This window comes from Lygodium microphyllum, chromosome 25 (genome assembly GCF_053477565.2).
Source record: "Lygodium microphyllum isolate KBCC chromosome 25, Lygodium_microphyllum_v1.1.10, whole genome shotgun sequence".
Classification (NCBI taxonomy): Eukaryota; Viridiplantae; Streptophyta; class Polypodiopsida; order Schizaeales; family Lygodiaceae; genus Lygodium; species Lygodium microphyllum.
In genome coordinates this window covers 128,733,164-128,877,342 of record NC_141159.1, presented here as the reverse complement: position 1 = coordinate 128,877,342, position 144,179 = coordinate 128,733,164, and the positions used below count along the sequence as shown (strand labels likewise).

General features: G+C 42.7%; 1 protein-coding gene across 4 annotated transcripts; it reads left to right on the top strand.

Moving 5' to 3' along the window:
* The first annotated feature begins 31,730 nt into the window (after positions 1–31,730).
* On the top strand, positions 31,731–114,852 carry LOC148014732 (protein ARABIDILLO 1-like). Of its 4 annotated transcripts, none has more exons than XM_087666332.1 (13): positions 31,731–33,700; positions 34,919–35,077; positions 35,168–35,248; positions 35,340–35,471; positions 35,914–36,041; positions 77,122–77,209; positions 77,301–77,395; positions 112,137–112,200; positions 112,858–113,033; positions 113,264–113,485; positions 113,575–113,659; positions 113,819–113,994; positions 114,208–114,852. In XM_087666332.1, the coding sequence occupies exons 1-13, from the start codon at positions 32,339–32,341 to the stop codon at positions 114,209–114,211; spliced, it is 2,772 nt and encodes a 923-aa protein (XP_087522458.1). In that variant the 5' UTR covers positions 31,731–32,338; the 3' UTR covers positions 114,212–114,852. The 4 variants fall into 4 exon arrangements, with proteins under 4 accessions (XP_087522458.1, XP_087522457.1, XP_087522456.1 ...); XM_087666331.1 differs by having other exon boundaries at positions 113,819–113,999; XM_087666330.1 differs by having other exon boundaries at positions 113,819–113,999; positions 114,147–114,852.
* The last annotated feature ends 29,327 nt before the right edge of the window (positions 114,853–144,179 follow it).

Below are 144,179 nucleotides of genomic sequence, written 5' to 3'. Positions count from 1 at the left end.
AAGTGACACTCCAATACATTATGTCGAGGAGCCAAATGAGAAAGAGGCATACGTAAACCCTTATGTCTCCTATGGCAAAGAGGGTAATCCCATTCTAATGGATTTTAGACCAATACCAATGATGGCATTAGGTCCGGGAAGGGTAGAGGCCTAGGAGGTCAAAACTAAGAGCTAATCATTGCGGCCACCCATGACACATTTCATCTCATTTCCCTAAATAAGAGCAAGCTAATCGAGAAAAGGCTAACTTGATATGCCCTAAGTGTGAAATCACTCATTTGTATGCCGAGTTCCTAGGTTGAAATCATCCATTAGTTCAAATATTGTGCCATCTGTGCCTTTGGGGCTATTTGGAGTCGAGACACTCGATGGTGAGGCCACTCCCATCTTGTTGAATGTCATGACCAGGGCACAAACAAGTCAGGCTGGTATCTCGTTACTTGAACCTAGCAACCTTGACGTGGTCTCCATAGGGAAGATGAGTCGTAGGAGGAGAAGGAAGAGAGCTAAGACAAAAGTTGCACTCAAAACTGATAGTGCCACTACACTATCAAAGGATAAGCAAGTCATGGATGTAGAAGCAGAAACATCTACTCCTCCTAAGACAGTGGAGAAGGAGAGTGCCAAGGTTGGGGAATATCCCAATCTGAGGCACCAATTGGAAGTGGTTGACAAGGTCAAGGAGTGGGTGAGAGAGGCCCAAGAGCACCTAAATGATGATGATCCCATCTTAGAAGATGAGATCGATGAGTTCTCTAGTGTGATCATGCCAATCTCACCTACTCCCTTAGAATCTAGAGAACCATCCACACCCCATGTAGCACCACAAAGAAGAAGCCTAGGCACCACACATGCAAGCAGACTACCCAAGAGTAGTGGCAAAAGATTGTAGAGCATAATGAAAGGAAAGCAACTAGTAGCCTAATATTACAACATTGATATCAACCCCAGTGACTTTTCCAATGGGGGATCTGCTTAGGCAAAGTTCCTCATTATGGTGAGAGTTAAAGCAATGGGTAGAGGGATCTAACAAGATAGGAGTAACCGATTTTCATGACCACGACACAGCCACACAAATAACAAACCTCCTAACACTAAATTCAGTGTCTAAGTCCTTGCATTGTAAATGCTTTCTAAGAGGGCACAGAGATGCATGCAGTCCTACAAGAAAGGGGATCATAAACATAGAAGCAAGAGTCATTGTGCTTAGCCATGCAGTCCTACAAGCATGGGGTAACCCATCGGCAATGACCACAAGGTTTAATGTCACACTGGCTAATGGCATGAAAGTTAGGCCATTCAAAGTTTCGAAGGACTAGCCCTTGAAAATAACAGGTGTCCAGTTCTTGGTGAACTCCATAGTTATGAACAAAGTAGACTATGACATTCTGTTAGGTCGACCCTAGATGTGGAATGCACGAGTAATCAAAGACTGGGGTAATAGTCTTATATTCCTAGGTAACATGTCCAACACAATAAGAGTCGAGATGGACACCTAGAAGACCATGCCCGATTGACTTGGATGTTATCTCCTCTATCTTGAAGGGAGACTCATAGGCTAGGGATTCATATGGGCCATTAACAAAGTATATTCCATGTCCTAAAGATGAGTGGCATTGGATAAAGGTGCTAGCCACCATCAACCTACCATCTACGAACAAAGAAGAGGATTATAAGCAAGCTACAATAACAACATATGAGTCTCGTAAAGCCACCACATCCCAGCTATACCAAAGGGTAAGAACCCACCTTCAATGCCACTTTGCATGATGGCCACAAGCCCTAGTAGATGATAAACTCCTACCCCTTTCCATATTCCTTCTAACAGACTTGAGCTCCAAGGTATTCTTGAGTACTTGATGAGGGTGCTAGCCGGTAACCTAGCCACCAATCTCAAGCATTTCCAAGTCCTCATGGATGAGCCAAAATGGTAATGGACCAAGGTGCACAACCTAAACCTTATGTACAATTGGGCACTGATTATGGATAAAAAGAGGGTTGAGAATGGAGACCTAGACAACAATGAGCAGCAGAATGTAGCACTCAAACAAGGAGTACGAGAACTGCTACTCCTCGAATGAGGAAAGTGAAAAAGAGGCAGAGATGATAGAGTACGACATAGACCGTTGAGTGATTGAAAAAATAAGAGTAGACTCCAAGCTACAAAGAGCCGATGCTTTTAGAATTGAAAGAGAAGTCTTTAGAACTGAATTTGATGGCACTTCATTGGATCACTTAGGCATGATAGACTATGAGCAAGTAGGGCTAGTCCAACAGCCTAGTGTTGCACCTCTCTTTAGAACAGAATCAACCTCAAATCTGCAACTACCAAGGGAGACTCCCTTCTCTAGGAAGGGTCTCGATTTCAACTCTGAATTAGAAGTAAGCTCTAAGAGCGATCTAAAGATACCCCAACCACTTAAAACCAGATGTACCAAGGGGGACTTGCGGGTCCATCTAGGGCATAGATGATTGAAGGAGGAAAAGAGAGGACAACCAAAGGGCTTAGAGGCCGAATAATAAAGGAAGCCTCATGACCTACCAAAGTGCTTCACTAAATTCAAGAATGGAGATAGGGTAGTGATCTTGTTGGGAACGAAGAGGCAGGGACAAGCAAGAGAACTAATAGAGGGACTTGCCAAAATCAAGGAATTCAACTTAGCAAGGGAAGGGAAGAATACTTGACCCATGTTTATTGTTGATGATCTGACCAAGCAAGAGGAGGTTGATCTCATCGCTCCCTTGCAAGAGTACATAGACATGTTTGTTGGTCCTTGGAACTCAAAAGTGTTGATCCAAGAGTCATAGCACATAACATTCCAATGACTCCTAATGCAACACCAGTAAAGAAGTGACCTTACCTGATGAACTTGAAACATGCTCACACAGTCAAGGAAGAGATCAATAAACTATTGAAGGACGGATTCATCTATGGGATTGAGCACACGGACTAGGTATCACCCACCGTGATTGTCCTTAATAAAAACAGAAAAATTTGAGAGTGTGTGTAAACTATAAAAATGTCAATGCCCAACTAAGAGAGACAATTATCCATTGCCCTACCCAGAGTACATGCTTGAGAGAGTAGCACAAAAAGAAGCCTTTAGTTTCCTGGATGGCTTGTCAGGCTATAACCAAGTTCAAGTGCACCTTGACAATAGACACAAGATGGCATTCACCACGGAATGGGGCATGTTTGCTTACATAATCATGCCATTTGGGTTGACTAATGTGCATGCCACATTTCAGTGTCTAATATCTGCCATCTTCAAGGACATGCTTAGGCGAGAACTAGAGGTATTCATTGATGATCTATTTGTACACTCTAGATCTATTTGTACACTCTAGTTGGGCAAAACACCTAGATAAGCTTTGCATAGTTTTTGAAGGGTGTAGATTGTATAGTCTCTCTTTAAACACAGATGTATCCTAGGGCATGTATATCCAAGAATGGCATTGCCACTAACTTCTTCAAAATCAGGGTTATTGTCAATTTGCCACTACCAATAAACTATAAGGGAGTTCAGTCCTTCATGGGACACACAAGATACTATTGGCACTTCGTCTTAAACTATGCATTGATTGCTAGACCACTTTACGAGTTGCTGATCATATTCGAGTGGACCGAGGAGTGCCAACGTGCTTGTGAGGAATTGAAAAGACTCTCACTACCACACCAATACGAGCCCCATATTGGAGCTCCATGTGCACATTGATGCGCCAAAGTTTGCCATGGTGGTGGAAGATGTTTTATGCCAGCCTGGTGAACACAATCTTAACTATTCGGTGAGCTTTGCTAGCAGACAACTCATGCATACGGAGATAAACTATTCCACGATTTAGAGGGAAGGCCTAGCCATGGTATTTGCTGTAAATAAGTTTCGGCATTATCTTTTGGCTATGCCTTTCACCTTCTTTGTGGACCATCAAGCTTTGCTTTATCTTGTAAATAAACCTTGCTCTATGGGATGCATAGCTAGATGGTTGCTTCTGCTTTTAGAGTGAGACTTCTTTGTGGTTGTACACAAGGGCAAGCAACATTACATGGCCGATCACATGTCTCGCATACCCATAGGAGAAGCCGAACAGGGGATTGTGGATGACCTACCCAATGTGTATCTATTTACCATGACTAGCAAAAAAGACTTATTCAGGATAAACTTAACATCATATTGGTGAAATGACATAATCTAGATTTTGGAGTATACATTACCTAAGAAACATATCAAAAATACAAAGCTAAAGCACCTTATCCTTAAGATTCACTCCACCCTATTCCACAATGCTACCAAATTTGTAAAGCATTGTGATGAGTGCCAAAGGACCAAGGTCCCTGTTGTAAAGATAAGATAGAGTTAATCCCAATCATAGCACGACAACTCTTTGAAAAATAGGAAATTAACTTCATGGGGCCGATCAATCCATGGCATAGTATCCCCAAGCGTAGTAGCCACTAATTATCCCTTGAGCCATGGAATTGCTACAAGACACTTTAATGGAGGTACCACAACCTGCAAGGTGCTAGAATCTCAATTGTGGTGGCCCACTCTATTCCGTAATGCTGCCAAGTTTGTAAAGCATTGTGATGAGTGCCAAAGGACCAAGATCCATGTTCATAAAGATAAGATGGAGTTGATCCCAATCATAGCACGACAATCCTTTGAACAATAGGAAATTGACTTCATGGGGCCAATCAATCCCGCAACATAGTATCCCCGGCCAAGTACATCATAGTAACCACTAACTATCTCAAAAAATGGGTCAAAGCTCAAGTCACTAGGAATAATGGCACTAGGACTACGGCTAACTTTCTTTGGGAGTAAGTGATCTCATGATTCAGCTACCCCATTAAGCTAATTGGTGACCAAGGCACGCACTTCATTAATGAAGTGATTGCTCATTTGCTATCCACATTCCTAATCATCCATAGAAAATCATCACCTTACTCAATCCAGCGATTCCACGAACAAAATCCTAGTGAATGTCTTGACTAAAGTGGTCTCTGCCTCATGCCGTGGCGATTGGAATAATAAGATCATGGCAGTGCTATGGGCCTATAGGACAGCCTACAATAGTATGCCAATGGGGCAAACATCCTTCAAGCTATCCTACCAGTAGAGTTTTTCATTCCAAGCTTGTGAGTAGCAATACAAGAGATATGGGATGGAAAGGAGGCATGGATTGAATGCCTAATAGAGCTAGAATGTCTTTCTAAGACCCTTAGCTATCCATGTGCTAATCTGTGAAAAAGCATGATGCAAGAGTTAGTTTGACAAGCATGTCAAACAGTGTGATTTCAAGAAGGGAACCTTGGGTTGCTATACTTTGTGAAGGGCCATAAGCAAGAAATGAAGTTCAAAGGATTAGGGCCCTCCAAAGTCTACAACATTAGTCAAACCGGCAATGTCGAGCTCAAGACCTTAGAGGGTCAGGACATATGCTTCTTCAACGGTGGTCGCCTTAAGAACTACCCTCCAACCCATCTGCTGCATGAGCCGCCAATGTTGCAACTCCCTATAAATGTTAGAGTGGCCACCATCACAGAGATAGAGAACAAGGGTGAGGAAGCAGTGGCACCGACATACCTCTGCATATTAGTGATTGTCCAAAAGACAAACATCTTTGATGCACTCATTGACAAGGAAGCTAACTATAATATCCTTATGCATGATCATTGGATTCTCATTGGTCAGCTTCAATTGCAGCCCACGAATACTAAGCTCAACCCATTTGGGGGGCAGTCCTACCCACTACTAGAAAAGTGCAAAGTAGTGATCTCTATCAAGACTAAGAGCCTCCCTATGATCTTCTATCTGTTACCTAACACTAAGGCCACTAGTAGGGAACCGTTGTTAGGTCGCGTATCCAAGAAGCAATCCCATTGTAATATTGACTACGACTCACAATGCATTCACCTTACTATTGGTAGTGTTCGCATAGTGATGGCTTTCAGCAAGGGTAGCATGGCTCCATCTAAGCCTGCAGAGCCATCGGTAGGGGAACCTAGTGCAAAGTCTAAGGAGGGGGGTCGTGACTTGTGTTGAGATATCGAGCTCCACTCATGGTATGCCAGGGTGACCGTTGTGCATTTATCTCACTGACTTGTTAGTTGCAGATGCAGTTGGTACACCGCCCATGAATAATAGCTAGATGATAGCTATCCTTATCTACTCTAGTTCGTGGCTCAGTTAGTATGCCACCTTAGTTAGTTGAGTTTGGTTTGAGACCCATATATAGGGTTCTTCTATTTCTATGTACTTGAGTTCTTTTTGGCTTACACAACTAAGAAGAGGAAAAATCGTCACTAGGAAGTGACTGTGTGGTCAAATACCACTTTCGTCAGTTTTGCAGATTTGCTCTTGTGAGGCTGAAGCTGTGTTCTTTGCAGTGACAGAATTTTTTGCAGTATTCTGTAATGGCGTCTGATTCTCTTTCACAGATTGTCACTGAAAAGCTTGACAAGAACAACTTCCAAGCATGGAAGTTTAGAATGACGAATTTCCTTATGGGAAAAGGATATTGGGAATTCGTTGTAGGAAATGAAGAAGAACCAGTTTTTCCTGATGTTCCCAATCAACAGCAAATGCAGGCATTTAAAGCATGGCATGAGAGAGCCAAGAAAGTTATGTACTGGCTGTCTATCTCAGACTCTATGATTCTGCATATTCAAGATGCAAGTACGCCAAAGGAGGCATGGGATACTTTGTCAAAAATGTATAGTACAAATACGCAAGCCAGGAAAATGCAACTCAAGCAAGAGTTGCACAAGGTGCAAAGAGAAAATATGAGCATCAATGACTACCACATGAAGGTGAAGAAGATTGCAGATGCACTTGCTTCCATTGGGTCGCCAGTGGAAGATGATGATTTAGTTTCTATGACCTTGAATGGTCTAGGAAAGGATTATGCACAGTTCCAAACATCCATTTCTGTCCATGAAAGATTTCCTGATTTTGAGAGTTGATTGCTCTTCTAATTTCTGAGGAGCAAAGAAATGGTGGTGCATCTTCTTTAGGAGGAACTTCAAAAGAAGCTGTCTTCTACTCAAATGCTGGAAGAGGTAGAGGCAGAGGTAGAGGAGGCCGATCTGGAGGCCGTCGTAGAAATCAGAATATGCAGCAAACTCAAGAAAACCAGTCCTATGGAGGAGGACGTGGTAACTCTAGAGGCAGGGGGAGCCAAAGAGGTCGTGGTGGATGGCAAAGAGGCCAAAATGCAAACAGTAATGTTGAATGCTACTACTGTGGTAAAATGGGTCATACGGCTAAAGATTGCTATAAAAAGCAGAATGACATCATCAATGGAAAATTGAAACAAGGGAATTATGCATCTTCTAGTAGACAGGGTGATGATAGAAATGAGCATTTATTTATGGTGTAGCACATGAACAATTCTGTGATAAGTGCAAAAGAAAGCAACGATGTATGGTATGTTGACTCAGGTGCATGAAATCACATGACAGGTCATGCAGAATGGATGGAGAATGCAAGGAAAATGGAAAAACCAAGATTTGTGGAGACTAGTGATGATACTACACATCCTATTGTGCAGATTGGAAAAATTCATTTGTCTATGCAGGATGGGAAAAAGAAATACCTATCCGATGTATTTCATGTCCCGAATATCACCAAGAATCTGGTTTCTGTTGGTCAAATGGTTGAGCAGGGCTTGCAGGTTAGATTTAATCCTCATGGATGCTTTGTTGAGGATATGAAAAATAAAGGTCGCTTGATAGCAAAAGGAAAGAAGAAGGGCAGAATGTTTACGTTGGATGCAGACATGCCTGAATTGAGTACAGCAATGTTTGCACATGGGACCGGTGTAGTTGCAGATATTGATATCTGGCATAAACGCATTGGTCATGTTAATGTAAAGCGACTTAAATCAATGCAAACCCAAAATATTGTTACAGGATTGCCTAAATTCAAGGTTGCAGAAATGCATAAGGTATGTGAAGCCTGTCAATTTGAAAAACAGGCAAGGAAACCATTTTCTAGACATGTTCAAGAGAGTAAGAAGCCATTGGAATTAATTCACTCTGATGTGTGGACTATTAAAGTTGCATCTCTTGGAGGCTGTCATTATTTTGTCACTTTTATTGATGACTATAGCAGAAAAGTTTGGGTGTATTTTATGAAAAAGAAAAGTGAAGTTTTTGGGCATTTCAAAACTCTTAAATCTATGGTTGAAAAAGAAACAGGCCTGCAAATAAAATGCCTAAGGTCAAATGGAGGGGGAGAGTACCTCTCAAATGAGTCTGCAAAGTTCCTACAAGAGCATGGCATAAAGCAGCAATATTCATACAGTCATACCCCACAACAAAATGGAATTGCAAAAAGGAAAAACAGGCATATTGGAGAGGTATCTCGTGCCATGCTCAACGAAAAAGACTTGCCAGATTTTTACTGGGCTGAAGCAGTTGCTACAGCAATCTACATAATGAACAGGACTCCCACTGCAGCAATACATGGGATGACTCCAGAGGAGAGGTATACTGGTAGGAAAATAGATATTTCTCATTTGAAATTTTTTGGTTGCATTGCCTATGTTTATGTGCCATATGAGTTGAGATCCAAGTTGGATCCAAAAGCTGAGAAGTGCATCTTTATTGGTTACTCTCTGCAGCAGAAAGGGTATAGATGCTATAACCCTTCTACTCGTAAGTTTACAGTGAGCAAAGATGTTTTTGATGAGATGAGTAGCTAGTATAAACCAGTAAATGTGATTGACGATGTAGATGCACAAAATGGTAATGCTGCACAGAATTCACAGCAGCAGTCACAAAATATTAGTGGACCTGGAGGGTCCTCTAGCAGTGGTTCACATTCTTCACCATGGATAGGCAGATTGAGATCAGGAGAATCTCCTCAAAACAATGCAGATAGTGGTATGCAGGTTTCACGAAAAGGAAAAGAGAAGGTAGATCAGCCCATGTTTGATGTGAATGCAGGTCACTCTTATGTGGATGGTGAATCCAGTGGCTCAGAACAGAGCATTGATGATGAGTTGGGTATTCCTTCTATTGTTACACCTGGAGTAAGGAAGACCAGGGATGTTTAGAGAGCACCTAGGAGTGAACCCACTTTGCGCAGGTCTACCAGAGCTAGGTATCTTGTGAATAGGCTGAAATATGATGGATTTACAGCCATTCACTATGTATATATGGTCAAAGTGATACAGGAACCAGAACCCACTTCTTTTGAGCAAGCCATGGGAAAAGAAAAATGGGAGAAAGTCATGGATGAAGAAATGGATGCCTTGGAAGCAAATGCTACATGGAAATTGGTACCGTTGCCTAAAGGTAAGAATGCAATTGGCTGTAAGTGGGTTTATAAGGTGAAGCACAATGCAGATGGTTCTATGAACAAATACAAGGCAAGATTAGTAGTCAAGGGGTATGCACAAACATATGGTATTGATTATGAAGAAACATTCAGTCCGGTTGCAAGGATGGCAACCGTAAGAGCACTCATTGCTATGGCTACATCAAAGGAATGGTCTTTACATCAGATGGATGTAAAGAATGCCTTCTTGCATGGTGATTTGCAAGAAGAGGTATATATGGAGGAGCCACCAGGTTATGTGCATGCTGTTCATCCTGAGTTTGTTTGCAGGTTGAAGAAAGCATTGTATGGCTTGAAGCAAGCACCTAGAGCATGGTCTGACAAGATAGGACAGTATCTTGTCACTATTGGCTTTCAGATTTCCAAGGCAGATTTCTCACTTTATGTGAGAAAAACAGAGAAATGTATTATGCTGCTTGTCATTTATGTTGATGATTTGATTATCACAGGTGATAGTGATGAAGATATCCTTCACGTGAAAATGCTATTAAAGCAGAAGTTTGAGATGAAGGATTTGGGAGAGCTGCGTTATTTCTTGGGCATTGAGGTGATTAGATCACCAAGTGGGAGATGGCTCTTACAGAGGCAGTATGGATTGGACATGCTGTCCAAATATGGGATGACAGGCTGTAAGCCTATTTCAATTCCTTTGGAGCAGAATGTGAAGCTGAGCGTAGATGCAGGTGAGCTTCTAGAAGACCCTACTATGTACAGACGCATAGTAGGAAGTTTGATTTATATGACTATTACCAGGCCAGATTTGAGCTATGCTGTTGGATTGGTAAGTCAGTTTATGCAGGCTCCAAGGAAACCGCATTTAGATGCGGCTAGACGCATACTCAGGTATGTGAAGTCCACATTGCAGTATGGACTACTTTATGAGACTGGGGTTTAGATATAGTTGTATGGATACACTGATGCTGATTGGGCTGGTAGTATTCCTGATAGACGATCTACCAGTTGATATGTGTTCTCTTTTGGGAGTGTTGCAGTCACTTGGAGCAGCAAGAAACAACCTACAGTTGCCTTATCGAGCACAGAGGCTGAGTACAGGGGCGCAGCAATGGCTGCATGTGAGGTAGCTTGGTTGCATAAGCTACTTTATGATATGCATCAGCCTACAGATGGACCAGTTGTCATTTATTGTGACAACATGAGTAGTATACACTTCGCAAATAGCCCAGTCTATCATGCTAGAACAAAGCACATTGAGGTGCATTATCACTATGTGCGGGAGAGGGTTTTACTACGTCTTATTGATCTAGTTTATGTCAGCACAGAGGATCAGGTAGCTGACATATTTACGAAGGCATTGGGCATAAAGAAGTTGCGCAAGTTCAGAGACCTCCTTGGTGTACAGGAATTGGGATTGAGCTCGAGGGGGAGTGATGAGATATCGAGCTCCACTCGTGGTATGCCAGGGTGACCGTTGTGCATTTATGTCACCGACTTGTTAGTTGCAGATGCAGTTGGTACACTGCCCATGAATAATAGCTAGATGATAGCTATCCTTATCTACTCTAGTTCATGGCTCAGTTAGTATGCCACCTTAGTTAGTTGAGTTTGGTTTGAGACCCATATATAGGGTTCTTCTATTTCTATGTACTTGAGTTCTTTTTGGCTTACACAACTAAGAAGAGGAAAATTGTTTTCAACCTCCACCTGTGTGTATATTCCCCCATTGTGCAAGCAAGAAAGCTACAAGTGAGACTCCTTTATTCTCTCCCACAATCTCGACAACTTGTCCCACCCCACTAGGACAAACCGAATGCAACCCAAAAAGGGCATGGCCCAAACCACTAAGCCACAGCTCAAATGGGTACCTAAATTACAATCATAGCCATCTAAAATCCAACTTTCATGGACCCATCATTCTCGAACATCATGCCCTAAGCCTAGAAGACAAAGTCGGCAGTATATAACCAAACGAATGGCCAAGCCACAATGGATGCCTAAAGCCATGTTGCATGCTCAAGGCTATTATGCAGGCAACAAGTGGATTTGGTTGCCTAAGATCATGAGTGGTATGCGGGCCCCTTAGCTACCAACTCCTAGCCCATCTCCAAAACCTTCTAAGCTATCTAGAATTAAGAAGCTGCTTGAACTAAAAGCCACCACACCCATAGAGCCTCAAAGGGTCTAACGACCAAAACTACAACTTGCCCCTAAACTGATGCAACTCAACACTCCCAGTGTTCATATATTCCACAAGCAGGAAGCATTGCAAGGCAAGCCCCTCACACAAGTCGCTAATGAGTGCTCTATTGAACAATCTACGCACTAGGCATCAATTGCTGAGTTATATAGCTGAGTTGAACCCCAACCTCCCATAGGCCTTAGACCCTCTTATGAGCATCGATCTATTCTCACTTTGGCCTCAAATTTATCCAAAAACATGACGGATGACTTGGTCAATTGCATTAGACGTTTGGATACCATCTTCACTATGCTTGCTAAAAGCTACGAGAGGTGGGACTTAGGCCTTCTAGAAGAGCCTTTAGCACAACTAATGTATGCACACTACCATGCATGTGGGAAGAGACTGAATTCATGTTCATTAAAGCTCCCATGGTAGTCAAAGAACTAATTGCCAATGAAATTTCTCAAGAGCAAGATCGTAAACGGAGGCCAATCACCTCCCTATAGTAAGAGTAAAGTCTAGTCACAAGCCAAGAGATTGAAAAGCTGGCCGACACTGACTCTTCCTTTCTATGTAAATATGGTATGCTCTCTGTCTTCAATGGGAACAAGAGGGTTGCCTAATTATGACCAATACCAAGCAGAGATGCACCATCAAGACCTCTTAGTAAGACCCCACTTATGTAACTCCTAACTCCTTGAGAATATTGGCCATCACTCGCAATCAACCCTTAGTAAGACCCCACTTATGTAACTCCTAACTCCTTGAGAATATTGGCCATCACTCGCAATCAACCCTTAGTAAGACCCCACTTATGTAACTCCTAACTCCTTGAGAATATTGGCCATCACTCACAATCAACCCTTAGCAAATCATGTCACTCCTATTTTGATTGAATCCTTACCAAGAAAGAGCTACACATCGCCAATAGCAGGTTCAACTCCATTGACTTTCTAATCGATGTCCTCACCTACATTAAACACGTAGGTATTCAACCTCATGACATGGATCGACATGCTCATTTGGAGTATAACCCATGCTTCTATGCTTATCTCATGTAAAATTAAAGCACTAAAACATATGCTTAATGTCCTTAACCCTTCATGCTTCAATCCTACGAAGGATTCACATCATTCTCGGGGGGGAGGGGGTAAGGTGGAAAATACGACATGTCTTAAAATCTCAACCAAATTTCAAAAGCTAAAAAGACGAATGAAGCTCAACTTATGATCAAGGAAAAATTTGAAAATTTCTAATGAAATGTGTAGACTGCTTGAAGTAAAAGTTTTCATTCTAGACTTAAGAATTTCACCTTTCCATAGCTTGCATTCATTATCTACTTATCTTGTCGCAAAGAGTTATCACAAGAATGTTGAGTTGTGATGTCATGATAGGAATCCAACATCACAGGTCAAGATAAAGGCAGCAAGATTCTGTTCATGAAAGAAGAGCAAGTGAAGTATCGCCTAATGGTAGAAATAAGGGCCTTCAACCAGTTTAAGTTGAGGAACATCCTGAACTTGGAAGATGTGGTCATGGAAGAACAGGCTGTGGAGTAGATTGTTGACCAATGCAACTTAAGCAAGTATGTAGAGAAGGTCGAACAAGATGTGAATTATAGCAAGTGTATGGAATTCCTAGGAGACTATTGGAGACTTGGAAAAACCTAAAGTAGTGAAAGAGACTCCAGAGCGCTCCCTTGCCCATGAATCACTAGCTCAATCACTGTTACAGATGCAAACTCCAATCTCCTTCTCCACAAGAAACCTTGGAGACAAAGAAGCTGCAAAGGAGGAGTTGAAGAAGCTGGAGGATGAGCAAAGGAAGAAGCACGAGGAAGAGAATGAGCGGCTGAAGAAGATTGAAGAAGAATCTTAAAAGGCACAGGAGGAAAGAAAGAGGAAGCAACTAGAGAAGGAGAAGAGGCTGAAAAGAGAAGATGATGAGCAGTTGGCCCTGGTTGGCCCTAGCCATGAGGCTGTCAATTGAGGAGGCCTCCCGCCCTCGAGAGCTAACAGAGAGAAGCCCAAGGGAAGAACCAAGATCAAGCATCACTGCAAAAGAGAGGGCTCAAGAACCCATTGTGATGGGCAAGGGAAAGGCCCCACTACACCCACCATCTCCAACCTTGACTGTCACACCTACCACCACTCAAGAGACCTCAGAAGTCCAATGGACCAAAGCAGAGTAGTGGCATGGGTGCAGTACTTGCTAAGCTCAAAGAGTAGCTAGGTCCAGTGCATAGTGGTGGAGTTCCTATGATAAGGACAAAGAGGCATGAATCTAGAAAAAGAGCCCAAAGAAGCCCAAATAAGAAATACCAGCAACATCCATGTTGCTAGCCTTGCCACCAATGGCTAATTATGATGAATATGTACACGAGATCCAAGGGCAATTGGAAAAGATGAAAGAGGAAAGAAAGGCCACTATGGCAGAGCTGAAGATAGAAAAAGAGGCATTTGCTACCTATCAACTTGAGAAGACAAAGCAGATGACTATTTATTAGAGGTAGCTAAATGACTTGAAGAAGGAGTTAGAAGTGAAGAAGAAGGTGGAGGTGAGAAAGGTAGAAGAAGGCACACAATTCCAATTGCAAGGATAGAAGAGACTCAAAAGAGCAAGCTGAGGAGATCCAGTTGGAGAAGATGGAGGATGAAACAGCTTGAAAATGGCTTTTTCAAGTCTTGTGCAAGGACAGAAGGACATGGAAGAGGTCCTTGAGCAACTAAAGAAGACCGCGGATGAGCTCACAAAGGAGATAAAAAAGTGAAGACTCAAGCTCATGCACAATACCATAAAGAGAGAAGGCAAAAGGAAGAGTTGGTCAAGGAGTTGCAAGAGGATAAGGCACAAAAGGACAAGGAGTCAACCAAAAAGCTACTAGAGGCAGAGAAGCGACTCCTCGAGACTCTCCAAGAGCAGGAAAGACTACAAGAAGAGCTAAACCACCATAAACAAGACAAGGAAAAAATGCTTGGCATTTGGAAAGAATAAGAAATGATGGCAACATTATCAAGAGAGCTTAGTGACAGTCAAGGAAGGATGGAGAAGAAGGCCAAGGCTTGGGAAGAGAGAAACCTCAAAAGGGTCAGAGACCTAGCTAAATGCCTCGCTCTAGCAGAAAGTGGAAGGATCATGGTAGAGGCAAGGGCCGAAGTAGTGGAGGCGAGGCTAGAGGTCCAGAACAACACGCCTTTCTAAATATTCAGCTTCATGTAACTCAGGCAGGAGATGAGGACAACGTAGAAGGCCTAAAGAAGAAGCTGGAAATCATAAGAAGAGCCATAAATTATAGTCTCCAAGAACACACCCCCATAACCAGCTCTAGCCCAAGTCTATTATAACAAAGGTAGATTATGTTGCAAGCAAGGCTCTCTAGAGAAGACTTAGAGTAGCTAGGAATCGAAGGCTAAGGATAGTAGGAACAGTCGACCACAACCACCCAAATAAAACCACCAACAGAGGATGGCCCTAAGTTGGAGCCGCTTGACGACCCCAAAGGGTAGTTTACTTAACAGAGCCCACCGTTGCCTCCATCAACAGAAGCAAAAGCCCAAGAAGAAAACCTGGCCACCATGGAAAGAATAACCCAACTATCCAACTGCTATCAAAGAAGCAATTGTAGTTAGCAACTAGCACCATCATAGCCGTCATCATCTAAAAAATCAAGGAGCAACACAGCTCAATCTTTACTTCCACCAATAGCATATCTGATGGCTTGATGTAAGAGATACTTGATCATCACTAGCTAGCATCAACACAAATCATGGCATCAACTGTGTCATCCTCTGTGGCATCACGGGTAGATTTGATGTCCTTCATCACCCACAATCAATGAAACTTGTCTAATCCAATAAGCTTTTACGCTTATTAAGGTATTAAAACCTTAGTACTTTATAAGCCCACATCCCCATTGAAGCAACCAAGTGCTTGTTCACACATATTTTGCCTTTGTATCCTTAGTAACTTATGCACACACACAATAATGGGAATCTTTGAACTCACCAACACATAGCAATGGCAAGATTGACTATTAGTATCACTACTTATCTATGTGTCTACTGTCATTGATTCATTGAAGTATTCTCTCCACTTCCTGATCCTTATCCACATCATAGCCTTCTATCTTCTCTTATCCTTGTCAAATAACATTGTCAAGTGTTTTTTTGAAAACTGAAAAGCCCTAGTCAAATTGTAGTTAGGTTTGATTTCTGCTAGCTTAGTTACTTGCGTGACAGTTTTTTTTGTTGTTTTGTAATTTGATTTTTTGTGTTTGTCTAGCTTAGGATTTGTTTCTGTCATTTTGTCTGATTTGTTAAGTGTGAAACTTGATAGCCTTGGTCGAGCTTGGTATTTTTTTGAACAGGATAAAGTTGGAATTTGCTATTAGCTACCGAACATTGAGGAGCTAGGTATGTATTCTTGTTGAGACTAATGCACATCACAGGGATTATGGGTTCACGAGCACTTCGCGTTGCACTTGTTGATGCACTGCACTCGGGGGTCATCTCATGTTCTTATCAAATACTTCCATGCCATGGTTTGGGATTATGCACATTTTACACCATCATTGAGCACAAGCACGGCATGAGGTCCGTTGCAACTATATGCAGTAAATTTTAGATGCACGTGCACATGAGAGAGCACGTGTCATTGAGCACGCACATTTTCTACACGCACGATATTCGGGATGCTCATCACAAAGTTAGGAACCTCTGGTTGAGTGTGTAAGGTAGTTGGGTGAGTTAGAGGGTCGTGAAGGACACCATCAATTGTGAGAAGGGTTGTTCATATTTGGTCAACATCTTGAGGACCACCATTTTCTTGAGAGATTGTGAGAATTGGATGGGTGGAGAGGAGTATATCATATCTTTTTTATGAGATTCGAGAGGTGAGGATAAGGAATTTTTAATTAAAAAGGAATTTTGTTTGCATTTTGCATGACGCACTGGCACATGTAGATAGACTAGGCACAATTCTTCCAGTGCATCCATTATTTTTGTGTGTAGCATCAATTGATTGGTTGCATATCATAGTTTCAACATTGCATATTTTTCGAAATCATGAATGATTGGGCACGAAGTTAATTTTAAAAACCATATTCTTGCTAGGGCACACTGCATAAAAAACAGATTCATATCCAAAGAATATTCATTTTGAAGACTCAAGGATTAAAGGAAAAGATCATACGTTTTACATCGTCAGCGAGTATTTCTTGAAGAAAAAGACATATGTGGTGAAAGTGTGTGCAATTACAAGAACAATAGGCCAAGGAAGGGAATAAGTCGTCCAATATAAAAGATGGAGAAAAATGATGCAATTTACGAATATCGGTATTTTTGCCCATTTTTATGGATTTTTGTAATTCTGCCTACGCAAGCTTGTCAACCAAATGCGTTCCGATTGTTTGGAGTAGTCGAACGACTATATTCAGAGTTTAAATGACAAAGTTATGATCCAAACAAGTTGCAAACATGCATAAAGCAGAAAAAAACGAAAATAGTGAAAAGTAATAGAAAAGCAAAAGCCAAAAGCTGAAAGCAAAAAGCCTAGCGTGTGTGAGTGTGGATAGAAAACAATATAAGGAGATGAGAATGGAGAGTTCTTTATTGTTTTGTTTTTCGTGGTGTATTGTCAAATATTTGAAATTTTCAAGTTGTGTTGTGCATCCAACAAAGTCAATTATCCCAACCGGCACTCCTTAACCTCTCGTTATCAGGTTGTGAAAGAGGCTTGCTCTCGATCACCGCTCCCGTAACAACATCAACACCTATATTCCATGCTTGCATCCTTATTAAGTCCATTGTTACTCTCTCCTGTCAACTAGTGGAATATATACAAAAAATTCTCTGATGGACAACCCCAATTCTCTACCAAATGAAGGCCCCTCACATCCATCTCTTTGTGACTCTTCCATTTTGTTATCTCATGCTCTCAACTCATCCATCCTAGCATGTTCTAGGTCTCCCAATTAGTCTTAATACTACAATGTTTGTCATCCATGTCAGTCTCTCCTCTTGCATCCTAAAATAGAGGACTCTATTTTAGTTGGAACAACAATTGAAGAAGGGGATGCCCTTCGTACCCAACATCTCAAGGCCCAAGAAGGCATTGTTAGTGGCCTCTCTATTGAATTGTATTCTTCAACACATTTGGATGGTACTTTAGTGGCAAGAAGATGGAAAAACCTTGTCTCTCTCTCAATTGACAATGTGGATACTCCTATCGTTCCTCATCAACTCTTATTGGATATTTCTACCAACCTTCAAGGTCACTCCCTCATCAGGTACATTGCTTCTACTTCTCTTACATCTCTATGTTCTATCCTATTTTCTTACATTTGTCACTTAGCATCTAGTCTTTGTCTAAACTCTGCTTCAATCTCAAGATCACATCTTGGTCCTTATCTCACACTCTCTCTATGTGCTTAATATCCTCGTACTCTAATGGTCATGTACACACTCCACTTCAATTGTGTGCCACAATCTCTTAATCAAATGTAATTACACACACTCTTGGCTTCCTCATACACATTCAACCTTCTCATGATGTTTCCAGGTTCACATAAAAGTCACATCTCCTTGAGTTTCTCATTATCACATCACTACTTCTCAATGTGCAATCCTGAATCCCTACACATGATGTTATCCTACCATCGCATTCCATCCACACTATATTTATTTATGTCCCATCAATCCCAATCTATCAAAGCATCATTTATTTCTATCATATCTTCCTCTTGCAATCATCTTGCTCTGATTGTATACCCAAATCTCAATCATTATTCTATGCTACATGGCAACAACCTCATCAACAATCACAAGTACTCTCTCTTCCAATTTTTTCTCAATATCATTATGAAATGGTCTACCTCCTACCTTACCCTAATCATCATCTACAAATCGGCCAACTATCTTGGCCTTCGAAAGGAAGGAAAAAGAATGGACAAAGTACAAAGAGATTCATGAGCACATTGATATGAACTACTTTGTATGAATAAAGGGACAGAATGACATAGAGGATGCTATTACAAAAGATGTTATGCTCAACTCTTGGATTCCTCTCAAAGAAAATTTGCTTAAAATTCCTCCTTATTCACTAGCTATTCATTCCAAAAGATCAAGTTACAAGAACCTTATCAATCTCTATGTTATTATGATATCTTGTCACATTGGGTTCATATTTCCATGTACAAACATGCTATCACCATTAGTTTACTCCACAACTATCAAGCTCCATTTGGAGTATATCATCTATTTATATGATGAGCCCATCTCTTATCGAGTCTATCATGAAGCAGACTATGGTGATCAACTCTTTATCAAGGTATTCATAAACCAAAGCCCAAAGATCTTCATCACCAACTATCCACACCTTCTTTATATATATGTGTGTACTCACACCTATTCCAATGTAGAAGTGTGTAAGCAAGTGTGCAATACAAGTGTGTGGTTCATTCTCCATCTCATTGTCTCATTCTCTCTCTCTCTCTCTCTCTCTCTCTCTCTCTCTCTCTCTCTCTCTCTCTCTCTCTCTCTCTCTCTCTCCATCACTTTCACTACACATATCTGATGTGCCTTTAAGATATCTCATGATACCCTTCAAGGTGTCCCAATGTTGCTAGCCAAGTGTCACCATAGCACAACTTTCCATTGCAATGACATTGAAGTATACATGCTTTGACAATGACAAAATAATGGTGGACTTGCATAACTCATCAAGCTCATCCCATTCTTCTACATCAAAATCTTGAGGCCTTACTCCTTTCAATTTCAATGGCTTAACTTGCTTCAATTGCACAAATACCTACCATATTTGCATCTTCCTATAAAAAAATGTTCAAAGGAATCATCCCACAATCATAACTTAGCATAGTGATAGTACATGCATAAATCAAGATGAAATGTTTGAGAGCAAAGAAAAGATCAATACATGTGTGTCATAACATCATAGTGCCCATAAACATGAATCAATACATTCGAGAGCAAATAAATCCAATGTCTTCAAGTGTTAATTGGGAAACCACTGAAGCAACCTCTGAAGCAATAAGCCACTACAAGATGTATGCAGTCGTGCTTAAGAATAAAGATCAAAGCTCAATGTAAGCATATCCCATGCATGTAATTAGTGGCAACCATCCATAGAAGCATGTAACATTCCCAATTGTCATGTATGCATGCTAATATGCTAAAAAAGATAAACTTAAATGTGTCACTAACCATCTAGCAAACGGAGCATCATTATGGTGGAGTATTGTCCGCAAGAGTGTTGATTATCCCTCTACTTGGGAAGCCTTTCAAAAGAATTTTTTGGAGAATTTCCTTCCGCCTCAATTCCATGAGAAAGCCATCAAACAGTGGGATCTCCTGCAAAAACGAGATCATGAATCCATCCTGCAATACATTGAGCGTTTCTAGAGTGCCTTACTTCAACTTTGAATGCTTAAAGATGTTCCTAAGGTGACTCACAAGTGCAAGTATATGTCTAGTTTGTTTGGTCACTTCTATGCAGAAGTGAATACGTTCAAGCTAAAGACTTTGGAGGATGCAATTTCTTTAGCACATGATGTGGAGGATAAAATTCGTGGATGAGAAAAGTGACCACAACAATTTTTTGTTAATGGTAACTTTGGTACAAAGAAATTCAATTCTAACTTTCAAAAATTCAATCAAATTCACTTTGCTCCTTCTTCTTTCCATAAACTGTGGACTCGACCTCCTGCTTTACCATCAACTGCTAATTCAAACCCTAAGCCTTCCCTCCAGCCAAATCTCAATATACCCAAACTTCCAGCCCTTACCAACAATGTCTCCAAAGCAAAGCTTATGGTTTGCTACAAGTGTCATCAGCCTGGACACTTAGCAGCGAACTATTAGTCCAAGAAGCAAGCTGTTCAAATTAATCACTTGGGAGCAACTGATGATGAGGACCATGAAGATATACCAAACTTCACTGAAGATGATGATGATATCGGTGATGCTTCAAATACTTTACTAGGTATGCCAAATCCTCATTCATTATTAACAATGAAATGTTTTGTGTATGGTCACGAAAAGATTGTTTTGCATGATGATATAAGTACACATGATTTTATTTCTGCAAAGTTGGTAAAATAATTAAATTTATCTACTGTTCCAACTCATTATCGCATAAAGGCTGCATTCTTAGGCACTAGATACAATGGTACACAAGAAGTGCATGATTTAGAGATTAAAATCGGTGATTATGTTGAGCGTAGAAATTTATTGGTTGTGCCTTTGCAAACTAGTGATATTATTTTAGGAATGCCTTGGCATCACAAATATAACCCTGACATAAATTATTCCACACATTCTATAAAAAATCATTTTTATGGAAACCAAATCACATTACATGGAATGAATACATTTGACACACACATGCTAAACGTGCATTGAGAAAAGGTAGTAAATCATATTTAGTATGGGTGAATGAAATCGAGGCTAAGGAAAATAAGATGCATCCTAAGCATACACAATTTCTTTCACAATTTAAAGATTATTTTGCTGTTGATTTACCACCTGGTTTATCACCTAGACGTCCTGAAGACCATAAAATAGATTTAATCCCAAGTTCTCAACCACCATGTAAAGCACCTTATAGACACAATCAGATTGAACAAAAAGAAATCCAAACACAAGTTCAAAAACTGTTGAACCAAGGACTCGTTAGGTCCAATAGTTCTCCTTTTGGTGCACCTATCCTATTAGTTCAGAAGAAAAATGATACCTATAGGATGTGCATTGACTATCGTTCCCTAAACAAAATCACAGTTAAGAATAGATATTCGATCCATGGGGTGGACGACCTCATGGATAAAGTGCAAGGGGCCACTGTTTTTAGCAAGATAGATCTCAAATCAGGATATCATCAAGTACGCTTAGATACACCTGGCATTTTTAAGACTACATTTAGAACTCAGTTTAGTCATTATGAATTTCTTGTTATGCCTTTCGGTTTGACCAATGCACCAGCTACATTCAGTCGTATAATGAATCGTATATTTTTGAAGTATCAGAATTGTGTGATTGTTTTCTTTGATGATATTTTGGTTTTCATTAAGGATGAGAATGATCATTGTGAACATCTATCTTTCGTTTTCAAATTGTTGAAAGATAATCAATTATATGCTAACCCTGATAAAAGTGAATTTTTCCAAACCAGATCGAATACTTAGGTCACATTGTTTCTTCTAATGGTATTTGCATTGACCTAAAAAGATAGAGGCAATTTTGAATTGGCCAATCCCTAAAAATGTGCATGAGTTATGTTCTTTCTTAGACCTTGCCAGCTTTTATAGAAAATTTATAAGAAAATTTTCATTGCTTGCATTGCCTTTGACGAAATTGTTAAAGAAAGGTGTTGTGTATCATTGTTCTGGCAACCAACAAAAGTCTTTTGATTTGTTGAAACATGCTTTAACACATGTACATGTTTTGCAATTACCTGATTTTAGTCGACCATTCTTCCTAGTAGTCACTGATGCTAGTGAATCAGGAATATTAGCTGTCCTCATGCAAGATTCACATCTCATAGCCTATTCTAGTTGCAAACCTAAACCTTCTGAGTTGAAGTATTCCACCTATAATAAAGAATTGTTAGTTGTAATTCAAGCCTTACGAATGGGATCCGAATTTATGATTAAAACTGATCAGCAAAGTATCAAACATCTTCTTAGTCAGCCACAAATTTCTAATGACCATATTAAATGGGTTACTTTCATTCAATGTTTTCATCCACTTATCCAATATTAGCCAAGAGGAGAAAATGTTGTTGCCGATGCATTACGTAGGAGACCAAGTATCCAGAATATTTCTGTCCTATCCTTTGATTCCTTTAAAACTATGAAGGATACCTATGACCATGACCCCAGTTTTCAAGCTGATTGGAACAAATTAGTCGCTAATAACTGGATTCCAATTGATTCTTTGTCTTATTCTGATGGATCTATGTTTTATGAGAAAAGATTGTGTGTCAATGTTCAATTTAGATCATTTGTGTTGCACGAAATTCACAATCCTCCATATCAAGGTCATAGAGGTATTATTTCCACTTTAAGAACATTGGTTGAAGATTTTTATTAGTTGCAAATGGAATTTGATGTTTCTAACTTTGTTTCTGAGTGTTTAATTTGCCAAAGAGTCAAGTGACACCATGGTAAGCAATATGGTTTGTTAATGCCTTTACCAATTCCTGACCGTCCATGGGAACATATTTCAATGGATTTTATAACTAGTTTACCTAACACACAAGCTAATCATGATATGATTTGGACTATAGTAGATTGATTTAGTAAATAAGCATATTTTCTACCATGCAAGAAAACATTAACTGCATCTCAAGCTGCACAATTGTTTTTGAAGATTGTTTTCACTAATCATGTTTTGCCAAAAGTTATTATTTCTGATCGTGATTCTAGATTTTGTAATAATTTTTGGACTACTTTGTTTGCTAATTTGGGTACTAAGATTGATTTCTCATCTGCATTCCATCCTGAAACCAATGGGCAAACAGAAGCTACTAATAGTACAATTCTAGATCTTTTGCGTGCATAAATTTCAAAACCACAAACATGGGACACACATTTGTATCTACTTCAATTTACATACAATAATACAACACACACAGCTACTCATAAAGCACATTTTGAAATCATTTGTAGACATAGATTGCCTACACCTATCACATCATTGTCGAATAAAGTTAAAGCTGCTGATGATATTGCCAATATGCATGCTACTATTTTTGCTCAAGTTAAAGATATGATTGTGAAAGCCCAGCAATCATATACTAAATAAGTTAATAAGAAAAGACAAGCCATGAGTTTCAATATTAGTGATTATGTTTGGTTATGCTGTCGGAGGGGTTTACGAATTGATTCAATATGTATTGATAAAACCTGAAAGCCTTTGTCTGGTACTACTCAGAAGCAATCTCCAAGCATTAGATCTCTTGGAGCTCCTTCGTAGACCAAAAACGTGTATCAAAATAACATCTCCTTCTCTCCTGCTCGAAACCCAAATCTGATGGCTCCATTGGCTTTGGAAGGGGGGTAAAACTCCAAAACACCTGATCCATGATCTCCTAGCTCACTCCTTCTTCTTCTTCCAGTTCAAAGTGCAGTTTTCAACCTATTAACAACGATCACGACCCGCACGATTTTGATCTTTCTTTTTTTATGAATAATCCCATAACTGACTGAAAAAGTAACTTGCTTTTTGCATGCCATCCTAATCTAGAAGCTTTTCTATCTTTTTTGGATTTTTACAACAAATAATATCAAAAATAGGCTAAAATTATCCAAAAATCTAGTATTTTTGGACCGTTCATGCCACTCACACTAGTACTAATGACTATGATCATATTGACTCTCTACATCAATAAAGAAGTTGAATGATAATGCATTCCATTCTTTTTCACAATGTGTCCACATAGCATCATGACATTCACCCCCTTTGAACATGCACATCCTCTAGTATGTGCCACCAATGCACCACCCGAATCAAACACCCATAGCATCAACTTGTTGCTCATCATGCATATAAGAAGGTGTTCCCTTCGATCATAGATCAAAATGCTTGGTATTTGTACAACTCTTGAGCCATACCTAGTACCCCCTCTAGGGTCATAAGGCCTTGGGTGCATATCATACACTAGAGGTTGTTGAATCTCCATATACATTCTATCAATGCACCCATCAACAAATACATTGCAACATGCCTACTCTTTCAAAGTCCACCGCATAGAAATCTGCTTATACAGACAATTGTGTACCTCATCAAACATAAACTAAGCCTCACTTGCATCCAACACATTCCCACCATCACCAAAAATAGTGAAGCAATCCATAACTTGAAGCATCTTAGAGTTGCCTTTCACGGCCTTTGACAAAGCATTCGAAACATTTTCTAGCTGTAAAGCATTACATCTAACATATTGTAAATGCATATCCTCGACTCATGAACTGTCTCATAAACAATAACTTTATCATCCTGTATATCATGTGCATCCAACAAGTCACCAATCTCCATTTGAGTCCATGCATCATGTAAAACATAATCTGCATAAACCTCTTTAGATGCATTGAGAAAATCTACAGATGCAATGGTTGAATCTTCTAGTATAGGATCTTCTAAAGCATCTATGCCTATCTCAATATGAGACTGCAACTTATATCCCATCTACTTGCCCTCTTGCTTGTTAACCTATTTTTGCTCCTGCAAAACTTCTTCCATAACATGCTCGAGAGATGGCTGATTTGTAGCTTTAGTCAAATCTACACTTCTTCTTGTCACTTCCTTAGATATCCCTGCATTATCTTCATCTCTCTTTCTTTTCTCTTCCACAAGTACATCTGTGTTTTGTACCTTTGCTAAATATGCATACACTGAATATGCATCTACCGGTGATTCACAACTAGTTATGTCATGAATGTCTTGCCTTGCATGAGACATTTCACTATTAGTAACCTATCTCTTTCTAGCTGTATGTAAAGCATGTGTCCATATTTTAGCCTTTGGACCAACCATCACTTGGCCGTGCATTCTATCCAACTGTAGACCAAAAATAGAAGCATGTACCGCCGCATAAGCATTTCGAACGGCCAAGTCTTTTAACAACTTATGCATACCTCCCTTTCCAAAATTCAAAGCAAGAGGAAATCCTATTTCTTGTGCATGGATCTTGCCATCTTTCCAAAAGATGAGCTGTCATACTAAGGCCTCCTAATAGGTAGCACAATCCTTTCTCTCATGCTACAAAATATCACACCACATACATATTTTTCCTAGCTTAGGGGCTGTTGCCCGTCCCCTTTCCTCTTATCCTTTTTCATCCAATTTTTCAACCTTCAACTGAAGATTCTGCATGCCTTTGACCAATTCATCTAAGACATCTTCCCTAACAAAGGGAACAATAGCAAGTACAGCCATAGGATTAGCCAAAAAGTGGGTGGCTTACTAAATACTTCAACTATTTTGCCCGTAATAGTGGGCAAGCTAGAGATATGCAATCTTTCTCTTCTTCTATGCTTTTTCACAAGTGCAGTAACAGCTTCCTTGACATGTCTCCACTCTGTTTTCATACGTGTCTATGTAGTCTAATCCTCCAACAAATCATCAAGCTTCTCTTGAAGCTCAGGATCAGCTACAAGTAGAATAATTTTTTGACTTGCAAGAGTTGTTGTTTTGCAAGATCCAACTACTCAAATTGACTTTCAAATTCTCTTAACAATTCTGTAGCCACAAAACCCTTATTGGGTTGTAAAACCCACTCTTGAAAAGTCTTGCGAGTAATCAAACTGGTATCTTCAATGTAAAATTCTTCCCTGAGTGTCTTCTTGAAAGCTACCCAGTCAGCAACCTGTATTTATAATTTAGTAATTTATGCTTTCAGTTCATGTACAGTAACACGTACAAAATACCAGCTCCATGCAAGTTGAGCCACTCCAAAGAATTCCATCTTTTAAGCATATGTATGTATATATGCAGATACATTCTTGCCATTGAACAACTTCATCTCACGCTCAATTACTTGCAAAGCATTCATCACAATAGTTTCTATTTGAGTAGAAGCATGCATCACCTATTGTTGTTGTTGCACCTGCATAAGCATATTCATATTCTGCACCAACTGCTGCAAAACATCACTGGAGATTGTGTTAAAAGGTTCTCCCATCTTGTCTTTCCTTCTTTTGATGACCTTTCACGTCAAGTTCACCAATGTCAGAGGGGTTTTTGTCGAAAGGTCATATCCACCAAGGATCAGATATAGAAGGAAGTACAGATAGGAGATGGAAGAGAAAAAAAGGAATAGACAAGAGGTAAACACGACAAAGACAAAGCACATTGAATTGATTCAATATGTATTAACAAAACCTGAAATCCTTTGTCTGGCACTACTCAGAAGCAATCTCCAGGCATTAGATCTCCTAGAGCTCCTTCGTAGACCAAAAACGTGCTTCAAAATAACAGCTCCTTCTCTATTGCTCGGAACCCAAATTTGATGGCTCCTTAAGTTCAGTTTTCAGTCTATCAACAACGATCATGATCCACACGATTTCACCCATCTTTCTTTTTTAATGAAAAATCCCATAGTTGGCTAAAAAAGTAACTTGCTTTTTGCATGGCATCCTAATTTAGAAGCTTTTCTATATTTTTTAGATTTTTACAATAAATAATATAAAAAATGCTAAAATTATCCAAAACTCTAGTATTTTTGGACCATTCATGCCACTCAGACTAGTACTAATGACTCAAATCACATTGACTCTCTACATCAATAAAGAGGTCGAATGATGATGCATTCCATGCTTTTTCACACCGTGTTCTCATAGCATCACGACAATGCATTGAAAAGAGAAGATTGAAAAGTGTTGAGAAAAACCCTGTTGTTAAATTAGCACCTAGGTTCTATGGACCTTTCAAAATAATTCACAAGATCAATGGCAATGCATTTAAATTAGAACTACCAAAACATTGGAAGATCCATAATACTTTTTATATCAGTTTGTTACGACCTTTTAGAGGCCAATTACCTGTCCACCCTGTCTATGAAAACCCTCCTTTGTTAGAAGAAGAAACCAAAATCCTTGAGCCTAAAACTATTCTAGACACTGACTTTATGACCACTAGAATTGGCTGTAGATATTCTAGGTATTTAGTTAAGTTTAAAATTATCTTATTGAATAAGCCAAATGGATGTACACCCGCAACCTAAGTGCTTACCCCTCACTGCTGGCTCCACATTGAGCTAATAGCAATTGAGGAGAATTGTTATCCCACCTCGAGGGTATAATGCCAGGAGGCATATTGCATGGTGGATTCCCTAAAACTATTTATTAGTCGGGGCTCGTACACAAGGTGGATTCCTTGTGCAAGAAGTTGACATGGATACCTGTCCTTTTCTGGCATCAGATTAATTTAATGTGCACATGGGTGATTCCATAGCGAGTGATTTTGTAAAATAGATATTAAATTAATGGATGTTTACGAGTTTAGAGTGCGCACTCGAATTAAACTAAGGCTAGGACAGAGTTTCAACCTATTTAATTATTTTGTAGCTGAAGACTGCTAGGTATTCACTTTTGTTAGGTTTTATTTAATTATTTTCTAACAATTGTGAATGCTTTAGTTGATGTGTAGAGCAGGCGGCATTGGCGTTGGGTAGCACCAGGTGATAGCGTGAATCCAAATGCCTAGAAGAATTACTATTTTTGATAGGTGCGTGCCTTATCACTAAAGGAGCGGTGCCAATATTTATTTAAGCATGCTTATTTATTAAAGCAATGTCATGAGATTATCTGCCCATGGTCTAAACATAAAACTTTAAACCTTTACATATATCACTTAGTCACTTTGTAATCTAGAAATGCTACATAGAGACTTTTCTAGTGCAATAAATCTTAAAGACCCAAGTCCACCAGCATATGGCATGGTATAATAAAGATGGGGGCTCTCTGCCTTAAAATACAATAAAATCATCATGGGTCCTTGACAAGATTATTGATTTTGGATACTTACTCTTAACCTTCCTTACATTGCCTTACATGAAGTTGCTACAAGTTTTGTAAGTCATGCTATATAGAACATAGTATATGAGATCATGGACAAACATATGGCTTGGATGAGGCCCATACTACATATGACAGTAATGAAGTTACTCTAGAAACATGACTCACAAAGTGCATTAGGAAGAAGAATCACTTAAGTCCATGAAGTTTACTATGTTTATAAGCATGTGACATTGTATATGCCTTATGTGACTTGTATAAAATAAGACTTTGGTAAGAGAGAGTGAAGACATGAACAGGGAGAGCCAACACAATTTTCTGTGCTCAATAAGGGCATTGGCTAGGAGAAGACAATCTGCAATATTCAAATCATGTATGTGCTATACAAAGTGGAGATTTGCTATGCAACTCATGCTTGGAAGTAAAGGAGTGGTGGAACCTTCATCTCTTGCCAAGTAAGTGGCACTTTTATTCATGCAATGGCAGAGAGAGATTAGTATTTTTGGCTGTCCAAACTATGTATTTAAAGGGCAACAGCCCATACAAACGAGAGCACTATGAGGAGTCTGGAGGAAGGTCAAGGCCTGTGGCTTGTGTATTCTCTATATGCTGAGTTTGAACTCCCTTGTCAAGATAGACATTAAATTCACTCTCTTGAGCCCTTTGAGAGCTAAATAGGGATTGCTATTGGTCTACCAAACTTGTAATCTGAAGGGCTGAAATTCATCTACTTGCTTTATTGCTTACTCTTGACACAAAGGGCTCATTCTAGCTCTTGGAAGCTTACTGCAATTTTCCTTTATGGAAGCTTGAAGAGAAGAGTGTCAAGAATCCTTCTTGACTTGATTATGTGGAGAAAGTGGGCTGAATATTTCAGCCCAAACAAAGAATTGTGGGCAACAATACTTATTATTTTTCTCTTCTTGAAGATTCATGATTATATATTGATCTTACTTGACATTGATATGCTTGATGCAAGTTGACATTGCAAAAGCACTGTGGAAGGGGACTTGATTGCTCTATGTATATGCTTGGGGCTGATAGAAGTAGCCAATAACATGGCTAACAAGGACAATATGAATTTCTTCTTCTCTTCTACTTCTATATGCTTAGTGTAAGCTACTTCTTGCTTGATACTTACTCTTGAATATAGGGGATGTTTTAGTACCTCATCAAAGTGTGTTCTTAGGAGATAGAAACCATGTATGTGGGCTGAAATAGGCAACCCTCATAGTGATTTGTGGACAACAGATCCTTTTACTTCTCTATTGCTTCATATGGTATGATTTACACTTGTATTTGGTTGATCTACACACTCTATGCTAGCGGAAGTTTATGCTATCATCAAAGGTGAATTCCGAAAGTTTTATGGGGTGATTTGGGGCTGAAATCTTCAGCCATATTCAAAGAATTAGCTACAACAGTGATCTTTTAATTCATTTCTTGCTCTACAGTTGACATCTTGTCAAAATATGCAAGTATTATGTGCCTATGGCAGGGGAATGTTTGAAGATCATTCATAGATACTATAAATTGAATTAAGAGGAGCTCTTTCTCTTATTTCTTGGTTGTGGTAACTTAACTTTATCAGGATCTTTATTTGAAGCTCTCTTGAAGCAAAGTTCTTTGTCCTACAAGCCTTGTAATTGACTCATAAGTTTTGTCCCTTACAATTTACATTGAATCTAAACATACAAAGTTGATCCATGCTTGAATGATGGGATGTAGAGTTGCTTTTGATACACGTACCTAACTTCATAATTCGTGATTACTCCTACAATCAAGAAATTAAGCTTGGTTTGAATTAGAGCTTCTGAGGTAATATACTTGTGATCTTTGCTAAGAACTTGGAAGCCTTGGATTTGGCTTGAAACCTTCAACTCTTCTCTTCTCTCTAACATCTATGGAGTCTAAACTCTTAAACTCCAAACATTCTTCTTTCTCAAACTCGTGTGAATGACCGTGAAGTGCCTCTTGAACCTTTAAGCATTCACTGTAATCTATTTATCTCTTGAAGCCACATCTCCAACTATCTTGTCTAGTTTCCTTGCCAGACCCCTGCAGTGAGCTTCAACCCTATGCGCTGCAACAATGCTTGACAAAACATTTATTATCTTCTATGCACATAGACGCTCGGTTAAATATTTCATTATTTGATATTTGTATTTGGTCACAACCCATTTGGATGCCCAAACACCTTACTTTATATTTGGGCAAAAGCAAAAGCATACTTTTTGTAAGGTGGGCTCTTTTTGGAATTGAAGATAGATAAATCTATGAATACATGCCTTGTGAAACGCTCACACAAGGCATGGGGGGAGATTGCACCCAATTTGTCCCTTTTGTCCCATGTCGTGTAAATTTGCTTTTGCTTTGTACTTGAAATTATGAAGATTTGTAGAGTTCTTTGTTCTTAGGGACCTTCCAGCTATGCACACGTATAGCATCCAATCTGTGCACTAGGAAGCAAGAGAGATGTAGGAGTTACGAAGGTTCAAGCAAGAGAGAGTAATACGATGTGTGGGAGTTCAAACGATCACAATGTGTGACATGCCTTCCCTTATTATATTGTCATGTACAGAATAAATAATAAAGTAATAGTGATGGGCACCCGCTACTTGCAGTGTATAATGTAGTGTATAAGTGTGTGCTATAGTGTACAGAGTAAATGTGGGCAGCTAGGCACATGCACCTTTAACCCCCAACAATATAACCTTTGTCTAACTTGGTAGCCACTATATCTCACAATGGAAATGTAGCTTTAATGAATGTGACCCCCAATATGCATAAAATCTTATTAGTGGTCATGGTCATCTCCTCATTGTGAGCTGTACACTAAGTCAACCAAGGACATTAGAAGCTATGTCTCGGTCCACTCTTTTTGGTCACTTTTGGTGTTATTGCCCTTTGTCCCTATTTTTGGCTTTATCCATCTTTTTGCTAGAGATGCCACTCAAAAGCATTTACAATTTCTTTAGTTACATCACCCAATAGTAGTTTAGGCTTCCTTTTGAGTTTCTTGCCTATTTATAGGCACACTTGTCAATAGCATGTGGAGGGGCTAATCATTGCTGGCTTTCATCTAGTATATAATAGAGTTCTCTCTTCATTGCCTTCATGGTTTCATCTTGCTTGACTATTCTTCTTCTATTGCCATCTCTCGCGATTTAGCATACTCAACACACCCCCTCCAAGGATAAACTAATGCACCATGTGAGCCATCCTGAGCTTGTGCAATGCTTAAACATTATCACCTTAGTCTTTCGAAGGTTCATGTTAATCATCTATTTGTGCAAAAAGCCTACAATGCACGCATGCATTTCTCCAAGGAGAATCTACAACAACCAATACCACATCATCTATATATAGCAAATGGGTATCAATATGCCAATCAAGCTTGCACTTATCCCCCCTAAACAATGTCTCAAATGCTTTGTAGAAATCTACAATGTAACAATGAATCCTCCTCTCATGTGCATACCCTCTTCAATAATTGTCAAAATTGTCAATATATGATGATTGAGCATAGTGAACCCTCTCTTTGAGCTTGCCCGTTCCACTAAGCATAGAATTATAAGAAAATAAAGGTTACCATATTATGTGTGTCCCATTAGTACTAGGATAATGATAAAGGTATCTACAACAACAACAATGAACATTTGATCTATTAATTTAATTATATGAAAGCACAATAACAAAAGGCATAATTCGTTCATTTTGCGTTGTATCTCGCCATCTTGATCGCTTCTTTTCTGCCCTGTTTGCTTGTCTTCCCATTGCCAAAATCCCTCGTCATCGAGTTCGGGCTCTTGGGCTGTCTGTCTCCCTCAAGAGGCCAATACTGCGCGAGAGAGAGAGCAACCAATCGGGTGGTAGTCTCTCCTAGCTTGGCCTCACCACATCGACATGGGCAATTCTCTGTGGTTTGGCTTCTTCTAACTGTCAGGTGCTTTCTTTGGCTCCTCTCATTGGGCCCTTCGGGGCAGTCTTACAATGGTAAACGAAATGTGAAAGCGGCACAATGCGTTGTCCTGTCTCACAGGGCAATTGCTCCCAAAATGTGGAGACAAAAGAGGTTTTGTTGATCAAGGATTTCTGCATAGCTTGTTGTCATCAGGGTCAACATTGAATCAGAGTGAAACAGGCACTGCAGCTCGATTTTGTGCATAGCAGGACATTGCTTCGAGCACCTTTCTGCAGTGATTGCGATGGGGCTACGGTTTGTGCTTCCTAGAAATATGTTAGTCCGAAGCAGGACACTGGAGACAATCCAAAAGTTTGCTTATGTGCACGGTTTGGCCTGAAGGACCCTTCTGAGAGTTTGCCATGAACCGCAGGGTACGTCGAAAGGTCAGTAGACCTAGAGACAAGTCAGGGGGAAGCAGGGTGAAGGAGACAATTGAAGATGTAATTTCGGTTGAAGGAGAGCGGGTGGTAGATTGGACCAGCCTTCCAGATGACACTGTTGTAGCATTGTTCTCTCTTTTGAATTACAGGGACAGAGCAAGCTTAGCCTCCGTCTGTCAGACATGGCGTCGCCTCGGTGCTTCACCATGTTTGTGGATGTCTCTGGATCTGCGAGCACATTCACTAGATTCAGCTATGGCTTCTTCTCTTGCCCCAAAGTGTGCAAATTTGCAAAGACTTAGGTTTCGTGGTGCCAATGCTGCAGCAGTTATCATCAATCTGCATGCAAAGGAACTCAAGGAACTTAGTGGGGATGGCTGCAGAGACCTCACAGATGCATCCCTGTCAATGCTTGCTGCACTGCATGGCACAATTGAAAGCCTACAGTTGGGGCCAGAATGTGATCGAATTACCAGTGATGCTATCAAAGTGGTTGCTCTTTGCTGCTCCAAACTGAAGCGCCTCCAGCTTTCAGGCATTCGTGAAATTGATGGCGAAGCTATTGGAGCACTTGTAAAGCACTGTCCCTCTCTCACTGAATTGGGTTTTCTGGACTGTGGTTTGGTAGACGAGGTGGCCTTGTCATCAGCAATGAACTTGCGTTTTTTGTCTCTAGCTGGGTGCAAGAATATGCAATGGAATGCAGCATCACAGTTGCTAAGTGAGCTTCCTGCTTTGGTTGCATTGGACGTTTCATGCACTGACATTACTCCTGCAGCTGCCAGCAGAGTGCTTGCAATGGATAGTTTGAAAGTTCTTTGTGCTCTCAATTGTCCTAGTCTGGAGGATGGAGTTGTTTCCTTAGTTCTTGCAGCCAAAAACAAGATCCTCCTGGCCCGCTTCACTGACCTTGTGAAGGAACTCTCGTCAGTAGCCTCGGGGATAAATACAAATCTATCTAGGGGGGAAAATGAAAAAGGTACAGTTTTGTGGAATCAACTTGGCCAAAAGCATAGTGACAAGGCTTGTCTAGAGCTGATCGAGTGGACCGAGTGGGTTCTTTCACATTCTTTACTCCGAATTGCTGATAGCAACACCCCTGGCCTTGATGATTTCTGGCTACAGCAAGGCACCACTGTGTTGCTCAGTCTCGTCAAAAGTGCACAAGAGGACGTGCAGGAACGAGCAGCCACTGCTTTGGCCACTTTTGTTGTTATTGATGAGGTCAATGCTACTGTGGATCCTGCTAGAGCAGAAGCGGTGATGAATGGTGGTGGCATTGGTTTTCTGCTGGACCTGGCTCGATCCTGCCGAGAGGGGGTGCAATCTGAGGCGGCCAAGGTAAGAATCTTTGTTAAGCCTTGCATGGTACAGCAGGGTTATCAAATTAGGAATTTATCTAGGTACTGGCGAATGTCAAGGTAAGCTTCCTTCTTCACCTGTGCAGGTACATCTTTGTGATCAAACCAGTAACTTTCCTGGGTTATGGTGAAACATAATACTGGGGTGGGTTGTACCTGGCCTAGCATCTCACATCCTGTACCTCTTACTTGTCATAGGTTTTAGAAAGACTTGTCATTGATTTAGCAGGATTTATATTTTCTTCCAAATTCTGAGGATACATCCACCTGATTTTTGTACATTCAGCCTGTAACACCTTGCTATATGGCATGGCTGATTAGATTTATGCACTATTGAAACTAGCTACCTGGGATTTTATGTTAGACTTCTTCATCTTGACATTAGTCTGACAGTCTGCACAAAGTTTGTGGAACTCATGAATCATATCACTGTGTATCCATCATTTGGTACTGTATGTGCTGTATTTGGACCATACCATGTCTCAAGGTTGCATCTCTTCACATGATCCTGCTTAACAAAAATCCAACAGATTTGTGAAGCCCTTTATCACTCACCACTTGTACAGCCTTGGCATACAAGGTCTATATCCTTGATACCTTCACACATGGGTAGAAAATTGTTGAGAGTGGTCCTCATTGCTGCAAGATAATTGGAAGTAACAACTAGGCCGTTGCCCATTCTGTACCTGTTACTTGTTGTAGGCCTTACAAGGACTTGTCATTGGTTTAGCAGGATTTATCTTTCTTTCCACATTCTGAGGATAGGTTCATATGATTTTTGTACATGCAGCCTCGATTACCTTGCTATATGTCTTATGGCTGATACCCAGCATTTTATGTTGAGTTCTTGATCTTGACATTAGTCTGGCAATTGGATCTTATGCACATAGATTGTGGAACTGATGATTCATATCACTGTGCATCCGTCATTTGGTACTGCATGTGCTGTATTTGGACCGTCACATGTCTCAAGGTTGTATCTCTTCACATGATCCTTGTTAATAAATACCCAACAGATATGCGAAGCCTTTATCACCACTTGTACAGCCATGGCATAAAAGGTCTATGTCCTTGATACCTAAACCACACAAACAGAAAACTGTAAAGAGAGGACAAGAAAATTGGAAATAACTAAGTGGTAAGGAATCTAATACTGTTTTGTATGTTTGCCAAATAAACTCTGTGATGCTGCTGGCAGGCTATAGCAAATCTTTCTGTAAACGCTGAGGTTGCAAAATCTGTAGCTACAGAGGGAGGAATTGGCATTCTGGCATCATTGGCAAGGTCTCCCAATCGCTGGGTCGCTGAGGAAGCGGCTGGAGGCCTGTGGAATTTGTCTGTTGGGGAGGAGCACAAGGTGGTTATGTTTGAATTGATTCATTACTATCCACTGATAAATGACAAGGTTGGCTTGTCCAGTGTTTCATGAATATTTTCTTCTTTTTAGGGTGCCATTGCGGAAGCTGGAGGCATCAGGGCACTGGTGGATCTGATTTTTAAGTGGCCGAGTGGTGGTGAAGGAGTTTTGGTATTTGTGAACCTGCATGTTCTCCACTTATAATTGACTCTAAGCTCTTCTTAAATTGGACTTAATTCACGGAATTAATTCTGCACTCCAGGAACGAGCAGCCGGGGCACTTGCCAATTTAGCAGCAGACGACAAATGTAGCATGGAGGTAGCGATGGCTGGTGGTGTGCATGCCTTAGTAAAACTTGCACGTTTTTGCAAGCATGAAGGTGTGCAAGAGCAGGTTTGCCCTTCCATTCTTTTTGCAAATTGTGGAGACTTTTTGTATGAAAACATACAATGGGTTTCACTTGTTAGAAGTCGAGGAATTATGGATTAATAGGCCAAATGATATACTCTTAGATTGTGTAACACTTCTGTGATAGGTAGCTTCATTTTATGCTGAGATCAGGTCACATTTGTGTGTTTACTCATGCTCTGTTATTATCTTTCTCCTTATCTGTTTACAGCCTGCCTTTGCAAATGTCTGGAAAAAGATGACTACTTGTGCGTGCACATACTTCTCTGCAATGCATGTTGCCACTTCCTTCAGAAACCACAATATATCTTAGAATCATGTAGATGTGGAATGTATTCTGCCTGGGGTCTTTTGGCACAGTAATGATGATTACTGCTTTTGCTAGCTCATTAATCATATTGAAGGGGGTCTAGCAACTTTGTAACAGGCTGCACGTGCACTGGCCAACTTGGCAGCTCATGGGGATAGTAATGGCAACAATGCTGCAGTTGGGCAAGAGGTTGGTGCTCTTGAGGCGTTAGTACAGCTAACTTGCTCACACAACGAAGGTGTCAGGTATTTGGATTTCTTTTTCAGATCACTTGGTGAAAATATGCTAATACACAAAATACTAAGAAAACCTTTTAGGATTTTTTGTGGTAGCTTGATTGAATTTAAGGGCACTTCTTGTCGAATGCAAATTATTCAGAAAACTCCAGTTCTTTCTTCCTTTTTGTCAATAAAACAATAAGGATGAGGATTGAAGAATGTAAAACATAGAAACTGGCTTACAACCTTCAAACAGAAAGAAAAAAAGGGAAGTGGCTGCTCAGTATAGTTGGGAGTCTGGCTTACAGTCCCCAAACAGAAAACAAGTGAAGTAGCTCCTCAATATGCTTGGGACTATGACATCACAATGTTAAATGCCTCCCCTCAATAGTTACAAACTAGCTGCCAAGATAGTACTGGATTTAAAGGCGACAGTAATTGTGGCACAATGGAAGGGAAACAAACATAGAGAAAGGAGAGAAGAGAGAGATTGCAAGAGAGAAGAGAATGAAGTGATAACTCTGCACTGAATCTGAATGACAAGCTGAATACAATGATGGACTGATCCTGCACGCAGCCCAAGGTATTAGTGAGGGCACTGGATCAGGCTGTTGACAACAGCAGCAGTGAGACGGGAGAGAGGCTGATGTTGAAGTGTGCTGTCCATCTGCGAAAGAGATAATGACCAGCCAAAGTGGGGGGGCTGCTCTATATAGCCAAAAACTTCCAAATCTGGCTGACCAGCTGCAATTGGCCACATAAATGCTGACTGACCAGCTGTTATAAATGCTTAATCAGCCGGCGAGAATCAGGAACAGGCTGCCCATCGTAAATGCAGGCTGCCCCCCACATTGGCCATTGAAAAAGAAATGTAGAGGCTGTAAGCTGTCCTTTGCCAGTGTTGATAGATACAAAGCCCTTGGCAACCAAGTGGGCTTTGTATCTATCAATAGAACCATTTGACTTCTTTTAAGTTCAAAAGCCCATTTGGTACCAATTGCACGCTTGCCAGGAGGCAAATCACATAGCTCCCAAGTGTCATTTTGATGGATGGAGTCAAGTTTTGCTTTCATTGCATCCACCCATCGATTATATGAAAAAGTGTCTCTATAGCATAAGGGTTCTTTGTTGTATGTTGTAGCCACCAATGCACATATAAGAAGATTGCTCTATTCCTTGTGAGTGGAGAATTGTGTGTGGAAAGCTAATGGAAGAGGTTGTTTGCTGTCTCGAAGAGTTTTGAGTAGCCACTGGGGAACACAGTGGATACAAGCTGATTACACTTTGTACCGATTGAGGGGGGGAATACATGTTAGGAGAGTTTAACTCCTTTTTGGCTGAAAGGGGCATTACTCATCAATTTATTATGCCTTACATATCTCAAGAAAATGGTGTGGCTGAAAGGAAAAATTGCACTTTGATGGAAATGACATGTTTTGTGCTTTCACACAATAAGTTGCCCCCAAAGTTTTGGCTTGATGCTATTATGTATGCAGTGGGTTGCTCTCCTGCGTTTGATAGCTTTGACACTCTGGGATTTGCGTTTTGCTGCCTAGGTCACTTCTCAGCATCAGAGGACTGCGGTTCGCTCCCTCGACAAGTGATGATCATTTTCCACTTCTTCGATGGCTTTAGAGGACTACAATTAGCTCCCTCGACACTTGCCCTTCACCTTCTAGGGATTACTACGATAGCCCACTGCCCAGAGGATTGCATTTTGCTCCCTTCGTTGTGCAGATTTCCTACAGGTGTTGCCTCCTGATTTAGACAAGGTAGTGCAGTTATTTTTAGCATGATTCATGCATCATCACCGTGTTCTTGTGTTTCTGAGTTTCTTCTCTCTCAGTGTTTGCCGTACATACTTTGTGTTACTTCCTTTAAAACCTACCGTCTCCCTACATGGTTGCTTATTTTGACGTGGTATCAGAGCATACTTGTTATTTTTAACAAATGTGACTTTTCAACACTCCTCTCTTGCTGTTGACTTATTCAGTGTGAGTGCGTGTGTGCTATTGAAACCGAACCTAATGTAGAGTTGATTTCGACTCATAAACTCTAAATCTTGAGCAGTCATTGATGAATGTGACAAAATAGAGAAATCCACCAAGAGCTTTCGTTCTCATAGAACCATAAACATCACCGTGAAGTAGATGCAATTTGAATGGAACACCAACATGTGAATCCTTGGGAAATGAAAATCTATGCATCTTGCCAAGTAGATAGTCTTCACAAATGTGATCAATGGTAGGTGGAATTTAGGAAGATCTTGGACCATATCCTTTGATTGGAGCTTCATCATTGCATGATCATTAATGTGGCCAAGCCTTTGGTGCCATAATGTGTATCTTGCAAATAATCTTTTGCGCACAAGGCACGATAATTAGGAGTTTCAACAAGTTGTTGATCATATTTACCAAGACAATAGAGGCCTTTAGTGATGGTGCTTGTCAAGACAATACAAGAAGAAACTTGACCATTGTATACCGCACATGGGCCACTAAAAATGACTTGAAAGCCAAAAGTTGTAATAGTTGAAATAGAAACAAGATTCTTCTCGATACTGAATTTCATAGGATACATGAAACAGAGATAGTGTGCATATGACCAATGCCTTTAAGTGTATACTTGGCATTGTTTGCACACATAACTATGTCCCCTTAGGTACACTAGAAATTGATGAGAATAATGTTCAACAAGAAGTAATGTGCTTAGAAGCATCAACATGGAAATACCAAGTAGAATTGTCAGTAGTTATAGAAAAATGATCATCATGAATAGAAAGATTATATTGACATTGAATAAAATAGTATAATCCTTGAATTGAGTATAGTTCATGGTATTATCTCACATGTGTAACAAGATGACCGGGCTCCTCCTTCTCCAATGCAACATGCTTACGACATTTAGTGATATCATGCCTTGGGTTTCGGCAATAATAACCCTTGATAAGATTTGTGTAGACCATTAAGAGTGATAGAAACAAGTTGATTATCCTCAAACCACTTGATCAATATTTAATAGTTGCTTTTAAAGATCTTTGTTGCCAGCAAGTACCTCCTTCATCCATGCAAACATCTTTTAGTTGCTTGTAATGCAACTTGTACTTCATTGCACACCTAATACAAGGAAGCAGGTGGTTCCCATTCTTGCTTGGATATCTTGCATGATCGAATGTGGGGAATGATGTCTCACTTCATTGATAAGCCAATTAAGACATGAACTTGGGCATCATAGTTGTCTCATCGGTAAAAGCTGGTGTATGATGGCAGATGTGCAAGGATCAAGATAGAGTGCAAATAAGGTTTAGTGTAGCGTTCAGAGTAGATAGAGTGAGCTGAAAGAGTGAGAGCATGACACTCAAAGTTTTTGGTACAATGACAAGATGTACCACTTTAGGTTTTGATAATATATATAAAGTACAAGTGTAAGGGTGTGTGTACACTCGAACACCGTAAAAGGTACGGTGAGTCTTTATTCCCAATAACCTCCTACCTAAAGGCAATGTGCCTAAAGGTAGAGAAAAGAATCAGCTAAGTCTCTATGTATGTACAAAGCTGAAATACACACATACTATCCAATCCCCATCATCTGGCGACAATGGGCAAACTGCTTTGTTGGAAGACCCCTTGTGAGAAGGTCTGCAAGGTTATTATCTGTATATACCTTGACAAGCTCAATGCTCTTGTTATTGAGTACATCCTTGATAAAATGATACTTCACTTGTATGTGCTTTGTCTTTGCATGAAAGGCAAGATTCCGTGCTAGCATGATAGCACTTTGACTGTCACAATGGAGGGTAGGAACCTCTGTAGTACCAGGCTCTCTCACCGCACGTGAAAGCCATAATGTCTCTTTGCATACCTCAGTGGCAACCACATACTTTGCCTATGTAGTAGACAATGCAACACACTTTTGTAGCCTGGACATCTAAGAGATTGCTCCCCTTGTGAATGTGAACACATATTCTGAAGTAGACTTCCCGCAAGCAGGATGACTAGCATAGTTTGCATCGGTGAAGCCAACAATAGATGACTTTTACTTACCAAAACAGATACACAAATCCTTTGTGCCCTTAAGGTATCTCATGATACCCTTCATTGCTTCCCAATGCTTTTTGTCAGGATACGCCATATACGTGTTAACCACTCTCATTGCAAATGCAGTGTCATGACATTTAGCAACCATAGCGTACATCAAACTACTAATAGCTAAAGCATAAGGAATCTTGGCCATCTTAGCCTTTCTATCATCAGATGTAGGGCTATCATCTGCATTAAGTTTCACATATGGAGGCAATGGTACACCAATGGCTTTTCCCCCCCTCCATATTGAAATGTTGCAAAACCTTAGTAATATACTCCTGCTGTGATAGATAGAGAAGACCCTTCAATTTGTTCTTGAGTATATGCATGCCAAGAATGTGTTTGGCCTCACCAAGATCCTTCATATCAAAGCTACTGTATAAGCTTTGCTTCAAGGAGTCCAAGGCATGAATATCCCTATTTGCAATCAGCATGTCATCCACATACAAAATCAAGAAAATAAGGCTTCCATCTGTTGCTTTCTTGGTGTATAAGTAGTGATTAACTTAAGAGTGATGGAATCCCTGAGATTGCATAAATGTGCCAAATTTATGATACCATTCTTGTGGTGCGTGTTTCAGCCCACACAAACTCTTGTTGAGTTTACATACCATGTGCTCTTTTCCCTTTGCAACAAAACCCTGACGTTGCTGCATATAGATCTCCTTATGCAGATCACCATGTAAGAAGGCTGTCTTGTCATCCATCTAATCTATATGGGTTCCATATCTTCAGATTGAAAGGTGAGAAAAATCGAAGCTTGCATCCGAGAGCTATGGTGGGAGAGCAAGAGCAAAAAAGAGAGAGACAAGAAATGGAAACTTCAACAGTCACAATGTGTGACCGGGCCTTCCTTTATTCAAACTGTCACTAAAAGAATAAAGAATAAAGTGACGGTGATGGGTGCCCGCCACCTGCAGTGTGCAGTGGCGGTGACTGTCAGTGTAGTAATACACGGGCGGCTAGGCGGAGGCGCCTTTACCCCCAACAACCTCCCACTTAAAGGCGAATCTGCCCTAGTGAGGAGTGAAAAGAAAAAGAAAAAGACAGTACAACATGTACACATGTACAACAGGATGAGGAAAAACGTCATCTCATCCCATGCCCATCAATCTCCTGAGGAAGGCAAAGCGCTCTGTAGAGAGGCTTTTCCTGAGCAGATCTGCAGGATTCTGGTCAGTCGAGATCTTGACAAGATCAACAGTCTTATCCTCAACGACCCCACATATGAAGTGATACCTCACCTCAATGTGTTTCGTCTTCGGATGGAAGATCGGATTCTTGGCTAACTGAATAGCACTCATAGAATCTGAATGCAGTGTAGGGATAGCATCAATACCAAGGTCAGCAACCAAACGACCCAACCAAATGACCTCCTTGCAAGCCTCAGTGGCTGCAACATACTCGGCTTCTATAGTAGAAAGGGCTGTGCATTTCTGCACCTTGGACATCCAAGAAACAACACCTCCAGCATAGGTGAATACATAGCGAGAAGTGGACTTTCTACTATCTGCATGTCCTGCATAATCAAAGTCAGTGTATCCCACGACTCCCTTATCGTGGCTGCCATAGCATATGCACATATCTGTAGTGCCCTTCAGGTACCTTATGATACCCTTTATGGCATCCCAATGCTTCTTGCCAGGTGTAGCCATATAGCGTGCCACAACACCAACTGCAAAGGCAATATCTGAACGAGTGGCTATCATGGCATACAGAAGACTGCCCACTACGGATGCATAGGGAATCTTGGCCATCTCGGCCCTCTGCTCATCTGTCTGCGGACAATCACCCTGTGATACCTTCACATAAGAAGGCAATGGACAGCCAATAGGCTTTACGTCCTGCATGCGGAAGTGCTCAAGGACTTTACGAATGTACTCCCTCTGTGACAAGTAGAGAAGTCCCTGATGCCTGTCGCGTCTAATGCGCATACCAAGTATGTGAGCGGCCTGTCCCAGATATTTCATCTCAAAGCTCTTCTTGAGCTGAGCCTTAAGAGCAGAAAGCTCATCATGGGCTTTCCCTGCTATCAACATATCATCCACATAGAGTACCAAAATCAATAAAGAACCATCACGGGCTTTCTTCGTGTAAAGACACGGATCCATAGCACTCATGCTGTAGCCCTGTGACTGCATAAAGGCATCAAACTTATGATACCACTCCCTAGGTGCCTGCTTCAAGTCATAAAGACTTTTCTTCAATTTGCACACTAGGTGCTCCCTACCAGGTTCTGCAAAGCCCTTAGGCTGCTCCATATAAATCTCATCATGCAAGTCCCCATGTAAGAAAGCCGTCTTGACATCCATCTGGTATAAATCCAAGTCAAGCTGAGCAACCAAAGCCAAGACTAAGCACAGGGTGGTCATCTTAACCACAGGAGAAAAGACCTCATCAAAGTCCACACCATGCTCCAGCTTAAAACCCTTTGCTACCAGTCTAGCCTTGTATGCCGACTTGGGATGTCTAGGGGTACTTTTCAGCTTGTACACCCACTTGCATGGCAAAGCCTTCTTGCCCGTAGGTAAGGAAACCAAATCCCAAGCGCATAGCCTCATTATAAGTGAAAAGCTCTCATGCATCTGTAACCAAGACATAATGTATTGAGGGTTGAAATCTGTCAGGTGGACGTCTGTCTCTAGTAGACCGTCTCACGGCAGGCTCGGCTGCCTGGCCAGCTGTCTGTCCAACACCCAGACCATGAGCATCTGTCGCAGCTGTAGGCTGTCCAACTGGCTGTGCGGGAGCTCTCGGCTCCTCTTGAAATATGACCCTGTGGATCTCAACAACTCTCTCAGGCTGTCGATGCATATTGTCTTCATGGAAGACTACATCATGACTGCGGATGACTTTCCGTGCCTGCGGATCCTAGAGACGGTAACCCATCTCGCCTGCATCTCCATAACCAAGGAAAATGCATTTGACACTCTTAGGATTCAGCTTACTTCTCTTGTCCCTGGGCACATGGCAAAATGCCTCATATCCAAAGACACGAAGATGTGTATAAGAGGGAGGTTTTCTAGTCCATATCTCGTCTGCAACCTGGAAATCCAAACCACTAGAAGGTGATCTATTTATGATATGCACAGCTGTACTAACTGCCTCAGTCCAAAAGCTCTGTGTTAGGCCTGCGTAGCTAAGCATACTACGTACACGCTCTTGGATGGTTCTATTCATCCGCTCAGCCAAACCATTCTGGGGGGGGGGGGGGGGGGGTATAGGGGGCGGTCAACTGATGCTTAATACCCCTCTCATCACATAACTGCTCAAAAGCACGTGAGACATACTTACCCCCATTATCTGTTCTTAGGCACTAGAAGGTGATCTATTTATGATATGCACAGCTGTACTAACTGCCTCAGTCCAAAAGCTCGGTGTTAGGCCTGCGTAGCTAAGCATACTACGTACACGCTCTTGGATGGTTCTATTCATCCGCTCAGCCAAACCATTCTGGGGGGGGGGGGGGGGGGGGGTATATAGGGGGCGGTCAACTGATGCTTAATACCCCTCTCATCACATAACTGCTCAAAAGCACGTGAGACATACTTACCCCCATTATCTGTTCTTAGGCAATTTAGCCTATATCCAGACTGGTTCTCAACCAATGCAAGCCATCTCTGAAACCCATCCAAGATATCGGATTTCAGCTTAATGGGATAAGCCCAAACTTTTCGTGAAAAATCATCTAGAAACGTAACAAATTTGCACTACCCATAGACTGACAAGGCATGGGACCACAAACATCCGAATGTACCAATGCCAAGGGCTCACTCATGCGTGGCCTACCAGACTTGTTATGCGTAGACCTAGTCTGCCTGCCATAAAGACAATGCTCACATGAATCAAAACATGCATAATCAAGGGGCAGTAAGTACTGCAAACCAGAAAGCATTTTCATTTCCTTTAAAGATATATGGCCCAAACGGGCATGCTAAAGAGATACATGTGGGATAGAATCCACAGACAAAACATGATCAAGGGAAGAAGCAGATACAATCAAGGGATAGAGGCTGCTAGCCTTGGCATCTCTCGCAATCACAAGTCTGCCATGAGTGATCTTCCATGCAAAGTCTCCAAAAGATACATGATAACCTGCGTCATCAAGCTGTCCAGCTGACAGGAGATTGTGTGTCAAAGCAGGTACATGACGTACATTTTGCATAACAAAATTGCTGCCAGAAGGAAACTGCAGCCTAAAAGCACCAATGCCCACAATATTAAGAGAGCTGTCATCACCCAAGCACACAGAGCCCGAAACAATACGATATGAATGAAACCACTCTCGGCAAGGTGTCACATGAAAGGACGCACCTAAGTCCAAGAGTCAACACTGTGCATACATAGAGTGTATCTCTGTCATCTGTAAAACACTAGAAGAAGCTGCAAGGATATAATCATCATCATCAACATCCTCAGGCTGCATAACATTGATTTCTTTAATTTTAACATTGGACTTTGCAAGCACTATGCTGCGATTAGAAGACTTATCTTGCACTTTGTCTTTTCCCTTATCTTTGCGTCTTTCATTGCGCAGTTCATGGCATTGTGGTTTAATATGGCTCTTTTTTCCACAATGGTGACAAGTAACATCTGCATTCCTACCACGGGATTTGCTACGTGACTTCCCACGAGACTTGGACCGAGATTTCTGAGAATCTTGTCCACTGCCACTGCCACTGCCATGCATTCCATATCCATCATTCCCGCCTCTAACTGTCATAGCATGCGACACACGAGAGGCATCCAAATTCTTACGGTTAATCCCTTCCTGCAGAAGAGCACTCTCAACATCAGATAATTTCAAGGTAGCAGTAGAGGCACATAATGCAGTGCGAAATACATTCCATGACTCGTTAAGAGTACCGAGCAAGAAAAGAGGAGTGACATCCTTTGTAAAAGTGATGTCCTACGAAGTCAAGTTCTTGAGTATAGCATGGAACTGGCTCAAGTGAGCAGACATGGTCACATTCTCCTTCATGTGCAGATCCATAAGCTGCTTCAGCCAATACATTTGACTCGCTGGACTTTTCTTGTCATAGAGATTCTTGATTTTATCCCATAACTGCCTTGCACTCTGTTCTTTCTTAAATACATTGTAATGAACCTGTTCTGTGAGAGAGAATACAATAGTGGACTTGCATAACTCATCAAGCTCAAACCATTCCTCATCTGGCATAGTTGCAGGCGGCTGCCTGCTGAACCTCAATGGTTTGATTTGCAATTTCTGCACCAATACCTGCCAAATCTGGCTCTTCCAATTAGAGTAATTTGTATCATCAAGCTTAGTGATGTTGAAAATAGCATGATTAGTGGACGAACTCGCCATAATGCAAGTTGGAAGATTGCAAACAGTTCAAAATTGCTTGCTGTTTATTGCAGAAAATGACCAAAAAATCACCAAGATCGAGAGAAAATGGCGAGTAAAGTATAACCAAAGCTGCTGCTCACCAAGTACTAGTGAAAGTATATCATTTCAGAATATTTCAGCATGAAAATCCCATGTCAGGAGTTGTACGCTTGCTGTAATAAATGACAGCAGGGTACTGTGAGAGTCAATTGTTGACCAAATCACTGCACTAAGTCAATAAATGACAGTCAAGACATGACCAGCCATAAACGGGCATAAAACAGCACCAAACAGTCATCAAGACCTTGAGCAAACACCCAAACATGTCACCAAAGCATCCGTCAGTGAGTAGGCATACTCCCTAGACAATAGGGCAAAGTATACATAACACTGGCAAGACCTGACACCAGTAGGTGTATACTCACAAGAGTACAAAGCCCAAGCTCAGGTCAAAAGCAACTCCAAGGTATCAGTGCATGAACCATGCAACATTTAAGTGTAAGAGATCCCAAAGTCTCAAGTATCTGCATAATGCTCAAAATAGCATAAACCTCCTGCTCAATGTCGGTCAAGCATACAAGATGCTCCAACTGGCTCAAAAGGCGGATAAACGAGCTCAACAGCTCAAGCAAACCAAGTCAAAGTACCGAAGACAAGTAACTAAGACAATGCCTCAATAGCATTCAAGGTCGTAATGGAAAAAGCCAAGTTGTAATGGAAAAATCCAAGTCAATGTCCAATTGCTCAAGGGAATACTCAAATGAATGTTGAGACGAGCTCAAACAACTGCCATCCACAGCCAAAGCATAAAGCATTCACCAAGACATCATAATCCGTACTGGGTAGCCTAGGCATAAACCATGTCATAGATGAAATGCCAGCTGCAAAGAAGTGACAGTCAAACCCAAATCGAGCTCTAATCTCAACTCAAAAGCATTCCAGAGCATAAACAAGACATGTGGCATAGTCCAAATACATCATGACATCATACCGAGTAGCTGGGAGCATCCCGCGACTAATAGACATAACCCAACTATAGCATAAATAGCTTCAGCCCTGAAGTTTCCAGCAGCATGTAACCTCTGTAAATTGAGCAAATCAGTGCTCAATCCAAGTTCAAATCCATAGGCAAACCATAGACATACATTCCCGTGTGTATAGGCACCAACCGGGCATAATCGGGCATCAAATGCCAAGACCTGTAAGCATAAAATTGAAGTAATAGGTGGCTGCCATGTTTTGGACACAGTCAATGATTGAGCTAAATCAGCTCCAAATGCGTCTCACGTAAGAGGCATAACATCCACAAGTGATCCAGTATCAATAGACATCAGTAGAAGCATCACATAAGCCATAGGCATACAAATACATGCTGTCTCAGACTTGAAATCTGTTGTAGAATATTCTGTCATTAGGATTTGGCAAATCCGACATCACCATCGCATTCGAAGCGTGCCAAAACCCCAACTTAGACTCTTACCTTGCCTGAATCGGGTTCCGAATGCTCGAGATATGACAAAAAGAGTGATTTTTGGGCCAGATTTTGAAACATGCGCAAGAAAAAAGGTGAGCTGGCTGGGGGGGTCTGCTGGCCCATGTGTCAACAATGGGGCCCAAAGGGGGCACAAATGGGGACCAAAGAAGGCCTACACCAAGCCTTAGCAAGCCTTGATAAGCTGGAAGCAAGATCCAGGTGAAGGAAGCTCCAAGAGGTGTGAGCTATGGCTGCCCACAACCTGTGAAAACCCTGTTTACCTAGACCTGTGGACTGAAGTAAAACTCTGAAATAATGAAACAATACCTCAATGTCAATGCCCTGATGGTGTTTCAATAGGCCGGGAAGAAACTCGGGAAGCCCAGAGTGACGGGAGCTCAAGAGAATGAGCTATGGCTGTCGGGAAGGAGACCCAATGCGAGTGGGGAGTCGATGGAAAGTTGAGAATGCCACGAGCCAAGCTCAAGAGTCGGGAAGCCGTGCTTTGATACCAGTTGAAAGGTGAGAAGGATCGAAGCTTGCACCCGAGAGCTATGGCGGGAGAGCAAGAGCAAGAAAGAGAGAGACAAGAAATGGGAACTCCAACAGTCACAATGTGTGACCGGATCTTCCTTTATTCAAACTGTCACTAAAAGAATAAAGAATAAAGTGACGGTGACGGTCGCTCGCCACCTATAGTGTGCAGTGGCGGTGAGTGTCAGTGTAGTAATACACGGGCGGCTAGGCGGAGGCGCCTTTACCCCTAACACAGATGCAACCAAACCCAAAATGGTTCACAAAGTAGTCATCTTGACTACAGGAGAAAAGATTTTATCAAAATTAATTCCGTGTTCTTGCTTCTATCCTTTAGCAACAAGTCGTGCCTTGTACTTTGGCAAAGAACCAGAAGTGACTTTCATTTTGTAAACCCATTTGCATGGTAGCACTTTTTGCCCTTTAGGCAAATGGACCAAATCCCAAGTGCCATTTTTCATGAGAGATTTTGTCTCTGACAATATAGCCTTATGCCATTTCTTGTTGTCTTTTCTGTCCATTGCTTCCTAGAAGCATGACAGCTCACCACAATCAATTAACATGACATAATGAGCTACATAATTAACACCAGGAACAAACCTATCTGGTTGTCTTTGCACTTTGATCGACCTTTGGATCCAATGGTCAAGATTTGCTAGCAGTTCAGCCCAAATTTGCATTAACAGCTTGCTGTTCTGCAAGTTCAGCATGTTGTACAACTGATTTTGGTCATTCCAAAGGCATCTCTTCTAACTGAATTTGTGGTACATCACGGGCGATATCTTGTTGATCATTTCAAGCATTATTCCCTACATTTTCATGGACATTTACAGCAGGTATTTGCTGTTGTCTACCGGGCATTCTTTGTTGCTCTATTGATACATCCTCTCGGAATTCAACCCTTCTGATCTTCTTTGTCTTTTTGGGCTGTTTGTGCATGCGATCTTCCCGAAAGATAACATCGTTGGTGCGTACTACTTTTCTTTTCTCGGGATTCCATAATTGATACCCCATTTCACCTTCATTACCATAATTGAGCATATGAAGGTGACTTGCTCGACCACCCTTTTTAAGGAACTCCCTTCCCCCCCCACCCAAAAAAAAAAAAAGGAGACATGTTTGGTAATTGATTAATAAAGTGTACGGTTGTCATAACAGCCTCTACCCAAAATCCATGAGGTAAAGTAGCATGTGACAGCATTGCACGGACCTTGTCTTGAATGGTCCTGTTCATACGCTGTGCAACACCATTTTGGGGTGGATTGTGAGGGATGGTGAGCTCCCTTTTAATCCTTTTGCTGTCACAAAAGTTGTGAAAGGCTTTGGACACATATTCCCCACCAAGGTCTTGCTTGTCTGATTTTCAGCAAGTGTCAGGAAATTTTTTAAATTTATCCAAGGCCTTGTCTTTACGATAGATTGGATAAACCCATACTTTGCGTATGGCATCATCAACAAAAGTAATGAAATACTTCTTTCCCCCTAGAGATAACCCTGGCATTTGACATACATCTGAATGTACCAACTCTAAGGGTGAAGAATTTAGAGAAAGAGAAAGAGAAAGAGATTTCTTATGTGACTTTTGAGTATGCTTACCATAAATACAATGATCACACTGTTCAAAATCAATATACATCAAAGAGGTAAATAACCCAAGCGAGAAAGCACTTTCATTCTAGTTTGGCTCGTGTCCTAATTGGCTATGCCACAAAGAAACACTTGGCTGCTTAGTTATGGTGACTTGCCTATTGAGTTCTTCCATCAACAAAGAACTCTCCACATTAGAATATAACAACTGAGCATTTGAGTTACTCAAAGTTGTCTTGAAAGTATCCCAACTTTCAGGCAAAGTGCATAGCAAGAAAATAGCCTTGAACTCATCATCAATATGGAAATCCAAAGCAATCAGCTGACTGAAAATTGAGTTGAACTCGTTCAAATGTACAGACATGGGTGTACCTTCCTTCATGCGAAAGTCCATCAACTTTTTCAGCCAATAAACCTTGCCGACTGCACTTTTTTAAGCGTACAATTCTTCAAGTCTTTGCCACATTGCATATGCTGAATTCAGCTTCTCAATGTTAAAGAGGAAGTTGTCTGACACTGAGAGCTCAATGGTAGAGCATGCAAGCTCATCCAAATCGTCCTACTCTTCTTGTTCCATATTTGCTGGTTTTATTCCCTTTGCTTTGATGGGCTTGACTTGTTTCTTTTGCATCAAGACATTTTAGCATTGTTTTTGCCATATTGCAAAATTATGTGCACCCTCAAGCTTCTTGATGTGCAAAAGATTGATGCTATCACTGTTTCCAGCTATAATTTGCAACACTAAATTGACTCAAAAGTCACCAAATGCAAGCCCAAATGTCACACAAGTGACCACGGTACACTGAAAGTATCAACTAATGGTGAAAATAAAAAAAATTGCAGAAATTTCAGATCTGCAAATAGATTTTCAGAATTAGAGAGTGCTTGCTACTGCACTCCACAAGCAATTATAGCCACATTCAGAGCCCAAGGCACCAATTACATGTGAAATCCCCAAAATTTGATTGCAATCTGTGCTCCAAAAGCATTCACAGGCACAAATTTGGCAATTTCGGTCAAAAGCCCCAAATTTTCAAAAGAAAATCCATCCAAATTGTATCAATACATGTACCCAAGTGCAAATACTAGGCAATTGTTTCACAATTTGAAGAAATTTTGTAAAAGCCCCAATTTTCTTGGGTTTGGTGTGCATAAATTTTAGTGAAATTGAAGAAATTTCACTAAAATGTGAAAAGCCCCAAAATTTTATAGGCAAATGTGCACCGATTTTGCAATTTTTGAGTCAGATTGTCATGTTTTGCATCAAAGTTCCTAAATTTGGGAAAAGGCTGAAATTTTTGAGTCAAAATTGCACACTGTGCTTGGGCATATGAATACCCGCCAGTGTGAGAAGGAAAAATTGCAGGAAATAATTAAAAAATTGGCAATAAATTATCTGGGCCCGATTGCCTGCGACTTGTTGCCTATCGCGTCCACTTGACTACACCCCCATCTGTTGTGTGCGCTTGATTGCGCTGCTTGGTCATTTGTTGCCAGCCTAGTCTTGCGTTAACCTATTGGGGCTTGTCGCAACCTTCGTCACCTATGCTGGCTTGTCGTCCGTTTGACATTGCCAGTTCGCTTGACCACTGGCTCGCTTGAGCACCACAGCCCGTCATCTACTCTCAGTTTTCATGACCATTCTGTCAATTGTTCACTAGCCTGTCCACTTAACAGTTTCATGTGACAATTGACCAATTGCCAAGTTGCCTCTTGCTTGCTCTGATACCAGTTTGATGGTAGATGTGCAAGCATTGAGATAGAGTGTAGATTAGGTTTAGTGCAGCGTTCAGAGTAGAGAGAGTGAGAGCATGACACTCAAAGTTTCTGGTACAATGACAAGATGTACCACTTTAGGTTTTGATAATATACATAAAGTACTAGTGTAAGGGTGTGTGCAGAGTTGAACATCGTAAAAGGCATGGTGAGTCTTTATTCCCAACAATATAGAAGTTGAAGAAAGAACATGTCGCATCATGTAAGCCCATATAGGATGATTGGTGCCTTTAAGCTTGCCATTGGTGCCAAATATGCCTGATAAATCATTATTATTACTAGCATTTTTGACATCAGCAATAATTAGTTGTGTTGAAATGAAGAGAGAAAAAATAAATCCCAAATGAAGAATTGTCGAAGCTCTGATAGAAATAATGTTGGCCACTTTGTGGAAGTTGAATAATATTAAAAGTAATTTTGTCTTGTTAATTGACTATTGATGTCATAAGGATGTGAAGTTTTTTAGATGCTTTAATCTTGCTAGTAATATTTGATTAATTAAATAATCAAATATGCAAGGTTGCTAGACACATGGTAGTTATTTCATGGTTGATGGCCAAGGACCTCGAGGAGTCGGTGGATGTTAAAGATGAAAGTTGTGACAAGTTATGCTAGCTAGGCTTTGGTTGTTAGTTGGTGTGAGTTTTGACCCTAGGAGAGTTAGTTGACTATTAAGTGTCTGTGGTGACACTAGAGACTAGCATTAATTAATTAATTAATTCCAATCTAAGGGTCAATGGAAGATGGGAACCACTCTAGGTTGCAAATGACCTAGCCAAATTAATTATGGATGGGCACATTTAATTTTGGGAAGGGTCAAAAGGAATTATATTGATTTTTAGAATTAATTAATTTTGAAAATTATTTTAATGGCTGAAAGTTGCTAGAAAATGGGATTAAAAGGCTACCACTTGGCAAAGATACCCATGTAAGTGAGAAAAACGTTTTTGGGGCTGGTGGAGAGCCATTCAATGGACTCAAGCTATGGGAGAGAGGAAGGAGCAACTATTAGTTTGATTGCGGCCATTGGAGGACTTCTAAGTTTTGGGGCAGCCAATAGCAGGAGGAAACCAATTAGGAGTAGGAGATAGCAATTCTGGCCCTTCCAGGTGCAGGTAGTGGCAACTAAGGGCTGGCAACAACATTCAACAGCCTCCTTAGCAGTAGGTGATAAGATCTAGGGCTGTTCCAAGTAGATAGTAGCCAATTTTGGGGATTTCCCACATGGAAAGTTAGGGAATTCTCTCTCTCTCTCTCTCTCTCTCGCATTCTCTCACCTTTGAGAAGATCTTAGTATTTGTCAGCCATTTGGAGCATATCTCAGTCAGATTTGGTGGATAGCAAGGAGAATATTGCTATAAACCCTAAATATATGTGGAAATTAGGGTTTAGCAGCCACCTTGGGACTTAGGCCATCAGTGAAGGGCATCCTACATTGAAATTGGCACTTGAAATTCAAGGAATTATTAGGGACTTCACATCCATTGTGAATTTGGGGCAACATTTGGCCTGTTGGGATCCCATTTGTGCAAGGCTTGGGTGAAAATCGAGGGGCAATTGTGAGAGTGCGCAACGGAAGAAGGAACATGAACACAGAGACAAAGGAATAGAGAGAGATTGCAAGAAAAGAAGAAAGAAATCTGCACTGAACAAGGAAAGAATGCTAAATACAGGAGGATTGATCAATCCCTACACGCAGCCCTTAGGTTTATGAGGGCACCAAATTAGGCTGATGATGATGGGAACACCAGAGATGGAGGAAGATGACGGAGTCGGAGTGTGTAGTTGCCAAGGAATGAGGAAGATGTGGGAGAATGTGTACATTACTTATGTAGTAGATAGGGCCATGCATTTTTACATCCTGCACATCCAAGAAACAATACCTCCAGCAGAGGTGAAGACATAGCCAGAGGTGGATGTTCTACTGTTATCTATATGTCCTACATAATTAGAGTTTGTGTATCTCACCATTCTTGTATCTTGTTCACTATAACAAATGCACATACCTATTGTGCTCTTTAGGTACCTCATGATACCCTTGATGACATCTTAATGCTGTCTACCAAGTGAGAGGTGAGCCAAATATATAGGCACACCCATAAAAAACTGATCGACTACAATCTGGATCCTAAAATATGGTGAAACAATGTTTAATGCTGGTAAAAATGTCGGAAATGTTCATGAAAATCCCAAAAATGGTTGACAATGTCGGACAATTGAAGCAAAGTGCCATATGAAAAAACTGCTTGGGAAATGCACAAAAAACCTTGACTGGAGGAGAAAATGCACTGAAAGGCAATAAACTGAGTGCTCTGAGGTATCTCCTTAGTTTAAACAATTGACGGAAAGGTCAGAGCTTTAAAGTCCTTGTCTGACTCAAACCGAGGTTTATAGGCAGGAGATGACAACGCATGACAAACATGACTGCTAATACCCCCTCTTAGATCCTGGATGCGGCAAAAGGCCAAGGAAGAAATGGATCCTGTGGTGGCAAGAGGAATACCAATGAAGTTCGTTGATGTAGACTACCAATGAAGAAGATCCTTATGATCTTGGGATATCCCCTTTGAAATGCTAGGGGCGAGGAAATCCATGGCCGTATCACTGCGAAATTGTTCCTGTCCTGAAAGGGATGGAGGTGTTGAGAAACCCTTCACCCTTCACCCGCAGTTTGCGGTTTTGCGTTTTGCGTTTAGGATTTGCAGCCCCAAAAAGAGGCTCCATCCTAGATTGACTGTGTCTATTTATAGGCCACTCTCATTCATTCCTTACGGCTGATTCATTCAGTCCGTCACCTCTTCTCTCTAGTCTCTCTACCACCCTCACACCCCTTCAGGAGGACATTGTGGTTCGTGGTTTGTGGCTATCTTCATCATCTTCCTTGTGCTACGGCACCCTTATTCCCTTGCATCACATTCACTCCATGATTTAGAACTTCATCATTCCATTCATCAGAGTTTCTTCTCTCTTCTCTTCTTTTCTCCATGTTTGTTGAGTTTACTCCGTGTTCCTCCCCGCAAACCCTACTGTCTCGCTAGTACGTCATCTTTTGACATGGTATCAGAGTTGGATTTGCTAAAATAGTGGTAAAGATCCTCCACTCTAGTAAAGGCAAAGACCGGTGGCGGGTTTGGCATCCCCTTCTCTTCTTCTTCTGTTGCATCAACATCTCGTTTTTGCAGGTTTTAGGTGTTTTCAGCTTGTTGCCCACACCCCTTTCGTGGAGGACATCACAGTCTCAGTTGTCCCTTGCTGTCATCTACAGTTTGGCACTTGTTTCCAGCCTTCCACCTGCAGTTTGCAGCTGCTAACATCAAAGTGACTGTTGCTGATCACTCTCCATTCAGAAAACAATCTTGTTTTTGCAGATTTCAGGTATTTCAGCTTGCTGCCTACACCTCGGTCGCAGAGGACATTGCAGTCCAAGCTGGCCATTGCTGTCTACAACAGTTTGGCGCCTGTTTCCAGCCTATCACACACTGTTCAGAGCTGATTTCAGCATGCTGACTGCTGCTGCTGGTTTTTCCTGCGTTTTCAGTCTTTCTCTCTCCTGCAACTTGTGTTTTAAGTCTTTCTCTCTCCTCCCCATCAGAGAAGACAAAAATTGGTGGCGGGTTCGGCATCAATATTTAATTTCTCTATCATTTCCGCTACACATTGGGAGAAATCCTTTTTCTCCCTCCCACCCTTCCTTATCCAGTTTACCACACTGATACTAGGTGTTCCTACTGGGGCATGAACGGTCATCCTACCGAAGACTATTGATATCAACCTTTGCTCCCCACTCCTCCGGAGTATATGCGTCTTCCACCAGGCACTCCTTGTGCCACCTCTCCTTTCTGGGCCATAGAGATTGTTTTGCATCGGCTATCGGAGTATTATGCTCAAGGCAATAAGCCGCACCCGACGCGCACTAAGTTCTTTCGAGCATACGGAAGCTCTAAGACCTTACGAGGCGATAAGCCCTCCTAGAGACCACCCCACTGTGCGCAGGTTTTCCTCATCTACTTCTGGGTATAGTGGCTTCCACGGCCCACATCTCCTCCACAGTCCACTCTCCTGAGAGCTCGCGACTGTTCCCCACCCTTGGCTCATCCTGAGCCTCCTTCTTCCCCACCCTCTTCCACTCAGGTTCAAGAGGCCACTTCTGGGTGCTTTTTGGCTTTTTCTTCCGAGCTTGAGATACCTTCTTCGACATCATCGGCGGCACTTCCTTCATCATCAAATGCTTCGTAGTTCATGAGCCATGAGTGGTTGGATTCCCTTTCTCTCTCAAATTGGGATTCAAAGGGGGATTTTCTTACTTGGCCCTTAGAGGGGGCTTCCAGTTCTTCTTCGGCTTCACAGGGGGACTCCTACTTCTACTCCTTCCGATTCAGAGAAGGACCCTATGTGCCATGAAGTTCTTCACATACCACCACCTTTCACTTTCGAGGAGTGGCTCTTCTTTGAGCAATCATTTCCTCTACTCATACCCAGGATCTAGAGGATCTACCTGTTAGCTGAGTATTTGTCAGCTCATGTGTGAGTCTGAGCTTGATCTGGGTTGGGCATTTTTATTAGGTATTTTAGGTATTTTTCTAAGGTGGCATTTTATTCTAGTGGAGCATTTTATGCACCAGTTGGCCAGGATTAATGTTGGCCGACCAGCATTTATTGCTCCCCACTTTTCAGCCTATTTATACTCAGTGGCTCCTCCTCAGTCATTACCTTCACCATCTGCAGACTCTGTGGAGAGAGGAGCTAGTGCCAGTGTGAGTGCCCACGTAGCCAGTGACTCACTGTTGTATGCGACTGTCTCGTGTTCAGATATATGGATTCCATTTCCCGTGCATACATCTGAGTTCTCATCTGTATCGTGTTCTTTCTTTTCTCTTTTTGTCTTGTGTTTCAGTAGTTTATTTCAGCACATGTTTATGCTTCCACCGCTGCTCCACTTCTGACATGGTATCAGTTTTCAGGATGTGTGTTTCTGCTGCGTTTTATTGCTGATTTCAGGACTGTTTTGTACCCCTGCTGATCAGGCGACTGCTGTAGCAGCCAGGCGACCTGTTTTGGGGCTGTTTTCAACCTGCGTTTTTTGCAGTTTTGCCATCGTCTGCTGCCTACGCACCCTCTACTGCCCGCGTTTTTCATCTGCAGCTGCTGGCGACAGTTTTCTACCTGTTTTTCTCCAGTTTACAGCCTGCGTTTTTCTGATTCAGCATCTCTCATGGTTGGGTGACTATTATTTCAGGCCGTTCTTGCTGTTTTTGGCAGTTTTTGACTGATTTTTTGACTTTTTGCAGCAGATTTTGTCTTCTATTAATCAAATTTTGGGTTATATTGCATGTGAACTCTCATTTTTTGTAGTTTGTGCTTGTGTTTTGGCTGTGTTTCCTCTCTAAATTCCATCTCTTCTCTACTTCTCTTCTTATCCTCTCCTTATGGCTCCTCCGTGCACTTCCACTGATGATAAGTTACATGGACCTGATTATCTCACATGGAGTGCTGTCATGAAAGCTTGGTTTGTGCAGAAGCGGTTATGGTACATTGTCTGTGGAGCTACTCCTTATCCTCTGTGTCCTTTTCCTCTTCCTGAAGACTTTGATGAGGACAACCATGAGGAAGCGGTGCTCACATGGGACTCCGACGATGCCCGTGCTTACTCGGCGTTGCTTTGGTGTATTTCTAAAGTGGTCTTACCGACGGTTACCTCCTGTAGGACATCTCCTGAAGTATGGCAGCAGTCGCAGCAGATATACGAGGCACCTTTCACCATGCGGGCAGTCACACTTTATGGCCAGCTCCAGCAGATGAAGTTTGAGCCGAAAGATACTATTCAGTCTTTTCTTCTTCGTGTTACGCAGGTCCAGGACCAGCTTCAGCACATGCAATCTGCTCTTCCTGAGGTGCATCTCGTCAGGACAGTCCTCTACAAGCTCCCCTCGGAGTTTGATGGAGTGGCCAATGCTAAGCGGGTACAGACATCATCGACTCCTGTCAGTTTTACACATATGACCTCGATGCTTCTTGAGCATGAGACATCCTTGAGATTACAGGGGCGGCTTCTGGCACATTATGGAGGTGAGGCTTATGTAGCTTTAGAGAGGGGTGACGGGAAGAAGAAGTCGAAGGCCCAATGTTACCACTGTGGCAAGAAGGGACATTTGCGGAAGGACTGCAAGACGTTAGCGGCTTCCAGGAAGAAGGAGCAGAAGAAGAAGCGGGATGTTGACTCTACCGATGAGTTCTCTCCTTCATCAGACTCTGACTCAGATCCTCCGACCAAGGTGAAGTCCAAGGCGCGGAAGGGATCCTCTTCTTCGGATTGCGGGAAGGGCTTGGTGGCCCCTTTCTCGGCTGCTTTCTAGTGGTGGTGATGAGGTCATCCCTCACGACTCTCTTGTGCCAGAGAGGGAGTGTGAGCGGGTGTTCAGATGGGGCAGCCGCGTCTCATCTATACTTTTATACAGGTGCACAGGTTCCAGAGAGGGACGTCCCTGACACATCGATTTCAGTCTGGCAGAATCCAATCCTGGAGCTGGGATTGACATCCAGGTTCACGTTGAGCTGGTTATCTGACAGAGAGCGGGAGGCTTTCGTCTGGAGCTCACATGAGGGGACACTTTGGCGGTCTGGCCAAAGGCAGGGAATCCATGGTCACCTATGTTCAGGGGCATTTTTGACAGGATGGTCTTGTATGCTACTGCGAGACATTGGTGATGGACACAGAGACATGCTATGATCTTCTCTATTTTCAGGTGTTTGGTACGATCGACATCGACATCAGGTTCTCTCTGAGGCACCTTGGTGGTGGCTTGATCACCCACTGCTTGGGTATCCATGGTTCTACTTGGTGGTTCTATGTTGTATAGTTTCTAATCCCTTTTCATTGTACTATTGTATTGTATCAGATCACCCATGATCTGAGAGAGGGTGTTAGTAGAGTATTTGTTAGCTCATGTGTGAGTCTGAGCTTGATTTGGGCTGGGCATTTTTATTAGGTATTTTAGGTATTTTTTTGGTGTGGCATTTTATGCCAGTGGAGCATTTTATGCACCAGTCGGCCAGCATTAATGCTGGCCGACTAGCATTTATTGCTCCCCACTTTTCAGTCTATTTATACTCAGTGGCTCCTCCTCAGTCATTACCTTCACCATCTGCAGACTCTGTGGAGAGAGGAGCCAGTGCCAGTGCCAGTGCCCACGCAGCCAGTGACTCACTGTTGTATGCGATTGTCTCGTGTTAAGATATATGGATTCCATTTCCCGTGCATACATCTGAGTTCTCATCTGTATCGTGTTCTTTCTTTTCTCTTTTTGTCTTGTGTTTCAGTAGTTTATTTCAGCACATGTTTATGCTTCCACCGCTGCTCCACTTCTGACACTACCTAGATCGGTGTCCTTGGATCTTCAGCAACAACTTGGTGGCTAGGCCTTCGTATTCCTTCAAGCATGGAGTCATGGAGCTAGTGGCTTCCCTCTCGAGATTGAGTTTCGGGTTCTATTGCTCATTCAGTCTCCTGACTATCTTCAAAGGTCCCCTTTCAGGTGGTATTCTCAGGTTACAAGAAGGATTTTCTTTGTCCCTTGGTCTGCATGGAGCCACCTTCCGAGATCGAGTACGGGCTTATCCTTATGGTTGTTGGCACCACACAAAGTCCGACATTCCTCTTATGTATTGTATGATTTCATCATCTTTGTACTAGGGTGTTTGGGCAAGTGAACAATTTTTCCATGAGGGACACTGTCCAAGTGGCACCTGCTACATGAGCGTTCTTCAGCATGCAGCATTGCATCTCCACCTCACTCTTATGGTTCCCCTTTTTGGACCTAAGAGGGGGTGTTGAAAAACCCTTCACCCTTCACCTGCAGTTTGTGTTTCTACATTTCTGCGTTTTGCGCTTAGGGTTTGCAGCCCCAAAAAGGGCTCCATCCTAGACTGATTGTGCCTATTTATAGGCCACTCTCTCATTCATTTCTCATGGCTGATTCATTCATTCCATCACCTCTTCTCTCCAACCTCTCCACTACCCTCACACCTCTTCAGGAGGACATTGTGCTTTGTGGTTCGTGGCTGTCTTCATCATCTTCCTTGTGCTACGGCATCCTTGTTCCCTTGTATCACATTCACTCCATGATTTAGAACTTCATCATTCCATTCATGAGAGTTTCTTCTCTCTTCGCTTCTCTTCTCCATGTTTGCTGAGTTCACTCCGTGTTTCTCCCCGCAAACCCTACTGTCTCGCTAGTACACCGTCTTTTGACAAGATGGTATGAGGGAACCACTGGAGGAGTGGGTGGGGGATGGGAAGGAACCTGCGGAATAGATGGTGCACAAGTGGAAACAGGTGCAGCAATAGACAACTGCCTTGGTAAACCTTGCATAAAGAAGGGGAATGGAGCTTGTAAAGCCTACTCTCTTGCCAACTTGTTGCAATGCCCTTGTAGAAGAATCCTCAGGGAACCACTGGAGAAGTGGGTGGGGAATGGAAAGGAACCTGTGGAATAGATGGTGCACGAGTGGGAACAAGTGCAGCAATAGACAACTATCTCGGTAGACCTTGCATAAAGAAGGGGAATGGAGCCTGTAAAGCCTACTCTCTTACTAACTTGTTGCAATGCCCTTGTAGAAGAATCCTCAATACAAACGGCTCGCTTGGTGAAGACAACCCAGGTACCAAGCCTAGTAAGGCCATAAACTGCGAAGAGAGAAAAGCCCAAGTCCAAAACATAAAGAGCTTGTGGAAAGGGGCTTGAAGCACAATTAGGAAACAAAGGCAAAGTACCAACACCACTAATAGGCATTGAAACAATGTCATTAACAGTGATGGAACCCTTAGAAGGATGTAGATTCTGCAACAAATCACCTTGTGGAGTCATATGACTAGAAGCTCCACTATCAACGAGCCAAGGCCTCTCAGAAGACGAGACAATCCTTGAAGAAGGCTCCTCCAACTCAACAATATGAAGGAACACTAATTATGGGTAACCGTTGGAGTATAGGAATAAGGCTCGGATGTTTTAGTGCCATCATTTTAGTAGTGGTGCAACAATGGAAGCATAGACAAGTGCTGAAATAAACTGTTGATCATGAGACAGAAGGGAAAAAAAAACAGAAGAACACTACAAAGGAAGAGAACTCAGAGATGTGCTTAGGAAATGGAATCCATATACCAAACACGAGAATGATGTGTACAACAGTGAGTCTTTGGCTCCAAGGCGCTGGGACCAGCTCCCTCTCCATAAAACGTGTAGGTGATGATATCACTGAATGAGGAGGGAGCCAGGTATATAAAGATAAAAATAATGCCAAAAAAAGGGGTTGGTTGACCAGCATAAAATGCCCCAAATAAGCATCATAATAATGATAGTAAAATGCCTAAATAACCTAGCCATGCCCGGCACAGGTCAGCAGACTCATACATGAGCTGTTTGGACTGCTAACACCCTCTCTCAGATCATGGGTGATTTGATACAATACAATGATTCAATGATAAAGGCTAATCATAGTTCATACAACATAGCCACTAGAGTAGAACCATGGATATTCAAGCAGTGGGTGATCAAGCCACCACCAAGAACTTGATGTCGATGTCAATCATACCGGCTCTTGAAAATAGAGAAGAGTCATAACAGATTTTTGTGTTTGTCAACAATGTCTCGTAGTAGCATACAAGGCCATTCTATCAAAAATGCCTTTGAACATATGTGACCATGGATTCCTTGCCTTTGGCCAAGACTGCCAAAGTGTCCCCTCATGTGAGCTCAGACTAGGAGCCGATCCCGCTCTTTGTCAAAGAAACTACCCAAAATGAACTTGGATGGCAATCCCAACTCTAGGATTTGAACCTGCCAAAAACAACAAAGACCTGTATAAACAATTGCCCAGCCATGGATATGTTAGAGTGAAGCAGTGTGGAAGTGTATGACCGACAAAGAGTGAATAGAGAGAGAAGAGAGAAAGAGAAAGAGACAGTGAAACACAAAAAATCTGTAGTGAAGAATGCTGTATAAGGATGCAGATATGTACACGGGTGCAGAGAGTATGTTTGCGTATGTCTCACCTCAAAGATCTCACACTCCGTGGACCTTGAGGGCAGTCTCCATGATCAGCAGCTTGGAAACTTGAGAACAGAACTGAGGAAGTGTGTGGAGACTGGGCCCAATAAATAGCCCACAAATAATACAAGTAATAATGCAGGTCAGCTGCATTAAATGCCCTGGACAGCAATTGGCCGACCTGCATTGTCCAACCTGCTGCAGACTGTTCAACCTGCCATGTGTCTCCTGCTTTATCTGCCGCCTGTTGACATGGACTGCATGGTACAACTGCTGAAAACTGCTCAGATTTGAACCTGCCTGTCCAGGGAATACCAATCTCTAACACCGCCTCTCAGATCTTGGACGCGGCGGAAGGCTAAGGGATCTGGAGTGTTGTAGAGGTAAAGCATGAGGAAGCGCCTTTGTAAACAAGTCGGCAAGATTGTCCTTTGTCTTGCAGTAGACCAGGGCAATAGTCTCATCTAGAATCTTCTCTTGAATGAAATGGTATTGGATCTCAATATGCTTCGTCCGAGCATGAAACGCAGGGTTCGTGGCCAAGGTAGTGCAATTCTCATTGTCACACTGAAGAACAGTAGGATCGCTCTGCGGGGAGCCAAGCTCCTCCAAGTGCCTGTGAAGCCACAGTGCCTCACATGTAGTAGAAGATGTTGCCCAATACTCGGCCTTAGTTGAAGATAGGGCAAGTGTGGGTTGCTTCTTGTTGATCCATGTAACAACACCGGCCAATATAAAGCAATAACCTGTCGTGGACCTCTGATGATCCACATTGCCAGCCTAATCTGAATCACTCCATGCTGTCAGTATCAAGTCTGTATCTCCTGTACCTGCTGGATAATAGATCCCAAGATTAGGGATGCCCCGTAGAAACCTCTGAATCCTCTAAGCAGCCTGTCAATGCACCATCTTGGGTACCCATGAACTTGGTGAGCACACCTACAACATAATGTAAGTCAACATGAGTATTGAGAAGCTAGATCAAGGAGCCAACCAATTGCCTATAATGTTGGGATATAAAGGCCTTGTAACCTCCATGTATAGTACACACACATTGTACATGTGAACGCACCCTTTACGTGCCCTAAGTATAAATACATTTTATTCTTTGTGTACCAACACTTTGTTGGTGTACTCTCATCATCTCGTACTTTCACTCTGCTCACACTCTCTCAAGCTGTCACACTCACTCGTTCACTCCGGCTCGAGCTGCGTCCCTAATGCTCCAACATATAATGGGTAGCATCCGCCAAAGGAGAGTCAGAATGAGCTGTAGTCTTCCAATTTGGGTCCATAGGAGTCGTAAGAGACTTGCATCCCTCCATCTCATACTTAGTCAAGAGCTCTTGTACATACTACTGTTGGGAAATAAAGATCCCCCTCAGAGTTTGATAGATCTCATGACCGAGAAGTCCGTCATCTTAAACTTCTCAAATTTCTCATGAAGTGCTGTCTTTGTTTGCTCGACCATCTTGGCAAACATGTGACCTCCATCTGCGGTGTGAACATAAAGCAGGGGTTTGGCCTTGGAATGTTGATACCCCAATTTCTCTTGGAGGAACGAATCAATCTTCTCATTTCAAGCACGGGGAGCTTGCTTAAGGCCATAGAGAGCCTCCCTCTGTCAAAAGTGGTGCAACAATGGAAGCATAAACATGTGCTGAAATAAACTGCTAAACACAAGACAAAAGAGAAAAAAAAAGAAAAGAAAGAGAGAACACAATACAAAGACCAGAACTTAGATGTATGCTTTGGAAATGGAATCCATATATCAAACACGAGATTGTTGCATACAATAGTGAGTCACTGCCTGTGTGGGCATTGTCACTGGCTCCTCTCTCCATGGGACCTCAAAGTGGTGAATTGGCTGACCGAGGAGGAGAAGCCCAAAATATATAGGCATAAATAGTGCCATAAAATATGTCAGGTATTGGCCAGCATTAATACTGGCCGATTGGCAGCAATAAATGCTATAAAGCATAAAATGCTACACAATAAAAATGCCTAAAGTATCTACATAATGTGCCTAGCCCACAATACATGCTCAGACTCACACTTGAGCTGACATGCTCTGCTAACACCCTCTCTCAGATCATGGGGGATCTGATACAATACAATGATAAGATGGTAAATGATTCATCATAGTCCATACAACATAGAACCACCAAGTAGAACCATGGATACCCAGGTAGTGGGTAATCAAGCCACCACCCAGGTGCCTCGGAGAGAACCTGATATCGATGTCGATCGTACCAGCTCTTGAAGATAGAGAAGATCATAGTAGCTCTCAATATCTGTCACCAATGTCTCTGATATAGCACACATGACTATCCTGTCACCAATGCTATAGCGCATAAATGACTATGGATCCCCCTTCTTTGGCTAGACCGCCAAAGTGTCCCCTCATCTAAGCTCTAGATAAAAGCTATCTGCTCTTTGTCAAATAACCAACCCATCATGAACGTGGATGCCAATCCTAGCTCTAGAATTTGAACGTGTCAGACTTTGATCGATGTGTCAGGGATGTCCCTCTCTGGATTGTGTGCATTTGTATAGAAATATAGATGAGACACGACTGCCCCATCTCACCATCCTCTCACATTCCCTCTTTGGCATTGGAGAGTCGTGAGGGATGACCTTGAGTTTGTATTCCGCTTCGTCTTTTGCTTCTTTTTCTTTGTGGAAGCCGCTAACTCTTTGTAGTCCTTCTGTAAATGACCGTTCTTCCCGCAGTTGTAACATTGGGTCTTCGACTTCTTCTTCTTCGAACCCCTCTCTAAAGATGCAAGTGCCTCACTAAAACCTGATGAAAGCCGCCCCTATAACTGCAAGGATGCCTCATGCTCAAGCAACATGGAGATCGTATGTGTAAAATTGACAGGAGTCGATGATGTCTGTGCTCTCAAAGCATTCGCCACTCTATCAAACACCAGAGGGAGTTCGGAGAGTACGAGTTCAATAAGATGAGCCTTTGGAAGGGTAGATTGCATTTGCTGAAGCTGGTCTTGGATTTGGTTCACACGAAGTAGAAAAGATTGGATAGTATCTTTGGTCTCAAATGAAATTTACTGGAGCTGTCCATAACGAGTATTGCCCTCATGGTGGAAGGTGCCGCGTACATCAGCTGCAACTTCATCTATACTTTAGAAGATATCCTACAAGAGATAAGTGTCGGTAGGACAACTTTGGAAATACACCGAAGCAAGGTTGAGTAAGCACGCGCATCATCGAATCCCATGTAAGCATTGCTTCCTCATGATTGTCTTCATCAAAATTAATTGGAATAGGACAAGGCCATTGAGGACATTCAATAGCTCCACAAAACACGTACCATAACTACTTTTGTATAAACCAAGCGTTCATCACAGCACTCCATGTAAGATAATCAGGTCCATGTAACTTATCATCAGTGGATGTGCATGGAGGAGACATTTGGAGACGGTTTAGAAGAGAAGTAGATAAAAGAAGGTATTTGGAGAGGGAACATAGCCAAACCACAAGCATAGGTTGCAGAAAATGAGAGCTCACATGCAGTATTCACCAAAATTTGACCAAAACTAGAAGAAATCTGCTGTGAAAATGCAAAAAATCAGCCAAAAACTGCCTGAAATAGCAAAACAGCTAGAGACTGCAGTCGTCCAGCCAGGAGGAGATGCAGAGACACCAAAACGCAGATTGGAATTGACATGTAGGCAGGAGAGGGGCTGATGCAGGCAGTACGGATGCTGATGTCAACAAAAACGCAGGAAAAACAGGTCGCTTGGTTGGAGCAGTAGTCACCTGATCAGCAGTGGTCAGAACAATTCTAAAATCAACAAAGAAGATACAACACGAGCATAGAACCTGAAATTTGATACCATGTGAGAAGTGGTGTAGCAATGGAAGCATAAACATGTACTGAAATAAACTGTTGAACACAAGAGAAAAGAGAAAAGAAAAGAAAAGAAAGAGAGAACACAATACAGAGATGAGAACTTAGATGTATGCTCAAGAAATGGAATCCACATATCAGACATGAGACTGTTGCATGCAATAGTGAGTCAGTGCTTGCGTGGGCACTGGCACCGACTCCTCTCTCCACGGGTCCTCCAGGTGGTGAATTGGTTGATTGAGGACGAGGAGCCCAAAATATATAGGCATGAATAATGCCATAAAATATATCAAGTCGGCTAGTATTAATGCTAGCCAATTGGCAGCAATAAATGCTACACAATAAAAATGCCTAAAATATCTACATAATGTGCCTAGCCCACAATACATGCTCAGACTCACACATGAGTTGACATACTTTGCTAACACCCTCAACTTGTACACCTTACCATTAGAAGAACCGAGCTTGGAGGTTGCTCAACATAGATATCTTCCTTCAACTCCCCATTCAAGAAGAAAGACTTCACATCCAGTTGATAGACTGGCCATCTCCTATGGCTAGCCAAGGCAAGAACCACATGAATAGTAGCCATTAGAGCTGTAGGGGCAAAAGTATCATGGAAATCAATGCTTGGGCGCTGTGCAAAACCTTTAGCAACAAGGTGGGCCTTGTGCTTGTCCAATGTGTCATCACTGCAGTACTTAGACTTGAAGACCCATTTGACTTCAATGATCTTCTTATGAGGAGGCTTCAGCACAAGATACCAAGTGCCATTCCTCTTAATCGACTCTAGCTACTACTCCATCGTTCTCTGCTAACGATCGTGCTGTAAAGCCTCCTTCACGGAGTGGACTTTCGATCGTGCATGGCATGAGTCATCAAATAGTAATCAGTGTACACAAGCTTGGTGTGGTGTGCTTGGTTCCTCCAAGAATGTTGCAGGCCATCGTGCGGCTACCACTTCTCAGGGACCCCCTCAATCCCTACATCACGAAGAGTGTCACAAGCCCAACGAGGAGGCTGGATCTTGCCTCGTTGCTTACCATGGGGTGCAATCGGTGAGTCCGGTGGTAGAGAACTAAGCTCCTCACCTGAAGAAGAGTCCTCAAGAGGTATATACTCCAGAGGAATAGTCGTTGGCACCTAGTTATCATCGGGATCTCCAAGAATGGGGTGTTCCTCAGCCCCCTTTGAGGCTAGAACTTCCACGAACTGAATGTCATGGCTCATGTAGACATTCCGCTTAAGGGGATCATACAATCGGTAACATTGAAACTGTGAGTTATAGCCCACAAACACCTGTCTTTTGGAAGCCACATCAAAATTTTCACGCTATGTTTTCGAGATGTGAACATAGGCGTCACACCCAAAAACCTTGAAATAAGAAACATCTGGCTTAGACCCAAAATACACCTCAGAAGGGGTTATACCAACGACAATGGAAGTAGGGGATGGATTAAGAATGTGAACAATAGTAGCCATAGCCTCAGCCCATAGACACTGAGGTGTTTGTTGATGTTCCATTATGGTACGTGCTATCTCGATTACACAATGATTCTTCCGCTTCAATATGCCATTCTCCTAAGGGGTGTTTGTGTTGGCAAACATTTGGTAGATACTACGATATGCACAAAAATGAGCAAGCTTCCGCCCTTATTTGATCGTAGTCTTTAGTTTTTGGCTCGATTGGTTCTCCTAAAAAAGCAACCAATCCGTAAAGTTGGAGAAAGCCTTCGACTTCAGCTTCAAGAAATAAGGTCATGTCATCCTGCTGTAATCATCCACAATGAGCATAAAATATAAGCTCTCTCGAAAGGACTCCATCTTCATTGGTCCACAAAGATTGGTAGAAACAAGCTCCAAGGGTGTTGAGACCGCCTCGAAGCCTTGTTGGGAATAGCATCACAAGTTTGCTTTCCACGGATGTAGGATACACAAGGTTGCTGGCTCACCACAATAATTGGCAAACCTCGAACATGCTGTCTCCCTTGGACGCCTTCCAAAGGTAATCATAATTGAGGTGGCTAAACTGAGCATGCCAAAGCTCAGACTGAGTTTGAGAGGTAAGAAAAAGAGAAGTCAAGGCAAAAGAAGACTGCATCTTAGAGACTCCATTATCCTCATAACTTAAAGAAAGAACCTGTTTTGATCCACAATTAAGAAACTGAAAAGAATCCACATCAAACTCAACCAAGAGGCCGAGGGCACAAATCTTGTGCACCGAAAGTAGATAGTATCCCAAGGTTGATAGATAAAGCATCTCGGATGTATGGGCACTAGCTTTCTCATTTGGAATAAGATGCATATCACCTTGATCCTGAATAGGGATAGAAGAGCTATCACCAATGAGAATCTGGCCATGTGAAGGCCGCAAATGAGCAATACCCTTGCTGAAAAAGGAGTCATGTGACGTGAGGCATCAGTGTCAACAATCCACTCTCGAGTGCATGGGGCTACCAATGCAGCATTAGAGGCCTTCAGGGTCGATGCCTCAACCACCAATTGGAGGAAAGTAGATGAGAGGAAGCAGCCACCGTGCTGAAATCCTTTGAAGATTTCTTCTTTTCCTTTTCCTTCTTCTCCTTGTCGAGGGAATCCTTCTTCCAGTGACATGTCTTGCCATAGATGTGACAAGTGGACTTCTTTTTCTTGTCTTTCTTGGATTTATCCTCCTTCTTTTGGTCCTTCCCCTTCTTTTGAGAGGATTGGCCTTCCAAAGCTGTAGATTTAGAAACATTGGTCCCTTTCAACTACTTCTCTTGGTCCAAAACCATAGGAACCAATTCTTTCCAAATTGAAGGGTTTCAGACCTCTCGGAAGTAATCAAGGCAGAATAAAAACCACTGAAATGGGGTGGTAACTGTGAAAGAAGAGTTATCACCATGTCTTTAGAAGTGATCACCTTCCCTGCGTTTTGTACGTACATTTGAAGCTGCCTCAGCTTGTTAATATGCTTCCACATAGAAGACGACTAGAAACTCGTTTCATGATGGTCATGCGATTATACATCTGATCAAGCTCCAGTCATATTCCCCAAGCCACTATCAAGAAATAGAAACGAGTGAATGCAAACATTGAGTTTGTCCCAATGTGCTTGAGCCTTTGCCAGCTCCAACTTATCAACACTGGAAGAGAGTTTGGACTTGTCTTGCGAAGAAGGATGATGAATAGCTTTCGTAACAAGCTCCACCAAATCATAGGACTCCAAAATGGCAAGCATCATAACCCACTAGATGCGGTAACCCACTAGATGCGGTAGTTCTCACCATCGAGCTTTTGATTTGATGGAAGAGCTGGTAACACGGGCACCTTTCGGTCCATGATTGCTTGAAACTTTGTCTTGGCCTCAAAAGACATCTTCACCTACAATACCTGCACAAAACACAAAAAGCAGTCCTCTTTGACTGTGTGAATGCATCTTGCGAGGGCTCTTCGTCGCTCGTCTCGCTCCTTCTTCACCCGCCAAAGGCAATGGAAAGGTAGAATTTGAATACAGCCTTCTTCCTTCTCTAATAGCAAAAATGAGTAGTAGTCTCAACAAATCTGCTCCTTTCTTGCACGCTCACACTTGCCTTAGCCTTGTTCTGATGCATAGCCCCCTTGCTCGCCCTTGAATGTTGAAAGTGCAGCCTTGTGTTCGCTGAAATCTCCTCTTTAGGTTGGTCCACCCTTGCTCAATCCTTCAATGCTTTGATACCATGTCAAGGTGAAGCAGTGTGGAAGTGTATGACCAAGACAAAGAGTGAACAGAGAGAGAAGAGAGTAGAATGCAGAACATCTGTAGTGAAGAATGCTGTATAAGGATGCAGATAGAGAGTACGTCTGCGTATGTCTCCACCTTGAAGATCTCACACTTCATGAACCCCGAGGGTAGTCTCCATGATCAACAGCTTGGAAACCTGAGAATAGAATTGAGGAAGTGTGTGGAGATTGGGGCCAATAAATAGGCCACAAATAATACTAGACAACAACTATCTGACCTGTTGCAGACTGTTCGACCTGCCATGTGTCTCCTGCTTTGTTTGTCACCTGTTGACATCGATTACCTGATAGAACTGCTGAAAACTGCTCACATCTGAACCTGCCTGTCTAGGGAATGCCAATCTCTAACAGGTTAGGAGCAAAAAATGAAAAACACAAGCTGGTTGAGCATTTAATGCAGCAAACTAATGATTGCAGGCTGGAATCCAAGTGTAGGCTGAAAATGCAGGCAGCAGTTGAGTACACATAGACTGAAAACCACCAATGGCAGATCACCTGATCAGCAAGGGGAAGAAAGACTTGCAATCAGCAGAAAGATTGCAGTAGGAAGCTAGATCCTGCAAGCTGATGTAATGTTAGAAGTGGTGCAACAATGGAAGCATAGGCAAGTGCTGAAATAAACTATTGAACACAAGTTAGAAGGGAAAGAAAATAAAAGAACATTGCAAAGGAAGAGAACTCAGAGATGTTCTCGGGAAATGGAATCCATATATCAAACACGAGAATGATGCGTACAATAGTGAGTCTTTGGCTCCAAGGCAGTGGCACCGGCTCCCTCTCTCCACAAAACCTCTAGGTGATGATATTAGTGAATGAGGGAGTCGGGTATACAAAGAAGAAAATAATGCCAAAATAGGGGCAGGTCGGCTAGAACAAAATGCCCCAAATAAGCATCATAATAACCATAATAAAATGCCTAAATAACCTAGCCATGCCTGGCATAGGTTAGTAGACTCACACATAAGCTGTTTGGGTTGCTAACACATCCTTTGCTCTTGGACGAAGTTGAGGGTGCTTCTTCCAACATTTCTCCTCTGGTTGAGTCCCCTTCCCACAATATGGGCATTTAGGTCTCTTTGAGTTGGAGTTAGAGCTTGAAGAACTCTCTTGTCTCTTGGCCTTTGACTTCCCTTTCTGCTTCTTCTCCCCCTTCGGAACTTGCAATAAAACCTTTGGTGGAGGTGGATCCAGTGGCTATCTCTTTAGCGCGCTTGTCATGCTCCAAAACAAGCGGGGCAAGCTCCTCCCATAGAAGCTTCTCATGGTCCTTGATGCAAGAAGGTTGGTGTAGAAGACATCAAACTAGGAAGATGGCAGTCGAGTCAAAAGAATCATAGCCATATCCTTTGAAGAGATCATCTTGCCAAGGGATGCAAGCTCATCTCTCATATCCTTTAACCTGTTGAAATGATTGTTCATGGAAGGAGAATCAACAATGAGCATCAGTAATTTCTTCTCGAGAGTAATTTGGTGGGCAAATGTTGTTTGATGGTACAAAGAAGCAAGCTTTGTCCATACTTTTGTTGCTTTCTACAATCTACGGACATGCTTTAGGACAAAATCTTGTAAGCTCATAAAGAGGAAAGGTCGAGCTCTAGAGTTGCGACGATCCCATAAGGCCACACAATCCATTGATGATCCGATGGTGGGATCCTCCACTGGACGGGAAATAGGGTGGGAAATGAACTCCCTAAGATTGAAGGTATCAAGGATACACTCCACCTTACATGACCAAAGTGAGTAGCTTGAACCATCAAGCTAGTCTTCTTTGGGCAAAGAAGGGAGTATGGCCACCTGTATAGAGGGTGCCATAGATGGCATTTTGAGGCCAACAAAATGGGCCTTTTGAGAAATATGGAGAGAATAGGGAGGAGAGGGTTCTCGAACAAATAGGCTAGGTGACCTCTGTTCTTCATGATCCGCACAATAGTTGTCGCAATAATCTCGCCACGGTTTGGAGGAGTGTTGAGAAGGCTTCTCATTTGTATCATCAAAGCCATGAAATTGGTTGAAACTGTAGTTGTACTAGACATACCCTCGAACAATGAAATGCATCTACAGGATCACGAAGGATTTGATGTGGATGGTCCGCCTGGAGGAAAATAACTATCCCTTGTACATAAAAGGCTGCATTTATTGAAGATGATGATGCAAAAATCTGTTGCCTGCTGATCTGGTCAGTTGCGTGCTCCACGATTGCATTTGCTGATGCAGACAAGGGTTGATAGTAAAACACAGGAAAGAAGCGAGGAAACATGCCAGCTGTAGGGGAACTGGCTTTGCGGCAATAAAACACAGATTTGGGAGGTGGCTGGAGCAATTTGGGATGGTCGCCTACACTCTAGAGTGGTTGCCTCAGCAATAGGAGTGCTGCAGCTCCACACAGCTCTGTCCTCTCATTTGGCAATGATACCATGTGAGAGCGCGCAACGGAAGAAGGAACATGCATACAGGGACAAAGGAATAGAGAAAGATTGCAAGAAAAGAAGAAAGAAATCTGCACTGAACAAGGAAAGAATGATGAATACCAAAGGAGGGATTTTGAGTGTGCACCTGGCAAGGAAGGAGGAAGATGTGGGAAAATGTGTTTGCCAAGTGGGAGGAGTGCCAAATATATAGGCACATCCATAAAAAATTGGTCGACTGCAATTTGAGGCCTAAAATATGGCTAACTAGCATTAAATGCTGGTAGAAATGCCAAAAATGCTTAGAAAAATCCTAGAAATGGTGAACAATGTTTGGTAGGTGAGGTAGATTGCTGTATGTAGAAATTACTCGGGAAATGCACAAAAAAATCCCGATTGGAGGAGAAAATGTATTGAAAGGCAATAAATTTGAGTGCTCTAGAATGATCTACCTCCTTTGTCAAAACAAGTGACCGATAGGTCAGATCTCCTAAAGTCCTCATCTGACTTAGACTGAGGCTCAGAGGCAAGAGATGACCAAGCATGACAAACAGGATTGCTAATAGCAATTAGCCCGAAGTGTTGGTTGATTATTTGTACAACAAAGGGCTTTTGGATCCATTAGCCCAAAATGTTGACTGATTATTTCTACAACAAAGGGCTTGTACTAAATCCATTAGCAATTCAAGCTAAAGAAAATACCACAAGGGGTGCTAGTTTTGGGGCCAATAGGGTGTCCAATGCCCAGGATTGTTAAGGTAAAGTGTGCATTTCAGTTTATTCGCTTTAATTAATTGTTGTAATTAAGTGCTTGATCAGGTTTTGCCACCCTATTTGAGAAGGAAGGCTAGTTTCAGTTGAGGAGAGAGAAAAATATGTTGAAATTGATAATTTTGAAGAAATATAATATTATCTGATAAAGATGGTGACCAACAATATGCTGAAACCAGTGATTTATGGCCGCTGATGAGCTGAAAATGCAAACAGCAACAGGAATTGACAATATTTGCTTGGGAGAAAACAGGATTAGCAAGTCGAATAATATAATTTTGGATATGTCGAGAGCAAAGGAAGTGATTTGAGGCAAAAGCCTCAAATTTCGTTTGCCTTGGAGGTGAAATTTAGCAAAAGTCCCAAATCTTACCCATAATTGAAGACACATTTGAGAATTTTGATAATTTTTACCCAATTAATGCCTAGGTGAGTTCAGTTAGGAAGCTTCAGGATCAAAGGTTTCTCTCTACTTTGATCTTTGCCTACATGTCATGTCCATTAAGGGCTTGTCTATCACTCCAAGCATGGAGCATTGGGATGTGATGTCATAAGGTAATTCCACCTCCTCCAAAAGTGTCACTCGAATATGTAGTGTCCTCACTTTCCTTCCTTTTTCCTCCTCTGTTACCTCATGTACAATGAGCTCCTTAGGTTCTTAAATTGTCTTTCTTGGCCCTTCCATCTTTTGACCACTTGAACCCATTTTTTCTATGATTTTTTCAAGCTCCTTTGAATCCTTTATAATCTTATCAAGGTTGGCTCATATGTCTTGCAATCTCCCTGTCTTCACGATTACTTCTTGTTTACTTGAGATCTTGATCTCTTGCCTTTGTAAGTGGATGAGAGAGTAAATATCTTTAGTATTTTGTTCTTGTTGTTCAATTTGTGATTCCTAGTTAGTAAGCTTTTCTTGTAAGGCTTGGATTTGTTGGAACTCTTGTATAACTATGTTTAGTCTTGTAGCAACCCGTTTTTTCATTCTAGTATTTCCCTTCCTAGTTCAATGCAAGGTGTCTGTATGAGCTTGACTGCACTCTTCTTCCTAGGTGATGTTCTTTTCACCATTTTCAAATTTTGTGGCACAAATTTTTTTGAGCTTAAAAAATCTCCATTGTAGATTTTTTGGTTTCAATCTACTTTTTGATTTGTTACAAAGGTGTTAAAAGTGCAGACAATTGAGGTGGGAGTGATGGTGGGCAGGTGGCATGTATGCCATGGGGGTTGTGGTGGGAGCTAATGGGTAGGTTAGGGCAGGAGTTTTCATGCAATTAATTGGCAAACACATTAAATTTGGGCCATTGAAGGAAGTGCTCAAGCCATTTGATGGGTTCAATAGGGCATGGACAAGGGGGGTATAGACAAGGGTCATGGGTGCATGTGAACTTGTTGAAGTAAGTGATGCGAGAAGTAGGTGTAGTGAGGAGATGTTGTTAAGCGAGCGGTGATTGAAGACAAGCCTCTCTCACAATCCGATAACGAGATGTTAAGGAGTGTCGGTTAGGGAATTGACTTTGTCAATTTTCAACACAAAATGAAAATTTTAATTGTTCCATGAACACTACACAACCCACACACGAACCCAAACGACCAACAATGCCTCTTGTAGCTCTAAAAATATCTATGAAACACTTTGGGTAGAACAATCCACAAACACCTAAACCGAATACTTGAGTCTGGAGCAAAAAACCAAATACTTCGTACCTTTTTAAGTTTGTTACAACTCCTTGTGCTTCCAACATCTAAGTTTACGCAAGCTTGATCATTACACATGAACAACCATACAATTGTATGGGACCCTCCTCTCTCCTTTCTCTCAAGACAAAATTGTTTATGAAGGGTAGGGCAAGGGCCCTTTGCACTTCACACACCCTCCTTTTATAGGTTTTTTCTTCACATAATACACGTCGAGTTCTTTTTGAAAAGCCTAAGGCTTTTAGTCTTAAATGTTTTGAAAAGGATTCGAAAGCTTTTAAGCTTTTTATCTTTAAAAGATTTAGAATAAGCTTTTTTGCTTTTCCATTCGTTTTTTCTTTTTTTGCCATCTTTTGCTTCATTGAGCACTTCGATTAATGCCCAAAAAACACAGCTCTGAGACAATGATGGCGAACTTGATGTGCCCAGAGACGAAGAGCGTGATATCAGCCCAATCGTCTCCTTTAGCTTTATGATTGTCATCCAGATCAATGCGCCATTGCTCATGCTCAACTCTCGTGCTCCTTAACTGTTATGCCGGTGGCTCATCTATTATTCAATCTGTGCTTTGACCAGCTCTGACATGTCAATAATCACGATCAAGAATCAATTATAATCATCACTTGATGATCATGGTAAGATCACAACAACAACAATAAATAGCAACCAAATATCCTGTCACAAATGGACCTTCTATGTGGAAATCCCGCACTGGACTCTGTCCTAAAGTGAGGGAGAAAGGGTTCTCCATAGTTCCATCCTTCTTCGTACTTTGAAATCTATGTTTCAAAAAACCTTAGCAAAAGCTATTTCAATTTTCAGCTAAATAGTAGCCCCATCAATTAAAGTTGACAACAAATTTGACCGGAACAACTCGGACTTTTTGTCAATGGCCTCATCATATAGGTGCCTCTTTACTTTCATTAGTTGCATCATTAGTACAAGGACGATCCTCTTTCTTGGCCAGTCCCACAAGATCTGTCTCTGTCCGGGGTGTAGCCCCTTTTCAATAATATCAATAAGTTGAGGTTCATAGGAGGGCAACAATGGAGCATCTGCAACAGTATGCACAAAATCAATGTTTTTTTCTTTAGTGTGTTCAAAGCATTGGATTCAACTACTGGAGTAGCTTTTTCCTCTACCTTATTCTTTGCTTCATCCTTTTCTATCTCACAAGAACCTTCACCTTCATTCCGTGCCTCTTTCTTATTCTCGCTTTTGCCACCTCCTTTTCTTTTTCCTTCAGGAAACAAACCTTTGTCCTCTTCAAATGCATAAGTAAGTCTTGTTGTTGAGGTGTCCAATGACCCAATATCAATCAATGGTAGTATTTCAGAATTGTCAAATTTTCTTTCACGTTCTTCTTTCAAAGACAGCTGCCCACAAGTGATCCATACGCAATGGCATAGATTGCTTCAATGATAATCATCTTTATCATCATTCTTGCAATCTGAATGTCTCTCCAGAATTCTTGAAGTATTCTTCTACCTGTACCATAGTTGAATAGCACAAAGATCAAAAGGCTCCAATGAGAGTCACAATGTCTATCCCTTCACTAACTCAAAATTATTGTTACACTAACTTCTTCCACACTAGATTGTGTACTTATTAAGGAATCCCATGAATTCACTATGAAGCATATGACCTTTCTTTAATCCTTGAGCTTTCAAAAACTTTTTGTTTTCTTTGGACTTATATGCCTTGTTGCAATGCAATGTGTCCTAGCAAGAATATGCCGTTGAAGAATAAACTTCGTGGCCAATCAAACACGATTTGAGAAGAGATGCAAAATTGGATCCATGCTATGAAACAAGGGATTCTTCACACAAAAGAATGGATGCACTGGAAAAATAGTGCTTAGCCTATTTACATGTGTCTGTGCATCATGCAACATGCAAACATAGTTCCTTGATTATTTAAAATCCTTAACCTCACCTCTCATCACGCAGCTTGAAAAAATGTCGTACTCCGCTCCACCCATCCAAAATCTTAGAGTCACTCAATAAAATAATGGTCCTCAAGATGTGACCAATAAAATAACCCATCTCACAATTGATGGCATCCTTCATGACCCTCAAATTCACCCAACCACCTTTCTCACTTAGGCAGAGATTTTTAATTTGATGATGAATATCCCAACCCTCGTGCATGGAGGAAACAATGTGTGTACAATGAAGGTGCTCTCTTAAGTGCGCGTGCATCTAAATTTTATTGCATATAGTTGCAACAGGCCTTATGGCTTGTTAGTGCTTAACGATGGTGCAAAACGTGCCTAAACCCAACCCATGGCATGGAAGTAATTGATAAAATCAGGAGACGACCCCCAAGTGCAGTGTATCCAACAAGTGCAATGTGAAGTACTCGTGAATGCATAATCCCACTAATGTGCTAGAGTTTCGGTACGAAAACATACCTATTTCAAATTGTTTGGCAACTACCTACAAACTCGAGGTCTAACTTGTCCAAAAAAACTCCAATTGCGACCAAGGCTATCAAGTTTCCCACTCAAAAATCCAAATAAAATGACAAAAACAAATCCTAAGCTAGGTAAACACAAAAAATCCAACTTCAAATCAACAAAACAAATGACCATGCAAACAATTAAGCTAACAAAAATCCAACCTATCCACAGTTTTTCTTGGGGTTTTTAGTTTTCGCAAAAACGCTTGACAACATGTGACTAACAATGGGCTATGTGAGGCTAATTATGTCTACAAGAGGCCAAATCAGCCCATGAGACAAAAATAGATATATCCAAAACACATGGAACTGTCATGTTTCCCAAGAAAAGTAAAGAAAACATAATTGAAAGAACCATCTAGCTTTAAGCAGCAGATAGTTGGGAGAAATGGAAACTAGGAATATGATACATTTGCTAACATGGTAATGCTTAATGAGCACGGAACTGATACGAAAAGATGTAGAGGTGAGTGTGTGTGCATGTGTGGTATTAATGTTAATGTCTTCAAAAGGTCAAAATGATGTATTCTAAGGATTGCAAGTGTGGGCTACCATCATGCACAAAATGATCTCTTGGTGAACCTTCAACTGATCTTATAGTATCCCACCTTGATCAATAGGACTATCTAGAAACATTGTACTCTCCTCGTGACAAGAATGTGTGTCATGGGGTGGTCCAAAACAATGAATCCATCAAGAGGAGGTACACATCTCTGATGGCAAGTGATGGCTTGAATTTGGCGATGGTAAGGATGTTGGGCACGACAATGGGGTGGTGGGCGCCATGCTCTATGGAGTGTGGCTTCTTGGTCCATTGTGACCCTTTTGGCTTGTTGATGGTGTGGCAGTGCGGCTGTAGTAGTAGTGTCTAGTATGCTATCTCTAGAGCTACTGCTGAAGACTCTCTTTGTGTTTGGATATCTGTGTCCAGAAAAGAAAAGGGGGGGCAGGGGGGCGGGGCACAGAGGGAAGGGAATCATTTATGAGACTTTATGCATTCTAATGAGGTTAGTATTTTGTCGATATTGAGATTCTGTTTGTTTGTGCACTATGCTTTATAGTGCCAAAGCTCCAATGAAACAGTTGCTGTGTCTCTTTTATGTAACAATATTTCTTCCTAAACAATCATCGTGTGCCTTTCTCAAAGGATTTATTTGGATAATGAGGCTCATTTGTTTCAAAATTCAGTTGGCTTCTTCTATCTACAAAGTTCCATGTAAATTTGGCTTTGTTGCACTGCAAAGAGCGAGAATCTTGTCTCGACTAATTTATGTTGAAGATATGACTTTGAATGCAGGCAAGAAGCAGCTGGAGCCCTTTGGAATCTTTCCTTTGATGACAGAAATCGTGAGGCAATTGCAGCAGCAGGGGGTGTTGAGGCATTGGTTAGATTTGCTATAATGTGAAAACAGTATTTGCATTTTTCAGTGGAGCGAATCTTCTCATGTGATTATTAATTTTTTATTCCTTTTGCAGGTAGCTCTTGCCCAAAGCTGCAGCAATGGTTCTCAAGGCCTTCAAGAAAGGGCTGCTGGAGCTCTTTGGGGCTTGTCAGTGTCTGAAGCAAACAGGTGACATTTCTTGCAGTCCCATGACACACAGTCCTTTGACATGTATGCATGTGTGCTTGTAGGCTTTCCGGATCAAAACCACAAGTTTACAAAATCCTGTAATGTGGCCAGTTCATCATGTTAGCAGTCATGTTTGTCATGCCTTGTCATCTCCTGCCTGTGAGCCTCAGTCTGAGTCAGACGAGGACATTAGGAGCTCTGACTTGTCTATCACTTGTTTTGACGGAGGAGGTAGCTCATTCTAGAGCACTCAGATGTGCATTTCCCGGGGCAGTTTCTGCATTCATTAGCCTGCCTCACTTGCCGGACATTGTCCACCCTTTCCGGGATTTTTCTGAGCATTCCTGGCATTTTTACCAGCATTAAATGCTGGTCAGATCAGCATTAAATGCTGGTCGGACATATTTATGGCCTCAAATTTCAGGTCGGCCAGTTTTTGGGTTTTTTGGCTATTTATAGCCATTTCCCACTTGCCAGTCAGTTGTATTATCAACTTCCCTCCTTCTTTGGCAGGTGCACACTCCGACTCCGTCATCTTCCTCCGTCTTCGGTGCTGCCATCATCATCAGCCTGATCTGGTGCCCTCACTGACGCTGTGGGCTGCGTGCAGGGACTGATCAGTCCATTTCAGTGTATTCAGCATTCATTTCAGTCAGTGCAGATTTTCTTCCTTCATTCTCTGCTTTCTCTCCTCTCCTTCGTGTTCGTATTTCCTCTTCCGTTGCGCACTCTCACATGGTATCATCGCCAAACTGAGAGTACACGGAGCTGAGTTTTACGCGGGAGAACACCCACAACTCTGCATTTGCTGGTCAAGACGTCTCCAACAGCTGAGGCGTCATCCTCTGCACCATCTCCTTGATCAGGGCGGCCTGTTTTGGTGTCAACAAATTTGCGTTTGCTGCTGGCGCCTTCTCCAGTGGCTGCCACGTTATCACCACCCTCTTCCTGCCTGCGTTTTCAGCCTCGGTGGCCTTCCTCCAGCTGGGCGACACCCTTCCAGCCTGCGCCTTGCTGTTCTGGCTGTTGTTCCATCGTCCGACGGCTCTTTTCCTGCTGGCGACTTCTTCCCAGGCTGCGTTTTCAAGCAGGCGGCTGTTTTTCTATGGTGATTGCATCGTCAGCATTTGCGTTTGACATCATCCTTGCGTTCTGTGCAAGGCGGCCAGCTCAGGAGCTTCTGGTGTTTGTGTTTCGGCACCGGCAACCTTCCCTTGTTGTGTTTTGGTGTTTGCAGATTGGAAGATGTCTTCTCATCAGTCTACAGGTTTTAATGGCTCAGATGACGAGCTTTTGTCTCGACATTCATCTGAACGGAGGCATGATTTCTATCACGAGGACCGTCGTCCGGAGTCTATTCCTCTTTCCCGTCCCCCTTCTATTCATGTATCTCGGCGATCCCCTTCCAGTGGGCCGAAGATGCAGCCTTTGGTACCCCCTGTACAGGTACTCGTACTTCCTCAGCTGCCCAAAGAGGACCGGTTGGATGGCTCCAACTTTTCTCTATGGTCCTGCAAGGTGGAGTGTATCTTGGACTCCTTCGATCTTTGGGAGCTTGTTTCTGTTCCTATTTCCCGGCCTATGGTGGATCCCGCAGATGGGACATCTATGGATCGTGCAGCCTTATGGGATCGGCTCAATTCTAGAGCCCGATCTTTTCGCTTTCTGAGTTTGCAGGATTCTGTCCTTGTTCATGTTCACAGGTTGAAGACTGCAGCGGACGTGTGGCAGAAGCTAGCATCTCTCTATCAGCAAAAGACGTTTGCCCACCGGATATCTCTCGAAAAGAAGTTGCGGATGCTCGCTATTGATGATAGTCCTTCCATGAAGGACCACATCAATAGATTACAGGATATGAGGGATGAGCTTGCATCTCTCGGTCGGACGATATCTTCTGAAGACATGGCTATGATTCTTTTGACTCAGTTGCCATCGCCTCGGTTTGATGTCTTCTACACCAGCCTTCTTACATCGAGGACCCGTGAGAAGCTTCTATGGGAGGAGCTATCCCCGCTTGTCTTGGAGCATGACGAGCGACTCAGAGAGGTCAGTGCTAGTGGATCCGACTCCACTAGAGCCTTTGTTGCAGGTTCGGGAGGACAGAAGAAGAAGAAGAAGTCAAAGGCTAAGAAGAAGGACAGTTCTTCAGGCTCTGACTCAGATTCAGAGAGACCGAAGTGCCCACACTGTGGGAAAGGGACACATCCAGAGGAGAAATGTTGGAAGAAGTACCCTCACCTTCGTCCGGGAGCGAAGGGTGGATCTACATCGGAGCCTTCTTCTACCTCTACACCAGCTGTTACCCATGAGTCAGTGTTCCTTCATATCCATGCTTTGGAGGAGGATCCTTCTTCCGTGGCTGCAGTGTCTTCTGCGCAGCCTTGGTTAGTGGACAGTGGTGCTTCGAGTCATATGACTCCCCGAGGTGATTTGTTACAGGATCTCCGTCCATCAGAGGGTTCAGTCACTGTTGGTGACATTTTATCGGTGCCTATTAGTGGTGTTGGCACATTGCCTTTGTTTACAGACCGACCTACGAGCTTCCTTTCACAGGCCCTACATGTTCCGGACTTGGGCCTTCCCCTCCTCTCAGTTTATGGTCTTACGAGGCTTGGCACACGAGTGATCTTCACCGAGCATGCCGTTGTTATTGAGGATTCTCTTACAGGAGCTGTCTTATCTACAGGTTGGCAGGAGAGCGGGCTTTACAGGCTCCATTCCCCTTCTTTGATGCAGGGTCCTCCGAGGCAGTCTATTGCTACACCCGTTCCCGCTTGTGCACCTTCTATTCCACAGTTTTTTTCCCATCCCCCACCTTCTCCTCCGGTGGTTCCCTCGTACCTCCCATCCCTTTCAGAGGGGGACGATCTCGGTGATGCGGCTGTGGATTCCCTGGCCCCTAGTGTTTTAGAGGGGGCTTTCCAGAATCGTGAGGAGCTCCTTCAGCAGCAGTCTACATCGACGGACTTCATTGACCTTGGCATTCCTCTTGCCACCCCAGGATCCGTTTCTTCCTTGGCCTTCCGCCACATCCAGGATCTGAGAGGGGGTGTTAGCAGTCATGTTTGTCATGCCTTGTCATCTTCTGCCTGTGAGCCTCAGTCTGAGTCAGACGAGGACATTAGGAGCTCTGACTTGTCTATCACTTGTTTTGACGGAGGAGGTAGCTCATTCTAGAGCACTCAGATGTGCATTTCCCGGGGCAGTTTCTGCATTCATTAGCCTGCCTCACCTGCCGGACATTGTCCATCCTTTCCGGGATTTTTCTGAGCATTCCTGGCATTTTTACCAGCATTAAATGCTGGTCAGATCAGCATTAAATGCTGGTCGGACATATTTATGGCCTCAAATTTCAGGTCGGCCAGTTTTTGGGTTTTTTGGCTATTTATAGCCATTTCCCACTTGCCAGTCAGTTGTATTATCAACTTCCCTCCTTCTTTGGCAGGTGCACACTCCGACTCCGTCATCTTCCTCCGTCTTCGGTGCTGCCATCATCATCAGCCTGATCTGGTGCCCTCACTGATGCTGTGGGCTGCGTGCAGGGACTGATCAGTCCATTTCAGTGTATTCAGCATTCATTTCAGTCAGTGCAGATTTTCTTCCTTCATTCTCTGCTTTCTCTCCTCTCCTTCGTGTTCGTATTTCCTCTTCCGTTGCGCACTCTCACACATCAATCTGTTGTCCTGTATTAGATTTCTGATTTTTATGTCAAGGGACTTTAATACCCTGCTCCAAGGTCTACTTCCTCAAACTTAAGAATTTATTCTCTTTGGAGGTCTTCTAGACACTGCAAATACCACAATAAGGTTTCCGTAAGGATATTGTAGGTGATACACTATGTTAGCAGGCCGAACAACATGCAGGTGTTGTTGCCCTCTGAGATTGCTTCAGGTGATCATGAGTGCTGCAGTGCTCAAACTGCTGCCAGCTGTCAAAATCCAGCTGAACTTGTGAATCGTCCCTGCACATGAGACATGACACAAGCTGTACCCATGGCAAAGAACATAAAGGGGATGGACATCAGAGCCATAGAGCCAAATAGTCTCTCTCCTGAGGTTGGAAGCTAGCAACATATTGGGTCATGACCACATCTCAAGAGTTGGCATCCCATACCACCAGCCCACACTATCCCATTGTATGGATGCCTTGGCTTGTGGGCTAAGAGTCCAAGAGTGGTGATCACACAACAAATGTGCACAATAGGGCCTTGAGTATTATAAATAGGTCTCGGCTGCCCTAACCCTAAAGTGCCCCTAGTGCATTCATAATAAATCACTTTATAACCATTGTGATGAATGCTACTAGCACCCATCCAAACATCACACTTCCCTCATAAGTGATTGATGTCTAGCAACGTTTGGAGGAATGAAGTGGAGAAAGCGACTCATCAATGAATTTATCACCGTCAAGTTGCTTCTGTCTTTGAGCGGTTTTTCCTTTTGATTGAATACTTGGGAAGGGATACGATAGGATAGACCAACAAGAGGAGGCTGAATTGAGAGCAGTTGCACAATAAGATTTATGGAATACCTCTCAATGAAATATTGTAAGGGTGATAAACGAAAATATGGGATCATCTAGTCCTATAGTCAAGAACTGGGTCGAGTTTGAGTGGAATATAACGAGTGGTACCCTTGAGTTGTGGGACTTTCTTGATTGGGATGATCAATTCCTCTTGTTCTAGTTGGTCTTTCAAATGACTCACATGCAACCTTGGGCGAACTTGGTTGCTTGGAGGTAAATCCAACTTGTAAGACACAATACTTATCTTCTTGGTAAATTGGAAAGGTCTACAATATCTCGAAGATAAGTTATAGCCCTTTTTGGTAGTTATTGAATTGGAGTTCTTTAGGACCTTACGGTAAACCCACATGCCCTCCTAGAGCTCTGGAGGAGTACAATTTTGGTTTGCCTAAAACATAGAATGATCTTGGGCTGTTTTAATGCTCTTCTTTGCAATCATCAACATCTCTTGCATATTGCACAAGTTGACCATGGAATGCATTTTCATTCACTTGAGCTCGATAGACAATCGGGGGTTTTGGCTCATAGTGGTAACCATGAAACATAATTTAACAAGGTGTAAATGTGAAACTTGTTTCACTACTAAAACCTTTCAGTATTCAACATTTGCTCTATTTGTTTTACTTCAAGAAAACGCAATGGTTTCTAGTAAAAATGTGCTGAACATATGTATTTTAAATGTGTTATTTCTTCCTTTTCATGTGGCTTTTTTCTCAGGATTACCTAAGGTTGAAATATTTTGGGCTGAAATGCAACAGGTTGGGGGTTAAATATTTAAGGGTTGAAATGTTTGGTGGCTACCTTGACTAAGGGGAACATATGGATGCATCATATCCTCCATGTTCTAATTCATCCTCTCAATTTGTCTATTGGTTTATTGAGGGTCTGATTCGTCCTCTTGCTCTATCCATTGGTCTTAAGATGCTTCGATGATGACATGGAAAATTTGCTGGAAATGGTCAGTGAACTTAAGATCATGGTCATTGACTATTTCTTCGAGCAAACCATAAAGTTTACATAAATGCTCAACAAATAGACTAGCTAACTCATGGCTTTTACGTGGTTTTTGTTAGAATGAATCGAGCCATTTTCATAAATAGTTGACCACGACCCATATTGCATATCACAGTGTAGTCCTACTACAAAATCCATGGAGATGCTACACTTTTTATTGAGAATTTGGTAAGGATGTAATTGTTAGAGTTTGCAATTGAAAGAAAAGCGAACATGGAGTGAATAGTGTGTCAAGCTAAAACATGTTTTACAGCTGATTAGCACCTTTGAATATCCCCAAAACACGCTTAATTAATGAAAAACACAAAATTGGTGTGCTGTTTGAGAGAGTTTGAGTGGTCCCCCAAAAGCCGAATTTTTGGGGTACCTTCAACATCTATAAATAGATAGGCTGCCCACCATTCAGCCTCATCCCTTATGTACAGGTTCTCACCCCTCTTTTATTTATTCACCCTTCTCTCTCCTTGCCATTGCTTCTCCTACTCTTATTGAAGGACATTGTAGTTCGTGGTTACTATTCACTATCTCCACTTGGTGTTCTATTGCAGCATTCTATTGTGGTATTCTACTGCGGTGTTCTATTGCTAAGTTCTATTGCGGTGTTCTACTGTTGCATTTTGCAATCTCACCCATATCATTAGGCATCATCCTTTGTAGTCGCCTCAATCTCTTCTCACTCTGGTGATTAGCATTTGGTGTTTCCTTGCCTTTTGTTACTTTGATTAGTAGTCACAACACTTGGGATCTAGCTCCATTGCTTTGCCCTCGGGCATTTTGTACACTCTTACTTTCATTTACAGCATTCATTCACTTCAAAGTTTCTTCTCTTCGTGTTTGTCTATGTGTTTGAGTTCACGTTTTGCGTTTAGGGTTAGAGTTTTTCTTGTCACTGTTCGAGTCTTTGTGTTTCAATTGTGGTCATACATGTTGCGAATCCTTAGTGCAAACCCTAGCATATCTTCACATGGTATTAGAGCCATTGCTCTTCTAAAGAGTATCCTATGGTGCTTTTGGAGGCTAGTCTTTGTGCGAGACTCACACGTGACTCGATTTTGACTAATAATGTCTCAAGCACCTTCTTCTAGGGATCCTATGATACCCTATCAGGCTTCTCCATCATTGGAGGCTTTGAGAAGGCATTATGGTCTTGAGGAGGAGGTAAACACACCTTTACCATTACCATCTTTTTCTCCACGCTTAGTCATCTTACAAAGGAAGAGTTTGAAGAGTACTTGCGCATCAAGTATAGTTTGGCTTACACTCCTGTAATAAGTGCTACTACTCATTTGCATCTCCCCATCTACCTACCCTCCATTCACTACACCTTCTGCTATTGTATCGTTAGGGGGAATGCAACCCTTTAATACTATACCTTCCACATACCCCCACTTTACCACATTCTTCTACTCTAGGACTGTTGTGATGGACATCCCTCTCCCTACCCCAAGACACTCAAAAGCACCACCACCACCACCACCACCCCCCCCCCCCCCCCCCCCCAAATGACCTTTTAGATGCAATGATATTCATCCTTTGCTTACGGACCATCATCACACATCCCTTGGGTCACTCCTACATAGAGATTTCCATCCTCTACTCCACATGTTCCTATCCCTTCACCTTGGTGGGTCCTTATGTGTAGGTTCTTTACTTTTCCACTCTGTCTTCCCTATCCACCCTACTCTCATTATACATGGTCTCTTTGTCTTAGCACTACTACTTGTGTCGCAATGGCCAAAAATGCCTTTCGACACGTTTTAACGGTTTAAATTTTACCACATGGTGGAACTTCATGCAACAAGTGCTTCAATCTTAGGGACTTTAGAACCTCGTTGTTGATACCGATATGCCGGACTCTCGATTTAGCTCACCTTGATCACATCCGTTAATAGAGAGGCAGCAATGCCACGACCAACATTGAGTGAATGTAGGGGTTCCTTTCTGAATTCCACTCTCAGTTACAGTATTTTCCTCTCGCATCTGAGTATTGGAGTCATCTCATTGACCGCTATGCGGCACGAGATCTCACTCAACGTATCACTCTCGATTGTGAGCTTTAGGAGTTTTCCATTAAGAAAGGAAATGATTTAAAAGACAATTTGGTTGAACATCGGCAATTACTTGCCGAGTTTGCAACTACTAGCTTTTGAAGTTAGTCGACGATCAGGTCACGTTCTTTTTCAACAAGTTGCCTGACAAATATTTCCATTTTATCTAGCATATTATCTCACTACCTAGATTGCTGAGCTTCTATGAGTTTGAGTGCTAGTTCTTGTGCTATGCAAGGTTGCATAATCGAGTTCACAAGAAGTCCTCCACACACATCCATTTAGAGGGGTGAGGGTGTGAAGACACACACACACACACACACACACACACACAAATAAAATATTGCTAATTATATTACTCAAAAGAACTGATTACAACAGAGTGCTCATGCTCAACAGACTAGTTGGAGCTAATGAAAGTCACAAATACATCATGTATACAAGCCTCTCAAGGCGGTCCAGGGGAGGGGGAGGATGGGGGCAAGAAGCCATGGAGGGAGGGATGTATCACCATCTAGGGCTGCCTGCCTGCATCACGAAAAATAGGTCTTGGTTGCCTCACGTGCGCATGAAATGACATCAAAGCTCCTGGACTTGCCTTGGACTGGCCTTGCACTTGATCCCATCAGCCACCGAGGGAGTGGATGATGGAGGTCCAGAGCTCTGCTAAGGTTGCCTGTACTGAAAGTCTCTCTCCGTCGAAAACCTTCTGACATTGTGCCTTCCAGATATGCCAACCAATAAGACTCCCTGTGATCTACCATACCTCAGAGCGGTCTGCTGTGGGCTCCAGCACTTGGCGGATAGGTAGAGCCTCTAAACCGACCATTGCGCATGACCGTGCCTCGATAATGAATATCGTGTCTTGCATTTCAGCCTCATACAGAAGGTGACGGCCCTGGCTGACGGCCTGCTAGCAGAAAGCTCCCCATGAGATACATCCGAGGCAGGGTGCTATACGGCGAAGGATGCGGCATGCTCCTCTCTACACGAGTTGTGTTGCCTCACACGACCAGAGGCAATGCTTTGTGGTTTCCAGAGGTGGTTGCGTGCATCGCTTACAACCTCCCTCTTGCATCTGGGCAAGCCAACTCCCACCGCCAAGTCTCCATGTGCCACCAGCCATAAGAAATAGGATACTCTCCTCGGCCTCCAACTATCCCATAGGCGGCGCCAGAAGGTTTGTCGCAAAGGTTCGTAATGCTGTGCTTGCCTAGTGCCTGCTACGTGACGGTGCCCAATTCATATCCTCCTGCATCAGTAAGTATCTGCCAATCCTGGCTGTGTACTCCAGGAACCGCGATGGCTTCTTGGCGACCGCGGTGGCTGGCCATAGTCACTCTCTCGGATCCCACTCCAGCTCGTCAAGTGGCCTGCTCTCCTAGATCCAGAGGCGCCACTCCCTGAGCTCCTGCCAAAAGACAAAAGGGTCCAGAGGCCATGTCTTCCCCTGAAGGCCAATCACCCTGATCCTCTTCCATGAAAGGACAGCCATTCCCTCATCGTGCTATCCTCTGCTAAGAGCTAGATGCCCCGCCCTCCTGTACGGTAAAGGTCCCAGGTGGAGCGCCGCCCACTCTACTTGCCACTTGTAGGGGGATGCCTGTTGGTGAAAACTTGGCGGCCCATACCTCCCCGGGCTCTATTGGCTCTCATATTGGGGGAGCAAGCCACTTTTGAGGTATTGCTACGTCTATCTTTCTTCTTCTCAACTCTACCCCTCTCTGGTAGCCTGATACTCGTTGCAACACCTCCTCGTCTATCCTCCTGTACATCTCCCACCATGTCCTGATGGTACGAGGCGAGCTAGCCTCCCAACCAGCCCACTGGATATGGGGGCATTCGCCAATCTGTGCCCCTTCCCGATCCTTGACCTAGGGGTTCCAGATCATCGGCTGATGGTCTATCTCCTCCTGGCAGCCGGGGGGCTCTAGATTAGGGCCTTACGAAGGCCCTGCCACATGCGGAGCAAGTTGTGTAGGAAAGGTGATTTGGGGGGGGTGATCTGTGCTGTCGTGAAGATCCATCTCAGGGATAGCCTCCACTCCCTGCCAAGCCTTGGTCTATAATCTTGAAGACCCTCCTGCAATAGGACCTTCCAGGTCTACCCTCCCTCCCGGTGTGAGGCCGCAGACAACTAGCTTGCCCAAGAGGGCCATACTCTGATACTTTGGGTCTATGATCCCAAGCCCTTCCTCTGACCGATGCCGTATGATAGTCACCCACGTCACCTTGGCCTTGGAATCCCTGGAGCCATCTGACCCAGACCAAAGGAAGTTCTGAACTAGGCGGCAAAGTTGCACTACGCATGCTGAGGAGAAGCACCAACATGAGGCGATGTACCAAGCCTTTGCTAGGAGGATCTGATTAACCACCAGGGCTCGGGTGCTCTAGTAGATTAGCTTTCTCCAAATAGAATCGAGGATTGGAAGAAACTGCTAGGCGGGAGTGATGTCGAGTCCCACCTGGAACCCTAGGTACCGGACGGTCTGCCCTCTGCTCACCCATCTAAATCCCAGGTGGATGCTCCACTCCGTGCTAGAGTCCAAGTCAGTGAGAAAACCAACCGACTTTCGCCAGTTGATTTTCGCTCTCGCTGCAAAACAGAACACCTCTAGAGCCAACCTCACTCTCTCCAGCATCAGCTCATCGTCCTCAATGTAAAGTTCTGTGTCATCTGCATACTCTGAGTCTAACAACTTCGTCTTCTCTCTCACTGGAAGTTGAAGGCCGCGTAATCCGCTCACACGTGACCTGAGGAAGTGGGACATCGCATCTACAAAGAGTAAGAACAGGTACGGGGCAAGGGGGCAACCTTGCCAAACCGATCTCTCTAGCCGGAACTCCTCCCCACGCCTACCACCTATGAGAACCCTGCTGGTGGCCGATCTGTAAAGTGCTGAGACCCCGCGAATCCAAGCTTGGGGGAAACCCAACCTCACCATGGTGCCCTCAAGAAAGTCCCAGTCCACCTTGTCATAGGCCTTCTCGAAATCCAAGAGTAGTACGGCCAGCCTCTGTCCACTATGCTGAGTTCACTCTATCGCCTCAAAGAAGGTGAATACATTGTCCAGAATGCTCCTATCCTGGACAAAGCCTGTTTGTGTGTCATGGATGATGTCTGGAAGCACGGGGTGTAGACGCCTACCCATCATCTTTGACAGTGCCTTATAGACCACTGACAATAAAGTGATCGGTCTCCACTGGGAAAGCTCCAACCGATCTCCCCCTTTGGGGAGAAGATTGATAAGGCCTGCCGAAAGACTCCTTGGCATCTGTCGTGAAGTGAAAATCTTCTGAAAGGCCATCAGTAGGGGTTCCTTCACCACTTTCCACTAGGTAGTGACGAAGGTCTTAGAGAGGCCATCCTCTCCCGCGCATTTCTGCCCGTCCTGTGTATACAAAGCCTCCTTGAGTTCCTTCTCTGTGAAGGGGGCTAGGAGGGAGCGTCCCATCTCCTCAGAGACGAGGGCGGGATGTGATCCCAAACCTATTGTCTACATCACAGTCCTCTAGCTGGGGCTGTCTCCTGCTGGAAGAGGCGACTGTAGTAGTCGGTGGCAATCTCCATCACCTCATCTGGGCTAGAACGAGTCCTCCCATACTGGTCTCGAAGGCTGCGTATTTGCTCTCTTGAGGTGCAAGGCTGGTGCACCTGGAAAAACTCCCTGCATATCGTGTCTCCCTTTTGTGCCAAGAAAGCCGTTGAGGTGTGGAAAGAGAACTTAGAGCACCTGTCCTCTAGGCCAGCAATGGCTGCTCGCACGCGCACCTCCTGTGCTTGGAGGGTGGGATCCCCTGGTGCCTCCTGTAATAATCTTTGCACAGTTGCAAGGTCCATCCGGAGTGCTCTCTCCTCCTCCCAGCTCTGTTGCTTGGCCTGTATGGCTGCCTCTTGGCAGATTTTGCTCGACTCGGCTAGGACCTCTGCAACCTCCTCTGCGATCCGGTCCCTTCTGCCCCACTCCTTGGTCCAAATCTGCTCTATTTGTCTTGTCACCTCCTCCCTCCTATAGATAGAGTTTGGGATTCGATAGGATCGTGTGTCTAGGGCACATGCTAGGGGATCTAGTGTCAGGAGAACCAGGCAGTGATTGGACGACGTGGTGCCTGCTGTCAACTGCCCAATCTAGCCTCCATGAGAGCCTCCCTACTCTCCCACATAGAAGTTGTCCAACCGCTCCAACAGGGCTCCACCTAGCCTCCTGTATCCTGAAGAGAAGTCCAACGACCTCTCCCTCCTGTGGAAGGCAAGGTCTCTCTAGGCATCGCGTGCTCTTGTTGCCAATAGAAAGACCTCCCATGCCTCTTGCTCCTCCCCGACCATACCCTGGTAGTTTTTGCCTCTGCCCTGTTGGTCCTCCAGGTTATTGAAGTCTCCTCCAACGATCTAGGAATCCACCTTTGGGAGCCCCTCCGCGATCTCCACCTAGAACTTGCTACGCGCCCTAACCTCCGTAGGGTCATAAACATTGAGGACTCCAAGGCACGAGTCCCCAATATCCAATCTGATCCATAGAACCCTCCTTGCCACTATCGTCCTGTGGTCTCGTACACAGGCGGTCAAACTCGGGCCAATAGAGGTGCACACGCCTACACTCCTACTGTGGGCACCTATGGCATGCTCCTAGTAGGTGTGTGAGCTACCTGGGAGTACCTTCCCTACCCGTTGGGCCTGGGTGGGAGTGAGCTTGTACTCCTGTAGGAGTAAGATGTCGATCCGTCCGGCAAGGGCAGGCTGTAGCTCTTGCCGAACAATCAACTTCTTGGAACCACGTGCCCCACTGTAGTGGAGACTATTCACATTCTAGGATGCAAGGTGTAGGCTCATGGGGAAACCTGTGACTGACCGAACAGGCACCTGTTCGGTTCGGAAGCTGCTGACGAGGAAGAACTATGGGGCATGCAAGTACGCTTTGCCGAAGGTCTGGATGGTGAACTCCAGTCCCCCATGGTGGCCCTCGGCTAGACCATAGGGGTGATAGATGCTCCAGGTGGTACTATCACTGCATCTATCAACCATGCTGAGAGGTGTGACTCTGTACACTGGTAGAAGCGGGCCGCTTGTGCCAGGGGCCACTCGATCACATCCCTTGGAGCTCTCCATTGTGGGGGGGACTCGAAAGATAATGCTCAAGTGTGGTACCTCGGCACCAGCCCACCAATTAATGTCCATCATGCAACTAGGCCACTACTGTGCAAACAGTGCTAGTCCTTCTTCTCCCATCCACTGGGAGATGTGGTCCGCCACCTGACTCTTCAACTCCTCTACCTGTGTCGTCGTCCAATTCCCTGAGTGAGGACTAAAGGAAAAAAGGGTAGTTTGGTCCATCCGGTGGTGCTAGTATATGGACCTTGCCTCTCATTGACTTACGAACCACCCCACCTCTAGAGCTAGTGGGAACTCTCCGCGCTCTGCAACTCTTAGGTAGGACAATGGGCCACTGCGGAAGAACTCTTGTGGCAACAATTGTGCATGACTCAGGAAAGTGTGGCGAGCGGCAGGGGCAGATGAGCTGGTGGCTGTGGGAGGGGGGAAACTGCTGGTGCGAGGAGGATGTGGGTACGTGTGGCTCATCACCTCCTACGGGAGGAGCGGGGGTGGGTTTGGGGGGGGGGGTCTGCTGAAACAAGTGCGGATCAAGGGGGGTACTCGGCGGCAAGGGTGGTGGTGGGGGGGAAGAGGATCGAGGGATTGCGGGATGGTTGGAGGTACGTGGCAAGTGTGGAGGGGGGGCTGGTGGCCCTGGAAGGGGAGGGCTGTGGGCCAGGGTTAGTGGAGGGAGCCTGTGAGGTGGGTGTGGGGGTTGTGGGATCTCAAGTGGGGTAGTCTGTGGCACGGGTGGTGGCTGTGGGGGACTGCGGTCTTGCCGGGTGGAGTGGGTAGGGGGGGGCTGCGGAGTGCTCACTCTCGAGGGCGTCGCTCGCCCTCCTGCTCCTTGTCATCGAGGCTGCATCGGAGGAGCTGGCTGCGGCCCCCCTTGTCGTCTCCCTCTCTGTCGTCTCTGGACCCGTGTGAAGCCGTTAGCGTCCACCTATGGGCCAGTCTATGGAGCCGCCTTGGCTTTGAAATGCATGCAATCTACTGCATGATGCCCAAAGTCATGGCAGTGCAAGCATTGCTTTGGTTGCCCAATCACAATGACTTGCTACCTAAAGGAGTTACCTCCTGCCTCAATCTCCAGGAACTTTGGTATACTCTTTGTGTCTTTGACGGCCACTCGTACCTTTGGGACACTTGTAGCTGGTATTGCATCCGTGAAGGAGGCAGGGAGAACTGTGCCGAAGATTCGTTCAAAGTCCTCCACTAGTTGGCGGTACGCTATTGCCAGTCCGGGGAAAAGTAAAGTGACTGGATGTCTGAGAAATTTGTTGTGGAGCGCAAATGACTCCATAGTGAAGCCGCTATACCAGGGAACCATGTAAATGATCCCCTTCATGGAGGCATAGCGTAAGCTCTCCACTAACTCACAAGCTGTATCCGCAGAGGTGAGTTGAACCATGAAGATCCCTCAGCCCATGAGGATTGCCTCCATGATTTGTGCTGTGGAAATGTGCAATGTGGAGTGGAGCCAATCCCGCAGGTGGGACCTTGATGGGGAATGTCCAATAACGTGACCAAAGATCGCTGTTTCTTTCAACTCCAGCTCTGTGGCACGGACAGCTAAGAGCTGTTCCTCAGAGAGGATGATACGCAAGGTGTTTGATTGGGGGGCACTCGCAGAATGCACCGGCGTCTGACCAGAGGTTTCCATTGCGCATCCCTGCTGGGACCTACCTATCACACTGTTGTGCTATCGCAGGGGGGAGTTGCTGCAGAGGGGAGGGAGGAATTGGAGGTTTGGGGGGGGGGGGAGTCCATGGCGAGGAGGGGGATGGAGGAGGTGGAATTCTGTTTGCAAACGGTGATGTACCTCACGATGGAGGAGGCGGGCGTGGGGAGAGGGGGGGGGGAAACGGGCAGCCAGGGGGGAAGGCGGAATGCAGATGGACCCAGGGCAGGCAGGCGTGCAGTTGGGGGGGGGGGGAGGGCGGAGCGCAGGCGGGCCCAATGTGGGTGGGCGGGCAGGCGGTCGGGAGGGAGGGGCACAGGGCAGGCGGCTGCAGGGAGGGCAGCGGCCGTAGGGCGGGGGGGAGGACTGTCGCACTGGGGGGGAGGGGAGGAGAGGCTTGTGGAGCAGGAGGGGGAAAGGACTAGTGAAAGGGTTGGGTGGGGGGGAGGAGGTCTGGCGCAGGACGAGGGGGGGGGGGGGACTGGCGCAGGCAGGGGGAAGGGAGGATTGGCGCGGATCGACCGTTTTGTCGAGATGGGGGGCAGCGTCGCGTCGTGATGGCAGGGTGTGAATATATGCTAGGGTTCTCATCGAGGAAACATAGTATGTATAACCAAGACTAAAACACAAAGACTCAAACAAAGACAAGCAAAACTCAAACCCTAAATGCAAAACACAAAACACAAGAACTCAAAACTCAAACACAGAGAGAAGAAACTCTTAAGTGAATGAATGTTGTGAATAAATGTAGAGTATATAGAATGCCCAAGGACAGAGTAATGTAGTGTCAGAGAGTGACGTTCACCGGAGATGGATCCCAAGTACCGTGACCACCAATCGGAGTATCGGAGTGCGGGAAACTTGGTCTCCAGAGTGTCAAGGAATTGATGCAACAACAAGAGTGGTGTTTGCTGATATAGACGGCTTGTTGGACAACAAAACTGCAGGTATTGCAGCAGTCGCTTGGTGGGAGAGATGGTAGTAGCATGTTATTTGGCACTAGATGTTGAAAATGCAGGCTGATCAGGTGCTATGATAATGCATCAGATGAAGAACCTCAAAACAGCAGGGTGGTGGTTGATAACATGCTGCCTAGGGTCTGCCTAGGGTTGGATAGTGATGAGTTGCAGTCGGTGATGGCTGGACAGTAAATGGTAGGTGGCTGATGGTTGAAATCTGCATGGTAGAGTGAGAAACGTGCACAAAAGGATGAGGCTGAATGGTGGGCAGCCTGCCTATTTATAGATGTTGAAGGGTGCCCCAAAAAATTAGGGTTTTGGGGTAGCAGTGAAACTCTCTTGAACCGCACACCAAATTTGCATTTTTCATTAATTAAGTGTGTTTTGGGGCTGTTTAAAAATGCTAATCAGTAGTAAAGTGTATTTTAGCTTAACACCCTTTTTAAGCCTAAAACTGAGCCTAAAAGGAAACGTCGACAATGTTTACCCCAAGGTGTCCCATTTCAAAGCAGCCAGGGCATTGGATAAAGGGTGCATGGCGGTTGCCCAGTGGCCTACCAAGACTATAGAGGCAATGATTGTCTTATCAAGGGAGTCCAAGTAGTCACCCTAGAGAGGATAGGGCATTGAACAAAGGGTGCTCGTTGACTGCCTAGTGATCTGCCAAGCCCTACAAAGGCGGATGGAACCACATTGAACTTTTTTTTGTTTATTTAATTTGTGGTGAAAAGTTAATTCTAGGGGTGGTGGACAATTAAATAACAATGATCCAAAAGAGGAGAGTAGGGATGGTACACTCAACATATCACAAAATACTACAAGCTTATCCAACCACTTGAGGATGTCGATAATAAGGGAAATGTAATGAAGTATCATGTGAAAAAGATTGGTGGTGTAATTCACTGGTGGAAACAACTTAGGATCCGTCGAGGGGTACTTTGCACAATGGGATGCATAGTATGCTACATGTAGTAGGTGCCACTTGGACAGTTTCTTGCGTGGAAAAATTGTTCACTTGCCTAGGCGCCCTAGTACAAAGATAATGAAATCATGCAATGCATAGGGGAAGGTACAATAGGGGGGAAAGGTCGATGTCAAAGACAAGTACTGAAACCTGTAGAATATCAAGAAGGGTAGGAATCCCCTCTCCAATTGGAAGAGCAAAGATAGAAGTCATTGCCTTGATAGCATCAAGAGAGATGTCGCATGATTCGCCGCAGGAGGGGAAGCCTCCATGCTGGTAGAAGAGCAAAACTCCAAGTAGATGGAACCATGAAGAGAACAGTGTGTAGCTCCTGTCTCCACCTAAGGAAGGACTGGTGCAAACCTGCATATTAGCTCTACACTAAAGTACAAAACACTGCGAAAGAGATCAAAATTTGCAAACACAGAGTTGAGTAGTAAGATGGTCCAAAAGAAGCAAAATTGAAAATAAAGAAAAACAAAGCTAAGTGTAATGCAATGAGTAAGTAAGTATATAGCGGAAGTTTAAAAAGAGAAATGCTAAGTATGTGGTCACCATGGCATATGTCAAGGTGGGAAAGTGGTCCTAGAAGGTGTTGTGGATACCCTACAAATGAATGCGTAAAGTGTGATAGGTGAGCCACTAGCAAATCAATTGGCCAATCCTTCAAGAGTAGTGAAGAAGATAGATTGTTGATGCTGTCCACGTGCCACATGTCCGGTAGCCATTGGGGTAGATGGAGCAAACAATGTAGCAGCGGGAAGTGTAGGCTCACTGGATTGGCCAATTGGAGTGGAGGCAGTCATAGCAGTTTGTTGTGGTTTTCTAGGTGGAAGACATTGGGCCTTGGTACGACTGTCCTTGTCTACATGGCCCGACCTCTGGCAGTGCATGCAAAATCTATTTTTCTTAGGAATTTGGTGCTAAAGGGGTCATGTTTTCTTTGCTTCCATTGAAGGAAGTGGTGCCACCCTTGTTTTGGCTTGCCTTCGTATCTTACCAGTTCTTGTCATTGTTAGTTTTCCCTCCCAAAGAAGAGGTGACCAACCCTTGCCCTGTGAATGGATGTGTGTAGAGGACTTCTTGTGGACTTGATCATGCAATAGTGTGCAACGCAAGAATTAACACTCAAACTCAAAAGGTTGGTAATCTAGGTAGTGAGATAATGTGTTGGATAAAATAGAAGTATTTGTCGGGCAACTTGTTCAAGAAGAACATGACTTGGTTATCGTTTGACTGCAAGGAGCCTATAGTGGCAAACTTGGCGAGTAACTGCTGATATTTGGCCAACTTGACTTTCAAATAATCCCCTTCCTTAATGGAAAACTCTTGAAGCTTAAAATTGAGATTGATATATCGAGTGCGATCTTGAGCTGCATAGCAGTCAATGAGATGACTCTAACGCTCAAAAGTGAGGGGAGAATGATGCAATTGAGAGTGAAACTTAGGAAGCAATCCTTGCAGAAACTCAACATTGATTGTAGCATTGTGGGCTCTCCATTGACGGATGTGATTAGGGTGAGCTAATCGAGGGTTCGATTTCAACAACGAGGTGCCAAAGTCCCTGAGATTCGAGCACTTGTTGCATGAAGTTCCGCCAAGTGGTGAAATTTGGCCGATTAAAACGAGTCTTATCTGTTAAGGTATTCTTGGCCATTGCAACAAGAATGGCAGTGTTAGGAGATGGAGAAGGTGTATAATGGGGGTAGGGTTGATAGGGAGATGGAGTGGAGTACACTTGGGAAGTAATCCTAGAGTGCCCACCATACATATGAAAAGTGTGCATAGTGGATCTAAATGTGGGCAAGGGCAGATTGGGTATGGGCATGGTAGTCGCCTGTGGAGCCCATGGTGGAGGGACAGGGACATGGGGAGCAATGGATGGAAATCCTTACGTAAGAGTGATCCAAGGGATGTGTGACGACAGTGCATAAGTAGAGGATGGATATTCTTATGTTGGAAAGGTTGTGTAGGGGGTTTGTGAGTGTCTGGGGGTATTGAGGGGGGTGCCCATCACAGCCGTCTTAGAGTGAAAGGATGTGGTAAAGTGGGGGTATGTGGAAGGTACAATGTGTTGGAAAATGACAGCCAACTACGGAGGAAAGAAAAGAGAGATAATGAGAGTGTGCTAAAGTAAAAGAGTAGAGTGCACTTGCTGACCGAAAGAATGAGAATGAAAGAGACAAGATAGGTCTCAAATAGACCTAGCTCTAACTCAAGTAGAGTTAAATGACTCTAACTCTAACTCTTGTAGTGACCGAAAGGCACGAAGATCAAGGTAGTTAGTGTTCGTTACGTGCAGCGAGACAGAGAGTGAGAGAGAGTAGAGTTGAGAGTGTGCATGATTTCTAGATACAATGATGAGTGTACCACTTTAGGTTTTTAGATAGATACATATATGAAAGTGCAAGTGCTAAGGGTGTGTTCACACCTGAGCACATTTAAAAAAGGCAGAAGGGCCTTTATTCCCAACAACCTCCCACCTAAAGGCAATGTGCCTTAAGAGGAGAAAAGAATCAGTTGAGTCTAGGTATGTACAAAGCTGAAATACATATATCTATCCAACTCCCCATCATCCGTTGGCAATGAGCAAACTGCTCTGCTAGAAGATCCTTCATGAGAAGGTCTGCAGGATTATCATCTGTATGCACTTTGATAAGCTCAATGCTCTTGCTGTCAAGTACATCTCTAATGAAGTGGTACTTCACCTATATGTGCTTCGTCTTTGCATGAAAGACAAGATTCCGTGCTAGCATGATAGCACTTTGACTATCACAATGGAGAATAGGTAACTCTGTAATGCCAATCTCTCGCATCAGACGTGAGACCCATAAAGCCTCCTTGCATGCCTTAGTGCCAGCCATATACTCTGCCTCTGTAGTAGACAATGCAACACACTTTTGTAGCCTAGAGATCTAAGAGACTGCTCCTCCTATGAAAGTAAATACATACCCAGAAGTGGACTTTTTGCAATTCGCATGACCAGCATAGCTTGCATCCGTAAAGCCAACAATAGATGCCTTCTGCTTTCCAAAACAGATGCACAACTCCTTTGTGCCTTAAAGGTATCTCATAATACCTTTCACTGCTTCTCAATACTTTTTACCAGGGTTTGCCATGTATCTGCTAACCACTCTCACTGCAAAGGCAATGCCAAGACATGTAGCAACCATAGCATACATCAAATTGCCAACAGCTGAAGCATATGGTATCTTGGCCATTTCAGCCTTCTCATCATCAGACGTAGGGCTGTCCTCTGCACTGCGTTTCACATATGGACACAATGAAACTCCAATTGTTTTCCCCCCCTCCATATTGAAACGCTGCAAAACCTTGGAGATATATGCCTGCTGAGATAGATAGAGTAATCCTGTCCACCTATCTCTGAGTATTCGCATGCCAAGAATGTGATTTGCATCACCAAGATCCTTCATGTCAAAGCTGCCATGAAGATTTTGCTTCACTGAGTTCAAGGCATGAGTATCCCTGCCAGCAATCAACATGTCATCAATATACAAAACCAAGATAATCAAGTTGCCATCTGCTGCCTTCTTAGTGTACAAGCAGTGATCCACTTGAATTCTATGGAAACCTTGAGACTGCATGAATGTATCAAATTTATGATACCATTCTCTTGGTGCTTGTTTCAGCCCATACAAACTCCTTTTGAGTTTACATACCATCTTCTCTTTCCCTTTTTCCACAAACTCTTAAGGCTGCTGCATATGTATGTCTTAATGTAGATCACCATGTAAGAATGCAGTCTTTACATCCATCTGTATGAGCTCCATATCTTCGGCTGCAACCAAGCCTAAAATGGTTCTCAAGGTAGTCATCTTGACTACAGGAGAGAAGATCTCATCAATGTCAATTCCATGTTCCTGCTTGTACCCCTTTGCAACCAATCTTGCTTTGTACTTTGGTGAGGAACCAGAAGTGACCTTTATCTTGTAAAGCCATTTGCATGCAAGTGTTTTTTGTCCTTTAGGCAACTGCACCAAGTCCCAAGTGCCATTTTTTTCAAGAGATTCCATTTTTGACAACATGGCTTTATACCATTTCTTGTTGTCCTGTTTGTCCATTGCTTTCTTGAAGCAAGATGGTTCACCACAGTTTGTCAACATGACATAATCAGCCACATTGTTTGCACTAGGAACAAATCTGTCAGGTTGTCTAGTAGCTCTAGACGATCTCCTCACCCAATGATCATTGTTTGCTGGCTGTTCTTGCAAATTTCCATTTTCAGCATGCTTCTTGGCATTTCAGCCTGCAAATCAGCATTAACAACTTGCTGTCCTGGCTGTTCTTGCTCATGTAGTGGCTCATTATCATGGGCAATAGCTGGCCGATCATTTTCAGCATCATTTTCTGCATTTACAAGTTCGTTTACAGCAGGTATTTGCTACTGTACAGTGGGCACATTTTGCTGTCCAAAAGGTATTTCAACCCGGAATACAACCCTACGAACCTCCTCAATCTTTTCAGGCTGTTTATGCATGCGATCTTCCCGGAAGATAACATCATTGCTGCGTACTACTTTCCTTTCTCGGAATCCCATAATCTATATCCTATTTCACCCTCGTCACCATATCCTAGGAAAATGCATTTACAGGACTTTGGCTCAAGTTTGCTGCGTGTTTCTTTATGAATGTGCACAAAAGCCTCACAGCCAAACACTTTCAGGAAAGGTGGCTTGCCGGACCACGCTTCTTGGGGAACTCCCCCTCCCCAAAAGACCTGTTTGGTGACGGATTAATCAAGTGCACGGCTGTCATAACAGCCCCTATCCAAAAACCATGGGATAATGCTCGTACGGACCTTATTCTGTATGGTCCGATTCATACGCTCTGCAACTCCATTTTGGGGTGGATTATGAGGGGTACTGAGCTCCCTTTTTATCCCTTTGTTGTCACAAAATGCTTGAAAGGCCTTGGACATATATTCCACACCATTATTAGAGTGAAGACTGTTGAGTGTCCTATCAGTTTGATTTTCAATCAATGACAAGAATTTTTTAAACTTGTTAAGCATTTCAGCCTTGCTATGAATAGGATAAACCCATACCTTTCGTGTAGCATTATCGACAAACGTGACAAAATATTTATTTCCCCATAAGATAATCTTGGCATCTGACATACATCTGAGTGTACTAACTCTAGAGGAGAAGATTTTAGCAAAAGAGACTTTTTATGAGACGTCTATGCATGCTTATCATAAATACAATGATCTCAGCATAATGAAGATAAGGCAAGTAACCCAAACGAGAAAGCACTTTCATTCTTGTTTGACTCATGTGTCCCAACCGGCGATGCCACAAAGAAACACTTGGCTGCTCGGTCATGGCAACAACATGGTCACGCACACTAGATACATGAAGTGGATACAAAGTATCACTCTTGTACCCTCTGGCAATCACTCTAGATCCCTTACAGATCTTCCATTTTCCATCACCAAAGGTGGTATGAAAACCATCATCGTCTTAGCTGCCCTGTGCTAATTAAGCTCTTCTTGAGCTGAGGTACATGCCGTACATGCTGAAGTATGAAGACAGAGCCATGTTGAAACTATAACTACACACTGCCAATATCTGCAATGTTACATGCATAGTTGTCCCCAAGATGGACAATACCATGTCGACCCCTTGTATAAGCAGAGAACCACTCACAATGAGGGGTGACATGAAAGGAAGCACCTGAATGCAAGCTCATTTAATTCATCCCAATCTTCCTGTTCCATGTGTGTGGGCTTTGTCCCTTGGTTTTTGATCGGCTTTGCCTACTTCTTTTGCAACAGGATATTGTAGCATTGCTTTTGCCAAATTGTAAAGTTATATGCTCCTTAAAGCTTCTTTATGTGCATGAGATTACTGTTGTCACTGTTGCCAGCCATGATTTTCAGCCCAAATGTGATAAAAAAATCAGCAAATGCAGGCCCAAAACTGGCACCCAAGTGACCAAGGTACAAACAAGAACTAACCAGTAATAAATGACAACGTAGAAGCACAGATTTCAGATCTGTAATTAAATTTTTAGAAGCACCAAACCATGTGCCACAGCATTCCCCAACTGATTACAGCTGTTCCAAGGGCATATACATCACATTGCATGAGAAATCCCAAATTTTAGCTGCAATTTTTGTTGTACATGTACCCACAGGCATAAAATTTGACACGAACAGTCAAAAGCCCCAAAATTTTTGTGCTCAAAGCATCAGCCACACATTTGTAGTTTCTCTATCATGCATAGAACATGCCAATTTTGCCAAAATAGAGCAATTTCAGTAAAAACCCCAAATTTTACCAAGTGATGATGTCCAAATTGCGTGGAATTTAACCTGCATGTATATAAAATGACCAAATGCTGCACAGATTTTGCCCAAACTGTAAAAGCCCCAAATTGCACGAGGTCCAATGTGCATCAATGTCAAGAAATTGGGTAAATTTCAGCCCAATTTGTGCATGCACATAAAAAACCCCAAATGTCACAACTTCGTGCAATTTTTGAGATAGATATCACTGTTGCATCTTGCTCGCACCAAATTTGGACAAATCCCCAAATTTTCCAAGTCGTGCGTGCACTAAGTTCAGTGAAATTGAAAGAATTTCACTAAAATGTGAAAAGCCCCAAAATTCCCGGGCAAATGTGCACTGATTTTGCAATTTCTGAGTTAGATTGTCCAATTCTGCGTTATGGTTTCCAAATCCGAGAAAAGTCGTGAATTTCTGGACCTAAATGTGCCCAAAATCCTGACTGTGCTTACATGCATGAACTCCAGCCAGTGAGCAAAGGGCTTGTTTGTAGGGAACCTTTGAAAAAATAAAAAAATTTGCAAAGGAAAATGACGAATCTGCTCCCGTTGACCAGCCGCCTATTGTTGTGACCTGTTGCCTTGCAGAAAATTGCCGCCTGATGCCACGGTAGCCGTTGCTAGCCAGTTGCTCACTTGTCATGTGCCTGAAAACTGTCGCGTGCTTGGTTCACACTTGCTTGCCAAGTCTGGTCGCTGCCCGCTAGTCGTCAACATGACGTTGGTTCCCTAGTCAGTTAGATCCTGCTGCCCAGTTGCCACACACGCCAGTTTTTTTTTAGCACGACCTAAGCTGCACAGGCCTTTTGCCTGACGACCTATTCAATTGCTGCCTGTACGATCTGTCGACTGTCGACTGCTGCTTGTCGAGTCCACCTGAGACTCCCGCAACACCTGAGCTGTCTCTTGCCCTCTCTAATACTAGTTCGTAATGACCGGAAGGCACGAAGATTGAGGCAGTCAGTGTTCGCTACGTGCAGCGAGACAGAGAGTGAGAGAGAGCAGAGTTGAGTGTGTGCACGATTTGCAGGTACAATGACGAGTGTACCACTTTTTGTAGGACTCTCCAATGGTAAATGTAGATCAGTCAACAATCTGTGCAACCATACACATTCCACTGTTGCTGTGAAGGTTGCCTTGTACTCAGCCTTACAGGATGAGGTAGCCATTGTAGGCTGTTTCTTGCCTAGCCATGAAATGCATGAACGGCCTAGAAAGAAATAATGTCCACTAGTAGATTGCCTAGTATCTGCATCACCAGCCCAATCTGAATCACTATAAGCATGTAATTGCAAGTGTCCCCCCTGGGAAATAATAATGCATATCACTAAGTATCTTGCAAGTATCTGAAGATTCTCTGAACAAATTGTCAATGTATAGTTTGTGGGCTATGCATATACCTGCTCACCTAAAATACTGCATATTGAATGTTATGGCGTGTGTTGCAAAGATAAATAAGACAGCCATTAGCTTGGGTGTAAATTGCAACATCAGACATCTCTTCACCATTATGCATAGACAACTTTAAGCGTGGCTCCATAGGAGTGCATATAGGTTTGTAGTCTTGTACATTAAACCTATGTAGCAGCTTATCCACATACAGTGACAGTGACATGATGATACCATACTGATTTTGGGTGAATTGAATCCCCAAATAATAGTGTAGACAGCCCATATCTGACATAGCAAATGCATGTTTTAATTCAGCCTTGAAATTTACAATTTTTGCTTCTGAAGGTCCAACGAGCAACGCTACATAAAGAATGATAATTAGCAAGTCCTCCCCTTCATTCTTAATGTATAGAGTAGGAGCAGTTGGACTGTTTTTGAACTTTTGCTGGCCAAATATGCATCAATTTTAGAGTACCATGCATGAGGAGCCTGTTTGAGACCATAAAGAGCTTTGTTTAGCTTGCATACCATGTGCTTTTTCCCCTTAAACACAAACCTTGGAGGTTGTGAGACATAAATATCCTCATGAATGTTGTCTTAATGTCCAACTGATGTACCTTCCAACCATAATTTGCAGCCATAGCAATTACACATTTCACCGTACTCATACGGGATGTAGGAGCAAAAGTCTCTTCATAATCTATGCCCTTCTTTTGTGTGTAGTCTTTTGCTACCAACCGTGCTTTGTACCTGTCAATGGTATCATTAACCTTGTGTTTAAGTTAAAAAACCCATTTTGTGCCAATGGCCTTCTTGCCACATGGTAAGTCCACAAGATCCCATGTAGAGTTAGTGGCAATAGAGAACTCATCTTGTATGGCCTGCATCCAATGTATATCTTGTTGAGCTTCGTCCAAGGAAGTAGGCTCATCCTCATCCGATAGTGGGCTCATAAATACATGCTCATCACAATCATCTACTTTCGTAAAGTCAGCCAAATGGGCTCCCCTTGCATCACATGCTACATGTCTAGTAGCCCTTCTAGCGCGTTGAGCTAAAGGAGCATCCATTTCTCTCTCTTGGAGAGTTTGTAACAACCATCTCGGGACTGTTTTTGCTGCATTTACAGCAGCCTTTTCATGCTGTATTGCATCTTCCATTGCATGTGGTAAACCATCACAATACCCTATTGTTCAGGCACATATGGTCCAGCAATAGCTTGTTGTGTTATGTCTGTCCGGCCATTTACAGCAGGCTCGGACTTCAAAGAAAGTGGCAAGAGACCCTCAAAGACATCACCAATGTCATGAGTGACTGGCATTTGAAATTGATCATGTGAAAATGCAACATTTTCCACAAATATGACATCCCTATTGACAAAAACTTTCTTTGTGTGCGGGTCGTACAAGCGATAGCCCTTGCTTTCTGAACTATAGCCAATAAATATGTATTTTATGGCCTTGTCATCAAGCTTTCCATGAAGCTCTTTCGGAACATGTGCATAGGCTATGCAACCAAACATCCGAACTGTAGCGAGTGAATATGCATCTAACAACCTTGTCATCAAGCTTCCCAGGAAGCTCTTTCAGAATATGTGCATAGGCTATGCAATCAAACACCCGAAAGCAGTCAAACTTGGGTTTCTTGCCATGCTAAGCTTCAAACGAGGTGATTGTCTTTAGTGCCTTAGTGGGTGCACGATTCAACACATGATTTGCACATTGAAGGTCCTCTAACCAAAATTTATGAGGCAGCCCCTTGCTTTTGAGCATACAACTAGTCATCTCCATAAGAGTGCGATTCTTCCTTAAGCAATACCATTCTTTTGAGGAGTCATTCTAATAGTGGCTTGATGCATAATGCCATGATCAAGCAAATATGTCTCAAAAGCATGAGATATGTACTCCCCCCATCTATCCGTGCAAAGTGTCTGCACTTTCAAGCCAGTTTCAGCCTCAAGCTTTACAACAAGATGTTTAAAATGCATAAACATATCAGATTTTTCTTTCAGCCCATATACCATGTATACTGAGAGCAGTCATCAATAAATTTAGCAAAGTAAAGATGGTCTCCAAGTGCACGTGTCCTTATGGGACCACAAACATTAGAGTGAATAAGCTGCAATTTTCAGAGTGCATAATCCATCTCCCTGTCTCTGATAATGCATTTGTTATGCTCAAAGATGACTTGAAAGCCATGCTTGTTAAAAGTAGAGACATACAAGTTCTTTGGAATGGCAGACACAAACAAGACATGTAGAAGCATGAAGTCATAACCATTTGCAGCAGTAATAGTGACTGTCCCAATGCCACAAACATCTTAACTGTTGCTGTTCGTACATGTAACATGCTTCCGAGCAAGAGCTAAATGCAAATAGGAAAACAAACACTTCCTAGAAGTGATGTGCCTTGAAGCTTCACTGTCAAAATACCATGTTTGCTGCATTTCAGTAGCATTAAATGTTGAATCAACCATTGAAGAATCATAATTGTAAGTTAGAAATGCATAGTCCTCCACAAAGTTGGTTGAAGCATCACCATGAGTAGATTTGCTAGAGTTGATGTCTCTTAGATAGCCAAAACTGAGTCCTTTTTCTTCTCTTTGGCTAATCTCTTATGGCATTCATCAATATAGTGATCTAGCTTCTTGCAATAATGACATTTTCCCTTCTTTTTAGACTTTTCTATGCCTTGGATAGTCTTATTTGATGGCTGTCCAGCATTACCCTTTTGCTGATTTTTTGCATTTCGCTTGACTTTTCCTTTGTCTTTGAACTTAGAAAGCATAGCCACGTCTCCTGAACACAATGCAACATTTTGTTGAGTCTGTTTCTCTTGTAACAAGAAGCCTTCCAACTCCACAAATGTAAGGGACTGTTGTCCCCCCTCAAAGACAACATCAAAGAGATGTGGAAACCAAGATACGACTTTGGAAGAGAGTTAAGTGTGATGTTTACCAATTCAACATCCTAAATGATTTCGTCCACATTAAGCAGTTGCTGGCGTAAATCCTGTATGTGAGTAAGGTGATTTGTCATGCTATCACCTTCATCCATGCCCACAGTGGCCAACTCTCTATGGAGATAAGATATTTTGGCCTCGTTAAATGTTGTAAATATACACTCAGTACATCCCATGCTGGTTTTGGGTCTTGCAAGACTGGATGTGTGGAATGATCGATCTTTTTATTGACAATTCAAACAAGGAATAAATGCTTGGTAACCTCCGTGTATAGTACACGCACATTGTATATGTGAACACACCCTTTATGTGCCCTAAGTATAAATACATTTTATTCTTTGTGTACCAACACATTGTTGGTACACTCTAATCGACTCGTACCTTTCACTCTGCTTACACTCTCTCCAGCTGTCACACTCTAACACTCACTCCAGCTCTCTCTCTCTCTCCAGCTGTCACACTCTAACACACTCTCTCTCTCTCTCTCTCTCTCTCTCTCTCTCTCCCCGCTGTGCCTCCTCTTCATCAAAGCTCGCTATTTGACTCAATGCTCCAAGCAAACACAAGAATGAAGGATCTTATAGCTTGCTCGAAGATGTAGTTGAGCCAAGTCGAAGACACGTATTTCAAAGAGCTGATCAACACGAGTGCAACCCATGATTAATGTCATACAAAGGGAGAAGGCAGATCAAACGTGACAAAATAGGTCAAGCAAGAGAAGGTAAAGGCAACACTCCATTAACGGGAGCATTTAAAAAAAACACTTTTAATATAAATAAAAATTTCTCTCAAGTTTTTATTTCACAAAAACCACAAAATATCTAGCCAAAAACTGATACATAGTTGTGCATGTAAAAGTATTAGTATTTTTTTCTAAGTCATTTAACTCCCTTTGTTCTTGAAGGAGTCACTCAAAGCTTAACTATTAAATGGGATTATTTTTCTCAAAAGAATATACATAAATGATGGAAAGTTATGTACCTATATGTGTATTTCATAATCAAGTTCAAGTTCAAGATTAGAAGAAAGAAGACAAGGCTAAAGAAGCCTTATAGAGAAAAGCTCTTGGAAAGAAAGACAATGTTGTGCGTGCAAGTCTGGTCTGACCTGATACGATCAGCTGACGGGGCTGATGGTAGGCAGAAGATGTGATAGCTGGGCGACGGGAACGTGGACCCAGCGGTAGCTGTTCGTGATTGGGAAGCGGGCCTGGACTAGGCGCCTGCTATTGCGTATGGGCAAGACTCGAGGCGACAAACGTGACTTCTAGGAGGTGTTGTGTCGTGACGAAGGGGACGAGGGACCATTGTGGCGAATTGCCAACGGGCAAGCGACGACTGGTAGACGACCCAGCGACAGGTGATGTGTCAGTCGCTACGTGATGGGACCGCGGGTCAATGGACCCCCTTCCGTTGTTTTTTAGAATCAGAAATTCGTTTTTCTTTAAATGCCTTTATCCTCTTCCTTGACGGAGTTCACGGGTGGAAGCACATTTTCAAAATCTGTGCAAATTTGGCCAGAAAATTTGGGGCTTTTTTCAGATTTGATCTCATCTACGCCTGACAGTGGCATTCATGTCAGAAATTGCTGACATTGCGAGCGGTGACCTCAATTAATTTGAGGATTTTGCCAAATTTGTCGGATTTTCACTCTTTTAGGCAAAATTTCTTGACATTAGATCCGAGAAATTTGGGGCTTTTCATGTAGTGGCAAAGTTTTGCTCAGCTGGGTCAGACTGGTTGACATTTATGCAATTTTGGACTTGAAAATTTGGGGATCTGCGCAGAATTTGGTAAATTTCTGCATTTTTACCCGTTTGGTGGCTGGTTCATGTACAAACAGCAGAAATTTATTCCTGGTTGAGAAAGAACAATAGTGCATTTTGCTGGTTCAGCTTGTACTTTTGCAGATTAGTGCATTTACTCTTGTGTCCGTGATAAAATGGCTGCAACTTCTTCCAGTTCAGATATCAAGAGTTTGATGGAGATTAAACGGTTTGATGGTCATGGATTTGACCTTTGGAAAGACCGTATGCAAGGCATTTTGTTCCTAAAGGGTTGTGAGGATACTTTGTAGGAAGATAAACCCACATTAATGTCTGATCAGATTGGGCCAGAGTGAATAAAAAGACTGTGGCTTACATAAAGATGGATGTTACTAACGACATTCTGATAGACATTAAGGGTTTAGACACAGGTTATGCAATATGGGAGAAGCTAAAAAATACTTATGAGATCAGGTGCATTTAATGCGCAAGTTGGTGAATATGCAACTGGATGAGTCAAAGCCTATAGCTGAGCACTTGAGTGCATTTACAGGGATTCTAAATCAGCTCAAAGATGCAAATTTGGACTTTGATGATAAGTTGAGGGCGATCTTTTGGATCATGGCACTGCTTGACTCTTGGGAGACGTTGGTGGCTTCACTCAGCAATAACCCTAATCTCTTATATGATGGGGTGAGGGGTTCTATCTTGAATGAAGAAATTAGACGTATGTCTAGTGGAGAAGGCAGCAACTCAGCTTATAATATAAGAGGCAGGGCTGAAAGGAAAAATGCAAATGCAGGACACAGAAATAGGAGCAAGAGCAAAGGAAAGGATAAGAGTGACATTACTTGCTATCACTATGGCCGGAAGGGCCACAAGAAACTTGATTGCAAGTATTACAAGAAGGAACAAGAGAGAAAGAAGAATGCAGGAGATAAAAATAAGAAGGAAGAAAAGACAGATGCATCGGAGAAAACCAAAGTCAAAGAAAAGGTCAATGTAGCCTCTAGTGTGGTCGTAGAGGAGCTTTCAGATACAGAGGCTGATGTTTTATGCATAGCTGATTATGATGCCCTTGTATATCACATGCAGGATATGCAAATTACTAAGGCTGATGTGATTGATGCACTCTTGTCAGTTGATGATGTTGTCACTCAGACTTGGATTGTAGACTCTGGTGCCTCATTCCATGTGATTCCTTGCTTGGAGCGTTTTGCTATGTTCAATACAGGCAGTTATGGAAATATGTATTTTGGAAATAACCATGCTTGCAGCATTGATGGGATTGGCAGAGTACACTTGTCTTTAGACAATGGTCAAGAGCTTGTGCTAAAAGATGTCAGATATGTGTCTAGCATTAAAAAGAGTTTACTATCCGTTGGTCAGTTTGACTTGCATGGCTACACCACACTGTTTGGTGGTGGTTTGTGGAAAGTGAAAAAGGGGTCTATGCTGATTGCAAAAGGAACCGAGAAGAGCACTTTGTATTGTTTGCACTGCAAAGCCTTAAATGGCAAGTTTCTTGCAGTTGCTGAAATTTGCAGCCACTTGGAGTTATGGGATAAGAGATTAGGCCATATGAGCCAAAAAGGACTTGATGTCCTTACCTCTCTCTGAAGAGGGTTGATGGAAAAGGCTCTAAACTTGACTTTTGTAATGAGTGTCAATTTGGAAAGCAAATAAAAAATTCCTTTTACTTTGGTGTCTCTCGTAAGTCCAATGTCTTGGACTTAGTGCATTCTGATGTATGTAGTATCCCTGTGAAATCGTTGGGTGGTGCTGCATATTTTGTCTCCTTTATAGATGATTGTTCCAAGAAGATTTGGGTGCACTTGCTGAAAAAGAAAAGTGAAGTGTTTGCTGTTTTTAAAACTTTTCATGCATTTGTGACCACTCAGACAGGTAGAAAGTTGAAATGCTAGAGAACTGATAATGGGGGTGAGTTCACATCGACTGAATTCAAGTCCTTTTGTGACTTGCATGGTATTAAGAGGGAGCTTACAGCCCCTTACAGCCCTTCTTCAAATGGGGTGGTTGAAAGATATATCACTTTTGGGGATAGCAAATGGAAGATATGTAAGGGATCTAGGATTGTTGGAAGAGGTTCTAAGAGTGACACTCTGTATCAATTACTTGTACCTAGTGTGCGCGAGCATGTTGTTGCCATTATTGAGTAGCCAAGTGTGTCTTTGTGGCATGGCCTATTGGAGCACATGAGTCAAATTGGAATGAAAGTGCTTTGTTGTTTGGGTCATTTGTTGTGTTTGAGGTATGTTGATTTTGATCATTGTGATCATTGCATATTGGTAAGCATGCTCAAACATTACATAAAAAGTCTCTTTTGTTAAAATCTTCACCCTTAGAGTTGGTACATTTGATGTATGTGAGATGCTAGGGTTGTCTATAGGGGGAAATAAATATTTTATCACATTTGTTGATGATACCACATGTAAAATATGGGTTTATCCAATGTTGGGATGAGTGCGCAATGGGAATGCGAGTTACAAATGGAGCAGAAGTAGCGTTTAGTATGAGAGAGAGAGAATCCAAGGTGAGTGTATCGGTACGTAATGGTACACAAATAATAAAATATATTTATATGTCAGGGTACAAATAAGGGTAAGGGTGTGTTCACACCCGTATGAGTTTATACACATGGGGATTATGGGACTCTACACCCGAAGGGACTTCTACACTTGAAGGGACTTTACACACAACAACCTCCCACTTAAAGGCCCAAAGTGGTACCAACTCCCACTGCTCAGATGCAATGCTCATGTTGAGCCTTTGCAAGACTCTTAGTGAGAATATCGACATAGTTATCTTGGGATTTGACTCCCACTCCATGAATCTACTAATAACTCCCACTGCATGATCAATGTCAGGGTGAGTTCCAACCATGGCATACATCAAAGAACCACAAGCTGATGCATAAGGTATACCCTTCATAGCACTAGGAGTTGCATCATCCTTTGGGCAATCAACTTTACTAAGCTTTGTATGTGGCGGTAAAGGCAAATCAAGAGGCTTAGCATCAGCCATATTAAATCTATCAAGTCTTTGCTAATGTACTTGTCATGGGAGAGAAACAACAAGTACTGCCCTGTATCTCTTTTAATGCGCATGTCCAAAATGTGTTCGGTTGCCCCCAATCTTTCATTGAGAAGGCTAAACTCAGCTGCCTTTTAAGAGTATTCAAAGTACTCTTATGCTTTCCTGCAATGAGCATGTCATCCACATATAAGACCAGAACAATGAGACTTTCATCATCAGCCTTTTTAGTGTATGAGTAGTGATCTGCATGACTGCGTTTAAATCCATGGCTGAACATGAAGGTATCAAACCTTTTATACCACTGTGTCTAGGGGCTTGTTTCAGCCCATGTAAGGTGTGTTTCAACTTACAAACCAAATGCTCTTTCCTTGGAATAGCAAAACCTTCGGGCTGTTTCATGTATCGCTCTTCATCCAGGTCACCATCAAGAAAAGCAGTCTTCACATTCATCCGATCCACTCAAATTCCAAGGAGGCAATGAGAGCAAACAAAGCATGGAGCATGGTCATCTTCACCATTGGTGAAAAAACCTCTTGGAAGTATGTGCCCTCCTTCTGAGTATAGCCCTTAGCAGTCAGATGTGCCTTGTACTAGGGCTTCCCATCAATACATTTCACCTTATAAACCCATTTGTTACAGATAGCTTTTCCATCTTTGGGCAAAGGTACAAGCTCCCATGTGTTATTGGCATACATAGACTTCATCTCTTCTTGCATAGCAAGCTCCCACTTTCTCTTGTTTTCACATGGCTATGCCTCTCTAAATGTCAGAGGTTCACCTTCATCAGTCAATAAAATACAATCCAAAGATGGCTGAAACCGCTGTGGCAGTCTTCTGACACATGTAGACCTAACCCAATGATTTGTATTGTTAGGAAATGGGCCTACATCCTCAGGTATGTGCACACCATCACCCGGTGGCTGATTTTCAGCATTTTCTTGCTCTATAACCTGTTTTCAGCATGTTCTTCTTGCTGTCCTATTCCATCCTGTGCATCTATTTGTTGCCCATTATCTTTTGGCTGTAGCACAATAGATTGCTGCTCATTTTCAGCATCAAAAGGAATAGCATCTTCAGCTAATGGTTGCTGGATGGCTAGTTGTTAATGTTGAAATTTGACCTTTTTGTCAAGGTCACCCCGTGTAGCATTTATCATCAACTTTGCCTCATTAAATACTACATCCCAATTGCATACTATCTTCCTGCCTTGAGGAAGCCAAACTCCATAACCCATCTCTCCCTCATCTCCGTATCCCATGAAGTTGCCCGAGAGGGGTTTTTGAGCAAGTTAAATTAAAGGCTTCAATCAACAGAAAACTATCATGCATTTTGGCCTTATTTAACTCCACAAACACCACTTGAAGACAAACTATTTTTGAAAAAGGCATTTTATTCGGGATATTATGGAAAATGCCAAAAAATGCCCTATCTAAGGACATTTTGTGGGCATTTTCATCTTGATCGTTATCATCACTTTGCTCCAGCCATCAGCCATCACTCTCTCCTTGTTGTCCACATCCTCTCGAACAGCTGTTGCCTATTGCTTGGAGGTGTCAGCCTGCTCATCAATGACTGCTGCCAGCCTTTAGAAGCTGCTGCCCTGCCTAGAGGTGCCATCACCAGGCTGATTAGCCTGTTGGCATGTACCCCAGCAATGTCATCTTTGCTAGCAGTGTCCTGCCTGCGTTTTTAGGATAGCAGTCTACAGTTTGCTATTGCCAGATGTCCTCTGACATCATCTTTGCATCATCTGCTGCAGATTGGGTTGAGCTTCAGTCTGTCACCTTGTATTTGGTTCCTGGAGTCTAAATTGACATCGTTCTGCCTGGAGGACTGTGTTTCACTCTCTCCATTGCTGCCAGCACCATCATCATTCCCAAAGGACTGTTGCTGCATTTTGGGACTTGTCTCCAGTAAGAGATTCTCGGACCTGTTCTTTGCATCTTTGACACCACTCTTAGCTCTCCTTTGCCTCAGTCCTTGCACATGGAGCTCTGAGGCCCCTTGTATCATTCATCTATAAGTACTCTTATCTTGATAGGGCATACATAGATTGTGTTTATCGTGTGTCATATGTTTGCATTTCTTTGTGTTTGTCCTATCATTTGTTTACATGGGTAACTAAGAGGAGGGCATGTGAGTGATTGCAGCTTTCATATAGATTGATGTCATTGCCTTTTTGTTTTTTGTTTCTTTAAAATCATCGATGATTTAAATAAATGGTGCTACCACACTGGGGAACACAAAATGTTTTCCCAACTGTATGCATGTGTTACAGTGCATAATATAAGACAATAACAAGCTTACATATTGAAGGAATATCACAATACTGGATGTTCAGACTTCACACACACTTATCCTTTTATTTTAGAGCATAGATGAATAGAGAAAATTAGCACTATGGCTTGGCAATGGAAATCATGTAAAGGTGGCTCTCCTTGCGACAACACGGTCAATATTATAATACAAGAAGATGCATTTGAATCTCATGCTCTTTTTTTTGTCAAAATCATATTTTCTTCCATCTTTGATGGTATCCGAGCTTAATTCAGAATGCAAAGTTCTCAGCTCATGTGTATACTACTAGCCATGAGCAGTATCCTCTGATCTCCTGAATTACAAGCTTTGTGTAATGTGGGTATTCATTGCCATATGAAACAATATGCTCAAATGTTCAAAAGACTTCAATGTAAATCTATTAGGTACATCACGAGCCATGTGCAGCATCCTCTGATCTCCTAAACTGCAAGCCATATGAAACAGTATGTTGAAACGTTCAAAAGACTTCCATGAATTTGCCATCTTGCTTTCATTCTGTTGTAATAGAAAGCATGTACACAAGACTAGCAATTGTGAAGTAACAAAACTAACCCTACTGTATTTTATAGTTCATATGTAGAGTTTCTATGGGGAATTCATTAGTCTTATTTTTTGGGTTCTATTTCTGATTGGCTAAGATTTTTACGAAAACTTTTTCAGCATTGCGATTGGACGGGAAGGAGGGGTTGCACCTTTGATAGCATTGGCTGGTTCTGATGTAGAGGCAAGTAGTTTGCCACAGTAATTTCAACCATCTTAATGAATGTGTTGTTTAATGTTGTCTTGTCTCATTTAATGAGATATCTGCTGTAAGTACCTGTGCTTTGATGCCATAGAGGATATTCATATCTGGAGCATGCAAACAAGACTTGTGGTGTGTATGTAATTCGATACTATGGAGAGTGTTCATAATAAATGTTTGCAAGGAGCATATGACGTGTGCTGTTGGGCAGCAAACCTCACAATGTCCAGAATGTTGGTCCTAAACTCTAGGAACTCTGTAGGATGAAGTCTTCTAAGCTTATGAAGACATTCCTGGTGTTGAATGTTGTGCACTATGATCTTTAGCTATCTCTTGGGCAGAACAAGCTTCTTTATAGTAAAGTGACCTAGTAAATGGTGTTTGGGGAAGTTTATTATAAATAAAACACTTACCAAACAAACATTTCAGTTCTCCAAGTGCCAAAAGGATGTATAATGTATCAGAGCTCAAAGATCTCTGCTATCAGGACACACATTTTGTAATGCTAGTCCAAAGTGCTGTCCAAGGAACTCAAAGGTTACTTGTTCAAAAACAATTTGTAAGAATTCTAACATATATATAGGATAGAATAGCTTCAAGCCAGCGCATAGGTTTCATTGTAATGAGATTGTATTTCAGGATGTGCATGAGACTGCTGCTGGAGCTTTATGGAACCTTGCATTCAACCCTGGCAATGCTTGGCGTATTGTTGAAGAGGGAGGCGTTCCTGCCCTTGTGCAATTATGCTCATCTTCTGGCTCAAAGATGGCTCGCTTTATGGCAGCTCTGGCTCTTGCCTATATGTTTGATGGCAGGTTGGTGTTGTTTTTTGAAGTGCTTGTTGCTTGAAAGGAGCTAATGAGACATTTCTAGATAGGGAAGGCTTTCAATGATGTTGAATTGTGCAAGTGCAACCATAAAAAAAGGCCTACCCTTTCTTGCCCTCAAAATTATACATTTTTGGCTTTTGTTCAAGTATTTCTGTAAACATGAATGATGAAGCCACATGGATGCCCTCAAATCTTCTTTAGCTATTGATTTTCAGGATGGACGACCTTGCATCAGGGGCTACATTTTGTGAAAATATTGTAAAAAATGGTGGCCTAGATGGAGCTCGGCGACTTGCAATGCATCACATTGAATCATTTATTCAGGCATTCTCTGAACAGCAAGCACTGACGAATGCATCAACCTCTTGGACACCTGCTGTGCTAATGATGGTTGCTGATTCTGCACGAATACAGGAAGCTGGCCATCTTCGTTGCAGGTGCTCTGGAGTGTTCCACATACAGACCATTGATTTTTCAACTGAAGTGTACCTGATATTCTGTTGAAATTTCATACGGTGTGTTGCAGTGGTGCTGAGATTGGACGGTTTGTGAAAATGCTCCGAAATGGTTCACTAGTGCTTCGTGCATGTGCTGCTTTTGCTATCCTTCAGGTTCTTTCGGTGCTCCTGCTGCCCGCACCTTTATACTTTTTGCATGTAACAATTCTTTTGCTGCTTGTGACTGGTCATTATTATATTTGGGGGTGTGTGTGTACATGTATATTGAGACAGTAGTTAAGCTGCCTCTATTGAGAGTTGAATTGACTGCAGTTCACAATGCCTGGGGGAAGACATGCAGTTCATCATGCAAGCCTTCTCCACAAGGCAGGTGCAGGACGAGTCCTTCGAGCAGCTGCTGCTTCAGCAACAGGACCAGTTCAAGCGAAGGTGTTTGCACGTATTGTCCTTCGCAATTTAGAACACTGCTCTGCAGATGCTTTGACTCTGTAAGGTGCTATGTTCATGCTTAATTATGATACTCATGTGCTTGTTTTACCTGTAATGTGGCCAAAATTGATAGCTTGACTAAGCATCATCATGATAACCTGCTTGCAAGTTTCTTAATGATGAAAAATTGTAAATGGTACTCTTTATGTAGGGCTGAGGTCCGTTTGACATCCAAGCCTAAAAAGGGCTTCTCTGAATGTTTGCACTAACAGATGAGTGTCAACAAGGCATGGTGAGGGGACCATGTTTGGAATGCTCCATATACTTCTCTACAATGTAATTCAGTGTGTCACTCTATCCACCTGCAAATCTCTCTCTCTCTCTCTCTCTCTCTCTCTCACAGATGTCTATGTATATTTGTGAAATAGTGGCATTGCAATGTACGACCTGATCATAGGTTGGTAAAGGACACTTTGCTAGTATCATTGTCTCATCTCTCCCTTTCAAAACCGCCCTCCCAAAAAGGGAAATTTTAAAAAGAGAACTTTCAATGCTAAGGAGCTAGCTACTTCAGAAGGCTGGAATTGATATAGAATATATTCAAGTGAGTTCTTTACTAGAAGAGAACATCAAAAGGACTATGAGACATGCTATTTTAATCATTGTTTGCAGCTGCAAACATGCCTATAACTCTGGATAGAGGTTGAAGAAACAACATTTACAGCAATTTGAAAGGTTGTTACATGTTTTCGTTTCCTCAAATATCTTATTTGCCTAAGGGCGTTCTTGATTAGAAGAGGTAAAGGGGAACCGATAAATGGATACAATGGAGGAGTCATCATAGTGGATCTTAAAAGGTCACTATTTGTGCTTTTAAAAAAAAATTTGAGTACGTGGATTAGGCCACCACTTCATTCTTAATTATTCCCTCGGTTGTTTCAAGATAGCCAATTCTTATTGTTAACATTCATCGAAAGATACTTTAATGACCAAGGATAGTGGATCTGTAACATGCACCACCACACCCCCCCCCCCTTCTTTAATTGAAATTTTTTTAAGTTAGCTCAAAATTTTTAAACCCCCCCCCCTCTCTCCCTGCCGACAGCACGTCGGGGAGAGAGAGGGAGTGATGTGGTAGTTATAGGGGGCATGCAGCCCCCAGGTGGGAGGGGTGGCGGTCATGCCCACCTCCTTCCCCTCCCTCGTCTAGAGAGACTGAGCGGCCCCCCCGAGAGAGAGAGAGAGAGAGAGAGAGAGAGAGAGAGACACTCGAGCTCCCTTTTTGTTCCTTTGGGAGTATATCTTCATCATCAGGATATGCTCAGGTGGCATTGGAGTGCTAGAGTTCTGCAATCCCTGCACAAGAAGCAGCATCCCATTAAAGCTCTCTACCGAAGTTTGTGTATAGGATACATGGCTCCGAATAGATGCTCCCTATTTTTTACATTGTCTCTTGGCCAAGGTTCTTATGGACTTTCTCTCCACGACTCAAAGAGTATCATAGTTGAGGATGGCCTTGAAGCGGAGATCTTCCTAAGTGAATGGGGACCCCACAACCATGGACGGAGATTCGGGTCAAGATGCCACCACCCATGCAAACACACTGCCAAGGGTAAACACTAAAGTTTTTCCCCACAATCAGGTACTGCTTCGATGTCTTGCTTATCTCATGAGGATAGGGGATTATAATAAAATTCATATTGCATGGTTTGATAGGTAAAGAACCTAGGCATGAATCTAGTTACGATACTTGTAATAATCATAAGATATTTCATGTTTATGGTCAATGAAATGATAGGCATAATTGATTGAGGAAAACGTATTATAAGATGCCAAAATGTCTGGCACAAACACTTGCATGAAGAACATTCTACTGATTAATAATAGAAGATTATTTTGGATTATACATTGAATGGATTACCTTAGTTTGCATTTAGAAAGAGCTAGAATCTTGCATTATTTTTATGAAAAGGATTGGAGCCTCTCATCGAAAGAGATATAAATACTCACTTATAAAAAAAAAGTAATAGCATCCTGAGATTGCAAACCAGTTTTTCATGTGCAAGCACGGTAGAGTACATTAAAGTAACAGTTAGATCATGCACATGTCGATATATGTTAACTTGCACACACAATGGGATTGCACGATAAACATTGTTAGAACAATAGTTTTAAAAGAAATTTCGTTTAGAGATTTTTGTTCGAACTTTAGCCGATAGATGAAGATTGGATAACCTATGGCTAATCAGGTTGGAATCTCGTTAATGTACTCTTGGTGATGTACTAGCAATATGGGTTAGCACTTGGTGACTTGTGATATTAGATAGCTACTCTAGGAATTGGGTTGATCTTCTATCCTAAATAGGTAACTAGGATGAATAAAAGTTAAGATGAAATCACTTAGTTCATTTAAAGGATCTAGAAGGAACTTGTTAAATCGACCTTGCGAAGCCCTAACCCAAGGGGGAGAGCAAACTTTAGGGTAGTTGATTCATGCTAAGCATGTTGCTTGGAACTGTTGAAATGGTTTTAACGAATGTTGATCTTGTTAAAGATGGATTGTTGACCCAAGTTATGCTTGGTGGTTTGAAAAGGTTGTAAAAGTGTTTTGATACATCCAAGTTAAATTCTGGTTGTGCATGCAATGGGATTGCGATGCCTTGAAGCAAGAGGTTGTGCATTCAAGTGTTTGTCAATTTGTTTTTGGATGTTAACCCAAATGGAGTGTGGTTGATGATTTCATGGTCGAGTCTGTGATGATTGATTGCTATGGGAACAAAATGATGTTTTCCTAGTAAAAGGATGTTAGGCTGGTTGTTTCGGCTTGTTTGTTCTCGAAAGGATACTTAAGGATTGGTTGTGGTTTTGGATGAATATCCAAGTGATTATATTTTCATGGCGGGAACTGTAAGGATAAATTGCCATGGAAACAAAAGGGATGTTTTTCCTAGCAAATGTTATTAATCTGGTTGCTTCAGCTGTGATTGATTTCCTAAAGGGATAATTAAGGAAGGATGGCGCTAGCTACCCCTCGCGAACCGCCAAACCCTCACCAAGGGGGTTATGAATCCGCGTCGGGAATGTGGACCGAACCCGTCGCGAGAGGTCTCTCCGTGGAAATTACTTGGTATAGGAGGACGCTTGGGTGCCAGTGGGGGCTCTAGCTGTAAATCCCAATGCCTCCGGGCCCTATACAAGTGTTCTACGTGACTCGAGATGGGATCTCGAGGCCTCGATACTAGTTACAAGGCAAAAACTTGGTAGAATAAACCTTCGGGTTTTATTGCCGGAAGACGGAAGGATTTTTCTGCGGAGGCAGAAAGGAACACTTAATTCTCCTGTATGGGCATGAGACAAACATTAATCTGAAGATAAGTTAAGGAAGTGCTTGATCTTGTTTTATCTTGTCTTCGTGTATGTGCCCTAAATTACGTAAATGAATATGTGGCTAACGGGTTAATTAAGGAAACTGCTTTTATGTGTCAAACATAACGTGGTAGGTAATTAGATAACTAAAACAACCCTCGAGGGAAGTGTGGTGGATGTGATCGTCGGGTCTATCCTACGGCAGGGTGGTCACAGTTAGCTGAGAGCTTTCCTCAATGGAATTTATTTGATGCGAACGTTCGTTAGACAAGGATCTTAGAACTTGTAAGTTGAAACCCTGATTCATACCGTTTTAGGGGACCAGAATGGGACTATGCCCTATGGGCAGAGAGGTCGAGGGATGCCTCCCTCTCGTTTCCCATTCTCTTTGAACCAAGTGCGATATGAGTCTGCTTTGGCCTAGTGCATCTGCGCAAAGTGGAGCAGTTGTAGACCGACGCTAGAAGGCTGTTAGGAAGTCCCGATTACAAGGAACCCAGACTTCAGGTTGATCCTAGTGGGAATGGTCGGATAAGTTCCGTTGCGGGGCAGACTCGAGAGACCCTAGCTAGCAAACCCCGTGTCATTCCTTGGGAGTGCCGGGCGGTATGTTTTAGATATATCTCTTGATGGATTGCTAAGACGTGTCCTGCAATTTGAGGAGCGGGCACGTTACAGGATCATCAAAGAAAGGTCACTATTTGTGCTAAAAATAGGTACCTTGAGTTATGATGGATGTGCATTGATAGCTCCTCCCTCACTCATGAGCCATGATTCCAAGTCATCCCTCTATGCGAGTTTCTTCGGTTTTGTAACATTATTTCATAATGTGATAGTCCTCTGTTAGGTGTCGTGGCCTTGCACGGAGACCCCTCCAAGGGGATTTTGTTGTCGTTACTCTCTGAGGCCCCCATGAACCATACTGGGAGTGGGTCTAATCTGTGATGGACTAGTCCCCTCAGGGCCATCTTGAAATGGGGCGAAGGGATGGCTCATTGCATTGTTGCTAGGGTAATGAAAGTGAGTGAAGCTTGATATGTTTGTGGTATGTCAATAATGCATGTGTCTATGGGTACATATATACTTATATATGCCCATGTGTATGTATATGTGCCTATAGTGTGGAATTGGAGATGTGCACATGTGCGTGTGTTTAGTGTATATGTGTGTATGAATGTGGGATTGGAGATCTGTGCTCGATCTCATATATGAAACCTGCCCTCATGAGTTTATCAATCTCCTCTTTTACTGCATGGGCGTGCTTGGGATTCATGGGGTAAGGTCGTTGTTTCGTTGGCACTGTATCTGGGATCATTGGGATATTGTGAGTCACGACCCTAGGGTCGACTCCCTTAAGTTCGTCCAATGTCCAGGCAAATACGTCAATGTACTCTTGCAGGAGCGCAACGAGTCTGGTCTCTTCATCCTCCGCCAAGTCATTTGCAACGAACACCGGTCTTGGTTTTTTACTCTCCCCAGCCAAGTTAACCTCTTTGACTTTGGCGGGTCCCTCGATCGGTTCACTAGTCTAACCTTGTTTTTTTGCACCTAACAGAATCACCACTCTGTCACCCTTTTTAAATTTTGTAAACTGTTTGGGAAGATCCTATGGTTTCTTCTGCCTTTCTGCTTCTGAGTCCCTTGCTTGCTTTCTGGCCTCCTCTTTTAGCCTCCTGCGCCTTAGGTGGACTGGCAAGTCTCCCTTGGTGCGTTTGACCTTAGAGGGTTGTGGTATCTCGGGATCACTCTCAGTGCTAACTTCCAACTCTGAGTTAAACTCGCATCCCTCACTTGAGGAAGGTGTTTCCCCAGGGGGTTGTAGTTCTGTAGGTGCATCTGTCTTGAGCACTGGGATTACCCATGGTTGTGCTACTCCGGCTTGCTCGTAATCCACGGCTCCTATGCGTTCTAGCCAGGATCTGTCACACTTCATTCGCATGACTCCTTTTCTGTTCCGACTGATCCCTTCTTTCCTAGGCCTCGAGTCTGCCCTGATTTGTTCTATCGCTTTTCCCTCCGTGTCGTACTCTATTGTGTCTCTCTCTTCTTTACTCTCTTCTCCCGTAGAGTGATAGTCCTCATACTCCTCATCATCTTCTGATTGCTCATCATCCCCTAAGCTTCCCTCTTCAATCTCCTTGTCGTCAGTAATTAAAGCCTAGTTGTATAACAAGTTCAGGTCGTGGACCTTGGTCCATTTCCATTCTGGTTTAGCTAAAAGGTCACATAGAGGTTTTAAGTTAGCAGCCAAATTGCCGTCCAATTTATTGGTCAGATACTCCATGATTTCCTGAAGCTCTAATTTGTTGTTGGGGATGTGGGACGAGGCCGGTTTGCCCGGGTTGAGTGAGTTTCCTGCCATCATGCAAAGTGGCACAACTGGCTCCTCAGTTGGCATGGTTGCGGCTTTAGCAACCTGCTGATGTGGTTATTCCTTATCCGAGAATGGTAGGTCAATGGTTGCCAAAACATGCATCCAATCCCTCTCATCCTCAGGGCAAGGAATATATCTAGCAAGCGATCCATAGGGTTTGGTCGTTTGAGTATCGCCTTTTAGCATAGCCGAGATGGCACCTAGGTCAACAGGTGTCATCGTCCAAGTGTCCATCTCTACCCTTACTGCACTAGTTCTATTCCCTAGGAAAATCAACCCATTGCCCCAGTCCTCTATGACGCATGCATTCCTTATCCAAGGTCGGCCTAATAGTATGTCGTAATCCACTCCCTTCATGACAATGAAGTTTACCGAAAATTGCACACCGGCAATCTTTATCAGTCAAATCTTTAAGACCCCAAATGGTCTTACCCTCATTCCGTTTGCTAACGTAACATTAAATCTAGCAATCTCTACAGGAGGGTTTTCCCATGCCTCTAGGACTGCGTGGTTTAGCACACTAACACTGGCGCCTGTGTCTACAATTCCTTTTCGATTCATGTCTCCTAAGGCTAGGACGGGCAAAACTGCGTGCATTTCAGTGCCTTCCCAAAAAGCATTGATGTGCAAAGACTTAGGATTTAAGTGTAGAGTTAGACTTGGGATCCGTGTAACTACATCATGATCTTGTGGATCAGCACCCGCAAGTCTTGTGTGTCCCTCGTTCAAGTCTTTTAACTCCTGCCACAAGGAATGATTTTGCCTAAGCAGATCCTCCAAGCTTAGAGTTACTGGAGTGGACAACAAAGTTGTGAGGAGGTTACTGGACCCTTGTCTTCCTCTGAGGCTAGCAGTTCTAGGCCATGCGTTCTGTCTGCCCTGGTAAGTTCCCCCCCGGCCTTGCTGCTGAGTCGGTCCCAGTGGTGCAGGTATGCTCCTAGCCTGTGGTTTTGAGGGTGAGACTGGTGTGCTCACACTAGAGAAGTCGTCCATAGGATCTTCCAATATAGGTTCGGCATCCTCGAGGTGCTTTTGGGCGTCCTTGACCCACTCCTTGACCTTGGCTATAGCCTCAAGTCGCCGTTTGGGGTGGGGATATTACCCTACCTTGGCACTCCCTAGCTCTACTGTCTTAGGAGCCGAGGTCTCTGCCTATGCATCTGTGACCTTCTTTCCTATACTAGCGTAGTCGTTTACTCGGTTTTAAGGGTTATCTTTGCATCGGTTTTCTTTTTTCATCTCCTCCGGCTTTTTTTCCCCATTGAGGTTGCATCAAGGTTACTTGGCCCTGGCAAGGAGATGCCTGCTTGTTTCGTTTGAGCTCGCGTCATAGCATGTAGTGGGATAGGCGTATCCTCACTACCAAAAGTTTCCACTCCAAAGAGCCCCAAAAGCACCGATGGTATGTTGGCAGAGCTGGTTGATGACTTCCGCCTAGGACAGTCAGGAGACAGATGTGTGATTCCACACTCTGCGCATCGGAGATCTGATTTGTCCTTGTTAGCTTGTTCTCGCTCTAGGCAGCGTGATGAAATGTGGCCTGGGTGGCCGCAAGTCCAGCATGTGACTGGATCCTGGCTGGGCCCTCCAAAGCCTCTGCCTCTTCCTCTTCCTAAAGCCATCACTGGCACTGGCCGATAGTCCATCATGACTGGGTTGCCCTCCTCGTCATAGGATATGTACGGATTGACATATGTCTCTTCCTCATTAGGCTCTTCCACAAAGTGAACAGGAGCATCGCTAGATGGGTGAGTCACAAAAGGCCCTTGTGGCCTGGGTATACCAGTTGGGTTCATCTCCAGCCTAGGCACGGCAAATCTTGAGTCAGTTGGTGCTGGAAGAGCTAACTGGGATCCCCTGCCAAAGAAATTAGGTGGCCTATTACCTAAGTATGGAGGGTTGTACTGCTGCGTGTATGGGAATCTCCTCGGCATTCTGCAATGCACTACATCATGCTCGAATCTACCGCAATTTGAGCACGGCCGAGATCTAGGATCTTGGCACTCAAATGGGAGGTGATTGCCGCCGCAGTACACACATTGTACATGCGATCTCAAAGGCTTTCTCATGAGCTCTTGCAACCGTGCAATCTCCATTCTCATCTCTGCCATCCCTTCGTCGTGGTCTACACTCTTTCCCTTATCTGCACACTAGCAGTTGCTCTTTCCCCCAAGGTGGTTGATCTCTCAGGGTCCCTCTGGCTTGCACTATCTCGGTTGGTAGTCCTCATGCTACGTTCCCTGAGTTGATCATCTACGCGTATTGCCTCCTCGAAGACTTGAGCTAGCACGTCTCGTTGCAAGGTGGAGTTACTGGTCCAAAGCCTTGTAGAGCTCCTCACTTCGAATCCCGTTCATGAACACTGTAGACACTGCCCTCTCGGTAGGTCGCTCATTGGCAGGGATTCTCTTGTAGAGGCTGAGCATCTGAGTGACGTAATCCCTAACGTCCTCCTTCTCCCTTTGTGACTGATATTCATCAACCTAACAATGAGGTTATCTGAATACCCTGCCTCCGAAAACCTCTTGATGAAGAGGCCCTTAAGGCGAGCAAAGTTTGTACGTTCTGCATCATCCAGACTAGAATACCAGGTTCTCCCCTCGTCGCCTAAGCACAGGCCGAAGGCTTGAGCTCGCTGCGCAGGGTCATTAAGACCGTTCACCTCACATACTTGCTCGAATTGCTCCATGAAGCTGTACGGGTCACTGTTAGGTTCGTATCGAGCTAGTTGTTTTGCTACTAGGGGATTCTAGCCTGCCCTTTAGCCCCTTGTGTGACTCCCAATCCTGACAGTAGCGCGGTGGCTAGGGCAGTAGCACTCTGTTCCACGGATGTATTGTCCATGAGTCGCTTTGCCACCAGTTCACTCAATGTCATGCCAGCCTCTGCTGCCCGTTCCCTCTCTATGTTCGGTCCGGACTTGGTTGCCCCAGCTAGGTCTAGTACTCGTCTAGCCTCGTACATATCCACGTCTTGCTGCAGACTTCTAGCCCTTTGCTCATGGTTGTAGGCAATTATGTCTTCCAATGCTCTCTTGATAGCTCTTCTCTCTTCTTCCAGGCTAGCTACCACTTCCTCTACAGATCTGCCTTGGATCACGGTCCTGGTGAGTAGATCGTAGTCGTGGACCAGTTCTTGGACCAAGGTTGGAAATTCTCCCAAGTCTAATTGGTCTTTCCCTTGTTCGCCTCTTGATCCCGACATTGTTTCTGCTTCCAGCTCCACGAGGTTGTCAATGAATCCAATCAGCTCTGACAGCTTCCACTCCTCTATCTTGTTGCTTCCCGTGTCTTCGTGTCTTCTCCAGGTACTACTAGTAGGGCACTCAGACACCTGTCTAAGTCTTGGGGTCTTCTCCTACTAGTGGGTTCCTTAATGTTATTAGATATCTTGGTGTGTTCCTTGTTATTTGAAAGCAGCTGCGATCCTTATTCACACGTTGTGCTTAGTGCTTTCGTGGTGCTTGGTGCGAAAACATGATTTTCTCTTTTCTTGCTGTGTAGACTTAGTGGAGCACAAGAGTGAAGTGCCGATGCAGAAAGCGTTTAATGCAAACTCCACCTTGTTTTCACCCACATTCCCAGCCTAATTTGAGTTCTCAACTCGGTTCCCGGCTATTCTACGGTCTTTCTGCGGGTCTGTGTTGCGTTTTCTATTCTGCCCTAAGTTCGATTGGTCTCTGAGGTTCTAATGGTCGAACTGGGTCTTGGGGGTGTTCAGCGTTGCGTCCTGTTGAGAATCAGCAATCACACTTACTAAACAGCCTCTTTGTATGGAGCTTCAGGGTCAAGGATATGCAAGCTAACCTATCCCATATGCACAATGGTGCCTATTGCAGTTTCCTACTTTCCTATAAAGCATTGTACTTGCTTCCTTTTCTTAATGGCAATGATAGTACTCTTTTCTTTTCAGTGAAGTGTCAATGTCATTGTCCACATACACAAGATTGTGTTTATGAGTCCAAGTCTCAGTCTTGGAACCTAATTCACTTGTGTAACAAACAGTGTCTTTGTCTTCTCCATCATGAGTCCATACTTCTCCTTTCATCCACCATAACTCACTGCCATGCTCTAGATCCCGCATTTCTCACATGGTATTAGAGCCTAGTTGGGCATGGCATTGCTTCTCCAGCCTCTCTTAATTCCTCTCAACCTCAATCTAGCTCAATGTCAGCTCATGACTTCATCTCCCAACTCTACTCTCACTGAAGCTTCCATGGCAGCCATAGCCAACAGCACCCTGTCAGATTGAGCTGCTTATATCTCACTCCACAGGTCAAATCTCTTGGAGCTTCCTTCTGGAAAAGTATTCCCCAACTCACAAAGCTTCCCTGTATCACATCAATCCATGACATTTGGCTATTTGAAGATCAGCATTGTGAAAATTCTCAATCTCTGCTCTGTGTCTGCCATAGCCAGGCAGGACCTACCTCACTTGGAGCTTCAATAACTTCTCAACCAGGCCACCTCAGCTCTTGATTCCTTCTAGGAGATTGTTCTTCTACTCAAGGCGCTTCATCCTGGCACATAAATCGACCACATTGCTGCGCCCTGACCCCGGCATTATAGAAATTCGTCATCGCTATCCTGAACTGCGCCGAATCTGATCGAGCTGCCTGCGCGCGCCATATTGTCTGCAATCTAATCGATTTCCATAGTGCTTTGATAGCCCATGAAGTAAGCTTCCTAGGCATGTAATTTTTTTTGAAAATGATCAAGTATAGCTCCTGCAATCTGAGAAAAACCAGGCCCCTGTCTTAGAAACCCTAATTCCACCATAGCCAAAATTTCTCAAGCTTTTTTTTCCTCAGTTTTTTCTCACTCCTGACACTAAACCAAGCTAAAGCCCACTCTAATCCATTAACCCAGCATCAAATCAAGGAGGGGAAGGACCTGAGAAGATTGAAGAACGACCGAACGATCCTGAACAAGAAGAATCAAGCTCAACATCAACACTGACATAGTGTGTTTTCACACTGTCACTAACTGTGTCTCTTGACACACTGCATTCTGCTCTTCTACTGATAAAATCTCAGAATTCTGGTGTTGATTTGCTGCTGATCTTGCAACCTCAACATGGGAAAAGACTCTCCAAATGCTCGATTCAAAGGAGTCGGGTTTCACACTTGGCAAACCCGCATCAAGCTCATCTTGATGAAAAAGGGTCTCTGGGCCATCACGAATGGCAAAGAGAAGAAACCTCGGGATGTGGACCTTGCAAATACTTGGCAAAAGAATGATGACAGAGCCCATGCCATTATCAAACTGGAGCTAGACGACAGTTATATCCACCATGTGGATAATTGTGAGACCTCACAGGATACATGGAAAAGACTTGACACCCTGTTCGGTGCATAATCTAAATCATCAAAGTATGGTCTCCTGATTGAGTTCTTCAGGCTTGAAATGAAGTCCAGCACATCACTTGCCACACATCTCAATTACATGGAAGGACTCCTAACCCAACTTGCAGGAATCAACATTAAAATGGATGAAGATGTTTGCATCGGTGTTCTACTTAAGAGTTTGCCTTCTGAATATAATAATGTATCAACAACTTTAATTAACATGCCAAATCTTGAACTTGTTGATATCCAGGCATCACTGTTAGAAGAGGAAAAGAAGCTAAAAACTAAGGAAGAACCAAGTACTTCTAGAGATGAGCATGCATTATATGTTGGCAACAGGTACAAAGGCAAGAAGGATCAGCTCTTCTGTGACTTCTGTAAAAGGACCGGACACACCAAGAAGTTCTGCCACGCAAGAAAGAGATCCCAAAAGGCCTATCTAGTCGCAGTTAAAGAAGAAGAAGAAAATGGAGCAAAGGAAGAAGAAGATGAAGATGAAGACCACCAGGATCGGAAGGACAAGACTCACCAGTCCTTCTACTCTCATAACTCTGATAGACTATTTTAAAAGCCTTCTACTTCCTTGCCCTAATGCTTCCTGCCATAAGCTTTGTAAACTCCTCATGTAACTTGGCATTATAGTCCCTGTACACTTTGTGAGGCCTGTGTTACAGCCTCTGGATGTCCATCATGTTTTGGTGCCCACACTTAGCCTTTTCTGCAACAGCCTCTGGTGTCTACCATGTTTGTGGTGTGCCCACACTTTGCAGGTGGTTCTCATTATAGCCTCTACACACTTTGTGCCTTTCTAGTTGTGATTGAGAAGGGATGTTGAGAATCAGCAATCACACTCACTAAACAGCCTCTTTGTATGGAGCTTCAGGGTCAAGGATATGCAGGCTAACCTATCCCATATGCACAATGGTGCCTACTGCAGTTTCTTACTTTCCTATAAAGCATTGTATTTGCTTCCTTTTCTTAATGACAATGATAGTATTCTTTTCTTTCAGTGAAGTATCAATGTCATTGTCCACATACATAAGATTGTGTTTATGAGTCCAAGTCTCAATCTTAAAACCTAATTCACTTGTGTAACAAACAATGTCTTTGTCTTCTCCATCATGAGTCCACACTTCTCCTTTCATTCACCATAACTCACTGCCATGCTCTAGATCCCGCATTTCTCACACGTCCTGGGGTCGGGTCTGTGGCAAGGCCAACAAAAGATCCTTATCTTTTCCTTTTGGCAGGATGGTCCGATTCTGGGAATCGGACCATCCTGCTCTGTCCGATTTTGGGAATCAGACAGAGCTGGTCCGACTTTGGGAGTCGGACGGTCCGATTCTTGTAATCGGACAGGTCTGGTCCGACTCTAATAGTCGGACGGGGTTGGTTCAATTCTGGGACTCGTTCGATCCTGGTGGTCCGATCCTGGGAATCGGACCAGGAGGGTGGTCCTATTTTCAGAGTGGTCCAACTATGGACTGGTCCAAGTCTGGCTACAATGGTCCGACTCTAATGGGAAGTCCGAGTGCCACGTGGCACATCTGATCAGGGTGTTCGATTCTGGGAATCGAACAGGGATGGTCCGACTCCCTGAGTCGGACGGTCCGATTCTGGGAGTCGGACGGTCCGACCCCAGGACTCGCGTGGTCCGATTCTGAAAATCGGACCACAGCGAGTTGGTCCGATTGCGTTGGCGGCGGGTGCGATTTCGACGCATTTGAATCCCTCTTAATGTCTGCTGCACACAATCACTACAGACTTCCCATATCTGATTAGAGCACTATTGAAAAACACCAGACTCACCTGGAGCAGCACGGATCGATGGCACCTAGAATCGTGGTAGCGTTTCCTCTTCCTGTCAACCGGAAGTTCTCTCTCTCTCTCTCAAGGCTAACCAAAGAAATGAGGTTTGTCCTGACCTCCCAAGCCTCTTAAGGTCCTTTCCCAGCACTGCAAAACCTTACAGCCAGTTCCCTTTCCCTGTTTCACCCAGAAACTTGAATCTGGCCCCCTGTTTCCCTATTTCCAGCAGCGGCTAGAACCTCTGTTTTCTCTTTTCTTACCCTAATCTAAACTTAATCTAGTGCAGCCAACATGCAAAACAAAAATGTAGAATGGTAGTTCTAATCTAATGCTTTCAACAAACCCAATTACTTACTTGTTTCACGGATTAAACCCTCCTAAATCTCCTAGTTATCTCGAGCACCGGTTCAGGCTGCAAACCCTACTTCTATGCTCGATTTGATGCGCGTGGTGCTCAAGGCTCGATTCCGTCTGTCCCGGCAACGGAACCAAAATGGAGGGGAGCTTCGAGCTCTACCCCGAGACCTACGGACCACTTATTGCTCAAGTGTTTCGTACCGAGCGGCCATGGCTACCTCTCACATACCCGATGCGCAATGCCTACTATACGGGTGTAGTGAGCTTACCTTGTTGCTCGATGGAGTACCCTCCTCTTTCTTGCACACCGGTAGCTCCACAATCCTTGAGGCAAGCTCAAGCAACCTCAATCCCTCTCCCATGAGCTTCATCCTCCATAGCCACACGCGAGACAAGAGAAGAGGGGAGAGGAGGGGAAGATGAAGAGAGGAGAAGGAGAGCTTATTCTCCAAGATCCCTCACTCCCACACAATCACTCCTTCACTCCCTCACACTCTCTCGATCCCTCTCTCAAGCACAAGCAAGAAGGCAAGAAACAAGAGAAGAAGAAGAAGAAGCTTTGGCCACACACAAGAATGAGCTTCCCATTCACTTTTCAACTTTATATACATGCTCTACTTTTCATGGGCGGTCATCCCCCGTTTTTACATGGCCGGCCCTAGCCTAGGCCCATTTCTCATTTCCCATCGTTCTAGTCTATCCTACCCCCAACTAATGCGTACAATTTGCACAGGAGTGAGCCTGGCGCTCTCTTACAAGGTTTTGGAAGCGTTTTCGTACTTAATGGTGCACTTTTTATTCTTTTACTCTCCTTGGGCGACTCTAAGACTTCTTGAGGATCGTGCCCGTGCGTTTAATTTTTTCCAAGGTCTAGTTGCCAGTTAAGGCGCCTTTTTCTTCTTTTCTTTTTTCCATTTCCCGCTCTTCTGTGCTGCGGTAAACAATCATTCAATGACATATTTATAGGAGACCCCTTGTTATTTATGCAGGGGGCCTAGCTAATAATTTGATGCCTAAGCAGCCCATCCCTTGGTTTATTTTTGTGCTTCAATAGAGTTTATGTAGGGATAAATGGTTTGTTTTTAATAGAAGGTTACTAAATGGTGTGATTTATAGCTATATTTTTGTTAGAACAAAATGGCTTTTCTTGTTGGATTTAATATGTGAATTCTTTAGATCAAGAGGGCTATTCATTTTATAGTGAATTGGGTTATCTCATTAGGCCAAGAGGCCATGTGTTTGTTTGGTGCAAATGTAGTTAATGGTTTCTTGTCTTAATGCTGTATTAAACACATTTAATGGAGCACATGGAGCGAGTTTTGCTGCACAGAAGCTTTTTTTGGCCAAGTCCAAGTGATTTCCTTTCTTTAAGAATTCTTTCCCTTTGTGCTATAGGGTTTTGTTTGGTAAATTTGGGGGAGGTTTGAGTAGTTGGCTGTTGGGAATAAAGGCCCTCGTACCTTTAAATGTGCTCGCGTGTGAACACATCCCTAGCACTTCTACTTACACATATATATCTATGTAAAAGCCTAAAGAGGTACACTCGTCATTGTACCCACAAATCATGCATACTCTCTACTCTACTCTCTCTCACTCTTTGTCTCTTCACGCCTAAGGAATAATGACTATCTCGATCTTCGTGCCTCCCCATAACTATAAACAGGCCCTCGTGCCTTTAAATGTGCGTGGGTGTGAACACACCCTTAGCACTTGTACTTACACATATATATCTATCTAAAAACCTAAAGAGATATACTCATCATTGTACCCAAAAATCGTGCATACTCTCTACTTTGCTCTCTCTCTCTCTCTCTCTCTCTATACCTCTCTGCACCTAAGGAACGATCATCTCGATCTTTGTGCCTCCCCGTCATTATGAACTAGTATTAGAGTTGTGGTTGAGGCGTTCGTACTTCTCAGAGTTCAAGCAGGAGTTGTCATAGGTGAGTAGGTTGTGAGGTTGTTTTCTGTCCTGACAAGCAGGCGTGAGGCAGTCATCAGTCGTCAAGTAGTTGACCTATTGCCAGTCGGGAACAGGGGCGAGAGTTATAGGCGTGAGTCAGGAAGGTGACATATTGCTAGTCGAAACACGGGCAAGAGCTATAGGCGTGAATCAAGCGCCACTTTTTTTTTGCAACGGGACTGGAGACGAGCTGACGGACGGTGCCTACAAGGCATTTGACTTGTGCAAGATTCGTGACAGGGCTATCTACAAGGGTGACGAGGCAGTCGATGCAGTTGACGAGACGGTGGCGCTAACGAACCACCAGGCGGTGACCACAGACCTGTCGACATGCGACGGGACATCGGGTACCAGGCGACAACCTTCACGGTGGGTCAACGGACTCGTCGTTCAATATTTTCTATTCTTCAAAATTCCTTTTTTGTTGAAGTTCCCCTATCGAGGGTTCATGCATGGAGGCATATCTTCAAATTTTCGTGCAATCCAAGCCCAAAAATTTGGGGCTTTTCCTGAATTTGGGGATCTTAACACGAAACTAGACAATCCGACTTACAAAATTGTAAAGTCGGTGCACATTTACCCAGGAATTTTTTGGGACTTTTCACATTTTAGTAAAATTCTTTCAATTTGACTCAAATTAGTGCACGAATGACTTGGAAAATTTGGAGATTTGTCTAGATTTGGTGCGAGCAAGATACAACAGCGATATTTGTCTAAAAAATTGCAGGAATTTATGACATCTTGTGCCCGACATTTGAGGCTTTTCATGTATATGCACAAATTGGACTGAAATTTACTCAATTTCTTGACATTGATGCACATTGAACCCCGTGCAATTTGGACAAAATTTGTGTACCATTTGGTCATTTTATGTACATGCAAGCTCAATTCCATGCAATTTGGATATCCATCACTTGCAAAATTTGGGGGTTTTGTTGAAATTGCTCTATTTTGGTTAAATTGATATGTTCTATGCATGACAGAGAAAATACAGATGTGTGGTTGATGTTTTGAGCACAAAATTTTAGGGCTTTTGACAGTGCGTGTCAAATTTTATGCCCGTGGGTACATATACAACAGAAACTGTAGCTAAAATTTGGGATTTCTCATGTAATGTGATGTATATCCCCTTGGAACAACTGTAATCAATTATGGAATGCTATAGCACATGATTTGGTGCTTCTGAAAATTTATTCATAGATCTAAAATCTTTGCTTCTACGTGGTTATTTATTGCTGGTTGTAACTTGTTTGTACCTTGGTCACTTGGGTGACAGTTTGGGCTTGCATTTGATGATTTTTTTGTTACATTTGGGTTGAAAATCATGGCTGGTAGCAGTGACAGCAGTAATCTCATGCACATAAAGAAGCTTGAAGAAGCACATAACTTTGCAATCTGGCAAAAATAGTGCTACAATATCCTGTTGCAAAAGAAGCAGGCAAAGCCGATTAAAATCAAAGGGACAAAGTTTGCTGTCGTGCCACTGTGTGGACACGGTGTGAAAAACTCTGGAGTGCATCATCATCTGACTTTTTTATTGATCTAGAGAGTTAATGTGATCTGAGTTATTAGTACTAGTGTGAGTGGCATGAATGGTCTAAAAGTACTAGATTTTTGGATAATTTTAGTATATTTTTGATATTATTTATTGAAAAAATCTGAAAAAGTTAGAAAAGATTCTAGATTAGGATGGCATGCAAAAATCAAGTTGCTTTTTCAGCAAGTTATGGGATTTTTCATAAAAAAGAAAGAAGGGTGAAATCACACGGGTCACGATCACTATTGACAGGCTGAAAACTACACTTTGAACTGGAAGAAGAAGAATAAGAAGTGATCTGGGAGATCCCTAACCTGGTGTCCTAAGGTTTTACCCCCATTTCAGAGTTAACAGAGCTATCAAATTTGGGTTCCGAGTAGCAGAGAAGGAGCTGTTATTTTTTATGCACGTTTTTGTTCTACAAAGGAGCTCCGAGAGATCTAATGCCTGGAGATTTCTTTTGAGTAGTGCTAGACAAAGGATTTCAGGTTCTATCAATACATATTGATTCAATTCATTGTGCTTTGTCTTTAACGTGTTTATCTCTTGTCTATTCTTTTTCTTCTCTTCCATTTCCTATCTCTACTTCCTTCTATCTCTGATCCCAGGTGGATATCACATTTTGACAAAAACCCATTTGATATTGGTGAACTCGACGTGAAAGGTCATTAGAAGAAGGAAAGAACTTTCGACCACAATCTCCAGTGATGTTTTGCAACAGTTGATGAAAAATATGAATATGCTTATGTAGGTACAACAACAACAATGTCACAACTCTATAGAAACAGAATTTGTATCCTTTTTCATTAATTTGTCTATATAATGATTTATTAAATTTATTTCCTTTGCACTAATTAGATATAAAGAAAAGTGCATTGGAGCTGGCCACTGATGAGTGGTCACAGGTTATGGTGGATCCACGCAGTGGGTTAGAGAAAAGATAGTTCACACTTCCACCTATATGACCCGATTGGGCGCCTGTGACTAGAACTCACGCATATCAGGGTTAGACTCGCACACAGAAAGGATTGATGCCTTGAAGTGTGGGCTAGATCCACCAGAACAAACAGTTACAATCAACAAGATGGCATGATCATGAAATGCTTGTATAATGTGCGTGTGTGGGCTGAAAGCTTGAAATGCACATTTCTTTGCATAGGAAAGTCACATGAAGATTCTGATACTGTTTTTGTGATGTACACGGAAAAAGCTTTCATATGACACCCATATTGGGGGGTCCCTAAATTTTAGGAGGTCCCTAAATTTTAGGAGCCTCGAATTAGCCTAAAAATGCTAGTCCTAAAAAATAGGGATGTCATTCTAAAAATAGTAAGTTCTGTACTCTGACTGTGCTTACTAAATTTGGTTGTTTCTATTCTTGACAGTATTCAACCCAAAAAGGAAGGCCATAGAGAAGAGACAAGTGTCAAGACACTTGTCACACAAGTTTCCAAGTGTCCCACCACTTGTTACATCTCATGACATGTGGCTGGACACTTGTCTTGTGCTACTCCACTTTCCCCTTTTGTACTAGCTCTCCCCTCTCCTATAAATAAGAGCTCGTTTTTCTTCATTCAGCATCATTTTTCTTTGCTGCAAACTCATGTACAGCACCCACAGATAGCCAGAAACTAGCCCCATCCATCCCCATCATCATCCCCCACTTCTCCATTATCAAATTCCTCCATATTCCCTCTTCTATCACTGTTTTTTTTACAAGACAGCAAGCCTGTAAATTCATTACAGCACCTCCTTCTTGAGCTCTTTCTTCCATTTTAGCTACAAGAAGCAAGCCCTATCCATGTACTGTTGATCAACGATGGAGAAAGGCTGAATTCCCCTTTTTCTTCTCTCATACTGTAAAGAAATCAGTTTTTATCATTGCATAATAGATAATGCATGTGTGTTTGTACATCTTTGCATGATCTTGTGAGAGTGAGAATTACTTCTTCTCACTCTCAGGTTGATTGTAACTGAGCTCTTCCCTAAGGGACTTGGGTTGAGCAGAAATACATTCCTTCAGGGGGGGGTTGCCCATCTTCAACCCTCAATCTTGTCTCCATTACTTTTACATTTTCATGGCTGTAATTTTGTGAGTAATTTTTATTTTCAGCTTTAAGTGTTCATTCTCCTTTATATTAAATCTCGAAAACAAGCGAATATCATAATTGTTAAGCATACTACGTTGTTCGGGGCGTTTACAGTGGTATGAGAGCTTTGGCTCGGTCCTCACCCCCAACACTGGTAGTGCTTACAATTATAAGTTTGTTTGTTTTCAGCCCTTGCATTGAGTGCTTGAGCATATATTTTTTTCTTTAGTCTCAATGGATCAATCGAGTGCTATCCTTCAAGCCATTCAAAGTCTTAGAGAGGAGAATCAGCAAATTCGTGAGCAACTTCTCAAACTAGAAAAAGTTGAGAATCCCAAAGAATTCAAGGAAAGAAGCCCATCTACTTCAAGAAGACAAAGCCATACCAATGAAAGGAGCCGATCAAGAAGTCCAACTACTTCTAAGAGGCAGTCCCATTCTACTTCAAGACAAAGAAAGAGATCGCGTCGAAGCTCATCCTCTTCTTCAAAGTCATCTGGCGCCTATTCTGATGGATCCTCTTCTAGTAATGAAGAGTCACACCCTTCTCGTGGAAGACCTCATCATCGTCAAAGGTGTCGACATTCTTCACCCTCGTCTCCATCTCCATCCCCATCAAGCACTTCATCATCTTCAACCTCAAGATCCGAGCATGGACGAAGGCATAAGAAGAAGAAGAAGACTAAGTCACTATCTCAACTTGAAAAGAAGATCAAGTTCAGTATGTATGATGGTTCCCGAAATCTTGATCTTCTTCTGAAGTTTATTCGTTAATTTCAAATTTTGTATGGTCGTGACAAGTATAAAGAAAAAGAAAAGATTAAGTTTGCAGCTTTACATTTAACCGACTTAGCCCATACTTGGTGGACGGGGTTGGAATATGATCATGCTGCCCCAAAATCATGGCGGTCCTTTGTTCGCCTGATACAAAGCCAATTTCTTCCTGTTTATTTCAAAAGAGATGTAAAAATGGAATGGGATCGGCTTTGACAAAGGAAAAATGAGTCACTTGGTGACTATACCAAGAGATTTTGGGAGCTACTTTTGAAGGTCCAACATTTCAAGAAGATCAGCAATTCGGAAAAGCTTAGGAAGTTTCAAGGAGGTTTGCATTTTAAACTTCGTACTGCTCTTAATCATTATCATTGTTCTAGTCTCAGGGAACTCATTGACCATGCTGAGACATGGGAAATGGAGCACAATGGCAACAAATCATTCCAAAAGAATGATAAGAAGAGAGTAGCTGATGATGAGGAGTATTCAGCCCCAAATGAAGGACAAAAACAGTGGCAAAAGTAGCCATCAAATCAAAAGAAGATGAAGCCCTATGCACCTGCTAATGCTCCTCAATTTCGCTCCAATCTATACCCACAAGCAAAGCAACTTTCCGAAGAAGAAAAGCAACGCTTCATGAAAGAAGGGAAGTGCTTTAAATGTGGACAAACATGCCACATAGCGAAGCAATGTCCAAACAAGGGACAACGCAAGGTTTCTGACAACAAGCCTAAGTCGCCAGTGAAAATCAATGCTATCAGTGATGTAGTTGCAAACACAACTCACACTCCAGAGATGCGCAAATTATTAAAAGCTTGGGGACAGTTGCAAGGTAAGCAAGCACTATTCTTGATAGATCTTGGGGCGAATGAAAATATCATTTCCTTGCAATTAGCTAAAGAGCTTGGATTAAAGAATGAAGAGATGGACACTCCGACAGAAGTTCGCCAAGCTTTAAATGCTGATGAAGGTGACACAGTGAAGACTGTGATACCCTACATTGGCAAGCTCAAGTTTCAAATTCAAGGCTACAGTGATGAAGATACCTTCTGTATCGGAGACCTTGATGGTTGCGATGTGATTCTTGGTATGCCCTGGAATCATAGAGTAGATTCAACCATCTTCTCTCAGAAAAAGAAGGTAGAACTCACCAACAAAGGCAAGAAGTACGAGATCCAAGCTGGAGTTTCTGGAGACACCATACCTATGGTAAGCCATATGCAAGTCTCTAGAGCAATTAAGGATTGTGTTCAATGTTGTCTGCTTTATGTCACTGATGTAAAAGATAATATAAATGCTGAAAACCAAGATCAACTTCAGCTCTTAGGAAAGTATAAAGATTGTTTTTCCGAAGATCTTCCTTATCAGCTTCCCCCAGAAAGGCCAGAAGACCATCATATTGATATTATCCCGGGCAGTTCTCCTCCTAATATAGCACCATACCGTGTGAGCCGTCCTCAACAAGAAGAAATCAGAAAGCAAGTCGAAGACCTACTCAACCGTGGGCTAATTAGGCCAAGTAGCTCACCATTTTGTTCACCGGTTCTTCTTGTTCAAAAGAAAGATGGCACATTCAGGATGTGCATTGATTATCGAGCCCTCAACAAAATCACTGTGAAGAATCGGTTTCCTATTCCCAGAATTGACGACATTTTGGATCGTCTAGGAGGCTCAAAGGTTTTCAGCCGCATTGATCTAAAGAGTGGTTACCATCAAATTAGGGTAATACCACAAGATGTACACAAAACTGCTTTCCGCACTTCATACGGTCTTTATGAATTCTTGGTGGTTCCTTTCGGATTAACCAATGCACCAGCCACCTTTAATCGAATGATGGAGCGCATCTTTAGAGAGCATCGACAATATGTCAGTACTTTCTTTGATGATATTCTTGTCTTTAGCAAGAATGAAGAGGAGCATCATCAACACTTGGAAATTGTTCTACAATTACTACAACAAAATCAACTCTTGGTAAATGGTAAAAAGAGTGAATTTTTCATGCATAAAATAAATTACCTTGGGCATGTCATCTCTTCTGAAGGGATTCAGATGGATCCTGAAAAGATCAGGATAATCCAAGAATGGCCTCATCTTCGTGATGTACATGAGGTGCGATCGTTTCTTGGCTTATGTTCTTATTACTGCCGCTTCATCAAGCATTTTGCACATATGGCTTCTCCACTTCATGACCTTACAAAGAAGAAGATCTCTTTCCAATGGAAGGAAAAAGAGAAGGCAGCCTTCACAAGGCTGAAAACAGCTCTTACTTCTGGACTTGTTCTTATCATTCCAGATCTGGTAAAACCATTTGTGGTGGAAGCAGATGCTTGCGGTGATTGTATTGGTGCAGTGCTAAATCAAGAAGGCCATGCCGTAGCCTTTGAAAGCCGCCGTCTAAATGATGTAGAGAAAATGTATGACATTTATGAAAAGGAGCTCTTAGCAGTGGTTCATGCTTTAAAGATGTGGAAACATTATCTTTTAGGCAATGAATTCCTTATTAAAACCGATCATCAAAGCTTGAAGTATTTCAAGACTCAAAAGCATTTGTAGGAGAAACATGCGAGATGGGAAAATTTCTTGTCTATGTTTCATTTTCAAATTATGTACACTCCAGGGAAACAAAATGTAGTTGCTGATGCACTTTTTAGAGTGCCTCGCATTGCAACTATTACAGTGGCTCATCATGAAGATTTTCAAACGATGAAGAATACTTATGATGAAGATACTGATTTTGTAGCAATTTGGTCAAATTTACAGCAAGGAGGTTCTCATCCAGATTATTCCATGAAAGACGGTTACCTTCTCATGAACAATCGCCTTTGTGTCACTCTTCCTGTTCGACAAAAGGTGCTTAAAGAAAGTCATGAACCCCCTTATGCAGGGCATAGAGGGAGGGCAGCCACTCTAAGTGCAATTGAGCGCTACTTTTATTGGCCAACATTACGAAAAGATACACATAACTTCATTGAGGCTTGTCTGGTATGCCAGAAATCCAAATATGATAGGCAGAAGATTCCAGGATTGTTGCAACCTCTTCCAGTGCCCAAAGATCCATGGGAATCTATCACAATGGATTTCATCTCAGGTATTCCAAGAACACCTCAAGGTCATGATATGATTTGGGTCGTAATTGATAGATTCAGCAAACAATCACATTTTATTCCATGTCATAAAACATTGAAATCCGCACAAGCTGCAAGACTTTTCATTCAACATATCTTCAGATTACATGGTATGCCTTCTGAGATCATTTCAGATAGAGACTCCAAATTCACAAGTAACTTTTGGCGTGCTTTATTTGAGAATTTGGGAACCACTTTAAAGTTCTCCTCAGCTTTTCATCCTCAAACTGACGGCCAAACAGAGGTGATGAATCTCACTCTTTTGGATATGTTGAAAGCTTATGTTAGTGAACATAAGTCACAATGGGAGAAATATCTTCCATTATTGGAGTTTGCTTACAACAATATAGTGCACTCATCCACAGGGAAAGCTCCAAATGAAATAGTACAGGGTAAAGTGATTCCTCCTCCAATTATTCGCACTAAAGATAAGATTTTTGCTGCTGATGAGTTTGCTTCAGATTTAAAAACCACAATGGATCAAGTTCGAGCCACTATCAAAGTTGCCCAAGAGCGACAAAAGAAGCAAGCAGATAAACGAAGAAGACATTTGGCTTTTGAAAAAGGTCAATATGTCTTGCTAAAGTTTGATAAAAGCAGGCTCAAACAAGGTTTTGGTCAAAATTCATCTTTTCCAAAGCTCTCCAGTAGATACTTTGGACCCTTCAAAGTGATTGAGAAAATAAATGAAGTTTCTTATCGACTTGAGCTTCCTACTCATTGGAAAATACACAATGCTTTTCATGTAAGTTTGCTAAAACCTTACATAGGACCAGAACCAAAGGAACCCATTACTGAAGATCCCCCAGAAGTTGAAGAAACAGAGCAACTCTTGGAATCTGAAAAGATTTTGTTTCTCAAGGATCGAACCACGAGAAGTGGCCTTGTGACACGAAAATTCTTACTAAAATTCAAGAATCTACCCACAACAGATGCACAGTGGGTAGATGAAAAAATCATGAAGGATTACCCAAATATTCTACAGCAATATCAAGAAGCTTTTCAGCTGAGGACAGCTGAATAAAAGCCAGAGGGCTGTCACAACTCTATAGAAACAGAATTTGTATCCTTTTTCATTAATTTGTCTATATAATGATTTATTAAATTTATTTCCTTTGCACTAATTAGATATAAAGAAAAGTGCATTGGAGCTGGCCACTGATGAGTGGTCACATGTTATGGTGGATCCACGCAGTGGGTTAGAGAAAAGATAGTTCACACTTCCACCTATATGACCCAATTGGGCGCCTGTGACTAGAACTCACGCATATCAGGGTTAGACTCGTACACAGAAAGGATTGATGCCTTGAAGTGTGGGATAGATCCACCAGAACAAACAGTTACAATCAACAAGATGGCATGATCATGAAATGCTTGTATAATGTGCATGTGTGGGCTGAAAGCTTGAAATGCACATTTCTTTGCATAGGAAAGTCACATGAAGATTCTGAAACTGTTTTTGCGATGTACACGGAAAAAGCTTTCATATGACACCCATATTGGGGGGTCCCTAAATTTTAGGAGATCCCTAAATTTTAGGAGGTCCCTAAATTTTAGGAGCCTCGAATTAGCCTAAAAATGCTAGTCCTAAAAAATAGGGATGTCATTCTAAAAATAGTAAGTTCTGTACTCTGACTGTGCTTACTAAATTTGGTTGTTTCTATTCTTGACAGTATTCAACCCAAAAAGGAAGGCCATAGAGAAGAGACAAGTGTCAAGACACTTGTCACACAAGTTTCCAAGTGTCCCACCACTTGTCACATCTCATGACATGTGGCTGGACACTTGTCTTGTGCTACTCCACTTTCCCCTTTTGTACTAGCTCTCCCCTCTCCTATAAATAAGAGCTCGTTTTTCTTCATTCATCATCATTTTTCTTTGCTGCAAACTCATGTACAGCACCCACAGATAGCCAGAAACTAGCCCCATCCATCCCCATCATCATCCCCCACTTCTCCATTATCAAATTCCTCCATATTCCCTCTTCTATCACTGTTTTTTTTACAAGACAGCAAGCCTGTAAATTCATTACAGCACCTCCTTCTTGAGCTCTTTCTTCCATTTTAGCTACAAGAAGCAAGCCCTATCCATGTACTGCTGATCAACGATGGAGAAAGGCCGAATTCCCCTTTTTCTTCTCTCATACTGTAAAGAAATCAGTTTTTATCATTGCATAATAGATAATGCATGTGTGTTTGTACATCTTTGCACGATCTTGTGAGAGTGAGAATTACTTCTTCTCACTCTCAGGTTGATTGTAACTGAGCTCTTCCCTAAGGGACTTGGGTTGAGCAGAAATACATTCCTTCAGGGGGGGTTGCCCATCTTCAACCCTCAATCTTGTCTCCATTACTTTTACATTTTCATGGCTGTAATTTTGTGAGTAATTTTCATTTTCAGCTTTAAGTGTTCATTCTCCTTTATATTAAATCTCGAAAACAAGCGAATATCATAATTGTTAAGCATACTACGTTGTTCGGGGCGTTTACAAACAATAGGTGATACATGCTTCTGCTCAAACAAGAAGTGTTGTGTTAAATGCTCTACAAGCAATTGAGTGTGAGATGAAGTTGTTCAATGGCAGGAATGTATCTGCATATGTACATACCTATGCTCAAAAGATGGAATTCTTTGGGGTGGCTCAACTTGCATAGAGCTGGTATTTTGTAAGTGTTATTATACATGAATTGAAAGCGCGAATTACTGAATTATACATGCAGGATGATGATTGGGTAGCTTTCAAGAAGACACTCAAGGAAGAGTTTTATATTGAAGATATCAGTTTGATTATGCGCAAGATGTTTCAGGAGTGGACTTTACAACCCAATAAGGGTCTTGTGGCTATTACAGAATTGTTAAGAGAATTTGAAAGTCGATTTAAGTAGTTGGATCTTGTAGAATAGCAAGCTCTTGCAAGTTAGAAAATTGAATTGTTTCTATAAGCAGCAGATCCTAACCTTCAAGAGAAGCTTGATGATTTGCTAGAGAATTAGACCACAAAGACATGTCTTAAAACAGAGTGGAGACATGTGAAGGAAGCTGTTTTCGCACTGGTGAAAAAGCAAAGTAGAAGAGAAATATTGCATACATCTAGCTTGTCCATTGTTACGGGAAAAACAATTGATGTATTCAGTGAGCCATCCACTTATATGGCTAATCCTATGACTACGCCTGATGTTCCCAATGTTAGGGAGAAAGATATATTAGATGAATCGGTCAAAGCCATGTATGAGCTTCAATTGAAGGTTGCAAAATTGAATGAGAAAGGACAATAGAAAAGGGGACGGGCATCAATACCTAAACCATAGAAAATATGTAAATGGTGTGATAGTTTGTAGCATGAAAGGAAGGATTGTGCTGGTTATCAAGAGGCCTTAGTACAACAGCTCATTTTTTGGAAAGATGGCAAGATCCATGCACAAGAAACGGGATTGCCTCTCTTGCTTTGAATTTTGGAAAGGGAGATATGCAAAATTTGTTGGAAGACTTGGCTGTCCGAAATGCTTATACGGTTATATATGCTTCTACTTTTGGTCTACAATTGGATAAAATACACGGCTAACTGATGGTTGGTCCAAAGACTGCAATATGGACACATGCTTTGCATGCAGCTGAAAAGAGGAAAGTTACTGATAGTGAAATATCTCATGCAGGGCAAGAAATTGGTGACATAACTGATTGGGAATCATCGGTAAATGCATATTTAGTGGATGTATATTTAGAAAAAGGGAACACAAATGTACTTGTGGAAGAGAGATGAAGATAATGCAAGGATATCTAAGGAAGTGATAAGAAGAAGTGTATATCCTCTTAAAGCTACAAATCAACCACTTCCCGAGCATGTTATGGAAGAGTCAGGAGCAAAAATAGGATAGCAAGCAAGAGGGTAAATAGCTGGGATATAAGTTGCAGTATGATATTGAGATAACCACGAATATCTTGGAAGATCATGTACTGGAAGATTCACCCATTGCATCTATAGATTTTCTTAATGCATTTGAAGAGGTTTGTGAAGATAATGTTTTACTTGATGCAGGGACTCAAATGAAGATTGGTGACTTGTTGGATATACATGATTTGCACGATGATAAAGTTATCGTTTCTAAAATAGTTTATAAGCTCGAGGATATGCATTTACAAGATGTTAGATGTAATGCTTTACAACTGGAAATTTTTTTGGATGCTTTATCAAAGGCCTTGATTGACAATTCTAAGATGCTTCTAGATATGGATTGTTTCACTATTTTTGATGATGGTGAGAATGTGTTGAATGCAAGTGAGACTCAGTTTATATTGGATGAGGAGAAAAAAGGTTATCAGAAGCAACTTTCCATGCGATGGACTTTGAAAGAGTAGACATGTTGCTATGTATTTGTTGATTGGTGCATTGATAGCATATATATAGAGATTCAAAAACCTCTAGTGTATGATATGCACCCAAGGCCTTATGATCCTAGAGGGGGTTCTAGGTATGGCTCAAGAGTTATACAAATACTGAGTATTTTGATCTATGATCTAGGGGGATGTCTTCTTATATGCATGATAAGCAACAAGGTGATACTATGGGTGTTTAATTTGGGTGGTGCATCGGTGGCACATATCGGAGGATGTGCAGGTTCAGAGGGGGTGGATGTCGTGCCACTACGCGAGCACATTGTGAAAACTTTGGAGTACATCATCATCCAAATTTCTTATTGATCTAGAGAGTCAATGTAATTTGAGTCATTAGTACTAGTGTGAGTGGCATGAATAGTCCAAAAATACTAGATTTTTGGACAATTTTAACCTATTTTTAATATTATTTATTGTAAAAATCCAAAAAATTTAGAAAAACTTTTAGATAAGGATGGCATGCAAAAAACAAGTTGTTTTTTCAGCCAGTTATAGGATTTTTCATTAAAAAAAAAGATGGGCGAAATCGTGTGCGTTGCGATCGTTGTTGACAGGTTGAAAACTGCACTTTGAATTGGAAGAAGGAGTGAACTAGGAAATCTTGGATCAGGTGTCTTGAGGTTTTACCCCCTTTCGGAGCGAAGGAAGCCATTAGATTTGGGTTCCAAGAAATAGAGAGAAAGCTGTTGTTTGATCCACGTATTTGGTCTACGAGGGAGCTCTAGGAGATCTAATGCATGGAGATTGCTTTTGAGTAGTGCTAGACAAGGGATTCCAGGTTCTATCAATACATATTGATTTGATACATTGTGCTTTGTCTTTGTCGTGTTTACCTCTTGTCTATTCTTTTTCTTCTCTTCCATTTTCTATCTCTACTTTCTTCTATCTTTGATCCCTGGTGGATATGACATTTCGACAAAAACCCCTCTGACATCGCAGATATGAAACATGAATATTTGGATGAGTTAAATGAGCTTGCACGCTCAACCATCAAGTTATCGATTTCTGAAGGTTTGGATTCTGCATATGTTATATGGACTAGACTGGAATAACTGTATGCATATAAGAGTGTTGCAAGCAAAGTGTATTGGCTAAAAAAGCTTATGGATTTGCATATGAAAGAGGGTACATCAATGTCTACTCACTTGAGTGATTTTAACTCTATTTTCAGCTAGCTGGTTGCCCTAAGTTCTTGATTGATGAATAATTTAAGGCTACATTCTTGTTTTGCTCTCTTCCAGAGAGTTGGGATACATTCACGACTGCTATGGGCAATTCCAATGCGATTTTTTTGTATGCTAATGTTGAGAGTACTCTACTCATGGAAGAAATGAATCAGCAAAACAATGCATCCAGTAAGTCTTCTAGTGCTTTGTATACTAGGGGCAGATCACAACAGAAAGGCAAATTTGATAGTAAGGGATGCAGTAAATCACGTGGCAAATATGTTGATTGCCACCATTGTAGTAAGAAAGATCACTTTATATGTGATTACTACAAATGGAAGAAAGAGAAAGGAAAGGGCAAGAATACAGATGATAGCAAGGAAGAGAAGAAAGAGGGTCAATCCAAGAAGAGCAATGTCAAAATTGAAGAGGTGAATGTAGTTACTCATGACAGTGAGGACAATGGGAATGACGCACTTTTGGTCTCTTCACACTTTGGTACACATGCTTTACTTGCAGATACAGATGAGGACATGCATACCTAGATTCTCGATTTAGGTGCTTCCTTTCATGTCATCCCTTATCGAGAGTGGTTCTCTGCCTATACAGGGGGTTGACAGGGATTGTTCATCTTGGGGACAACTATGCATGTGACATTGCAGGTGTTGGCAGTGTGTAGTTGTAGTTTTAGCATGGCTCTGACTTGATACTTCAGCATCATGTACGACATGTACCTCAGCTCAAGAAGAGCTTGATAAGTACATGGCAGCTAGATGATGATGGTTTTTATACCACCTTTGGTGATGGAAAATGGAAGATCTATAAGGGATCTAGAGTGATTGACAGAGGTTGTAAAAGTGATACTTTGTATCCTCTCCATGTATCTAGTGTGAGTGATCATGTTGCTGTGACCGAGCAGCCAAGTGTTTCTTTATGGCATGGCCAGTTGGGACACATGAGTCAAACAAGAATGAAAGTGCTTTCTCGTTTGGATTACTTTCTCGTTATGCTGATTTTGAGCATTGTGATCATTGTATTTATGGTAAACATGCACATACGTCTCACAAAAAGTCTCTTTTGTTGAAATCTTCTCCTCTAGAGTTAGTACATTCAGATGTATGTCAGATGCCATGATTATCTTTAGGGAGAAATAAATATTTTGTCACCTTTGTCGATGATGCTACATGAAAGGTATGGGTTTATCATATTCGTAGCAAGGCTGAAGTGCTTAATAAGCTCAAAAAATTCTTGTCATTGGTTGAAAATCAAATTGATAAGTGTAAAATATTACACGGCACAACGAACAGAATCTGAGAAAGAGATAGAGAGTACACAACAGATAAGAGGAGAATCAGTAAATTCTTTAACTTCAAACAACTGATACAAAGATGGCTTTGTCCACCCATGTGCTTCCACTGTGTGAAGCTTAGATGGCGATCTAGACAGAAGATAGGTGAAGAACTTAAGGCTAGCTAGAACAACAACTCTGACTGGGTGAAAGATGAGTGAGAGATGGCTGCGAAGGGGTTTAGCTTTTATAGCTCGCGAAGGTCGTTAGGTCGGTCTGCTGACCGACCTACCATACGAGCCTCCACTAGTCGGCCAGGGAATATTCCAGGGAATATTCTCTTTACCATCGGGCCGGGGGCAGCCACGACTCGATGCAATGCACCTCGAGTTGCTACAAGCTTAACCACTCCGTCTAACCCAAAGATTAGACCCACAACAGTCACCTTTTTGCCATCCGGTCACATAGACCTCATCTGATATACAAGTCAGGACTCAACCAATGTCCGGGCTCACATTTGGCTTCTCCTCATAATGGGGACCTTACAACTTTGAGCACCATGGATCATTGGTAGCACCTAATGAGGGTGGGGCATTGATCATATCTAACACTCCCCCTCAATGTCCACCCATAGGTGAACTATCTCCTCGGTCCAA

Coding starts and splice junctions, on each gene's coding strand:
- LOC148014732 (XM_087666329.1), top strand. CDS start 32,339: ATGAACCGCAGGGTACGTCGAAAGGTCAGTAGACCTAGAGACAAGTCA. Junction 113,486..113,574: donor GCTGGCCATCTTCGTTGCAG/GTGCTCTGGAGT, acceptor GGTGTGTTGCAG/TGGTGCTGAGATTGGACGGT. Junction 113,660..113,818: donor CTGCTTTTGCTATCCTTCAG/GTTCTTTCGGTG, acceptor AATTGACTGCAG/TTCACAATGCCTGGGGGAAG.